The sequence below is a fragment of the Gopherus evgoodei genome, chromosome 20, assembly GCF_007399415.2.
Source record: "Gopherus evgoodei ecotype Sinaloan lineage chromosome 20, rGopEvg1_v1.p, whole genome shotgun sequence".
Taxonomy (NCBI): Eukaryota; Metazoa; Chordata; order Testudines; family Testudinidae; genus Gopherus; species Gopherus evgoodei.
The window spans coordinates 10,246,322-10,360,022 of record NC_044341.1 but is presented as its reverse complement, the minus strand read 5'-3'; the positions used below and the strand labels follow the sequence as shown (position 1 = coordinate 10,360,022).

General features: G+C 50.0%; 6 protein-coding genes across 19 annotated transcripts; 3 read left to right on the top strand and 3 right to left on the bottom strand.

Moving 5' to 3' along the window:
* Positions 1-2,502: 2,502 nt before the first annotated feature.
* On the top strand, positions 2,503-7,961 carry NR0B2 (nuclear receptor subfamily 0 group B member 2). The gene is made up of 2 exons (XM_030538839.1): positions 2,503-4,929; positions 6,240-7,961. Exons 1-2 carry the CDS (start codon positions 4,386-4,388, stop codon positions 6,518-6,520), a joined length of 825 nt encoding a protein of 274 aa, XP_030394699.1. The 5' UTR covers positions 2,503-4,385; the 3' UTR covers positions 6,521-7,961.
* A 2,992-nt stretch (positions 7,962-10,953) lies between these two features.
* Positions 10,954-21,048, top strand: GPATCH3 (G-patch domain containing 3). The gene is made up of 7 exons (XM_030539135.1): positions 10,954-11,307; positions 12,310-12,740; positions 13,489-13,663; positions 15,799-15,858; positions 17,617-17,738; positions 18,126-18,253; positions 19,150-21,048. The coding sequence occupies exons 1-7, from the start codon at positions 10,971-10,973 to the stop codon at positions 19,361-19,363; spliced, it is 1,467 nt and encodes a 488-aa protein (XP_030394995.1). The 5' UTR covers positions 10,954-10,970; the 3' UTR covers positions 19,364-21,048.
* Positions 21,049-21,916: 868 nt separating this feature from the next.
* On the top strand, positions 21,917-31,625 carry GPN2 (GPN-loop GTPase 2). Of its 2 annotated transcripts, none has more exons than XM_030539022.1 (6): positions 21,917-21,994; positions 24,314-24,749; positions 26,438-26,594; positions 27,723-27,883; positions 30,151-30,281; positions 30,827-31,625. In XM_030539022.1, exons 2-6 carry the CDS (start codon positions 24,336-24,338, stop codon positions 30,897-30,899), a joined length of 936 nt encoding a protein of 311 aa, XP_030394882.1. In that variant the 5' UTR covers positions 21,917-21,994; positions 24,314-24,335; the 3' UTR covers positions 30,900-31,625. The 2 variants fall into 2 exon arrangements, with proteins under 2 accessions (XP_030394882.1, XP_030394883.1); XM_030539023.1 differs by lacking the exon at positions 21,917-21,994 and adding an exon at positions 23,909-24,220 and having other exon boundaries at positions 24,310-24,749.
* A 1,630-nt stretch (positions 31,626-33,255) lies between these two features.
* Positions 33,256-43,886, bottom strand: LOC115637599 (T-box transcription factor T-A-like). The gene is made up of 8 exons (XM_030539024.1): positions 43,661-43,886; positions 41,993-42,257; positions 41,400-41,534; positions 39,955-40,016; positions 39,487-39,548; positions 38,567-38,746; positions 37,593-37,707; positions 33,256-36,570 (listed from the first exon to the last, which is right to left on the bottom strand). Exons 1-8 carry the CDS (start codon positions 43,843-43,845, stop codon positions 36,333-36,335), a joined length of 1,242 nt encoding a protein of 413 aa, XP_030394884.1. The 5' UTR covers positions 43,846-43,886; the 3' UTR covers positions 33,256-36,332.
* A 7,203-nt stretch (positions 43,887-51,089) lies between these two features.
* ZDHHC18 (zinc finger DHHC-type containing 18) lies at positions 51,090-107,589 on the bottom strand. Of its 13 annotated transcripts, none has more exons than XM_030538744.1 (11): positions 107,435-107,589; positions 100,912-101,072; positions 96,514-96,663; positions 94,470-94,607; positions 93,862-93,910; positions 86,624-86,726; positions 84,643-84,752; positions 84,200-84,244; positions 83,541-83,658; positions 81,190-81,289; positions 51,944-52,027 (listed from the first exon to the last, which is right to left on the bottom strand). In XM_030538744.1, the coding sequence occupies exons 1-10, from the start codon at positions 107,512-107,514 to the stop codon at positions 81,257-81,259; spliced, it is 987 nt and encodes a 328-aa protein (XP_030394604.1). In that variant the 5' UTR covers positions 107,515-107,589; the 3' UTR covers positions 51,944-52,027; positions 81,190-81,256. The 13 variants fall into 13 exon arrangements, with proteins under 13 accessions (XP_030394597.1, XP_030394604.1, XP_030394598.1 ...); XM_030538740.1 differs by lacking the exon at positions 51,944-52,027 and adding an exon at positions 67,593-67,681; XM_030538743.1 differs by lacking the exon at positions 51,944-52,027 and adding an exon at positions 76,131-76,217.
* On the bottom strand, positions 68,868-70,417 carry SFN (stratifin). The gene has a single exon (XM_030538751.1). It carries the CDS (start codon positions 70,243-70,245, stop codon positions 69,505-69,507), a length of 741 nt encoding a protein of 246 aa, XP_030394611.1. The 5' UTR covers positions 70,246-70,417; the 3' UTR covers positions 68,868-69,504.
* Positions 107,590-113,701: the final 6,112 nt, after the last annotated feature.

Genomic DNA, 113,701 nt, shown 5'->3' with positions numbered 1-113,701 from the left:
AATACATCTGATCAAAACAAAGCGCCTCGGTTTCTCTCTGCTCTGCTTCAAGGAGATCAGCATGCTTTCTGACAGTGGTACAAAGAGGCGATCTTGAGGAGATGTTTGTTTAATGGTGTAAGCATCAGATTTGAAATACTGGGATTCCTTGGAACAGCAGGTACTAAAAATTAGGCTCCACTCAGCCCTTTCTTCAGATGAAGTTAAATTTATTTCCATGCAGTTTGCTGCCTGTGAGTTTTTCAGACAAGATCTTCAAAATCCAGTGGGCTGATTTTCAGAGGTGCTCAGCATCTAAAACTCCCCTTGACTTCAATGAGTGCTCAAACCCTCTGAAAATCTGGTCATAAGGCCCTTTCAAGTTGCACTTTCGGTAAGAACTCAACTGTGGATTTGTCTCACAGTTCTTGGCCAAAATCTCCATTCCACTTACTGTTGAATACAATATGTGCTGACTATCCACTGTTGTGGGAGCCTTCAGCATGAAAGCTGCAGTAAAAATGACATCCAATAATATGCTGTAAGTGCAGTTCAAATAGAGATTAGGAGATGTTTGGAAATGTGGAGGTACTCCTCTGGGTGAAGTTTGTGTTTGTGTTTCCTCATCTTGTTGGTTGCTCAGATTTTGGAGGGGAGAGAAAAGCAGAAATAGTAGTTGGTTAAGCAGGTTCTTATATTTTCACTCCCAAATCCATTGCTATTCTACCTGCTAAATCCAGGGCTGAAAAAATTAAGTAGCATGTATGTACCATATTGAAGAGAAAATATCTACGTTAGGGTTACTTGGAGATGATGAGGAGTAATGTGGAATTCAGGATTCTTAGTGGTGGTTGTGATTCAGAAGATGGAGCTCTTCCTTCTGAAGCAGTTCTGAACTAACGCTCCAATATGGTATTAGGAGGTCTTGTGCTGCTGGAAGTATCGTCTTTAGGACAAAATGTAAAACTGAGGTCCTGACCATTTGTGATCACTAACAGTTCCATGGCACATTTTGCAAAGGTGGCCCAGTGTCCTGTATTTATTTATTTATTTTTATTATATAAAATGCTGCAATTCTAACTCAGACAAAGACCTACTGACTTCAATGGGAATTCTGCATAATTCAAAACAGTGACTGTAACTAACCTCTCTCTGTCCAGGTACTTATAACGTGATTACCGTCATGCAGGAGAAGGTGAGAGATTCTGCTATTAAGTTATTTCCTCCTGTGACGCTGGTAGATCGGGTGCCCGCTTTTGCCAAGGCTGAAGATGTCAGCTGAGCACTGACAGATAGCTGGAAGGAAACCAAACTAGCTCACCTGTATGGTAGTATTATTCAAGATAGGTGTTAGACTTGTAAAGACGTGTTTAGTTTTTATAAAATGCTTGTAAATTGCTGTATGCATTAATCTTACTTGAAATGTCTGTATCCCATTCTATAAGGTAATATGTCAGTTTTGCTTTATAGCTGTAAACTGTTGCTCTGAATTTGTGGACCCAGCACAAGAAGTGGTTCCCCCACCCATCAAGAAGGGCTATCAAAAAACTAAGTGAACCGTTGTGAAACATCACGATACAAAGACTGGATTAATGGTCCTCGCACACTTATGAAGGTGCTATGTGCAAGGAAGCTCATCTTCTCATCTTGGATTGTGGAAGGAAATTGATAGCTGGCATCAGGGCTGGCTCCAGCTTTTTTGCTGCCCCAAGCGGCAGAAAAAAAAAAAAGCCAATTGAGCTACCGCCAAAGAAGAAAAGACGGAGTGAAGGACCCACTGCCAAGGACTAAGGGAGAGCACTTGATCAGCTGCCGAAGTGCTGCTGAAGACCCGGATGTGCTGCCCCAATACCAGACGGACTGCCTCCCCTTTCTATTGGCCGCCCCAGGCACCAGCTTCCTTCACTGGTGCCTGGAGCCGGCCCTGGTTGGCATGAAAATTTGTCATCTCTTTGCTGTTTGGACTCTCAAAGGGCTGGAGCTAGGAAATTAGCAGAGATCCTCAGGGTCAACTTGGGTTAGTCCTAAACGACATTTGGTGCTGACAGGATTACTACATCTCTGTCACCTTTTGAAACCATAGATTGTAACTCATGTATGTTGCCTGCTTTAACCTGCAAATAACTCTTTTTCCTAGTTAATGAATCGTTAGGATTGGCTACAAGTGTTATCTTTGGTGTAAGATCTGAAGTACAAATTTACCTGGGGTAAGTGACTGGTCTCTTGAGACTGGAAACAACCTGAATCTTTTGTGATCTTTGGTGTATGGCAACCAACTATCACTCAGTCCAGCTTGTCTGGGTGGCAAGATAGACTGGAATGCCGAAGGGGAATGTCTGGGACTCCATGGTAAGACTTGTATCAGAGGGGTAACTGTGTTAGTCTGGATCTGTAAAAGCAGCAGAGAGTCCTGTGGCACCTTATAGACTAATAGATGTATTGGAGCGTGAGCTTTCGTGGGTGAATCCCCACTTCGTTGGATGCATGGTAAGACTGTTATAGTGCTTCAGGAGTTCACATTTGTTACTGATTTGGTGATATTTAATTATAGAACATACAGCCGGTTTAGGGTGTTTGTCTGCCTTTTGACAGTCTGCCCTGGGGTTGGCACACACGGTCGTGAAGCACTCCAGACAGCCTGACACTTTCCCTCTGATCCTGCTGCTAGAGGTAGAGCGTTACAGAGCTTGCCTGGGATGCAGGACTGAAAGAGCAGTAAATTTTCCTTTCTTTTGCTAAATGCTCATTTTGGTCACAGAGCATCTTATTAAGCAGGTTTGCAGCCCCTTTTGCAAGGATATGCCATCTTAAATGGCTTTCTCTTCAGTTCTGCCTAATCTGATCATAATGGCTCATATGTAACCCAGACCTTCCTCTAGCTCTCTTATCCTGGTTTTATTTCCACAGTGAGATATGCGGGTTCTGGCACTGATCATGTAGCAAGACATATGGGGACAGAAGTGCTGATCTTATTTTATTCTAATTTCATGCAGAGAGTAAATCAGTGAGAGCTCAAATTAACCCTTTACTACTTACAATGCTGGTCTGGTGGACATATGCCCGTGACTCAACCTGTCTAAATGAACCTATTAACATTATGAAAATTACACCGTTTACCACTGGGAGACGAGTGCCAGCGGTCATTATTTTCCTAAGACTTTTCATAGTTTGGTGATCTTCACTGGGCACCTCTAGTGAGAAAAAGTTCCACTCTGCCCTGCAATGGGTAAACGGGTGTCTCCTCCCTTGTAAACATGTCGCCTGCCTCTTTCTTCACTCCATTAGGTCCCCCTCTGTATTCCCACCTAGCTTTCTCAGCTTCGTCCCTCCCACTCACTAAGGCAAGGAACTAGATAGCATGGCTCTTCCTTCCTTCATGTTCTTTAGGATTGTGCTCCAGGATCCTGAATGGGGTAGGGGTTTCAACTAAGTGACTTCTTCCTGCTCTAGAAATTCCTCTGAGTCATGGCACTCCTTGAAATTTGAAAACATTTCTAATTGGGTTAGCCACAGGTTAGCTACATGGATATAACACATCCATGAATCTAATCTGTGTCTAACGCAATTTCTGTCTATAAACTGATGAAATCTCCTGGAAAATCAAGACAGAAAGTAAAAAGACCCTCATACTCCTCCCAGTATTCCCCACCTCCTTGAAACACACAAGATACCTGAGGCCTCAGCCTTCCTCTAAGTACTAGAGATGCCCTTTGTAGTTTGCTGGGTTTCTTTTCTTTATCTGCAACAACAGCAGCCTGTTGTCAACAAGGTTAAACAAACAACCTGCTGATAAAATGACTTCCAGGTTGCTCTTTCCAAGGCCAGAGTTTACAGGCTGTTTTGCTACTGGTCTCTTGCTCCAGACAAAGGGGGTGTGTGTGTGTGTGTGTGTGTGTGAACTCTTTGGCAATGACACCTGTCATATAGCATTGCCTGATTACACACCTGGGTCCTTGGTGCCATGGTACGGGCTAGGTTAATGACTTTATTTATACTGTTTGGGTAATCCAGATAAGAAGGCCACTCAATCTGCCATCCCGATCCTGTCCCATCCTCCTGGCACTTTCATTGAGAAAACGCTTATCGGCACCACGTGGAGGCCCCACTTCCCTAGCCAATCAGTCCAGGGTCGAGTTGTTTTTCAATGAAGCTGCTCAGTCAAAGAGAGGTCAAGGCTGCTAAGGGGGTGTTTCACTCATCACATAGCCTTATAAATAGAGCCAGGAATAACAGCCAAGGAGGTGAGAGGGGCTACTGAGCTGGGAGAAGCAGGCCGCAGTCAGAGAGCTTTGACTGATACAGCAGCATTTGCAAGGGACCAGGCGTGCTCACAGATCCATCCGGCCAGGTGCACTAGGGTTTCATCCTCCTTGGGACCTGACGGGATCTGCTTGCCAGGCTTAGCAATGACCACATGCAGCATGGACCTGGACTATGAAAGGTGCCAGTGCCACAGTGAGGAGAATCGGAACGCCATACTCTATACCCTCCTGAGCCAGAACCTGAACCACAAATGGGGCAGCCATAGTCCATCCCAGCAGCGCTGCCTGTGCCAGAGGCGTCGCACCGTCTGCCTCCAAACACCTCAGGTCACCTGCCAGGCAGCCTCTGATGTCCTTGTGAAAACGGTCAGCTTCATGAAGAACCTGCCCTCCTTCCAGCTGCTGCCCTGGGGAGACCAGCTTCTGCTTCTGAACAGCTGCTGGGCTCCCCTCTTCATTCTGGGGCTGGTTCAGGAGATGGTGACATTCGAGGTGATGGAAACCCCAGCCCCTAGCATGCTCAAGAGGATTCTCCTTGATGGCCAGAGTAAGAGACGGGAACCTGAGAGGACACAGCCCACCCTAGCCGGGGTGCAGCGGCTCCAGTGCTGCCTGAACACATTCTGGAGCCTGGACCTGAGCCCTAAGGAGTATGCTTATCTGAAAGGAGCCGTTCTCTTTAACCCTGGTGAGTGCCTTATCCTCACACACCTTTCCGTCGGCAGGGAGAGAAGGCATGGCACGCAATAGCATCTAGCAATGAATATCTATTTGTCTGTCCATCCATCCAGGGAGCTCAAATCACTTTATAAGGTGGAAGGAATATCTCCATTTTACAGAAAGGTAAACTGAGACCCAGCATTTTAGGGGCTAATTTTCAGAGGTGCTGAGCCTCTCCAGCTCCCATTGACTTCTGGAATTCAGGTTGTAAGTGACTTTCTCCACTCAGTCACCTGCTTTAACTTATAACCCTTGGAGCCAACTATGCTGATCGGGATGGCTCATTAGATGTGCAGTCTCTCAAATCTTAACAGGTTTGATTCAATTCTTCATCTTTCTGAGGCAGATAAACTGAGTCCTATGTATTTTACTGTGGGTGAAGAGGGAAGGGAATTTTTAAAATAAGACTTTAAAATGGAATTCTTGCATATCCTTCAGGGACAATATGCTAGAGCTGAGGTTTGCCCTGGCTTCACTGATCAATATTTTGCCTCCCTTGTTGTGTTACACACTATTAACGAACTGGTGCTCTCCACCCCACAAATGTCTGTATTTCAGTGCTGCTGCATGTATGAGTTAGTGACCTCAAAGTTGCAATATTCCAACAAAAAAAATTCAAAAACAGACTCCAACGAGAAATTGCAGAATTGGAATTAATTTGCAAACTGGACACCATTGAATTAGGCTTGAATAAAGACTGGGAGTGGATGGGTCATTACACAAAGTAAAAACTATTTCCCCATGCTGTTTTTCCCCCTACTGTTACTCACACTTCTTGTCAACTGTTGGAAATGGGCCATCCTGATTATCACTACGAAAAGCTTTTTTCCTCCTGCTGATAATAGCCCACCTTAATTGATTAGTATCCTTATAGCTGGTATAGCAACACCCATTTTTTCATGTTCTCTGTGTATATATATCTTCCTACTGTATTTTCCACTGCATGCATTCGATGAAGTGGGTTTTAGCCCACGAAAGCGTATGGTCAAATAAATTTGTTAGTCTCGAAGGTGCCACAAGTACTCGTCATTCTTTCTGAAGTACTTTAGGATCCCTTGGTGCTATGGAAGGCATGTATACATGCTAAGGAGGCATTTGTATTCCTCTGCCTGTGCCTGTGTACGGGCAGTAGAAAGAAATCAGATTTGATTGTGAATCACTAGCAATAGTGCCTAACAAGCCTTCAGCAGAGGCACATGCATGGTAAGAAACTGGGATTTAGCTTGGGAAGCAGAGCCTAACTTTCATTTGTATTTCCTGTTGTTTCTGTTTTCATAGATGTTCCAGGTCTGAGGGCCTCTTTGTACATCGAGAGCCTCCAACGGGAAGCACAGAGAGCGCTCCGAGAAGTCCTAGTGCCCCTCCACCCAGAGGACCAGGGCCGCTTTGCCCGCATCTTGCTGATTGCCTCCACCTTAAGGTCCATTCCTCCTGCACTTATCACAGACCTCTTCTTTCGACCAATCATTGGCAATGCAGACATTATTGAGGTGATCACTGAAATGCTGTATGAAATAACCTGCAGGCAACTTACTCTTTCATCACACACAGCTTCCTGAGAGCTCAGATTCAGCGGCCACTCTCACATGCACCTTCTGAGCATTGAGCTGAGTTTCAAGGGACAGTAACGTTAATCTGGGAATGGGGATTTAGTGGGAAAGATACTGTGGACTTGCAGACACCTGGATTTGTGTTTGTATTTCACTTGGGCTCAGGCAACAGCTTCAGCATTGAAAATCTCAGCTAAGGCACAAAACATTTAAGGATGTAACTCTTATTTAGCATTTGTTTACAGCAGACATCAGCCCCTGTACATACTGAACTCATAAAGCCAAGTCGTTTCTGAAGTATGTGTGATGTTACTATTTCACTGCACAGCAACATGAAAAAAGCACGGCCAATGTCCTTAAAACATTCCATACAAAATAATCCTCTGGGGTGACATTTTCCCTGGGAAATATTCAGGTCAGAGAGGCACTTATCTGAGAGAGAAGGGGATTGAATCCAGGGCTTTGAACCAAATGAAGTCTTACCGTTTTTAAGAATAAAATTGCCATAGAAAGCCTTTGTTACATGCACACAACCTGATTTTTAGATGTGCTCAGCACTCACTCTGCCTGCCATTTTCAATGGACTGAGTGAGGACTCAGCACCTCTGAAAACAGGGCTGCAATACACAATGCAGTGGATTAGAGCATGGTCCAAATTTTGTGATTCAGGGTCAAATCTCAGCCCCACTGAAGTCTATGGGAGTTCTGCCACTGATTTCATTGAGGCCAGGATTTCACCTTCTCGGTCGATCCATACATAAGGGCCTAATTCCGGAAACTCTAATCAAGCTGAACAGTACTGAGAGTGAATGGAATCGCTCACATGAGTGCTACCAAGTATTGTGGAATCAGGCCCTTTATATAGTACCTGTGCATGTGTATTGTGTGTCTGGTGCCTTGGAATCTTAAGAGAAGTAGCCATAAAACATCTATCCCTGTTTCAAACACGGACAGGGCAAAGGCCAGACAGTCTTAACGCTAAAAGAGTTCAGAGAGCCAGATTTTGCCACCGTTACTGAAATTGAGTAGTCATGTGGAAGAAAATGGGACTACTCTGATTAATGTTCCACTGAATGTTTGTACCACTAGTGTTAGGGTGGCAGAAGCTAATACCCCTTATTAATGTATGAGCTCAAGTGACTAAGAGCTTCATTTTAGCTAAATGTTATGAAAGTGTTTGCAGTGATATTAAAAACAGGTAGGGCTGGTGATCTTAAGTCCATTTGTGTAACAGTGAGCGATATTACCTAGATAGTACATGCTAAGCGAAGGAGCTGTAGTGGTTACACAGACCTGCAGATTCTGCAGCTGAGCGTCTGCTTCCTAGACTACTGACTGGTTGCTCCCTCTCCCCCACGCTAGGTTCTGATCTACACAAAGAAAACAGCTTTTGCACAGAGTTCAGAGGTCAGTATTTTGTGAGTGAATGCTAGTCTGTGATTTGTTTATAAAATGCAGTAAATTATTTTTTTTAAATAAAATGTATTACATTTTGGAAAATGGTGGTTCTGTTTTGGAAAGGGTCTACATTGGTACATGTTGCATTTTACAGAAACTTAGAAAAGCCAGCCTGCCACAGGTTTGAGAACCCAAAGATGATTTGAATGAGATGAGGCACAGTCTCCAGAAAATCCCCTCAAAAATGCATCCTATCTTGACAGCATTTGTCATCTTAAACTGCAAAACAAAATTAATGTTGTATATAAACATTGCTGAGGAAATGTGTCTGCTTAATAGCCATGGAGACTGAACAGGAAAATCACAGACAGCAGAATTGCAACATTCCCCTACGGCGCTTCCCTTCGCCAATCCTACCTCAATCCCACCCTGAAGGCATTGGGCCAGATTCAGAAGTGATGTGTAAACGAGACTCCCTGACTCTCACTGAGAGTGTCTACATTAGAAATGCTATAGTGATGCAGCTGCAATACTGGACTCCCTTAGGCCTGGTCTACACTTAAAACTTAGGTCGACCTAGTTACGTTGCACAGGATTTGAAAAACTTTGTGCCCTAAATAGCATAGTTAGCTGCGCCTACATCAGGGTAAGGTCTACCTATGTTGATAGAAGGATTCTTCTCGACCTAGCTACTGCCTCTTGGAAAGATGGATTACCTACATTGACTGAAAAACCCTTCCCCTCTATGTAGGAAGCATCTATGCTGCGGTGCTACAGACACACTGCTCCAGTGCCCTAGCTGTGCTAATGTAGTATAGACATGGCCTGTATACCCTATATACTTTGGGCCAGATTCAGAAGTGATGTGGAAGAGTTGGGTGTAAGTGGGTATTAGTCTCAGGGAGCCTTAGTTGGTGTAACATAATGTGGGTAGGTCTAGAAAAAGGTGTTTGTTGCAACAGACACACCTCAAAATTTAGCCCCTAGGCACTAGCGGTGAAATTAAAGTTCAGGCTCCATGTCCATTCTGTCTTTGGCCTCTCTGCTGAGCTTGCCAATTAACTGGGCCAATTTGTGCCAGTTGTGCTGGTGGCTTAGTGTGGCCACGTTCCACGGGGAACTGAGCTGAGACCCATTAAGTGATTTCACACAGTCCACGCCAGTGGTCAGATGGTTGTTTTATTATTTTATTGAGCATGTAAGGAAGTGATGAATGCTTGAGTTATAGCATAGGTCAGTGTTTTTCAAGCTTTTTTTCATTTGCAGACCCCTAAAAATTTTCAAAAGAGGTGCAGACCACTTTGGAAACTGTAGACATAGTCTGCAGACGCCCAGGGGTCTGTACCACAGGTGGAAAGCCACCTTTTGATGGACCCCTTAGACATTGTCTGCAGACCCCTGAGAGTCCGCAGACCACAGGTTGAAAACCACTGGCCTAGGACATAATAAACAATGTCATTACCACTGTCAAGGTTCCTCCCCCACTATGAACTTTAGGGTACAGATGTGGGGACCTGCATAAACACTTCTAAGCTTAACTACCAGCTTAGATCTGGTTTTGCTGCCACCATCCAGATTCCTCAGTGTCTGGAACACCCCGTTTCCCCCCAAAACCTTCCCCTCCCTGGGTAGCCTTGACAGACTTTTTCACCAAGTTCCTGGTGAACACCAATCCAACCCCTTGGATCTTAACACAAGGAGAATTTAACCATCCCCCCTCCTTTCCCCCACCAATTCCTAGTGAGTGCAGATCCAATCCCCTTGGATCTTAAAACAAGGAAAAATCAATCAGGTTCTTAAAAAGAAAGCTTTTAATTAAAGAAAGAAAGGTAAAAATTATCTCTGTAAAATCAGGATGGAAAATACTTTACAGAGTAATCAGATTCATATAGCCCAGAGGAACCCCCTCTAACCTTAGGTTCAAAGTTACAGCAAACAGAGGTAAAATCCTCTCAAACAAAAATAAAACTAACATGCCTTGCCTGGCTGTTACTTACAAGTTTGAAACATGAGAGACTGGTTCAGAAAGATTTGGAGAGCCTGGATTGACGTCTGGTCCCTCTTAGTCCCAAGAGCAAACAACCCGCAAAACGAAGAGCACAAACAAAAGACTTTCCCCCACCAAGATTTGAAAGTATCTTGTCCCCTTATTGGTCCTCTGGTCAGGTGTCAGCTAGGCTAGGTGAACTTCTTAACCCTTTACAGGTAAAAGAGGCATTAACCCTTAACTATCTGTTTATGACAACCACAGAGACACCTGCTAATATAAGCCCATTTTGTCAAAGGTTTAAAAAAGCATCAGCACCCTCTGCTGTGTGTTCACAACAGGGGTTGCCACAAGGCTCTGCTTGTAGCTTCTGGGTTACTCCTTGTTTTGTCTGGTCATTTTTTCTTTACTAGCAGCTCCCTGTACTGCCAACCTCAAACTTTCAAAAAAAAAATTAGTCATGACCCCAAAATCATGAGATCAGCTTAAATACAAGATTTTAAAATAATCCATTTGGGTTCTTTTTATCTGTTGTGTTTTTAAGCTTTAGGTTGCACCAAGGTCACGTTGTCAAGCTTTTTTCTGCAACCACAAGGGCTAGTTCCTTTGTTTTTTGTTTCAAGAAAGCTGATAGCCTCACGTGAGTCCAGGAGCTGGGGCTTTAAGAACACCAATTACCATGAGTCTTGCGATAAAAATCATGCGTGTTGGAAACACGGTGACTGAGACACACGCACGGATCCTAAAATCACGATGTTCTAGGCCCCGGGGCGCCCGTGACCATATGCTGTTCATGTGCTGGGCCATGCCCTGTCACTGTGTGCCTGGGCAAGGCTGGGGCACATTCCTAAAGGGAGGCTGAGGTCATACCCCATGGCCATTGGGTCACCCAGCTGTGCCACTGTTGTGACATCATCAATGTGCGCCAGGGGAATGAATCCCTATCCCAGCCCCCTTGCCATACGATGACGTCGTCCCTTCTAAAGACGTCGCCACTCAATCTCGCGAGATGCGTGTCTGCGTCGACCCCCCCCCCCGGCGCTGTTCACGTGACCGCGGCCCAGGGGGTTGAAGATGGCGGCGCCCGGGAGCTCTGAGCCTGGCTGGGGTCCTGCCCGCTACTGCCTGGTGAGCCGCATCCCGGCCGAGCTCCGCTCCGCCCAGCTCCGCTCCTACTTCAGCCAGTTCGCCGAGGCCGGCGGCTTCCTCTGCTTCCACTACCGGCACCGGCCCGAGCGCAGCGGGCCCCCGGGGCCGGGCCCGGCCACTTGCTGCTGCCTGGTAGCGGTGCGGCCCGGCCAGGCCCGGCGGCTGGTCCGCATGTACTCGGGCAAGCGCTGGCTGGATGCCCAGGGCGACGGGCTGCCCGGCCGCTGCGTGATCCGCAGGGTCCGAGTCTGCCCGGGCACAGGTATGCGGGGGGGATAAGGGCGTGGGGAGGAGCTGGCTTGAAAGGGCAGTAGGGACGGGGGGCGTTTGGGCGCGGTGTGGGCAGGGAGGGGTTGCTAATGATGGCAGGGGAGAGTCTGTGAAACCGTGGCTCCTACTGATGGGAGAGGAAGCAGGTACAAGGCCCTTCTCTACCTTCTTCCATGTCCTCCTCTCCCCACAAAAAGTAGTTTACTTCCTAGGCTTGTGGGAGCCTGGGTGGCTGGAGGTGGTGGGCTCAACCCCTGAGGGAAATTGTTTATGTAGCCTACTGTTTCTCCCCTCTGGCCAGTAATCTGACTTGTGAAGCTCAAGGGGTTCTAGCCAGTGCTTTGTTGGTTGGAAGGATGGAGTTCACAACAGAGATATCAGTGGGAGGTAAAATGGGTTGAACTAGGACAGATATTTTGCTGAACCACAGCTGCAAAATTCTCCCACCTGCCAGGGGCAAAAAGTAGTCTCTCTGTAACTTTGTTGGGTTAAGTGTTTTTCTGGGGGGAAGCACTTCAGGGTTGTTATATGAAAATACAGCTGGCATGTGTTCTGTATGCGAAGTATGAAAGCTCCTCTAGCAGACGAGCTCTGAACTGTAGATACCTGGTATAATTGGACTTGGCCGTTCCAGTAGTAGAACACATCAGAAAAGCAATTGCACACTTCAAATCATGATTATGCCTTGAGTAGCTGAAGTCCAGTAACAACTCTGTTTTACGCAGCAGGCAAGACAATGCTACTTGCTTTTGGTATGGACCTATAAAGGCCTGAAACGAATGGCTGGTGAAATTCTCAGTCAACATATTTCAAAATTTGATTTTTTTTTTCCAAACTAGAACAGCCCTCTGAGATCATCTCATGCAACTCTTTGGTAAAATCTGTATCACAGGCTCCTTTTCTCAGTCTGCCTTCTATCTCAGAGTGGCTTGGTGAAACTGTGCTCTTTATCAAATCTGTGATTCCATCTCAATCTACTATTTATTTCTCTTAGGCTTGGGCATGTTCCAGTATAAAACTAAAAAAGAGCTTCATAATAAGACCCAGAGTGAAACGTTTACCCAGGCAGACTTGAAGTGGCTGCCTGAACTGAACCCCCCTGTGTTTATGCCCCATGGGAATGTGGGAACCCCTCTGAGAGTCTTTCTGGAGCTGATCAAGGCCTGCAGGCTGCCTCCCCGAGTTATTAAGAAACTGCAGCTACGATTCCCCAAGACAGGATCCTCTCGCAGGTATGGGAATGTGCCCTTTAAATATCAGGACACTGAGACTGTTGAACAAGAAGGCCTGGTTTATACAGACACGGGGGAGGAGATCACAATGGAAAAGGGACACCTGGCAAGAACTGGGATGACTCAAACTAGTGATGAGGAAGACTGGGAAGGACCAGGAAAGGAGGAAGCAGAAGAGTCTCACTCAGATGATGTAAGTGGCTTTCTCCTGTCAAATTGCAAGACTAACCATATACTTATAAACAGAAGGGAGGGAATGCTGCTGCTTCCTGGGGTGCTGATATCTATCTGTGTAACAATATCATACAGATAGTATCTTGTATCTGAGAATTGTATTATAAGCATGAATATGCACTTATTTGTATATGCTAAGCCCTGGCTATGAGGCTTTTGGTGGTATTGCATGTTCGCTTAGATAGCAAAACTTGTTTTATCATAACCAAAACAGCATCTGATGGGCTTAGCATAGAGGTGGGGTGGCAAAGCACTCATTCCGATGGGCTTGGCATAGAATTCTGAGCACAGGATCAGGAGGCTGGAACTTTTAAACAGCCACCTCTGCTTTGATGCACTTGCCATGTGGCAAGTCATCTTGCTGCTTTGCTCCCATTTCCTTACTCATAAAATGGTGTATGAATGGGGATAGGGCGGAAAGAGGGAATTAAACTCTTTCACCAGCTCTCCGGGTAATTGACTCTGAAAAGCCTTGCTCAGTGGGGGAGTGAGGGGACTAGCACTGATAATGCCAGTGACTGGAAATTACAAGTGACATGCCCACAATAGAGTGTATTGACCAATATGCCTCTGTTCTATGGAGAACATATTCAGCGGAGCAACTGGAGTGTGGGTGATAGAATGGAATGATAGGAGCTAGGGGAGGCTGGGTCTGGGCAAGTGTCCTTGCATTATTGATGTCAACCCTTTTCCTTGTTCCTTTGCAGGATGATGATAGGTGCGAGGAGTGGGAACGACATGAGGCTCTGCATGAGGATATAACCAGTCAGGAACGCACAGAGGAGCGGCTGTATGAAGAGGAGATTGAGCTGAAGTGGGAGAAGGGAGGCTCTGGGCTAGTCTTCTACACAGATGCTCAATACTGGCAGGAAGAGCAAGGAGGTAATATTGCTCATGCTCTCCTGGGTGGGGAGGAGGGGCATTTTGTGCACAATAGTTATCTAAGTAGTGTGAACCTCTGCAAGTTGTGTGATAATCTAGTGTTTTGTGATCAAATCCTTTCACAGATTATAGCAATAAATCTGGAGAAGCCATGGGTATGTTTTATTGGAATCAAGTTAGACCAGCTTCTAAACAGATTGGAGAGAGGTTGTAATTGGTAGGCAGGACTTCTTCCTTTTATCTGGTTGGTCAGCAACTGGTCCACAGTACCTCATGTAGAAGAGCTTATATTTTAAAGAGTTTATAGGAGCCAGGCACTCAGAATCCTTCAAAAGTCCTGAGTCTTTCAAGTATTCAGTGAACTTAGTGTTGGTGTGTTGAGGCCATGTTGGCAGCGCTGGAGATAGTCTCCAGTATGAAGACTAACAATACAGGTTTCCTCTCATCCAAATGTTCTGCTAATGGTCATCCTCCCTGAGCTGGAGGGTGACTGCTAGGGATGAGAGGGTGACTTGTCTTCAGCATCCATTCAGAATTCTTGGTCTGAGATAACTAGCACTCTTGCTGGCAGTGGTTGTGGTTTTTTGGATTTGAACGTGTCCCCTGGGACCGCGACTGAGTGTTAACTCTGATTACATAAGCAACAGACTAAGCACTAAGATGTAACAAGACTTGGGGCTGAATTTTCAGAAGTGAGCCTGACAGGTATAACCACAAATAGTGATCGGTGAGCACTGTGCCATCCTTGAGCAAACTCCTCTGTGGATATAAGCACTGCACCCTGTCATAAACAGATAGCTAAGGGTTAATGTCTCTTTCACCTGAAACACCTGACCAGAGAACCAATCAGGAAACCGGATGTTTTCAACTTTGGGTGGAGGGAATTGTGTGTCTGAGGTCTTTGTTTTCTGGCTGCCTGCTTCCTCTGAGCTTTGGAGAAGTAGTTCTGTTTTCTAATCTTCTGTTTCTAAGTGTAAGGACAAAGAGATCAGATAGTAAGTTATATGGTTTCTTTTCTTTGGTATTTGCATGAATATAAGTGCTGGAGTGCTTTGATTTGTATTCTTTTTGAATAAGGCTGTTTATTCAATATTCTTTTAAGCAATTAGCCCTGTATTGTATCACCTTAATACAGAGAGACCATTTGTATTTTTTCTTTCTTTTTTATATAAAGCTTTCTTTTAAGACCTGTTGGAGTTTTTCTTTACTTCAGGGAAATTGAGTCTGTACTCACCAGGGAATTGGTGGGAGGAAGAAATCAGGGGAGATCTGTGTGTGTTGAAGTGGCTAGCCTGATTTTGCATTCCCTCTGGGGGAATAGGAAAGTCCTTTTGTTCCAGGACCGGGAAAGGAGAGGGGGAGTCACTCTGTTTGGATTCACAGAGCTTGTGTCTGTGTATCTCTCCAGGAGCACCTGGAGGGGGGGGGAGGGAAAAAGGATTATTTCCCTCTGTTGTGAGACTCAAGGGATTTGGGTCTTGGGGTCCCCAGGGAAGGTTTTTCAGTGGGACCAGAGTGCCCCAAAACACTCTAATTTTTTGGGTGGTGGCAGCAAGTACCAGGTCCAAGCTGGTAGCTAAGCTTGGAGGTTTTCATGCTAACCCCCATATTTTGGACGCTAAGGTCCAGATCTGGGAATAAGGTTATAACACACCCCCATTTGGAAAACTTATTCCGCAGACACCACAAATCTGGGCTGGATTTGATCCAGTAACTAGAGACGATGCTCATTATACTGTTACCGATTCTCTTCCCCTCCCCCCCAATGTTGTATATTAACACAGACAAGGTGGGGGAGGTAATATTGGACCCACCTCTGGTGAGAGACAAGCTTTGGAGCTCTTCCTCAAGTCAAGTATGAAGAAGCTCTTGTGACCTGACCAAGGGCTCTGTGTAAGCTCCAAAGCTTGTCTCTCACCAACAGAGGTGGGTCCAATAAAAGAAATTACCTCACCCACCTTGTCTCTAATCCTCAGATCAACAGGGCTACAACAACACTGCATACGCATATTAACACTTATTCTACTGTGCTGGGAAAAACACTTGCAGGATGGAGGGCTATGCCCCTGACAGAAAAGCTGCTCCTGTGATGCAGCTCTTTTATCTAATTCCACAAACTGCTTTTCTCTTGACAGACTTTGACGAACAGACGGCAGATGATTGGGATGTGGACATGAGTATCTACTACGACAAAGGTATCTGAGGTGAAATGTGCTGTCTCCCATATGAACAGGTGGTGGTGGCAGCAAAGCAGCAGCAAGACTCATTGCACTCCCATTGGGGCTGCAGTTAAACTGAGACATGCTCAGATGTCTAGCATCTCCAGAACCTGGAATTCAAAGACGCATGGCTGCCTCCCCACCAGGATCCTGTAGGGGCCAAGGGATCTGAACGTAAAATGGGGTTGGGAGCCATAGTGAGTTCAAACAGGCAGGGACCTTTTGAATAGAAGTCTGTGTAGCAAGGGTCTAGTTTGGTAAGAGGGGGATATTTAATGCTTTGTATAAAGCCTCCTGTTTTACCCTCTCCGCTACAGAGATGCAGATGTTAAATCTCATAATGACTTTTCCTGCTAAACCCAGGCTTGTGAGTTCAGCCCTTGAGGGGGCCATGTAGGGATTTGGGGCAAAACTCTGTCTGGGGATTGGTCCTGCTTTGAGCAGGGGGTTGGACTAGATACCTCCTGAGGTCCCTTCCAACCCTGAGATTCTGTGATTCTATAACATTCCAAGGGCTTGACTCTGAAGATTAGGGTTATAAAGGGACATAGTTAGTTACGGTTTAGAGCTGAAAAGTCTAATACTGTGTCTTATTGAGTGCCCTTAAAAGACAGGATGCTAAACCTTCCCAGGATTAGCACCTGAGAATATTGAAATAGGGAACTTTAAAACTCTGAGCTTAACTGGCCACTTAGCAAGGAAGTCTGCTTGGGTCAGCCAAACTAGTGAACGGGCTTCACTCCTGTTCTCATCAGTTTTGGTTTCTGTACTATAGACCAGTGGCTCTCAACCTTTCTAGACAACTGTACCCCTTCCAGAAGTCTGATTTGTCTTGCGTACGCCCAAGTTTCCCCTCACTTAAAAATGACTTGCTTACAAAATCAGACAGACATAAAAATACAAAGTGTCACAGCTGTACTATTACCAGAAAATTGTTTTTCATTTTTACCATATAATTATAAATCAATTGTAATGTAAATGTCGTACTTCCATTTTGGTGTACAGCAGTGGTTCTCAAACTTTTGTACCGATGACCCCTTTCACATAGAAGCCTCTAAGTGCAACCCTCCCTTATACATTAAAAACACTTTTTAAAAAAAAATATATTTAATACCATTATAAATGCTGGAGGCAAAGCGGGGTTTAGGATGGAGGCTGACAGTTCGCGGCCCCGCATGTAATAACCTCATGACCCCCTGAGGGGTCCCGACCCCCAGTTTGAGAACCCCTGGTGTATAGTATATAGAGCAATTTTAGCTTGTACTGACTTTGCTAGTGCTCTTTATGTAGCCTGTTGTAAAACTAGGCAAATACCTAGATGAGTTGATGTACTGCTTGAAGAACCTCTGTGTATCCTCAGGGGTACACATACCCCTGGTTGAGAGCCACTGCTATAGAATGAAGCGGTTGGGTTTCCAGCATTGCTGGTGAATGCTCCAACTTCAAACCAATAAGATTGTCTCTGAAACCCTTTAATGAAATTATCTTGTTCAAATCCAATTTTTTAAAACCTGCATTTGGAGCCAGGTGCCTTCCTCTCAAGGTGCTGCTGTGTAGCTTGTCTTTTAAAGCTAGTTTAAGTGAGAAACAAGAGGCCAACATAGTTGGACCATTCCTGACTTGGCAAAGGAAGCTGCCAGACGCTCCCTTGCTCACTGTGTTCTCTGGGGAAATGGCTGCAATATCATATATTTTTTTCCCTTTATAAGATCTGTGTGTCATGTTTGTCCTCAGATGGAGGTGATAAGGATGCCCGCGATGCAATACAGATGCGCTTGGAACAGAGACTCCGGGATGGTTTGGAGGATGGATCTCTTTCAGGACAACAGATTGGGACCTTTGAGAAATATACCAAGGTAACACTAGAATATGTGGAGGCAAGTGATAGTTGGCCATTGGTGGCTTGAAATAATACAGGACTCAGACTAACTAGCAAACGTTTTTTTCCTCTTAGAGTTGCTTTTCAAAGTTATTTATAAATCCCTGTAAAAGTGCAGGTGTCATTGAGCTGGGTTTTAGTTAGTGTCATAGTTGGGGGGGGGGGGGGGGAGGGTTTAGAAATGCATGTAACAGCTGCAGAAGACACTTGGCCAGGATTGACTAGTCCTCTTATTAAGGCTCTGCAACAGAGGCTATTTATGAAGCTTGATCCCTTGGTGTGTCACTGACCTCAGTGTAATAACTTGGCCCACTCACTCCCAGAATTGATGCTGGTTTACATGGAGTGGTTTCTTCTCTTCCAGGGTATTGGCAGGAAGGTGTTGGAGAGGCAGGGCTGGATGGAGGGACGGGGTCTGGGGAGCAGCAACTCTGGAATGGCTGAAGCATTAGACAGTGAAGGTCAGCATCCCAAGTGCAAGAGAGGATTGGGGTAAGTGCTACAAATGCCTGGCATTCTTTGCTTGTGCACAGTGCCACTCAGAGGCTCCATACCAAGAGGTAAAATGTAGTAGGTAATTGACAAAGGACTGTTGCTAAGCAGTCAAAACCGGAGGGAATGTCCCAGGGGTTCTGCGGCAGTCTCTATAGCCAGAATTGGAGTGAGTATTGATGATACGACTCTCACCATCTAGAGGTGAATGGAATATGCTTCTGTCCTCATGGCTGTGCAGCTCAAGTGAGATCAGGGTCCTGAATCTTGGTCTCTTATTTTTGCTACTTAGCAGTCCTCCATCAATACATGGGTTGTCCGTAATGGTTCTGGCTCTTGCTTTGTGAACTGTTTCTTTGCTCCCTTATAGGGGAGCATGAAACAAACCTGGCTGGTGACATCAATGATGCTGGTGATGGGGTGTGCACAGTTTTGGAAACTAAAGTGCTGCAGCAGAGCCAACAGCGGGTGGTACCTATAGTACGCTTTTGGCAGATCCAGCGAGAATGGAAGCAATTGATCCATGTGCAGACCTAGTAAACACTATTTATTAATTGTTCTGTCTGAGTTTATACCTAAACTGCTTCAGGTTCTCTGCACCTTCAGAGCTCCTTGCATTTATAGACCCTCTCAGATACTTTTACAAACATGCTTTTTAACGGCCTGCAAAACGGATATTTGCTCACTTTGGAGCCATGGTAGTGAAACTATACCTAGAGGTTGGTCCTGTCAGGAACAGGGCCTAGGAACCATGATTCCTAGTCCCCATGCTCCAGCCAGGAGCCTGGCCCTTCCTTTTAGTAGTACTTCGTAAATATGGGCTAATGTAGAGGGATTTCTCATGTCCTAAACAATGATGTACTGAAACGCTCTGCTCTCTGCCCACACCTCTCTAGGTACCATGGAGAGAAACTGCAGACTTTCAACAAGCTGAAAAAACCTCGCCGGGATGGCCCCATCCTCATCTCCACAGTCTATGATGAGCCCCAGCCTGTAGACAGTGGGGACCAGCTACTCCGGCGCCAGCTGCCCACTGCCATAAAGTACAGACAAGACATGGCGTTTGTCCGAGCGACTCAGAGTGCTCACCAGAGCCCCAGTGGCTCATGAGAGTTGCTGCTGAACAGAGACTTTGGGACTCATTAATTAGAGCAATAGCAGAACCTTTATATTGGAACAGCCTCTTCTGTGCTCCGTTGTTACCTGGAGGCTGACTTCTGCTGTCTGATCCTAAGCAGAATGTTAATATATTTTCTGAAAGAAATACCAGACTCTTTTTGTAGCATGGAAGTCTTTCTGTTTTAACAGTTGCTGTATTAGCAGGGAGTCCCAGTATCCCTGCCACTAGCTGAGGTCTTTGATTCTGTTTGTTTGGCAGGGGGAAGGTTAAGCTTCTAATGAGTGTTAACACTAATACTGAATGCTGGCTGCTTCTCACTGCAGGAGCCTAAACAATAAGTAAGGCTGGTGTGTGATGTTTTCAGATGAACTTTCTGTAAGCAGGCTTGAGCTCATCTCTTAATCTCAGGAAGAAATGTAACTCGCTTCTAGAAAACTCACTACTGGTCCAGAGCATCATTCACTCACTGGTATTTACACAGCACTCAAATGAGAAATTCCTGGGGCAAAATGACCCTTTTTGGTGGCTTTCACTGTACTAAGTGCTGAAGATAAAATGAAGACTCTCCTATAGAAGGCTTGAGACTAGCTGTGCTTCCTCTGTGTCAGCTGCTGCACAAAGTGTGTAAAACCACAGGCTAGAATGTGCACCTCCAAGCTCTGCTCCCTTCTCCAGTGACTAGCACCTGTGTTCTTTACCCACATGTACTTAGCAACACACTTCTCCATTGAGAGATGCCCTACCTTCTCCCTCATGGCTTTGCACTGCAGCATGAAGAACTAATTAGCAACAGAATCTGCCCAGGACGGCTGTAGCCTGTGCCTGTTGACATGGTCAGTTTATGCCATAGCTGTAGACTGTGACTCTGGTGAGAGGAATGCAGAGTTCAGGTTTCTATTCTCCCTTTACAGTTTTAGTTAACATGAGCTCTGTGTTTGGAAATCTCATTGCTGGCCTCTCCTGCATTGAAATCACCTAGCCATCACCTCCTAAGTAGTTTAGCGCAGGCTTTAACTATAGTTTCTCTTCCGTCACTCAAACATGCTTGTTAAAATAACATATGCTAAACCTTGTACTTTCTTCTTTGTCTTGACAACTACTTTCCCCCTGGAATACCATGGCAGAAAAGTACCAGCTGTGGGCTGAGCCGTTTGGAAACAGCCTGTGGTAAATAGTATGATCTAATTCTGTATGACCACTGTGGCACTAAAATTAATTTAAGGATGTAGAGTAACTTCCATTTGTCACAAACCTCCGAGAGCCTCCTCTTCTAGGAGACCTAGCCTGCATCCTCTGCAGCCTGGCTCTGGGGATCATCCACTGAGACTAAATGCTGGTTTCTCACACAGAATGAACACACTGAAACTGATGCCTATTAATTTTTAACAAAGCTGGGCCAATTCCTTTTGGAGTATACTAATCTAAGGCCTGCTCAAGAAGTTTATCTCTATTTTCCAGCTTTTTAAAATCTATCTGTACCACACTTAGCCTAACAGCGTCTGGGTGATGAGTGCTAATCCTAGACCCTCTCATACAGAAACTTTAAACGTGTAACACTCAACTATTAAGGTGGGGGCAGAGTTCCTTTCCCAGGTAAGTCTATTATTAAAGAAGCTTCTTGCCCTCCTGTAGAAATAAAGGGGTTGTATCTGTAAATAAAAGTTTTGTCTCTGCATTACGTGCCCCTGGCCAGCAGTGCCTGGGTCTGTAAGAATGCTCCCCTCTTCAGCTGGACCAACCTGGGAGGAGGGCCACCCAGGTGCCTCTTACTCACCTGTCGTGGCAATGGCACAGCTTCCCTGTGTGAGGGGGCTGAGGTCTGGCATTGGGTAGATTATTGTTGATGGTGTTTCACACCAGTGTGGTAGCTCTGCCTCAATGTTAAATTAATTAGCTTAGGGCGGTGGGGTTGGAGTGGAGCCCCACAGCATTTGGGGTCCTGGATAAATAATTTGGGGGAGGGGTTCTCTGTCCTGTAGTTGAGCCATGGAAGCTAATAAACAGCAAAACCAATGTAGTGCTTAAGCAGCATCTGAGCAGGCTGCCTGTCCCCTGCAAGGCTCTATGGGGCAGGGGGGAGATGAGGGTGGATGGGGGCTCTCCCTAGGGCAAGGGTTGAAGCTGTGCTGTGCTAGCTCCTATGGCAGCGGAGCCCCTGGGATTTCCCTATCCCAGGGTTCTCAAACATGGGGAGTTGGGGCCCCTCAAGGGGTCATGAGGCTATTACATGGGGGGCCATGAGCTGTCAGCCTCCACCCCAAGCCCCACTTTGCCTCCACATGTCTAATGGGGTTAAAGGTGTTTCATTTCTCAGGGAAGTCGCACTCAGAGGCTTGCTGTGCGAAAGGGGTCACCAGTACCAAACAGAACCGCTGCCCTATCTGCTTCCTTTGCCTGCCGTGGCCGCCAGGGGGCGCTGATCTCCTAGCTCAGCCCTGTCGGGCGGGGGGAGGGCAGCGCCTTATGAATATTCATTACGTTATAACGAGGACGTGGCTCTAAAACTGCGGGTCCCGGAACCTTCCCGCCCGCTTCCGCGCAGCCAGCCGGGCCCGAGTAGCTGGGCACGGGCCGGAAGTGGGGGGAGGGGAACGAGGGAGGGTCCGGGCGGAGCCGCGGAGGTGAGGCTGCTCGGGGCGGGGGGTCGCGGGCTCCGCTCGTCTGTTGCTCGCACGGGGCCGGGCGGGGCGGGGGCAGCGCTGCCCCCCCCTTGCCTCAGGGACAGGGCGGGAGCCGGGGGCGGGCAGGCAACTCCCCCGGGACGGGCCCCTCAGCGACCCCCAACCCCACTGCACCCCCAACCGCAGAGAGACCCCCCAACCCCACTGAACCCCCAGAAACCCCCCAACCCCACTGCACCCCCAACCGCAGAGACCCCCCAACCCCACTGAACCCCCAGAAACCCCCCAACCCCACTGCACCCCCCAACCGCAGAGACCCCCAACCCCACTGAACCCCCAGAAACCCCCCAACCCCACTGCACCCCCCAACCGCAGAGAGACCCCCCAACCCCACTGAACCCCCAGAAACCCCCCAACCCCACTGCACCCCCCAACCGCAGAGACCCCCAACCCCACTGAACCCCCAGAAACCCCCCAACCCCACTGCACCCCCCAACCGCAGAGACCCCCCAACCCCACTGGTGGCCACTGCACCCCCCAACCTCCAGAGACCCCCCCAACCCTGCTGAACCGCCAGAGACCCCAAACCCCACTGGCGGCCACTGCACCCCCTAACCTCCAGAGACCCCCCCAACCCCACTGAACCGCCAGAGACCCCCAACCCCACTGCACCACCCAACCGCAGAGACCCCCCAACCCCACTGAACCTCCAGAGACCCCCAACCCCACTGCACCCCCCCCGATCCCAGAGACCCCCCCAGTCCCACAGAGACCCCCACCCCACTGGTGGCCACTGCACCCCCCAACCCCACTGAACCCCCAGAGACCCCCCCAGCCCCACTGAACCCCCCTAATCCCAGAGAAACCCCCACCCCACTGGTGGCCACTGCACCCCCGCAACCCCACTGAACCCCCAGAGATCCCTCAACCCCACTGTACCCCCAGACCCCACGTTCACAGGGTATATTTAATTTGAATAATGTGTAGGAGGCTTAGTTGTTTCATTCATAAACAGTCAGAATAAATAGGGATAAATAGCTTAATGTGGTGAACATTGCATGTGATCATGTCAAAGATGGAGAATTGTCTGTTTCAAATGAATGAAGATTTGCTTGGCCAGGGGTTATGAGAGACACCCTCCCCCCCCCCCCCCACACACTTTTTTCAGACTACTTTATGCACTGGTTTTAACCCTATTGGACCACTGGGCATCTGCTCCTTTCGGCCATCCAACCCCCTGTCCAGCCTTCCCCAGACCCTCTTCTCTCTAAGCCTCTCCAGATCTCCCATAATGTCCCTCACTCTCTCCCGCCAACGGTCTAACCTCCTTCAGGTTCCCTCCCCAGGGGCCAAACCTCCCTAACCCACCTGCTTCCTCCTGGCCTCACCACCCCTGTCTCTCCTCCCTCTCCGTTGTCCCCTAGACCTCCTTCCCAGCCATGCTCTCATCAGTGACCCCAGAAAGCTGAACCTGGCTGTAATGTTACAGGCTCCAGGGCCTTAAATAAATGTGCTTCCTGTTGTTTCTAAGCTTTCTGCCCAGGGATTTTTCTCTTGGGTTTTATATTAATACACCTCTACCTTGATATAACGCTGTTCTTGGGAGCCAAAAAATCTTACCGCATTATAGGTGAAACCGTGTTATATTGAACTTGCTTTGATCTACCCGAGTGCATAGCCCCGCCCCTCCGGAGCGCTGCTTTACTGCCTTATATCCAAATTTGTGTTATATTGGATGGCATTATATCGAGGTAGCAGTGTATTTTTACTAGCTTGAGAACCCTCTACACTGACTTGACTGTGTGTCCCAAAATGAGATTGACCAGTGAATTTTAACGTCAACCAGAAGCCATCTTCATCCAGTGGAAAAATAATTTCCTCTGAATATCCAGGTGCAGGAATCCCTGTCGTATTGCAAGGGTGACCGTAATGGGTGTGTCTGAAAGTAACAGCCCTAGCCAGGCTGAAAGAACTTCAAAGGCACTCAACATCTTGTCAGCAAGAATCTGAATCTCCCCTTAGTGGCGTAGCCCTGTGTGTTGTGGTTATTTTCTGCAGCTGGTTTGGACCTGTGGACAGGCTGAGATATTGTCTACTCCACTGCCTGGAAGGGACTGGAGACGGTCCAGACAGGAAGGATAAAATTAGGTTTACTCCCCTGTCTTGGCATGGTCCCTCCATCTCGCTCAGGAAGTGGAAGCGGGGTTTCACATGATAGGCCCCCCCAGGTCTGAGAATTACTTGGCAACTTCAGTTTTCAACGCATGATATAAAAATGAATAAAAGGCACCGTCTTAACCTTTTCCTTTCTCTTTCTAGGATGAGAAAGAAATGAGCTGAAATGTCAGAAAACCATATGTCCTCCCTGGCCTTTGGCCAGGCAGTGATTGGGCCACCTGGCTCGGGGAAGACCACTTACTGCTTTGGCATGCAGGAATTCATGTCCAGGATTGGGCGGAAGGTGGCTGTGGTGAATTTGGACCCAGCCAATGAAGGGACTCCCTATCAGTGTGCTGTGGACATCTCAGAGCTGATCACCCTGGCTGATGTGATGGATAATCTGAAGCTGGGGCCCAATGGCGGTTTGATCTATTGCATGGAGTACCTGGAAACCAATTTTGACTGGCTGCAGGAAAAGCTGGCTAAACTCAAGGGTCATTACTTTTTGTTTGACTGCCCAGGGCAGGTAGAACTCTGCACCCACCATGGCGCATTGAAAAATGTCTTTGCACAGTTAGCTAAGTGGAACTTCAGGGTATGTTTTTGGTTTTATGAATAATAATAAGATGGTGCAGAACCTGTAGCTCTCGCGTGTTTGCTGAATCATGTTTAAAAGTGTTATGTCTTGCAGACAGGCCTTATGAATCTGTGGACTGTAATAATTAATTATATGCTTTCGCTGTGTATTGGTCCATTCAGCAAGTATATCAAGGCATTTTACAAAGGTAGGGAAGTATTCTATGGGGAACAAGGCACAAAGAGGACTTGCCCAAGGCCACCCAGTAAGTCAAAAGAATAGAATCCAGGGTTCTTCCCTCCCAGTCCTTTGTAGAAAGACAACGAGAGTAGAGCAAAGTTTACACATTTTAACCCAGTGAACATTGTAGCTTGGGATAGGGAGGAATGTATGCCAAATTATTAGGGACCTGTAGGATTCTAGCCCAAGAAATTCAAATGGTCTTTCAAGATGTGTAACTCAGATCTCATTCAGTTAACAAAAATTGTGCAAATTGTATTTTAATGTGTTTGCAAACATTTACATTAATGCAGCATTCTTGTACATTGAAACACATAAGCCAGCAAATGCACAAGTGAAGGTTTCCATAATACAACTAGCTTGCTCACATTATATATATATCATATTTGGATTACTGGCTAGATCATTAATGTATACAGGATAATCAAGGAAGATAAGGAATTTTACTTGAGAACCTTATTTAGAATCTTAACTTTTGCATTTGTGTGTGTGCTCGAATAAATAAATGTGAATGCAACATCACATAGTTCTTTGTATTTAATTTTTATTCTTTTTGAAAAAAGAAAAATCACTATAGAGTTGCGTAGTTGCGTTCTTGTTCAGTTCTGCAACTTCAGTACTCTATAAATACAGGAAAAAATATAGCTGTTGACACAGTTGAACTCTGTAATACGGAGCTGTACATTTGTGCAGTTTCATAGTATGACAGGTAGTAACATAACTAAAATCCTAAACCAATCTCTTTCATATGTATGATTAATGATTAATCAAATTGTTTATAAATTTATTAACAATTTTACGAACCACACTGATGTTCTAATAGCACTTTGTTATTGAGTTATTTGGGGGTGAATATTTCTATGGGAAAGGCGGAAAAATTGTATATAGTCCAGTAACTCAAAACTGGATTTAACACGGACTTCCATCACCTTTGGGCTGAGACCAAGCATGGAAAGTTTCATCCCCAAAGGAAAGCAATTCTAAGCAAGTGAGTGAATAGAGGAGGCTGAAGTGGAAGAAGAGTTGCAACTTTAATAGTCTCTCTTGTTGGTGAAAGTTTGGCTCGTCTATAACATTTTTTCATCCATAGATACCAAAGTGTTTTATAAAAGTGGGTCAATATCATTATCCCCATTGTACAGATGAGGAAACTGAGTCATAGCAAAATGATTTTCACAAGGGCATTCAGCAAATCAGTGACAAAGGTGGGAAAACAATCCAGGTCTCCTGACTCTTTGTTTGGTCAATATACTATATAGTGATCATGCTTAGTGATCAGAAGTATACAAATAAGTATGTGAAACATCTAGGGAGAAGTTGACTGATGTGTTTTTCTGATTAGAACCGCTGGAGGCTGGATGCCTTTATCTTTCTCCTGTGTCACGGATTTGCCTTAGTGACTTCTGCATATTTGCATTGCCCTGCCTCTGATTTTTCACTATTTCTCTCTCGTTTCTATTCTGCAGTTGGCTGCAGTTCATTTGGTGGATTCTCACTACTGCACAGACCCTGGAAAGTTCATTTCAGTTCTTTGCACCTCCCTCTCAACCATGCTGCATGTGGAATTGCCCCATGTCAACGTCCTCTCTAAGATGGACCTGATAGAACAGTATGGCAAGCTGGGTAAGAGCCTTTGGGAAGGGGGTCTGGGTGGAAGGAAAAGGAGTGGACCCTGCAAAGGAGCAGAAGGTAGAAGGGAAATGTTGTGAAGCTGACTCTTACCAGAGAGAAACTAACGTGATAATCAGCAACTTGGGGATGATGAAGAGGAAAAGTGTCTAACATCTCCCTGAGTTCTTGGTGAAATATTCTGGCCTGTGCAGTTAGCTGTGTGCATGAGTACTCTCATAAGTGCTTTCAAAGCCATTTGTTAAGAAAAAGGAGATCCTGAAGTGGCCATAGGCTCCATTCACTGGCAGCACCCTAGACCTGTCTGTGCTTTCATCTGCCTTTTCTGTTCCATCCAATCGTCAGCTTCCTCTCTCTGCCATTTCACACAGCCTCGCCACTCTCGGGGCCAAATTCAGTGAGCTGAAGTGAGTCTAAGCTGGTGTAGCTTGCACCTTTAACATATATTTTAAACCAACTTAAACTCAGTGGGCCAAATTCAGCAGTGATGTGTAAGGTGGGGGTGTTCATTGTACATTGGCGGATGGGTGCGAATCTGAAGGAGTCCCTGTTGCAGTAACTTATTTGCTGAGGAGTGTGGAGGTAGTGGCACCTGCCATCATTCTAGATGTGATTAGATTCATCTGCTCTCCCCTTTCCAGCCCCTGCCATCTGGAACAGCCTCGCTCCATCTCGCTTTAAATCTCTGAAGCTGCATCTTCTCATCTCATTCCTTCCCTGCTCCATGTCACTTTGTATTTGACTCTAAAAGCAAACTGGGATATAGTTTGTGTGAGACGCTACACAAAATTGTCCTATTGTAGCTGTTGGGGAAACTCTCAGTGCTGGAGCCTCTTGAGCCAGTGGGATTGCTGGGGAGCTGAGTGACTCAACCCTCTATGGGGGCAGAGACATGCTGTTTACCAGGCTTTGTTGCGTATTCTCCTTTGATGGTAGGGTGGCATTGGAGCCTTTGAAGAGGGAGCTTGTCCTACTAACCACACAGAAGAGTTAATGTTGTCACAGAGCATGTTCAGATGGCAAAGAAAGGGGTGGGCCAGGACCCCCCACCTCCAAACCCATAGGAAAAATGCAGACTGTGGAAGCTGGTCCTGAAGTTGCTTCTCTTGTCTTTCCTTGCAGCCTTCAACCTGGATTATTACACTGAGGTTCTGGATCTCTCTTACCTAGTAGACCATTTAGCCATTGATCCATTCTTCAAGAACTACCGTCGCCTTAATGAGAAGTTGGTGGAGGTGATTGAGGACTACAGCCTGGTCTCCTTTGTTCCACTCAATGTCCAGGTAACCCAGCTTGAGGTGTGGGTGGATTGGAAATGACAAGAAGCGTTTTGCAGGTAGCTTTCGGATTCATTAACTGCCTAGATTAAGTTTGTGGGCTTCTAAAGGGAGCCCCATTCTCCCAGTGAGCACTGTGACAATAAAATCTGATGTCACTGCCTGTGTTGTTTTTTTCCAGGCTTTGGCTGTGTCAAGTAGAACAGTAATTTCACTGCTTGAGTTCTGTAGCCTTGAATAAGCATATTTATATGGCTCTCGTATTAAAAAAAACCAACCCTGTATTACCCATGCAGGTATAGCTATTAAGTCCACGTTTATTTAGTGCCTTTGATAATGGTCTAGAAGAGGGTTTTGGGAGACTAATGAAGCTCAAATGGTACTAAACGTAAAGGAATTGCAAACCCTGGTCAGGACAGAGAAATACAGAAGGGAGGTACAGAGAGTGAAAACTTGAGTAGAAAATTAAAAAAATAGTCTCCTCCTAGAAAAATATAGCTAATATATCAGGGTGGGGAGGGAATCCAAAATATCAGATATTCAGTAGTATGGAGAAAGCCAGGAGGCCGTAATACTGAGAGACACACAGGGGTGAGAATGGAGAGCAAATCAGGCCTCAATTTATAAATGCAATGTGGCAGCAAAAATAAACCTAATGCAGTTTAGCTTTTCATTGCATCATGGAGCAGGGAATTAAGGATCCCCGCTCTACACAGTTGTCTTGTAACTATATCTGGAGTTATGCATTCTTTGCTGGGCACTGCGTCACCTGACATATGCAGATAAATTTGCAGCAAGCGAAGAGCAACAAAAATAATTAGACAGGAGGAATAATTTTAGAAAGAAGGATTAAAAGGAGTTAATCTTTTGTACTAGAGTTGTTTAAGTGACAATAGGGGAAGATACAAATATTTGAAGGGAGCAGGAGAGAGAGGAATTATTTATATAGCATTTCACCTGTTGAAAGCACTTTGCAGGCATTGATATCAGCCAGCACCACTTATAGGTTAAATTTGTAGGTATCGTTATCCCTATCTTATGGACAGACTGAGAAACTGAAGCACTGAGGACCTAATCCAACTCTCATTGAAGTCCATGGAAAAACTCCCATTGACTTATTTGGGCGCATAGGGTTGGACCTGGAGAGGGGAAGTACCTTGCCCAGTGCCACACAGCAAGTCAGTGGCAAAGCCCAGTCTGCATCTCGGGACCTCTTGACCCTCAATCCTGTACTCATTCCTCCAGATCGCACTGCTTTGCAGCAAAACCCTCCTGACTGGGGTGTGGAAGGCTGTGTAGGATGCTTCCTGTAACAGTGGTGGAAGCCTCATTACTTGGACTTTTAAAACTGGCCTGAACAAATCCCTAATTATAGAGAATAGTTTTGTACTGGAAGGGAGACAGTTCTTCAGGTCCCAAGATTGGCATGTCTTTTTTCTCCTCTGATGTCTATGATACAGCACGTTACTTTCTTTAAAGTGTTTTCCGCCCATTAATCCTCACACATTAATCCTCAGGCTCTGTGATGTAGGTCAGGGTAAGGGTCATTCAGTGCATTTTAGAGGTTGGGATGCTGAGGCAAGGTTAGGTTACTTGCGCAGGAGGGAGTCATCATTCTGACTGGAATTCAGGAGTTGCTGACATATAGTGCTCTGCTCTAGCCACTAAATCGCTTCCCATAGATCACTGGTTTCTTCAGGGGAAATGGAGATTTTATTTCAACGTAGGTCCAGAGCAACTGCCTTATTTAGGCCAGGTTCTCGTAAAAGATGGCCAAGTCCATCCGTGATATTGTAAGCCCTTTGCTGCAGGGATCTGTCTGTTATGTTTTTTCTGTGAAACATCTGTTATGCATTTGGAGGCTATTAAAATAACAGTTCATTAGTTCATATTGGCATTTTGGCTGTTATGTGAGTTGAGCCAGTACCCAAGGGCTGGAATTCTGAGCCCTCGTATGCTGTTCCTCAAGTGAAAGAATAGACAACACAGCTGCTGCAATCTCCCCCATCTCTCTCTCTCTCGCCCTCAGAAGCCCTGAATCTCTCATTCGCTGATGTTGGGAGCTGCACACAGATCTCATTTCTTCATAAGAAAGAAATCACTTTCCAGGGAGAATTCTGAGGCTTTCCCTCTTCTCTCCCTAGGCTGAGCGTCCGGCTATGGCATTGCACCAACCCCTGCTAGCTCAGGCTGCTTGGCAGTTTTTTCTTCTTAATGCTCTGTTAAATCTGCTGCTTCTCATTTTCACCCCCACTATGTGTCACTCTTCCCAGGACAAGGAGAGTATGCGACGGGTGATGCAGGCAGTGGACAAAGCCAATGGCTACTCCTTCGGAGACTTGGAGCAGAGAAGCCTTGAAGCCCTGATGTCTGCAGCAGTGGGAGCTGATTTCCACTTCACATCGTATCCTTTCAACTGCTCTTCTCTCTTGTATGGAGTCTTGAACTCAGATTTGTTGCTCTGGGGATTTCGTATAGGCCTGTCATCTCAAGGTCTGAATTCAGGCCAAGTTAGTAGTACCATTATCTGGTGCTGTTTAATGGCACATGTTACAAGAAGTTGTTAGGTCTCAACTCCAATCCTATTGGACAAGTGTCCACATCAAACCCAGCACAACCACATTTGGCACTAATTGGGATCTTAATTGATGGGCTGTCATTGACTACATCTCTGTAATTCATGCTCACTGGGCTTGTTCCTTTCACAGAGTGTACATTAATTAATTTGAATTAATGCCACTTTGTTTGGAGCCTGTTTGGATCAGCAGGAACTACAAATGCATTTGAATGTTGCATCTTCTTACCAATGCTACTAGTTCCCATGTTAGCTTTCAGGCTAATGTTGGAGTCTATTCTCAGATGAGAAGGTTAGAGCTCCTCTGTCTCATAGGGTGCTTTGAACACCAGCCTTTCTTGCTGCCTTGTTTTCCTTGATTCCTGGGTGATCAGCACACTTGCAGTCCAGGAGAAGTATGTGCAGCCTCAGGAGAAAACCGTGGAACAAGAAGCAATGGAAATATAGTGCTCCTGTATCTTTCAGGAGGCTCGTAGTAGAAGGAGCTCCCTTCCTGTTTTAAATGCGTCTCATCTCTTCCCATCAGGAGGGATCTTCTGTGTAGTGTGACTCGGACCTGGTACTTCCTGGGCAGAAGTCCAGCTGTTAGGTTCCCTCTTTGTATGAATGCAGTCCAGCATCTGGATCCTGCTGCGTATGAGCTATATTTTTCTGGGTGACAATGAGATCAGGACCTCCATAGTTGAGTGCAGGCCAAATTCAAGATCTCTTTAAAGGAACCAGAGAAAATCTTCACCTGATCCAGGATATCAGCAGCAGAAGAAAATAACCTCTTTGTAGAGCAGACAAGATGTGGGCGCCCACTATTGCCAAGTCTCATCCCTCACCACCATGACCAAGGCCATGTCTCAAGTGAAAGACAAATCAGCATTTATTGCAGTGAATGAATGGAGCTCCTTCTTGTGGTATGAGTTCTCCATGCATTGAATGGGACCTTAGTGCATTCTCACAGTGAGGATTATGCACTCCTTGGAGAGCCAACCACCTGTCCATTCATCCCTGGGAGGGGGGAGAGGTGTGAGGGTTTTTTGTTTGTTTGTTTGTTTTTAATTATCAGCTCTTTCTTTACAAAAACACTTCTCCGCTCCTTAGTTTCACCCTGTACTTCTGAGTTTGCTACGAACTCCGCTGAAGTGGAGTAAATAAAATAAAATGCAACAGTGCTGCAAAGGATGAGGGACAAGAAGAGCCGTGAATAGGTTCCTTATTGCAGATGCTGTCACATGTTTCTGTTAAAATCACTCTGGTCTCTGTTTCCTTCTGTGACCTACCTGGAAGCAGAACAAGTATCTACTCGGGATGGAATGGAGGAAAGGAGGTCACTTCTTGCACACTCTCTTCTAGTGAACAAATTCTGTCTCTCTGCCCTGCATGATGAAACACTGCCAACGTCCTGTTGTGAGCTCCTGAAAGCTTTGCCCAAACTGTATTAACAGGAGTGTTCGTAGGCTTAGGACTGGGGAAAAGCCTGTGTGGTCCAGCAGAAGAATGTAGCTCCACAAAGGTTGTAGCAAACCACAGAAGTTAGGTCTTTCCTTGTCTCTACTAGGTCCTTTACTATATCCTTCCTTTGCTATATTCCTCCGTCTTTGTGGGATTGCTCTCTACAATTGATTGTCCAGTGCTTTACCCACTCAAGTTTTAAACATCCCAAGCAAAAGTGTGTCCATTACTTCCCTGGGTGAACCCTGAGTAATTCTGCTTCTAGTTGCTGTTTGCATCGTTAGATAGTGAGAGACAATTATGAGGCTAGTTAACTGCTGGTGTAAACACACCTATCTCTGCTAGAATGGCATCTAATGATCTGAGTCTGCCCTGAGGGAGGCTGCTTGAGACAGGTACATGTTGGGTTTTTAAACTGATCATACCTGGCAATTAGCTTGTAATATTCAAAGCAATTTACAAATATATTAATCCAAACAGCACCCTGGTGAGGCTCATAAATAATTTTTTTACGGTTTCATAATGATTTACAGAGGGCAAAACAGAGACATCAAAAAGTTAAGAGACTTAATCAAAACCACAGAGGGCTTAAGCGGCAGAGACAAAATTTTAATGTTCAGCAGTTCCTGGCTCCCAGTCCTGTGCTCAGACCAAGTTTTCCATCCCTTTTCGGCTGAAAGATTGTAAAGAATAATATAATTGCTTCTTGCTCTAGAATTTAGCAAGAGAGTTTTCCTCTCTTCCCCTATACCCTCCTCAGTTGTGGACTAACGGTTAGTAGGGAATATAAACATGAGTGGTACTAAAGACTCACAGTAGAAGAGTGAGATCTGCATTTTCCTACATCTTACGGTATTGTGGCCGTGACTCAGAGAAGGAAACTTTCTACTGTGTTGCTTGTTGGTGACGGAATGGGGATGCACATCACACACACACACACACACACACACACACACACACACACACACACACACACACACACACACACACACACACACACACACACACACACACACACACACACACACACACACACACACACACAGAGTTGGGTTGCCTTATATCAATCAAGTCATGAAGACCACTAGTTTAGAAATGAAAAACCAAAGATCTGTCTGCTCTGTATGTTCTAAGTTTTCATGGCACTTTTTATAAGAGTAGGGTCTTGCCTGCATTAAGCAGTGGGTGCTGTGCCTGCTGATGGTATTCTCTACCACCATGGTAGCTACATTTCAGTGATTATGTATATAGATTAGGAGTACTTGTGCCACCTTAGAGACTAACATTTATTTGAGCCTAAACTTTCGTGGGCTACAGCCCAGCTTATGCTCAAATAAATTTGTCAGTCTCTAAGGTGCCACAAGGACTCCTGTTCTTTTTGCGGATACAGACTAACACGTCTGCTACTCTGAAACCTGTGCATAGATTGAAGTGCTGTCTAATCATGTATTTAGATTGAAACTCCCTCCTTGACTCCCCCTGTTGCATGTGGTTATTGTAATCCATGTGTGGTATAAACTTACCTGCTCTTCTGTTAGCTGTACAGTCGCTTGACAGGGTGTTTGGAATGTGTTCAATCTTAAATGTGAATTTTACAGCTTGGAGGAATGTGGTACTTTAAGAGGGCATTGTTAGGTCACCTGTCGTGTTTGCCATTGCAGCACTATACTAGAGCAGGAGAATGCAGTGTGTGAAACTGAGTAGTCCCTTTTCTTTTTCCAGGCAGAGAGAAATGCAAAAAACCATATCAGTAGTGAAAAGTAAATGATTCTTAGTGATAGGTCAAGAAATCCATTTCTAAGCCCCTCTAAATTTTAACCTTTTCAGTTTCTCTAATCGGAAGACACTTTGATAGCTGGAAGTACCTTTCTTTACTATTTTACTTCCCACTTTCTCTCCATTTCATTCTGGCTAATGGTAGAAGTTGCTCTCTGTGCTATCTTGTCACTTCAGAGCCTTAAAACCAAGTGTAGTGTGGAAATTCTGTCCCTGTGCTAGGAGGGTTTAGGACCCAGGGGGGCGGGGGAGATGGAAGGAGCATAGCCAGATGAAAGCAGTGTCTCACTTGGGTATCAGAATTTCCTCATTATGCGACCTCACAGAGATCATAGAGGAGAGAAGATAGCAATTGCCTGATCAGCAAACACAAGGCAGCAGACCACCGTGGATGGTAACAGACCCCTACAAAAGTAGTAATGAGGCCTCTCCTGTTCATGAACTAGGTGAGTCAGACAGAGTAATCAAATTGTACCTCTTTGAATTATTGCTTCTTAGTTAAACAGTAGCTGTAAGTGTTGATATTACGATGTAAGGGGACAATTGTGCCACTGAAGAACCCACAGGGAAATGTTGCTGTCTGCATCTGAGTGCAAGTATGGCCTGTTGGATGCCCCAATGTACCTGCTGATACCCACATATTAGGTGACAGACTCAACATAGGTGAAGAAGAAAAATGAAATGCAAGGTGTAGAAATGCAGTGGGACCAATTCCGTTCCTGTTGATAACTGTTCCTCTCTGCTCAGTGGCGTTGAAATGGAGCTGGAAATGGAGAGCCTTACACTGAGGTGGTAGAAAAGTTGGTGATATAAGTGGGTTTACACCCACAGTATTTGTACATCCTGCATGGTTGTGTATCTGGGAGTTCCCAGAAGCAGGGAAGGGTTATGTTTTGGATCATGGCTCTTGTTAACAAAGAGATCATGTGGGGTAAAGGACAGTAGTTATTTCTGGAATGTGAGTTAAACGAATGGCAAGCTTCTGTGGCTCTGAAAGTCTCATCTTATGGAGCAGAGCTGATCTATCTGCAGGACTCCCCAACTCCCAATTGTTAGTCACTTCTTGAATCAGAAGCAGCAAATTCCTCCTGGTCCTCCACCTCTTTCCCGCAACCTCCCTTTGCCACATACCTTCAGGTTAGATATTTGTCGACAAATGACTCGGGCTAACCTTCTGCTAACACCAATGTGTGAAATAGCTGCACTCTTGGAACACCCAGGAGCCAAAGCCTCATTCCTTCTTCCCTGATTCATTTTCAGTTAGGAGAGATCTCTAAAGCAGAGGTGGTCTGGGTGTGTTTAGCAGTTAGCTAGTGTAGAGAGCTTTCAGTCTTGAAATGCTCCATTGACCTGAAGTGAGAGCCTGGAATCCAGCTGGGATTTTTAATCCGTTCTCTAGGAAGTGATTAAATATAGTGATGGTTTTCTTTATTTTTTTAAATTATAGTTGTTGGATGACATCTCACTGAGGCACAGTGTGTTCTCTCTCCCTTCCCCTTTCCAAAGGGGCATAGTAAAGTTTGACCCACCCTAAAATGGTGACTAGTATTTCTTACTATTAATGAATATATCTTTTTATTCCAGTCACTTTATTACCTGTAGCTCTGGGTCTGTGACCATGGGGGAAGAGGCAGGGAGTGGAGGGTGAAGTGAGTACATTCTAAGCGCTGCATTTTATGGCATTATGTTATTTTGTTGCGGGCCCAACCCTCTCTCCCACTTGGTTTTCCAGTAGGATCTGGGAAGGATTTAAATAACAGACTCATATGAATATTTTGAGGAGTTCTGAGAGCAGAGGTAGAGGAATCTGTAGAGGGAGGGGCTGTTATGATCAGTCACAATACGCCCATGGCTGCATATGGTGAGGATGAGGGTCTCTGTTAAAGTTTGAGGTTTGCCCTGTAATTAGTAGAGGGTTTGGGGAACAGCATGCGGTCGGTTGCTTGATTTGGAAGAAGCATAGTCTTGGTATCCAAGATTAGCTTCCCTAAGGGAGGAGCAAGAAGGCAGGAAGTTAAGCCGTATGTCCTATTCCAAAGTTTCTTATACCTGCTCCAAACCCCCTTATCAGCACTTACATCGGTAAGAACTCGGAGGGTTTCAGTCTTCAGCAAAAGGCAAACAACACTTAGTTGTCAGAAAGGTTTATTTACAACAAAACTCTATAAATAATACACCACTTTTCAAGATCATGGCACACACGTTTGCAGATCTTACTGCCCTTGTTTGGGTCTCCTGTGTGCAAGTGATAACAAGGTCCAGCCAGCCAGCATGCTATGCTGGGACATGCGCTCGACAAGACAGTGCTCGTTTGCTCCACCATCCTGAGAGTCAGACAGGTTGCATCTTTCTTCTTCGCTTTCCAAACTAGGGGGGTAAAGCTAATTCTCTCCTTGGAGATATGCCCTGGTGCTGCGGAGCACAGATTACCACCTGTATCATCCTCTGCTTGCTCAGGAAGAGTCCGCCTTCCATATTCTGTCATAGCCTTTAAACAATGATGGAGGTTCTGAGAAAAGTTCTTATCTTGTAGGACTATGCAATCAGCTACACGCTGTGAGAGCAGAGAGGTTCACACCATTGTTCAGCTGCCCCTTTCCTTGCCCTCTGCCGGCTTCTTTCCAGTAATTTTTGAAGATGGACGAGGGCAACTTCTCAGCATCAGTAAGTCTGAGTGACTGTTGCCCAAGTGGATGCCAGACAGGAAATAGCAGAGTCGTACTGACAGTCACTCGAGGGCACCTCTGCCAAGGCATTGTCATAGACTGAGGATGTGGAGGGGGCTGGGATAGCAGAGGCCAAGCTGCTGTAAGAGCCTCTCAGGAACTGGGGGTTGGAGCTGGACTGAGTAGCGGGACTGATCGAGTTGCTGGTGGGGGACCACAGGCTGGAATATTGACTGTAAAGTGAAAAGAGAGTTACCATCCTGGCGTATCTCACTCACCCCCAGGAGTGCAGCTGGCCTTTCCTCTCCTTGACGGCCTTATTCTGATGCACTTCTCCGTGCACAAAGTCACTCAGCTTTGAGGAAATGGAATGGGACTAGAAGGCTTGTGAGTGTACTTACAGCCCATCTGTAACTGCATCACAGTCTTGACAGGAGACTGGTTAAAATTTGCAACGTGGGCAGAACATAGCTGTGTTGTAACTAGGTCGTCTAACCCCTCTGGAGACATGCCTAGGGCTGATGGCACAGATATAACCTGGGTCGGGTCCATCCACACTACACATTTTAACTAGGCCCTTCAGGGTGGAGGGTGCCCCTCCTGCAAAACTCTCTCCTCACGTCTTTGGCAGTGGAGAGCAGGGAGCTCACCTCCTGCCTTTGTCCTTCCCTGCAAGGCAAATTCTAGGTGGGGAGAAAAAAATTTTAGCTCCCTAGGAACAGGCTGAGAGCTTAGCTTGCAACCTACCTGCTTTCTTGAGTCTCTGTTCACCTGATGCTCACTCCCCTAAATGCTGCACAAACCTACCCCTGCAGACACAGCCCTGCTTGATTCAGCACCCCCAATTTCTGCATTGCTACCCCCTCTACCTGCACCACTTCATGCTGCTCAAGTCATGAGCCCTCTTCCACCTATCAGTAAACCTCAGCCGATATCTGCTGAGTACCTGCCTCCCTCAGTCACTGCCATCCCCCAGACACTGCCAAAGATCCTCAGCTCTGAGCTATCAGGCTCATTCTAACCCTAAACATCTAGAGAGGACAATGTGCTGAGTGTCCCGATACATGTAACCCTCAGTTAAGGACTAAACTAAGACACCATGTTCCTCCCTCCATGTGGTTAAAATCTGGCTGTGAAACCAGCTCCTAGACCAGTTACCACTGGACATTAACCCCACTTAGCTCCCTTCATTCTTTAGTCTAGGAATAAAAGCACTCTCCCTCCATTGAAGAAAGTATCTGCATCTGTGCCATACCTTGTGGGAGAGGCAGTGCTGGGTAGAACCCCCGTAGAACTGGAGAGAGACAGGCCAGGCCAGCTGTCAGGGGCAGACACCAGGGAGAGGCCAATGGAGTTATCTACATAATTAACTAAAGCAAAAATAGATTGTTTGGATGTAGAGCAAACGGTGAGACACAATAATAGTTACAACTTACATTAATAAAGAGAGGCAGGATAGGCTAGCGGTTAGAGCACTAGCCTGGAACTCAGGAGACTTGGGTTAAATTCCTTGCTCTGCCACAGACTTCCTGTGTGACCTTTGGCATGTCACTTAGCCCATGTGTCCCTCACTTCGCCATCTATAAACTGGGGCTAATTGCACTTCCTTATCTCACAGGGAGTTGGGAAAATAAAGACACTAAATATTGTGGGGTGCTCATCTGCTACAGTAATAGATGCTAGATAAGTACCATAGACAGAGATTAAAAGAGAGATTTTTGTCTAAGCCCTTTACAAATTCTATACAGAAAGACTTCCCCCAGTACTGAACTCCATCCGTCTCTGGGTGGAGCATAGCAGTCTGATTCTGTTTGGCATTGTTTGACACCCGCACTGGACAGGACTCCATGCAGCAGGCCCTGCCTTACCCAGAGAGGAGCAGGCCTGGGTGCTTACTCTCACCAATGGAGATGGGCCTTTCTCCCCCGAGGGGATCCAAGAGGGAAGGCAGCTGTGGTGATGCCTCTGTTGGGCAATGACTGTCTGATCTCCAGTGGGTGCTCAGCACCCACAACTGCAGCTGAAGTCAGTTAGAGCTGTTGTGGCTCAGCATCTCTGAAAACCTGACCCTAAAGGAACAACTTAATAATATGTTCCATCCATTTAAAGGACACTTCTCTTCCCCCTCCCCCGTTCTCTGCATTGAGTCTCTGCAGCGAACTTTACAGGCAGCCCAAGCCCTGGGCCAGTCCAGAGTCGGGAAAATGAATGTGGCTGGGGTGTCCTTACTTGGTGAGGCGTTGATCTGGCTGTATGGGCTCGGATAAGGTGAGGCCCTTGGGTTCCGCAGGCTGGAGTGTGTCTTGCAGTATGAGCTGTGGCCAGACGAGAGGCCAGGACTGCCTGAGAACGAAGACTGGGCAGGAGAGGAACAGCAAGAGCTGGTGCCTGGCAGAAACCAACCCCCAACTATGAAAGAAAAATAGTTAAAGGTAACTCAAGGCTCCTTAGGCAGCTACCCTGTCAGATCTGTCCAAAGGCATGGCACAGAGCTGGGCTGGAAATGAGCAGTGTCAAACATACAGAACCATGGAACCGAGGGGAGCATTTTCAGAAGTTCCTAAGTCATGCAGTAGCCTGCGTCTAATTGGTTTTCAATTGGACTTGGGAGCCAAGGTCATTTCGCTCTTTTGAATATGCTACCCACAGTCTCCAAAATGTCCAGGAAAGGAATGACGCTGGCATTATTTTAAATGATAGGTCTCTGACTTTTGGGCTTGTTGCGAGAGACAGACCCCAAATCAGATACCTGTTATAGGCCAACATTGGGTATTTGAGCCTGAGAGAATTTCACATCTATTGGTTTCATTTGCAGATCATACAAACCATGGACTCTGCAGCCCCGCCTAAACCTGTTTCCAGTACAGCAGTGAGGGGCTAAGGAACCCGAGAGAGTCCAGTTTGAAAGTGTTGTAAACGCTGGTACGGTCTGGTCCTGAGAGTGTCCTGAGCACCCACTGACTCCAGGGGTAGTTGGGGCACTCAGGCCCTGCTCCTCAAAGGTTTTTAGACTCTTAACATCTATTGAAATGAGTTAGGAATCTAAATACACTTGGGGGGATCTAGGCCTCAATGCTCTTCGGGATTGGGCCTTTCGTGTGTTCATGTCCTAGTGTCCCAGAGACCAGTCAGAAAAGAGGAAGTCTCACGCTGTGAATAGCCAGCCTGATGAGCTTCATTGCTGGGGTCGAGAACGTCTTTGGAGTCGCACCTACATGGAGAATGCAGGGAGGGAATAAAGTCTCCAGTTAATAACCGATGTCAGGCATTCATTAAATCGAGTTCATTTACAGGGTCCCTTTATAGTAGTGCCCCAACCTCCAGTTGCCATCCTGACTCCCAGCTGCTTTAGGGGGAGAGGGCAGGGTGGTTAGAGCGGAGAAGTGAGGTGGGACCTCTGGGCTCTGCCACTGAGGTACTGGTGTGGCCTTGATTGAGTTTTTTTCCTGTGCTTCAGTTTTCCCATCTGTAAAATGGGGACAGTTGCTCATAAGGGTGTTGTGAAGCTTAAGTCATTCCCATTTATGAACACACTTAGATGAAAGGAGCCCAAGAAGGGCAAAGCACTGCTAATGATTCAGGCAAGGTGGCCTCAGTCTCACTCAGCCAGCACTCACCTCTCCTTGGCATCCAGGAAGGCTTTTGCAAAGGGATTGTGTTTAATTTTCAAGGCAGTGATCTGAAATGACAGACGACGGCTGCAGTTCAGCTTTCTTAAATATAAACCTTCAGCCACTCCTGACCCCTCTTCATCTCTCCAACACCCCTCCCCATCCTGCCAAATCCTACACTGGTATCAAATTGCAATTAACTCCACTGACGTTAAGCAAATTACAATGACTCTACATTTGTGTAACAGGATAGAATTTGACCCTTTTGTTGTTGTTTCAAGGTGCTTCTCATCAATTCCTAAAATCCACTTGTCTTCACTCCTTGGAAGCATGAAATGGGAATCTTTCTAACTTTCCTCCCTCTTCTTTACATGTTCGTTTATATGGCTGCTCATGAATGGTGCATGCCTGCTAGTGGTTTTTATTTGTTAATAAGCATTTCTCTAAGGGCTTCTCATATTGAAGCTGCTAACAAAATAGCCCTCTTCCCCTCGAGATTCAGAGCTGTTCTGGTTTTACAAGTGGGGATGCTGAAACACACAGAGGAGTCGACTTGCCAAGTGAACCAGTGTCAGAGCTGGGATTAGAATGCTCAGATTTCTTGCTCCAGGCTCTACCCATTAGACAACCCTGCCTCACTGGCCATTTTACACTAAAAACAGAAGAGAAGCAGCATTTTTTTTTCCCAGGGAAGGCAAAGCAGGGCATCACATTAAGAACCAAATTCCACCCAGCCATTACATCCCAGGGAATACCACTGAAATAAGGGGTGGTAAATCAGGGCTGGATTTGGCTCTAATTCTTATGTGGACTTCAGCTGTGACTGCACAAGGTGTGAGCTTTCCAGCCTCTCCCAAGATGCGGATGATGTTTCCAGAGCTGGCTTTCAGGAGCAGAGACCTAAAATGCCTTCGTTTCCAGCAGTGTCCAGGCCTAAGTTTAACATTTCACTTGCTCCGAGCTCCCAGGTGTAAGGGATTGTTCTCTATGTCGTGGGATTGTCCCTGTTGCCATGGACATCAGGGAGAATGCTCCCATTGGCTTGGGGAAGCAGCGTGTGAGCGTAAGAGACAAACAGATGCTCTGTGAACCAGGTCTTTGCGTGGCTGGGGGAGAGGAATGAAGGGCTGGGGGAGTCACTTTATGATATATGTCCTATAAAGGAAAGTGGATTCCAAGGGACGTGCAGTGTTTTGGATCTGCCCAAGGGAGGAGGCATGCCCTTGGAGATGGATGATGGTGGGAACAGAACGGGGCACTGAAACAAAACAGTGCATTGTGCTGAAAAGTATTGGAAGGGTTCCAGTTGGTTATGTTCTTCATATCTCAGAGGTGACCACAGTACGGTTGCCGGGGAAGTGGTCCACGTGCCTCTGATCTCTAGGACTGTGCCTTTCATGATAAAAACCCCGAGCGCACTCTTATCTGCAGGACATAGTCATCCAACATACCTCCTCGTTCTGATAGGCAGTGACGGCAATAAACTGGGTCTCCGGGAAAGCAAAGCTGCTGATCGCTTTTTGAGGCCCCCCAACCTTCACGATGTGGACGCGGGGCTCGTACTTGTGGAGGGAGTTCAGCATGATCTGTGGGACAGAACAAACACGCTACACAGTGGCCTTCAGGCTCAGCTTCATCATCGGAGGACCTGATCTTTCAGTGTGCCAGAAAAGCAGTCAGTATGCAGGCCAGAGACATGCACCGCATGCCTGCAGTGTCTCTTCCACTCTGTCCTGCAGGTGCATGCATAATGTGATATGATGGGGCCATGATCACCTCGGTGTAACCACATGGCTACTCTCTAATCTAGGCCCCTGCACTGCGCTCAGGGGGCTATTTGAGCATGTATTTGCTCAGGGCAAACTAGTGGCATCTTTGGGCCACTCACTGAAAGTCCAGCATTACCAATACTTTCCATGGCATAAGGGAAATAGAAACTTCACTTCTTGTCTTGGGCAGGTATCTTAGGGCTCTCCAGATGGCTGTAAGATCAGCTATCCCCCTTGCCCCCCCCCACCCTCCTGTGACCCCCTTCCAGCGTTACCTGCCCCCCTCCATTCATCTTGTTGGAGAGCTTGACTTTGCTGAAGGTGACGGTGGCTTTCATCCAGTGAGCCCCAAAATTGGGGGATTTGGGATGGATGTAGACACAGCTCAGGCTCTGAGGCTCAGGCTTGCCACCAGGAATCCACTCCCCGTTGACATACTTCCAGCGGTTCCCATCTGCAGCCACAAAGTCCAGGAGGATAGAGTACATGGAATTGGGGTCCAAGCCCGAGATGCCGACCTTCAGCACTGGGAACATTCTCCTAGGCGGGAGATAGGAGGAGGAGACGATTAGGTTGCAAACTCACTTCTGCCGCAGGTTTAATTACAGCGCTGGTCTCTCTCCCACCATCTTAACAAGTGTAGTTCTTAACCCTTCCCCTGTATCACAGAGCTTCTCCCCACAGTGGCATTTCAGTGGTTCCTAATCACTGGCATGCCGTAGGCATCCCTACTGTCTTGCTCCCTGGAGTGTGGCTGCATGGAGCACAGCCTGCTCCTTGTGACCCCGAGCAGTGGCCAAGCTTCTCCGGGTGTCAGGATGTGAATGAGAGGCAGGGTAGCTGGAGCCTTTGAACCTGTCTCCCCAGTAACTCGCGTGCCATGTCAGTGTTCCAGCAGGCCTGCCTGCCTGTGCTAGAACGTGATTGGGTCTTGCCTATGCAGACAGGGCTACAGCACAATACGAGTACTTGTGGGTGACAAAGGTTAGGCCCATCTCCGCAGGAAAGAGTAAACCCCGTCTCGGCCCCTGGCAGAGTGAACCTTGCTGTGTTGCTAGGGCCAATGTCTGGGTGAATTGGTACAAATGGCCTGGAAAGGCCGGGGATGCTAAAAGTAACAGCAGTTACCAGGAAGGTTTAAGTAGGGGCTGCACCTTCTTTTTCATTTTAATATAAACTGATCTGTTTGCTGTCCGTTTTCTTTCTTTTCGACAAGAACAGACCAGTCGCTCCCATTCCCGTAACAGGGAGGGGAAACTAATGACACTTTTTAAATTCACCTCCCATCAGATCAGTGATCAGACTGTTATTGTTTGCCTCGATCATTCTTGGGGGTGGGGGGGAACACCCCAGTTTGTAAATTCGTAGTCCTTGTCGCCCAACTACATAACTGCCCCAGCAATGGAAACCATCAGAGTCACCTCTGCGGCAGCTCTCTGTATACCCCAGGGGAAGTTCAGCCTTGTGCAGAGGGCCAGCGCAAAGACTGTGCTATTTACAGCCCAGGTAAAGCTTAAGCCCCTGATGGGGAATTTGCACATATCAGACAAATGTAGCTGTGCAGCTCCACTAAAACCCTAAGGATTTAAAATAAGATGTTTCCTAGACCTTGGCCCCTACCTCCTAATGTGGGGGAAGAGAGGCCTTCCCTCCCAGCCCCCCATGTCTAGTGATCATGCCACAAGGAGCTCAGAGCCACAAAACAGCCAGTGGCGCCTTCCTGGAGACAAAGCGTGAGCACCCTGCTGCAAAGAGCAGCATCAATGGGGCAAGAAGGAGAATGGGGTCCTGGCGGATCAGTTGGGTAAATATATGTCTCTGGGGCCTGGAGGCACTGGTGCTGGGCATCTTAAGGATACTTATGGGAGGTAGCTAGAGGGGCGGAAGGTGAGGGTACCTCCGGGCAGCGCAGAGGAGAGAAAGAGAGAATTCTTTGCACTCACCGGCCAGTTTTGGTGACTATCATCTCATTGGTGAGCTCCTTAAAGTTCATCCACAGCGCTTTCTCCTCCAGCACCACCCTGATCTCCCTCTCCGAGGCATCCTCTGTCTCGGGGCCCATTTCCAGCTCACTCTCCACCGCGCTGAAGACGTGGTCCAGCCACTGGTGGCTGGGGACTGTGCTCATGGTGTCTGGCTTCCCCTCTGCCTCACCCTGGGAATCCCCTAGCAAAGCCCTGGAGCCCAGCACCTAGCATCAGGCCCAGACCTGCTTGTCATTGGGACTCACTGGGGAGGGGGTGGAGACCTTTCTGGGATTTTAAACCCCCCACCCTCCTCAGCAGCACACGTGGAGGCTGGGGGGAAGGATTCCTTTCTCATTGGCTAAAAAGAGCTAGCAGGTGCCACCTCCCAGAGAGGTGAGGTGGCTATTGGCCAGCCTAGGGATGGGAGGAGGTATGGCTGGTCAGTGTGCTCTCCTCCCAGCTGGAGGGAGAAAAGCTTTGATGTCTATGTGAATCTCAGTGGGAAACCCAATCCATGGCCCTGCTCTGGAGATGGGTTCCTGTCCCTGCACCCACTGCTTCCCCAGGGTCAGGTGACGGGGGAAGAGATTGCCCTGCCATTGACAGCTGGGCACCTTTCCTCCAGGAAAAGGCAGCCCCTCTAACAAACCATCCGCGAGGAAATGATTAGCTTTGAGGGGTGGGGAGTACCATAGTCCCTTCCACCTCACCCTCATCTGCGCCCTTCTGCCCCAGGATCTCCCTTTCCCCTATGAAATCCCTGGAGGACAAAACTGTGCAAAAGTCTCAATAGCACGTTGGCAAATATATCTAGCAAATTGCCACAGGAAGATCTAGCAAGGGGCGAAATGCTGCTTGCCCCAGCTGGGCAGTGACTGAGTGCTCAGAGCAAGTTAAAGGAGGGGAATCTCTGCCTGCTCCTGCTCTGATGGCAGTAACAATCCTGTCTAAGGCCCTGATTCAGCAAAGCATGTGCTTCAATCCCAGTGCCACACCCACACAAAGGCAAGGATCATTTCTAGTCACTTGACTAAACGCACAAGGGGCCCAGCATTAGTGCTGAGCAAAAATGTTAAAATCCCACTTTGCAGGTGTGGCTAGAGTCTGGACAAAGCATTGCCTGGGAGTATAAGGTTGTTGCTGGACACCAGTGACCAGCTAGGGCTCCAGTACATGTAACCCCAACACCCCGGTGAACCCCACCTCCTTATTGCAGTGGGTCTGAGGCCCTGGTGCCTGGCACGCTCTGCAGAGAAAAGGATAGTACTACTTCTGTAGCCCGTTGTGGTTTCAAGGTAATGATGCTTACAACTTAGATGGTCAGCTCTTGGGGCAGGTTGTTTGGTGTCTGTGCAGCACTCAGCACAATGGAGCCTTGGTCCATGACTGGGGCTCCTAGACACTACCACAATATGGATAATAAATAATACTTGTAGAAATATGAACCTAATGAATCTTCACAACCCCCCTGGGAGATAGCTAAACACCTTTGCCTAGACACTTGGGTGGCCCACATCTCTGGAGTACCTGAGCATCTCACAAACAATTTATTTATCCTCACAGTATCCCCCTGGGGGATAGTATATGATAAATATAGTATCATCCAGAAACTGAGGCATAGAACAGCGATGTGATTTTCCCAAGGTCACACAGCACGTTAGGAACAGAATTCAGGTTTCTTGGCTCCTATCCTCCTGCTCTAACCACTAGACACCTGCTAGGATGTAAAATGTTCTCCCTGTCGAGTGTGTCTGGAGCACCCGCTTGCGCAGACATGGGGAACTCAGCTGCTTGCTGGTGCTGTACCTTGAACACAGTTGGTTTTATGGGGCCTGCTGTTGAGTGATGTGCCCTGAGCCCTCGCTGCCCCCAAGGGGACTGCAAAGTGAATTGCAGAGATGGGCCAGACCAGCCCAGTTTGGATCCAAAGCAGAGTTGGAGAGTGTTTGAATTTGGGGTTCCCTTTATAGAAACACTCACGTTATGAAGTGTGGATGTGGCTCTGGTCTTGCCCAAAGCTCCAGAATGTGGGCTCAGGCCCATGTCTGCCTGAGACACGGTTAGTGAGTAGGAATGAGGTGGGATTGTGCTCTCTGGAATGGCTCTACTCTAATCTTTCTGAGGGCTTGTCTACATCAGAAAGTTGCAGCGCTGGTGAGGGAGTTACAGCGCTGCAACTTTGAAGGTGTACACATCTGCAGGGCACCACCAGCGCTGCAACTCCCTGTTTGCAGCGCTGGCCGTACTCCCGTTTTGTCTCGGGTGTAGAGGATCCAGCGCTGGTGATCCAGCGCTGGTAATCCAATGTAGACAGTTACCAGCGCTTTTCTTGACCTCCGTGGAAGGAGGAAGCCTCTGGTAATCAAGCTGGTTTCCTTTCCCGGTTTGCTCTCTCGGTCCCGGAGCCAGCCAGCAAACAGCAGGGAAGGAGACCTGCTTGCTCGGGGTTCCGGACCGAGAGAGCAAACCGGGAACGCCGCGGTTTGCTCTCTCGGTCCCGGAGCCAGCCAGCAAACCGCAGGGAAGGAGACCTGCTTGCTCGGGGTTCCGGGACCGAGAGAGCAAACCGGGAACGCCGCGGTTTGCTCTCTCGGTCCCGGAGCCAGCCAGCAAACCGCAGGGAAGGAGACCTGCTTGCTCGGGGTTCCGGGACCGAGAGAGCAAACCGGGAACGCCGCGGTTTGCTCTCTCGTTCCCGGAACCCCGAGCAAGCAGGTCTCCTTCCCTGCGGTTTGCTGGGTGGCTCCGGGACCGAGAGAGCAAACCGCGGCGAAGCTGGTTTCCTTTCCCGGTTTGCTCTCTCGTCCCGGAACCCCCCTTGAAGCCGCCCAACAGCGCTGCAGTGTGGCCACATCTAACACCACTTGCAGCGCTGGTTGCTGTAAGTGTGGCCACTCTGCAGCGCTGGCCCTATACAGCTGTACTAAAACAGCTGTAACAACCAGCGCTGCAAAATTTTAGATGTAGACATGGCCTGAGGGATTTTTCCTCTGTCCGCTCTGTTTGCAGGCACAGAGCTGGCGTGCTGGCTTTTCTGCAGGCCAGTGAAATGTGTGTGTTTGCCCTTGGGCTGGGGAGCTGGGATGTTTAACACTGAAGTAGCTTGAGCCCCTGGAGAAGTGAGCTGATGATGCAGGATCCACACTGTGGAGAGTTAGATGGATGGATTCTGTTTCAGGTATTGGCAGCCATTTAGCTTTGCTTTATGCCTGGCGTTTCTTCCGTCAGAGTGTGAAGTTTTTTGTAATACGTGGTAGGTCCTGTCAGGAGAACAAGGCTGTGAGGAAATGCCAGGTTCCTTCCAAACTTTTCTTTGCAGCCTGCAGGACCAGGATTAAGAGGTCGCAAGTAGGGTAATTGCCTGGGGCCCCAGGCCACAGGGGGCTCCACAAATGATTATTGCCCCATTTTTACAAATGGGCAACTGAAGTCCAAAGAGATTAAGGCTGAAATTTTAAAACCTGCCTAGAGGATTTGGATGCCTAAGTCCCATTAAGGTGTCCAAATCCATTATAGCATCGTTGAAAATCTGAGCATAAGTGACTTGTTCAGCATCACACAAGCAAGAATTGAACTCAGGTCTCCTGGCTCCCAGCCTAGTGCCTTTACAATTGTAGTTTCCTCTGTCAAGTTTTGTTTGGCCTCACCTTGTGCCCTCACTGGTTGTGACATCTGAGGAGTTAAAGAGGTTCCTGCACAGCGGCAATGATCCATCATCACCCCTGATGAAATATTGCAGGGTGCTGGACCCTGGGGGCTGGGACATTGGCTCATGTGTCATGGAGTCTTAGCAAATATTCGCCTTGGGATGGTGGCTGGAGAGGGAGGGCAGCGCGTATGAAAACAGTGAATCAGGAGCCCAGGTCTTGGTCATGCTGAATTGATTAAGTCCGTCTCAAAGTTCCTAATGAAAATGCACGTAGCACACAGCTAAACAGAACCCTGTCGGAAGTAGATTCTAATTCCTTTCCTCTCAATTCCTTTTCCATCTGATTTCTGTTCTCTGCACTCCAGATGACTTTATTCATTCATTTGTGCCTCCCACCTTTTAAGCTCTTCTGCATTTCCCTTTAGCAGCCTCAAGCCTCACCTCCCCACCTCCTGTACTGTGGAGCATGGGGGAAGGAGGTTGCAAATCCAGATTTAAAGAATGTGGCTTGAGTCCGTCTCTAGTATATTCAAACATGGGACCCGCAAGACAGGATCTGGCCAGCGACCCATCGAGTTGGATGTCTTGCCTCCAACAGTGGCCACTACTTGGTGCTTTGGAAGTAGGTGGGAAAAAGCAAGATGCATCTGATCAACTGCATGATGCCATGTGGGAGAGATTCTTCCCTTGGCTGCAGGTCTGGATGACATCCAGTGCCATCCAGAGAAACGATCAGTGAGAGGCAGGAGCATGTGGTGGTGCAGAACTTCCCATCCATTGCTTCTGCTCATGTGCCTGCAGCACCTGCCTGATTTCTCACTGGCGGATACAGAAACTGCTTGAAAGGCATCTCAGCCTTCCCACCCACAGATTTGAATGGGGAGTGGGGGATGTTTCCTGCCTCTCTTCTTCTCCTCACCATTTCCATGTGGGACCCAGGAAACCTGGATCTCTCTGCCTAATCACCCCCCACCTTTTAGAGGATGAAGAGAATTAGCAACAGATCAGATTCTCACAGGGCAAACAACCTCTGCTGGGGCTCATCTGGAAACAACAGAAGATGCTCTGGCATGCAGATTAACGACACTGGGAGCTGGTACAGGGCAAGGAATGAAATGTTCTGCCTGGAGTGACTCAAACTACCTGAAGCCCGGGTGAGAATAGCCTAATCTCCAGCACACTGGTGCTGGGAATTTCACTAGAGAGCTGAGAAATCTCTCACACCATTCACAGTGCGAGGTGATCAAAGCCACCAGCTCGGCTGAGCTCAGGCTTCCATACAGGGTGGGTGAAGAGCAGGGCAAGGATCAGTGGGGTTCTGGGTGAGCTTCTGTGGAGACCTCTCATTGTGAGTGGCCACTCAACCATGTCCACCCACCAGGGGTATTTGGGAGAGGTGTGGACCCAATGAGATATCATCCGCCATTGTGGGAGAGGGAGATGGAAGGTTTCCCTTGAGTTATCAAGTCTATGCATGACAGTGGGGCCCCAGATGGTCATTTCTGTTGCAGCTGCACCCTGGCAAGTCGGTTGGGATAAAATGAGATGTGGGCCAAACCTTTACCCCGGCCCTGAACCTTCAGCCTGTCTGAGGATTGATCGAATTTGGAGATCTCTCCCCATCCCCCCACTCCTTTTCCTTTACTCTTCATGGACCCAAATCTTACAAGAAAGTGACTGAGAATATGTGAGTCCACAGGACAGGGATGTGTGTGACACACACACAAGTATCCAGAGCCAATTCCCAGTGTCCATGACATTCACTTTGATTTTTAAATAAATTTTCTGTTTGACTCTAAACATACCCCTGCGAGCTTGGCAACCCAAACACAACAGCACTGGCCTAGTGTAAGGGGGCAGGTAGTGAAAGTGCCTGGAAATAATGGTGACCCTGAGCCTGGTAGATCACAGCTTCTTAACGTGAAGGCTGCAGGGATATCCCACAACTCCCTCTGTGTTCAGCTCTCCAAGAGCCTCTAAGCGTGGCAGCCAGCTCTGTGCTGGGAAGGAGCTATGCTGACTGCCAGCTGCAGCTGCTCGGCATTAGAAGGACATGAGGGTTGCGGGTGGAACTGGATCTGGATCCTAGGACCACATCTTCCCCTTGTCCTAACGAGGAGCAGGTGCAGCGGGATGCCCTGCACAGACCCAGCAGAGGTGTGTAGATGTTTCTGGGGTTGGGCTGAGCTTAGCAGTGATGTCTGTACCCTCTCAGGGCAGGTTTACACATAAAATGCGCTCTCCTGCAGACATGCAGCTCCTTAGTGGTCAGGTGCGCATACAGCAGGCAGCATCGCTGGCCCAAGCATTCAAATATCATGAGGATTTTTTTTTAATTGGTTCTTTTTCTTTGCCTTCTGGTCGCTGAGCCTTTAGGCCAGTGGTTTTCAAACTGCGGGTCATGACCCAGTACTGGGTTGTGGAATGTAAGGCACTGGGTCGCGGGGGCTCTGGGCAGTACCACTGACTGGGCCGTTAAAAGTCCCGTCGGCGGTGCTGCCTGGCTCAGGCAGGCTAGTCCCTACCTGTTCTGACACCGCGCTGCGCCCCGGACGTGGCCAGCAGCAGGTCCAGCTCCTAGGTAGGGGGGCCATGGAGCTCCGCGCACTTCCCCCACCTCCATAGGTGCCGACTTCTCCTCTTTCTTGTGGGCGCTTGAACTCCCCTCTGCCCCTGGCGCCACCCCTACTCCACCCCTTCCATGAGGCTCTACCCCAATTCCAACCTCTTCCCCAAAGTCCCTGCCTCAACTCCACCCTCTCCCTGCCCCTATTCCAACTCCTTCCCCAAATCCCTGCCCCAGCCCCGCCTCCTCCCCTGAGCACACCACGTTCCTGCCCCCCCCCCCCGAGCGTGCTAATGGCCAGGCAGGAAGCCCTGGGAGATAGGCAGAGAAGCGGAGACATGGCGAGTTCAGGGGAGGAGGAAGTGGGGCAGGGCGAGGTGGGAAGCTTGGCTGCCGGGGGTGCAGCGCACCCACTAATTTTTCCCTGTGGGTGCTCCAGCTCCGGAGCACCCGTGAAGTCAATGCCTGTGCCCACCCCGAGCACTGGCTTCGCACTTCCATTGGGAGCTGGAGGGGGATGCCTGCACCTAGGAGCCAGACCTGCTGCTGGCCGCTTCCGAGGCAAACATGGTCCACGATGCCTGGACAGGCAGGAAGCCTGCCTTAGCATCCCCACTGCACCACGGACCGGGAGCTGCCCAAGATAAGCCTGTGCCCCAACCCTGCACCTGAATCCCCTGCCCCAACCCTGAGCCCCCCCAAACCCAGAGCCCCCTCCTGCACCCCAAACCCTTCATCCACAGCCCCACCCCAGAGCCTGCACCCCCAGCCCAGAGCCCTGACCCCCTCCCACACCCCAACCGCCAGCCCTACCAAACCCAAAGCCCCCTCCTGCACCCCAAATCCCTCATCTCGTAGCCATCACCCCCACATCCAAACCCTCTGCCCCACCCTGAGCCCCCCCACACCCCAAACCCCTCATCCCCAGCCCTGTTGGGTTGTGAGGATCAACAATTTTCTTCAGCTGGGTCGCCAGAAAAAAAGTTTGAAAACCACTGCTTTAGGCTGCACCCAGGCCATGGTCTCAGCCTTCCTCCACAGCCATGAGGGCAAGAGACTTTTATTGTTAATGAAAGCTGAGAGTCTCGCAGAATCACCTGGCTCCAGGAGCTGGGGCTTTCTGCAAAACACCAAGTATCACATATCAGAGTGTTAGTCTGTATCCACAAAAACAACGAGGAGTCCAGTGGCACCTTATAGATTAACAGATTTATTGATTAAAATCACGAGAACTGGGCAAACTTTACAGCAAAAGAAAAAGCGAGGACCCGTTGCCTTGCTCATCTACAGGCCGCTGCTTGTATTCAGCCCAACTGGCTCCCGTATAATAGGAGAGTGAGGGCAGGGCGTATATGTTAATAGCACCAGGACACAGAGCACAAGGAGATGTTGTCTTTAGGGTACCGAAGTGGACTGGTTGATTAGTAAAACAATGGTCATGAGGCGGCAAAGCACGTGGTGTGTAGGAGATGGCTTGTGTTTAAAATCCAGCAGGAGGCTTCCCTGGTGCAACCTCCCATGGGAAAGAAGCGGCAGCCTCCCTCCCTCTGGATAGGTTTGCTTCTGGGAGGGGAGGAGGAGAGGCTTGGAGGGCTTTGTGACAGCAGCCAGGCCAGCTGAGCTCCAAACCCTGTCCCCTGGCCTCCCACCCTCCTGTTCCCCAGTCACCCACTCAGAAGAGCCCATGGTTAATATCCTTCCTCCTCAGGCACAATGACAGCTGAGCATCCTGAACCTATGAGAATGAGTCATGGCCTTTTTTGTGGCTGAGCCTGGGGTGGAGGAGGGATGGGAAACATTCCCAGCTATGAAAGGGGGAAAGGCAGAAAGAGATAACATCCTTCCTTTCCTGTAGTGTTAACAACCAGAGGAGGTGGAGACAATAGGCCTCCTGCAGTTGGGCCTGGGGCTGCTTCCTGCCAGGACCATCCAGAGCTGCCTTTTACTGACCCACGATCAGCCACCTTGACATCAGCCACACAAAGGCCACCTTCAAAGACAGGCTCTGTCCTGCATGCAGCCTGGCCGTCCAGAAGCTCCAGATCCTATTCACCCTCCAGCTATTTATGGGTTCCCTCTTCCCGAGCTGGCGATTTCTGCTGTTGTGGAGAAGGCAAGGAAACAAGACCTGATTTGGAACAAAGATAATGTCATTAATTTAGCAAGACAAGAGAGCAAATAAAAGATATTCCCTCACCCACCTTGTCTCTCTCATATCCTGGGACCGACAGGGTTACAACACTGTGAACAATCATTAATTCAGAAGTTTGCTTACAGGGAGCAGAGCTGACTAAATTACATGGTTTTTTTCAGTGTGTTGTAGACATGTTGGTCCCAGGATACTAGGGAGACGAGGTGGGTGAGGGAATATCTTCGACTGGACCAGCTTCTGTTGATCAAAGAGACAAGCTTTTGAGCCACACAGAACTTTTGTTCAGCTCAGAAACCAGCAGAAGAGTTCTGTGTAGTTCAAAAGCTTGTCTCGTTCATCAACCGAAGTTGGTGCAATCAGAGATTCCCTCATCCACCTTGTCTCTGAAAATTATTTGCTGTCTTTCACTCTTTGCGAGAGAGCTTTACTATATGGAGGAAAGAGTCCTATGGCACCTTATAGACTAAGGGCTTGTCTACATCAGAAAGTTGCAGCGCTGGTGAGGGAGTTACAGCGCTGCAACTTTGAAGGTGTACACATCTGCAGGGCACCACCAGCGCTGCAACTCCCTGTTTGCAGCGCTGGCCATACTCCTGTTTTGTCTCGGGTGTAGAGGATCCAGCGCTGGTGATCCAGCGCTGGTAATCCAATGTAGACAGTTACCAGCGCTTTTCTTGACCTCCGTGGAAGGAGGAAGCCTCTGGTAATCAAGCTGGTTTCCTTTCCCGGTTTGCTCTCTCGGTCCCGGAGCCAGCCAGCAAACCGCAGGGAAGGAGACCTGCTTGCTCGGGGTTCCGGGACCGAGAGAGCAAACCGGGAACGCCGCGGTTTGCTCTCTCGGTCCCGGAGCCAGCCAGCAAACCGCAGGGAAGGAGACCTGCTTGCTCGGGGTTCCGGGACCGAGAGAGCAAACCGGGAACGCCGCGGTTTGCTCTCTCGGTCCCGGAGCCACCCAGCAAACCGCAGGGAAGGAGACCTGCTTGCTCGGGGTTCCGGGACCGAGAGAGCAAACCGGGAACGCCGCGGTTTGCTCTCTCGGTCCCGGAACCCCGAGCAAGCAGGTCTCCTTCCCTGCGGTTTGCTGGGTGGCTCCGGGACCGAGAGAGCAAACCGCGGCGTTCCCGGTTTGCTCTCTCGGTCCCGGAACCCCGAGCAAGCAGTTCTCCTTCCCTGCGGTTTGCTGGGTGGCTCCGGGACCGAGAGAGCAAACCGCGGCGTTCCCGGTTTGCTCTCTCGGTCCCGGAACCCCGAGCAAGCAGGTCTCCTTCCCTGCGGTTTGCTGGGTGGCTCCGGGACCGAGAGAGCAAACCGCGGCGAAGCTGGTTTCCTTTCCCGGTTTGCTCTCTCGGTCCCGGAACCCCCCTTGAAGCCGCCCAACAGCGCTGCAGCGTGGCCACATCTAACACCACTTGCAGCGCTGGTTGCTGTAAGTGTGGCCACTCTGCAGCGCTGGCCCTATACAGCTGTACTAATACAGCTGTAACAACCAGCGCTGCAAAATTTTAGATGTAGACATGGCCTAAGGGTATGTCTACATCTACAATTTTGCAGCGCTGGTTGTTACAGCTGTATTAGTACAGCTGTATAGGGCCAGCGCTGCAGAGTGGCCACACTTACAGCAACCAGCGCTGCAAGTGGTGTTAGATGTGGCCACGCTGCAGCGCTGTTGCACACCGCGGGGAAGGAGACCTTCTTGGGGGGGGGGTCGGGGAACGCCAGAGCACACCGTGGGGAAGGAGACCTGCTTGGAGGGGGGGGGTCGGGGAACGCCAGAGCACACCACGGGGCTGGATACCTGCTTGGAGGGGGGGTCGGGGAACGCCAGAGCACACCGCGGGGCTGGATACCTGCTGGGGGGGGGGGTCGGGGAATGCCAGAGCACACCGCGGGGCTGGATACCTGCTTGGAGGGTGGGGGTCGGGGAACGCCAGAGCAAACCGCGGGGAAGGAGACCTGCTTGGAGGGGGGGGTCGGGGAACGCCAGAGCACACCGCGGGGCTGGATACCTGCTTGGGGGGGGGGGTGTCGGGGAACGCCAGAGCACACCGCGGGGCTGGAGACCTGCTTGGAGGGGGGGTTGGAGAACGCCAGAGCACACCGCGGGGAAGGAGACCTGCTTGGAGGGGGGGGGTCGGGGAACGCCAGAGCACACCGCGGGGCTGGATACCTGCTGGGCGGGGGGGTCGGGGAACGCCAGAGCACACCGCGGGGCTGGATACCTGCTTGGAGGGGGGGGGGTCGGGGAACGCCAGAGCACACCGCGGGGCTGGATACCTGCTTGGAGGGGGGGGTTGGAGAACGCCAGAGCACACCGCGGGGCTGGAGACCTGCTTGGAGGGGGGGGTCGGGGAACGCCAGAGCAAACCGCGGGGAAGGAGACCTGCTTGGAGGGGGGGTCGGGGAACGCCAGAGCACACCGCGGGGCTGGATACCTGCTTGGGGGGGGGGTCGGGGAACGCCAGAGCACACCGCGGGGCTGGAGACCTGCTTGGGGGGGGGGGTTGGAGAACGCCAGAGCACACCGCGGGGAAGGAGACCTGCTTGGAGGGGGGGTCGGGGAACGCCAGAGCACACCGCGGGGCTGGATACCTGCTTGGAGGGGGGGGTCGGGGAATGCCAGAGCACACCGCGGGGCTGGAGACCTGCTTGGAGGGGGGGGGGTCGGGGAACGCCAGAGCACACCGCGGGGCTGGATACCTGCTTGGAGGGGGGGGGGTCGGAGAACGCCAGAGCACACCGCGGGGCTGGATACCTGCTTGGAGGGGGGGGGGGGGTCGGAGAACGCCAGAGCACACCGCGGGGCTGGATACCTGCTTGGAGGGGGGGTCGGGCAACGCCAGAGCACACCGCGGGGCTGGATACCTGCTTGGAGGGGGGGGGGGGGTCGGGGAACGCTAGAGCACACCGCGGGGAAGGAGACCTGCTTGGAGGGCAGTGGAGTTTGCTTAATTACCAGAGAGGCTTCCTCAGGTATGCTGGGATACCTGCTTATTCCACGGAGGTCAACAAAAACGCTGGTGAGTGTCTACACCTGATGACCAGCGCTGGTGATCCAGCGCTGGATCCTGTACACCCGAGGCACGACCGGGTGTACGGCCAGCGCTGCAAACAGGGAGTTGCAGCGCTGGTAATGCCCTGCAGGTGTGTACACATCCTAAGTTGCAGCGCTGTAACCCCCTCACCAGCGCTGCAACTTTGTAGTGTAGACAAGGCCTAACAGATGTATTGGAGCATGAGCTTTGGTGGGTGAATACGTGACAGGCGTCTGACGAAGTGGGGATTCACCCACAAAAGCTCATGCTCCAATACGTCTGTTAGTCTATAAGGTGCCCCAGGACTCTTTGCTGCTTTTACAGATCCAGACTAACATGGCCACCCCTCTGATCTATGTAGGAGTTGCTTCTATCTGCCAATGACAGGCAGCTGCCTCTGGGGCAGAACATAGCAGCTGCGTAAGAGCGTGCAGCAACACTACGTATCAGTTTAGAACAGGACGTGGAGAAGCCGATCCCAGCCAGTAGCGAGGTAGTCTGAGCAATTGGTGGCTGAATGGAGTGAAGATGGAAGGTGAGCAGAAGAAAGGGGCTGGGACTTATTCTATTGTCTATTTTGGAGGGGTCTTTTTAGTCAAAATGGGGACAGTGGCCCAGTGATTAGTGTGCTAGTCAGGCACTCGGGAGACCCTGTTCCGCCACAGACTCCTTGGGCAAGTCACTTAGGCCGGGTCTATACTTAAAAGTTAGAGCGACGAAACTCCAGTGCTGAGGGGTGTGAAAATTCACCTCCCCAAGCGCTGCAGCTATGCTGACCCGACTCCAGTGGAGAGGTGGCTACGTCGACGGAAGAATTCTTCTGGCAGTGTAGTTACTGCCCCTCAGGGAGGAGGATTTCCTACCGCAGAAGAAAACCCCCCTTCCATTGCTGTTGGCAGTGTCTCCACTCCAGCAGTGCAGCTGGAGCCCTGGCCCTGGGCTGCTGGCGTGCCCGTAGTGTGGACAGTCGCTTGGTGCCTCATCCCCATGTTCCAGATGGGGAACTAATAGCAGTGCCCTGCCTCCCAGGGATGCTGTGAGGATGAATACATCAGACAGTGGGGTGCTCAGTCAGATACAATGGAAATGAGGGCCAGGTACATCCCAAAGATAAAGAGAAAGAGGGTAGTCTTATGAATAAGGCACGAGCCAGGGGACACTGGAGATCTGGGATCAGTCCCAATTCTGCCACAGACCTTGGGGCAAGTCACTTGACCCTGTCTTTGCTTCAGTTTCCCCATCTGTAAAACAGGGGCTAATTGTCTTTCCCTGTCTCCCTGGGGGCTTGTGAGGCTAGATTCACTGCTGTGTCTGAGGCCCATGCAAACTGGTGATGGGGGTCAGAGAAGGCTCTTGACATCGAGTATCAAAGCTGTTCCTTTGGGCTTGTGACTCAGAGCCAGGCATTCGCAGTGACTCCCACCAAGGCAGGTTTTCCCTCCCACAAAGGCTGTCTCCGTGTTTCACCTCGCTCCCTAGCTTCTCTGGAAAGGGCTCCCTGTAAGCACAAGGCTGTCAGAGTTTGACACCCTCGTGGGTCAGGACTGTTTGTTGTAGTAACCAGAGCCTCAGGAAAATGCCTGAACAGCTCAGTTGTTTGCAGTGTTGTCGCCGTGTTGCGCCCAGGATATGAGAGACATGAGATGGGTGAGGTAATATCTTTTATTGGCCCGAGCGAGACCAGCGCCATGTCTCCTTGAAGAGCTCAGCTCAGAGCTGAGGGTGAAAGGGTAGTCCCTGGGGTAACGTCTGACTAACCCCGCCCGGCCCAGCTGAGATCAGCAGCTTTGTATGTCATTCGTGGACTTGTCAGCTCCTGTACACCCCTCCTGCCCAGCATGCTGTTAGCACTGAGCAAGCAGGAAGGAAACCTGCAGTGTGGCATTGCATGGTGAGGTTAGTGCCCGCCAAGTGCGTCCCAGCTCTGGACTGCTAGGCGCTGGCAGCTCAGGGACTGAAAGCGAATGCAGCAAGCGCTTTGATGCCTCCGGTTCCTGTGGCACCTCTCCTCGCAAGCTGCATGCACATAGCACCGCTGCCACGCCCTCTGCTCGGCTGGATGGGAGTGCACACCGCTGCTTCTTCCCACAATCCAGCCCAACTCTCCTAGCCTCTCAGGCCTCCTGGATTGCACCCTTTTACCCCATCAGCCTACCCACTGCAAATGCACCAGCCACTGTCCTCTGCCAATTCCCTTCCGTCCACACCCTCCACCCCCCCCACAGCTTTTCCAGTCCTGGGCGCCCTGCACCACTCTGCCAGTGCACCACAATCCTGACCTCTTGCACACTCTGCTCTTCTAGACCTGGGCAAATAATATGTTCAGCTGTCCATCTCTAGAAAGATATTCAGATCATCTTCACACTGGACTATCCCTGTGGCACCACAGGGACGCCTTACATTCCCCGTGAACACAGACACTAGACCGCATTAGGTTCCCCTAAAGTGGGGACAGCTGCCAGAAAGATCACCCCGGGCTGAAATTAGGGGCGGCCTGGGTGAAACGCAAAAGATACGTTTGATAGAGGCGATGGGGAGTCAGTCCTCATTCACCTACCTAATGCCCACTGATGGGCCTCACCCACCAATTCAACCATGCGACGACTCATTAAAAACCAGCTCCTGGAAAGTGAGGCATAAAACAGGCAGGTGCAATCAGTCTTCTGTGGGTGGCTGAAGGACTTTCTGATCTGCAGCATCCATCACTCTACCCTAAAAAAGCTGCAACGCTGCAATAATTGGTGACATGACCAGGGTCTGCTATAGACTGAGTTAAAATCACCATGTTCCCTCGCTGTGGGTGCCGTGGGGCAGCAGGGGGGTGGAGATGGGGAGTGAAAGATGCTGGCATCTGCCTCTCTTAGTCTGAGCAGTTTGGTTTGAGCCTGGTGAGTGTCACCCCCCAGCTCCTTGGGAAGGTGGCTCTTTGGCTAGGGGACAAAGGAGTCTAGTAGCCAGAGGCCAGGCCTGGGAACCAGGAACTCCCAAGTTCTAGCTCCTGGTTGTGACCTTGGGTACGTCACCTTTTTCCCTGCCTGACAAATAGCACTTGAGCCTCTCCCCCCCACAAGGGAGCGGGAGGACGTAGGGCCTGGGACGTGCTCTGAGGATGACTCCGCTCAGGATGGGGGCAGAGGGCTAGTCCCTAAGAGGAAGCCAAGCCAAAACTGCCTTCTCATGCAGGCGCATTGGCTCAGCAGATTGGTGTTCTTCCAGATTGGGGGAATTCTTGCTGTCGCTCCTGAGACGCAGAGGGGGGTTGAGATTAATATACTGAGTTTCAAGGCCTCACTCTGCTCGGGGCCCCAGCTTCACGCAGTGATGTCCTGTAGCCTCCTCCCACGTTTCTGTGCCGGGGAAGCAGACAACTCCGGCACCTTTGCCTCTCTGCAGCTGTTGCAGCCAGACAGCAGGGGGCACTCCTGGCTCGCTGCTCTCTGGGTGCTGCTAATGCAACCTCCACGTGTCCTGGTGCGCCGGGATCCACTAAAACCAGGGGCGGGGGTCATGGGGGAGCAGCTGCTTGACTGTGGGAAGCGCTTTCCCCTGCAGACCTAGGCTACTGCACCATTTCTGGAGATGGCTGTGTGCAGTCTGAGGGCCCACCCCCAGTTCTCATGCCATAGGCACATAAAGCCAGTGTACGGAAGAAACACACACACACCCTGCCCCATGAACAGGAGAGAGGTGACAGGGTGCTATGGCAAATGCCTCAAATAACAACGGAAAAGACCTGTGGGTCCCGTACAGTCCACCGCCCTTGCAGACTCGTGGTGGGCTCAGCCCCTACACTGGTCCCTCAGTGTCCCCAGAGATGGGGCTGCTACCTTCTCACAAGGGGCCACGCCTCCACAGCTCCTTCGGCTTCACAGTCAGGAACGGTTTCCTGCCTGCAGGTCCCTGTTCTGGGGGCTGGAGCTCACCTGTGAGCAATGCACAGCATTCCTGGAGCATTGCTGAGTGGGGTGAGGAATGCTGCTGGCTTTGATGCCGGGAAGATCTTGGGATGATTCCAAGCAGGGAATCGGTTCATTTCTTCCAGGCTCCTGCAGGCATCAACACGTCCCTTGGCGCCCACTTGGCAGTGGAGATGCAGCTGATCTTATACAAATATGTATCTTAGCAGCCTGGCTGGAATTTCTGCATAGTCCACTCCTTTTGCAGGCTGGGGAGGAGGCTCTGGCTTTCGTGCCGTCTTATTACTCCGCAGGTGCCACAAGATGGGGTGTGTGTGAGAGCCACAAGAGGGCGCTGTGTGTGTGTGTGTGTGTGTGTGCACATGCACACACGCCACAAGGGGAGTGCTCTGTGTGTGTGTGTGCGTTGCACAGCAAGGGCAGTGTTTTATAGGGAGTAATTGTACCATGCAGTAAATTTTTTGCTAGGATAAAATTGCTCAGTGCAGGGTCTTCTTCAGGGCCCCACTAGCCTTGTGACAATACAGGAGGCTTGGTCATGAAAAGGGGGGGGAGAGGGGGGTCTCCATGGATTGCATCTCGCCTCACAGCTGTTGTACCCTAAGCAAGTATTTGGAAGGTGCTGGGTTACCAGTGCTGCAGTCTAGGGCTCTCAGATGCTGTAGCTGAGCTGGGCCCAGGTCAGGCTGCGACTGAGAGCTGGCGATGCCAGCACTGGTATCAAACTGCACTTCAGCCTTCCTCACAGCCACGCCCAGCTGTTCCCTGGTGCCGGCTTGGTCACAGTGGGGCTGATACTGACTAATGGCAGCGGTTGCTCTCTGGATCGGAGCAATACCAAGCCCTGTGCTGCTGTGGAGCGTTAGAGGGTCAGCAATGATCTCGGGGCCAAACGGCCGTTCAATGACAATTAGCTGAAAAAGCTCCGAGTGCATTTTTGGGTCTTGCACCCTGGTACACGTGTTGCTGTGGCTAGGAGGGGCCTGCTCAGGTCTCAGCCTCAGCCAGTGCCCAATGGCTGGGCAGCACTTTTGGGGCGAGGGTGTTGGGCAGAATCCCAACAGGGTCCCTAAACAGGCTGCAGCCCACGTGTGACATCTGTCCTCATACCCGAGAGCATCCTCTACTCTGACCTGGCCAGCCAAGTGCTGGGGGCGGGGAGGGTCTGGGGCATAGAGACCCTCTCCTCTCTGGGCTGGCGTTTCCAGAAACCCAGGAATCTCTGCAGTCCCGTTGAGAATAACCAGCTGCACGTTATTGCTAGTTGGGCTTATGTCCAGTATGGCATGGCCTGAACTGCAGCCTGCCTCCTCTTCCTATCGCCCCCCCCGTGGGACAAATTTGGCAGGTTTGATCTGGATCCAGAGCTGATCTCTGGGGCTAATTCAGATTAAGACTGAAATCCATCTAATTTAGAACACCTCAAGAATGGCTCGGAGCAGGATTGGGCCCCGGCTCTGAGGCTCGGCAGTTCCGCGTCACAGTGGCTTGGCCAAACCTCTTGCTCAGGGCTACTTGGTGTGGGGTTGTTGTGGGAGCCTGTCCAAGGCACAGTACGTCAGCCGGTGTTGTGGGAATTGGACCGGGAAAAGCAGCCCAGACACAAGAGAGAGAGAGAGAGTGTGTGTGTGTGTGTGTGTGTGTGTGTCCCCAATCCTGGGGGCTCCTGGAGGAGGCCAGTGCTCTCCTTCCTCCACAGGAGCCTAGGGAGCTGGCAGGTGGCCATGCCCCTGAGGCCCCAGCCATGGTTGCCCGCGTCTCCCCAGGTGCAGCCAGTACCAAAAGCGGGTGAGTTTCACTCAGTTTCAGCTTCTGTGCCCTAGCTGCCTCCTCCTCTGCCCCCCACCTGCTTGCTGCAAAGAGCTGTGTTAGCGGGGCCGGGGTGTGTGGAACGTCCCATGTGCTGAGCCCACACAAAATGCTTCCTAGCGGCTTTGCCGCTGAGCTCCGGCCCTGCGGCACATCCTGGGAAAAGCTGCAAGACCGGCTCTGAGTACGGCGAGCAGCGACGCCCACCCTGCCCAGCAACACTGTAATTTCGGCTCTGTCGAAACCCAGCACTGTGGCTCACACCTCAGCACCTTATTAACCCTTCAAAGTCAGGCTAGTCCTTAGCTGGCTAGCACCTGGGCACCGGGGGGGCACTGAGCTGGAGCTAATCCCACCTTGCCCTCCCTGATCACCAGCCTGTGAGCTCTGCAGCCAGTCCTGGCTTCATCCCCAGGCCCAGAGGAGCAGGGAGCTCACAGAAACAGTAGCAAGGCTGGACTGGTGGGTCCCCATTCCCCACAGTGGGCGGGGGCCCATGTCCTGTGTGGTCTGCTCGATCTACACTACCCAAGAGTGACAATCCCAATTTTCCTTCCCTTACCTCCCACCCTGGCTTGTCCTGCCAGGGCTGCATCCCTTATGTTATATGTGTGCCTTGCTATCAGTCTGTTTTGTTCCCTCCCCCAGACTGTGCCCCACGCGCACCTATTGACTTGGAGTAACTGCCATGTAAGAGCGGGGGCGAGTGGGAGGCTTTGGCTGCTGAGCTGAGAGGCATTCGTGTTTGTTTGGCCCCCCCACCAGGAGACAGGTGAGGCTTTTGGTATGGGGCAAGGAATGCCGGGTGGGGGTGAAATGACTTTCAGGGAGGGGTTGAATTCTTTGTTCATGCTCCCTCTGCTTCCCCCCGCCATCAAGCAAACTGAAAACAATGAGCTGCCCAAATGTGCTTTGCTCCAACTTCTGCTTCTACATCTAGCAGTGCAGTGATATAGTTAAACTAGACATTGATGTTATCAGTAGGTTTCAGAGTCAACACACTTTGAAAAGGAACGGAGCACGGTCACACTACCTCACCAGAATTTGGAGGGGTGTTCAGGCTGTTGGGAGACCTGGCTTAATCAGTTCCATTGGGTTCCCAGCTGGGAGGTTTTGTTTATAACCATAAGGGCTAGAGACTCTCTGTTACACATCTCCCAATTTTAAACTAATCTCCAGTTAGGTGGCCGTGTTCACTCCCTATATGCAGGGTACTGCTAACAGGACATACTGTACTCTGAGACTGTCTCAAAATGTCTTCCACTCGCTGCTAAACACATTTCCCTGTGAGGAAGCTTCTCCTGGTGAGAGTATTCTCATTCTTAGCTCCAGCCCTTTGGGGTGGTAGCCTAGCTAATCACCTTCCTTTCAGATAGCTGATGACCCCCCAGTGGCTTGGTCCTACCAGCGCTTAGCCATGGCTAAGCCAAATCAGCCGTCTATCTTCCTCCATCAACCGACTCCCACCCAGTCATTTCTGTTGCTCTTCTCTGATTCTCCCCCAGCTGTTCAGTAGCTTTCTGGGGATGAGCTGAAATCTGGTCCAGGTGCAGGTGCAGCACAGCTGGGTGCAGAGCAGGACTAGCCCTTTCTTGCGCTGGTGCATTTTGCTTCAGCATGTGTCCCCCGCGCGCGCGCACACACACACACACACACACACACACACACACACACACACACACACACACACACACACACACACACACACAGAGGCCAGGCTGCACGGCCGCCCCATGGTTCCCGTGTTCTGCACCTCCAAGTCCAGGCCTGGCTGGGCATTGCTTTCTGCAGCCCGCCTGCCCCATTGTGAGCAAGTTCAGAACACGGTCCCTTTGAGGGTGCAGCTGACGCCTGCTGTGTCTCTTGCTCACAGTTTTGGTCATTAGGGCCTTGGCTTCATCCAGTCTCCCTTTATAACATGTGCCAGTAACATGCTTCCTGCCCTCATGCCCCTCTTCCAGCCGCTGACAGGCCGTGGCGCTGTGAGTTATTGGACCCCTGGATGAAGGGCTATGGCCCGTGATACACAGGAGCTCAGACAAAATGGTCTAATGGCACCTTCTGGCCACTGAGCCGGTCCCATCGCTCCACTCCAGCACAATGCTCTGACTCATACCACGAAATTCTCCAGCCACTGCCCGGTCTCATCCCGCTGAGCGTTCAGTCCCAAACTGACCAGAGTCATGCCAGAGTAACACACTGGGAGGTGCTAGCAAACGCCAAGGTGGATACAGGGGAGGTGGGATTGGGCTGGGGAGGGAGGGGCAAAGCCATGAGAGATGGTTTAGCAGCTTGGAGGACATCACGGGCCCTGGAAGGAGGGGCAGTAGGAGGCGGTAGTGGGGCCGCTCCAGTCCCAGCACTGACTGCAGGCAGCAGGCTGAGCTCAGCACTGCCCAGGGTGATGCAGCCAGGCAAACAGGTTCTGAGTTACGCAGCCTGGCCTCCCACGACATTACATCAGTGCACCTCCCAGGAAAGCACCAAGGAATCTCACATTCCCTTGTCAGGACCTGGAACTCAGGGAGTCCCAGGGGGAAGGGCTGGGGGCTCCTGGAGTCTCTTCCCAGCACTGCCACTGACTCTGTGAACTGGGTACACTAATGCAACCTCCCTCATAGCGGGCTGTGAAGTCTGATCAATCTTGTGTCTCGCGTGTCCACAGTCCAGCTGACGCGGCCCGTTTCAGTTTCAGAATAATGCATGTCATTACTGTGCAGAGATGGCGCATGCAGCACTAGGCAGCGAGATCAGTGACCCAGTGACAGATGCTGCTGAAACTTTACTGGTGAGCCAGCCCTGGAGATGCTTCATTACACAGGGACAACATGGGCATCCACTCGGCCTGGCCACATCCCTGCAGGGACCTCGTCCAGCAGTGGGAGGGAGCTCACGCTCCATGGCTCATTGGGGCCAGAGGCTTGGTGATGTGGCGACTGGTCTGATAGCAACAAGACTCAGGGTATGGCTACATTTGGAATTTCAAAGCGCTGCCCCAGCAGCGCTGCGGGAGTGCTGCCGCGGCAGCGTTGAGTGTGAGTGTAGTCGGAGCAGCAGCGCTGGGAGCCGCTGATTACACTGAGGCTTTACAGCGCTGTATCTTGCAGCGCTCAGGGGGGTGTTTTTTCACACCCGAACGCGAAAGTTGCAGCGCTGTAAAGTGTGAGTGTAGCCATGGCCTGAGTCAACCAACCTGCGGCGCAAAGGCCAGAAAACAGCCTATGGATGCGACTGACTAAATGGCTACCAACCAGGGGTGGGTTTGACCCAGCAGCCTTAACCCTGATCTCCTGGCTGAGGCAGGCAGCAAGGAAGAGCTGCTGGCCACAGAGATGTCAGCTGTCTAGGAGAGCCGGGGGGACCTGTGACTCAGCTGGGCCAAGGAGAGGAGCCTCTCGTTTAGTGAGGGGCCAGCACCAAGCCCCAGCGTGTCTGTTGAACCCGTCGCTAGCCAGGAGTCCTGGGTCCTTTCCCCACCTCTGCCACTGAGCTGTGCACAGCGCTGGCAGTCACGCCCGTGCCGTACCAATCTCCCCATGCGTTACCGGGGCTAAGGCTCCTCCTCATGGGGGACTTGAGGCTCCATGCAGGCAGGCCCATCAAAGGCATTGGGCTTGTGGCCTGACTGGCTGTGAAGGGCTCATGCCACCCAGCTGGGGGCCTGGGGCCGAGCTTCCCCAGTGCTGGGGCATTGGGCCATAGCTCCCACCCAGCTCGGCTTTGATAAATAATGGGCAATGTCCCTAGAGAAAACATGGCGCAGAGCTGTGCCTTGTCCCGGAATGAACTGCACGAGCCGCTGGGCCTGCTGCTGACCGCACGGCGCTCCCTCCCCAGCCCAGCGAGCGCACAGCGGGGCCAGCATAGGCCAGTGCATGTGCTGCACATTCCTGGGAAGCAGCTGCAAATCTCAACCTGCACACACTGTTCCTGAGGGCTGCACGGCTGCGCTCGCAGCCCTCTGCGCTTAATGGGCCCTCAACAGCCGCTGCACCCAAGGGCCTGCCAAGACCGTCCCATCCGCCAAGAGCTGCAGGGTGGAGCCTCAGCCACATACTTGGGCTGGAAGGAGCCCGGCAGGGGTGTGGCTGGAGATGAAATTGGCACAAGGTGCTGAGCTCAGCTACAGCATCACAAGCCGGCAGCTCTGCAGGGAATGTTCTGTGCTGATGTTAGTGCTGAGCTCGGCACAAATCGCCTGGCTCCCCGGTGGATGCCCAGACTGGTTTGGTCACACAACGCTCTCCCGCCCCTGGGCTGGTAAAGCAAAGGCCAGCGCATAGTGGCTCAGCATGTGGGCCTGGGGGCACCTTCTGCTCACTTTACAGGGCCAGAGCCTGTTTTCTGGCCTCATGGCTAGTAGCCCCTTTAATGTCCCTGGGCTGACTCTCCCTAGTAGGAGGAGCAGGGCGTAGCCCGGAATACTGGCCCACTCATTGCCTGCTGCGGCACATGGGGAGGGGCTTTGTGCAGCAGCTGCAGAAGCCTGAGCGATTGGTTTGACTGTCAGCCCCCTCCCTAAGAGAATGTGGCGTTCCTGGGGGCAAGGCAGGATAGGTGGTTTTGGTTTGGGGTTCAGCTCTGGGCCAGGAGTCAGGAGATCCACCTGCTCTTGGCTCCTCTGCTGACTCTGGGGACGCCTTGAGCAAGTCTCTGCCCTGCTGTGCCTGAGTTTTCATTTTGTGGCCATTAGGTATTGCCTTGTCCCAATGCTTACCCATGAGACACTCAGCTGGCCGTCTGCCAGAGACACCAGCTGTTCAGAGCGGCTTTTCGGGAGCTGGGGGGCCACCACTAGGTTCCCAGACTGCAAGGAATGATCAGCTCTTGGTGGTCTGTAAAGGGTACCGGTGGCAGGCCTTTGGCATTACTGGTGCAGAATGCCTTGACTCCCACTGCTGCTACCCCAGTGCAGCTGAGGCAGGAATTTACTTCTCGCCACTTGCCACTGAGCCGCAGCAATGCTGAATGGCGCCAAAGGCTGGAAGCTCACTGCATGCAGCCAGGGTCGGCGCTTCCATTTAGGCAATCTAGGCGGTCGCCTAGGGCGCCAGGATTTGGGAAGGCAGCAATTCGGCAGCGGGGGGGTCCTTCCGCACTCTGGGTCGTCGTCAGCAATTCTGTGAGGGTCCTTCACTCGCTCCGGGACCCGCCACCGAAGTGCCCCGGAGACTGGGAGCGCAGAAGGACCCCCCACACACAGAATTGCCGCCAACAACCGGGAGCGCAGAAGGACCCCCGCCTAGGGCGCCAAAAACCCTGGCGCTGCTCCTGCATGCAGCTGTAACGGCACCGAGCGTCTCCTCCCAGCTGCAAAGTGCAGCCTCGGTGGGGAGTTAGACCCCAAATTCTTTTATGGGTGCTGGGCAGCCGGATCTCATCTCACAGGCAACTCCACAACCCTCAATGACCACAAACGCCAGGAGCTTGGTATGTGTCTCCCCAAAAGATGCATCCTCCATCAGACGGCAGGTTCTGCACTGACTCAGCGGCTCACTGGACTCCCTCTATCATCAATGCAGCTCACACGTAGACAGGCCCGTGGTGCCTAACCCTGCTCAACCAGCCCTACGTGACAAGGTGATAAAATGCCAGTCGCCGCCTGTGCTCTGTCTACACTGGCACTCTCAGCAGCACTAGTGATGGTGGGAGAGCTACAGAAAGGCTAGTGTGGGCTGGGCCTATTGACTCACCACTGCCACTATCTTCCCATCCAAATGCCGGCCCAGCCCAGCTCTGCTCTGCTTGAGCCGATGAGCTCACAGCCCAAGGTGGCATGACTCTCTTTTATAGTAATGATTTGTCAAGTTGAAACTAGTGGAGGGCAAAAGCTGAACTCGATACAGTCTGTCAGCTACACCCATTCTCCAAAGGAATGAGCTGGAAAAGTGCCAGATTAATAACCGCTGAGCTTTCCTGGGCTCCTATGCATCCTCCCCAGAAGCCCCTCGGCTCTGCCGTGTCTTAGGTAGGTTTGCAGCCCAAGGAATCCAAGCTCCAAATGTTCCTTTCCTCTCTAGCTGAGGACTCAGGAAGCTGGCACTGCAAGGAGAGTGGTGGGTGGAAATCCTACTCTGTCAGCACCCCCTTCCCGTCGGGCATTAGCGCAGCCACTGATGTCGCCCATAAAACGTCTTGGTGACGCTAGGCTTGACTCTGATTTCCCTTTCTCTGCATTGACCCCTCATTGAGCTTGTGAGTCTAGGGCTCTACTGGTGCTTTTTAATGAAAAGCAGAACAGTTTAGAAGTGGGCTCAATAGTTATTAATGCTGGGCGTTCAGCCTAGACTAAAGCTACAGCCGCCTGCTTGGAGTAAACCAGAGGGCCTGATCACTCATGGGCATTAAAGCTGCCCTGGCATGTTCTCCTCATGGCACTGCTTACTGCATTCAGCCTCCCTCCGTTTCCCCTGCATTTCCAACTGGATGCAGTATTTGTCTTCCACCCTAGGCTGTTGTGTTATATCGCTGTGCGCTGCTAAACGCATCCTGCCTTCCGTTCCAGAGGTGTGAAGGTGTCCACGTGTAAGGCCCTTTGGGATCCTGAGTGCTAGTGATCCTGACAGCTATGGGAGATCATTGTCATTGACAGCAGCTTATTCTGTGAGCAGACAAGCCCCTGCTTGTGGTCTGTGAAATCCAAACATCCCCAGCTGCCGTCCACCCCACTGCCATCTGCGAACACAAATGAACACACTTCAACAGTTCTTTCTTTAATGCTGTTACTGAAGGATGCCTAAGACTGGACCCTTGTGACCTTCCTTGTGACTTGCTCATGAGCCCACGGCACGTTCATACGGCTGAGAAATGGGTACATTTTGTGCTGGCAGTTTAGCAGCTGCTCCCATGTGAAATCCTGAAATCGCCCACATCTGGAGGAGGAAAACAGCACGGTAAACTGTTGCCCAACACGCCCTTACACAGAACTTAGCACCTGGTGTAGACAAAGTAAGTTGTGTTTACTTACATGTAGGCTGGTCAGGATCAGCCCTGGGGAGGACCCTAAAGGCTCCCAGCTAGTTGCAAAATCTTCTTAAGAACTTTTCTATGTACACGTTGCACCAGTCTGGGTTTTCTGAGTTAGTTACACCGGACAGACCCATGTGGTCACTCTCCTTTCGGTCTGAGCCGCTGATTTCAGCTTAATTTAAACATCATCTTAATTAATTTACACTTAAACCCAAATAAGCCTGTTTTTTACCCAATTTAAGTGTCCCCACTACAGGGGTTTGCTACCGTTAAACTCCATCCATTTAAAATAACCACTTTAGTTGGGCTAGTGCCAGTATCTCATGTAGACAAGCCCTGCATCTCTGGAATCTGGCATAAGGCTTCTAATTAGGTTCAGGGTTTCTGACCCCTAGTTCCAGGGACAAAGCTACAGGAGTAGAAGTGAATTGGAATCATAGCCATGGGGGCTTGCTATGCAGAGAAGGACCATACCAAGGTGTGGGGGCTGCGAGCAGAGCTGGGTGTGATGCTTAGTGCTATGGGGGTTTTAGTTGCAGGAATACACAGAATAGTGGCTGTTTTTTAAAACCAGTATTATTGGCAACAGCTGGGTGTGGGGGAGGGGGGGTCATGCCACCTGGCACTGGAGATGGCCTGAAGAAGGGTCACTGATGCTGTTCCTTTCAGGTGGGTGAGGGGATCCTGCTTACCCATTCATGAGTCATTCAGAGTCCCTCCTCGCAGGGAAAGCTTCTGCTCCTCCACCCTACCTATTCCTATCACTTATCAAATGTAACCAGGTCTCACATCATGTTGGTCTCTCTGTGGGCACAACCTGCTCACAAGGCTTACTGGAGCCTCGCTCCTCTGCTCGGGTCCAGCACTCATGCACAGAGTGACTACAGGCAGCTTGGCGTGCACGAACCTGCCTGGAAAAGTACCGCGCTCACTCCCTGCTTAAACTTGAGCATGCCAGGAACTCCCTCTCCTCTTCCAGTGCATTGAAAACACATGCTCTGCGGTGTGCCAGGCAGTGCTGGCCATGCCCTGGCAAGGCCATGCCACACACCGAGATGCAGTAAAGAAGTGACTACGAGGACTACAAAGGCAGGAGTGTAAGTACAGTTTTATTGGAGAGGGACAGGCAGGCAGTGGCTTTGGCAATACACAAATACAGGAGGCACCTCAAGTTTGTCATTCTTAACCCACGACAAAGAACCCCCATGGCCCGACACCTCCAGCTTCCTACTGACTGCAAGGAATACCCAGTAGGCTGGAGAGGAACCCTGCAGAATACGTCACTACAGAAAGCAAAGGAAAGCGCACTCTCTAGCTGCGATCGACTAGGTGTTGGTATCTTTACCCTGAAAACCAAACTCAGCTTCCCCCTTTTTAAATGGTAAGTGCCAGGAGGCACCCCAGGCCCCAATGCTGGGGGGATGAGGAACCCCTGGTGTTACTGACAATGTGTGGGACACCCAGGTTTGTGTGAAGCTATTAGTGCTCTTCCCCAGCAGGAAGATCACAAGAAATGTGGAAGGGGGGCGGGGGAAGGGTCAGAGAAGGGGGAATTGTCCCAAAGCTGCCATGAGAAAAGGCAAGATAAAACGTGTGAATACCATACGCACAGACCAGTCAGTCCCCTTTGCTGTTGGAATCCAGGCAGAGCTTCTGGGAGCCGAGACGTGTCTTACAAAAAAGGAGGAGGGACAGGGAGAGTGACCATAGCTTGATGGGCTGCAGTTCAGTTCTTAGGCTCTTCCCCGGCTTCTCCACCGTCTTCTCCCGCACACTCTGCCGTCCATAATGTAAGGTTGTCCCTGAGCAGCTGCATGATGAGGGTGCTATCCTTGTACGAGTCTTCACTGAGTGTGTGGAGGTCTCCCATAGCTTCATCGAACGTGGTTTTGGCCAGCGTGATGGCCTGCTCTGGGGCGTTGGCGATCTCGTAATGGAAGACGGAGAAATTGAGGGCAAGCCCCAGGCGGATGGGGTTCGTGGGCTGCATCTCCTTCTTGCTGATGTCCATTGCTTCCTGGTAAGCTTTCTGAGCATTTTCTATGGTGTCTTTGCGCTCATCCCCAGTGGCTACCTCGGCCAGGTATCGGAAGTAGTCTCCCTTCATCTTCAGGTAGAAGACTTTGCTCTCTGCATCGCTGGCTTTCTTAATGAGATACTTGTCCAGCAGCCCCAGGACAATGTTGCAGACATCTTTCAGCTCCCCCTCCACCTTCTCCCGGTATTCATTCACCAGCTGCGCTTTGTCATCACCCTCTTCAGTCTTGTGCTCGATGCTGGAGATGACCCTCCAGGCAGATCTCTGGCATCCCACCACGTTCTTATAGGCGACGGAGAGGAGGTTGCGCTCCTCATTGGAGAGCTCGTCCCCATGCTCCACCACTGCCTTCATGAAATCAGCCATGTCCTCGTAACGCTCGGCCTGCTCGGCCAGCTTGGCTTTCTGCACCTGGTGGTTCCTCGCCATGGCTGGGAGCGCTGGTGGAAAGGAGACCGCTTTGCGAGGAGGCTGGTTTGAAAAGGAGCAGCAGTCACCCTGGGAGCCTTCCGAGTCTCTGTTCAGCTCTGCTGATGGGATCGGCTTTTGGCTTGGCGTCTCAGCCTGGAGCAACGACTAGGCGTGGCAGAGAAGCTCTCAATGAACCCCTCCCCCCACTTCCTCCCAGACGGTGCTCTCCTTAAAAGGAAAACTGCAGTGATTCACCTTGGAGCTAAATGGATTATGCACCAGCCAATGTCAGAGAAATCCACCTTAATGCAAGGCCCCCTCCCTGAGACCTGCTGGGCAGGAGGCTGGTACCCGGCACAGAGGTCTTGCTGTTTGGTTCCAGTTTGCATGGCTGACTCTTCCTGCTGTCATAATTGACCCCCTTTTTGGCAACCAACGACTTCCTAGGCCATGGAGCGTGAGCTAGAGGAGGCCCCTCCTGATCAGAGTTAGGCTCTCTGCCAGGGTGTCGGGGAGAATCTTGCCCCACTGCTGTCCCTGTTCTCTAGCTGGATAGAGGCCATCAAGCCCTGGGATGGCTGATCCTGCAGCTTCCAACAGCCCTAAACTCACCTTCCAGAATCTCTCAAACATTTTATCATTTTAAGCTTGACATAAATGCTGGGAGATTTCGGATGCAGCTCTTCGTCCCACTAATGTCCTCAGTGGTGCCTCGCAGGGGAACCTGGTGGCAGATCAGTGGCAGAAGTGGCAAGAGGCAGTGAACAAGCTACTAAACCAAAGGTGGCCAAGCAGCTGCAGCGTTATGGGGCAGAGTTCCAAAAATGCGGCTTCTGTTCCAAAATGCTGGCAGGTCTACAGGGCTCTTCAATTCCACAAGGCCCCAGTATTTATCCCCATTGTACAGCTCGGGAACCAAAGTAGAGAGGGTAAGTGACTTGTCCAAATCCACAGAAGTTTAGGAGGATTTTTGTTTTTCTTTCTTTCGTAAAGGAGTGAGATTAGAATGAAGGAATTTCTGGCTCCTAATCTTATGCTCAAATAGTATTTCAAATTGAAGTCCTCTTACTTCTGTTAAAACTGAACCGTATGTATCAGAGCTGACCTGTGTTTCCCTAGGCATACGTTTACGGGCAACTAGGAAGGCGTAGAAAGAAGCCACCTTCTACTTGTGTCTGTCCAGCCCAAAGCTGTCTACTGAGCAAAGGAGCAGGCTAGCACTGCATGGTTAAACAAACCTGCACTGCCTGTCTGAGGTGTTGGGGGGAGAAAACTTCCACGACTGCTAAGTTCATTTTTAAATCACCTCTGCCACTTTCCCTTGAGGGAGACTAGTGTCAGAGAGAACATGATGATATTGTCCAAGTTGGCTGCACACCACTCTCTGGAAGCATGTTCAAGAGTCGGACTGACCGTGGGAGGGTGGGGGACAGTAATGTTTAAAGTAGCCCCCCCATTTCAGGATGGTGTACTTGTGTGACTCGATGTTAAATACCTCAGATGAGAGGCAGCACCATTCCCCACTACAAACATCAGTGAAACAGAAATTTTGCTTTAAAATAAGAGCTTCTAAAGCCACTTCCTAACAGCATGGCTCATCATGCGAGAGGCAGGGAACACAGCTCGGATCTAAATGCAGGAGGGGATTGTGGCTGTTGAAAGGGTGTACTTGAGACACAGACATCTCTTTGTCAAATAAAAGCTACCTTGTATCGTATCCTCCAGCCGATTGTTAAACCAGGCCTTTCTCCATTTACTGCTCATTCTTCTTTTTGATTACATTGAAGATGTTTGAAAAACAATTTCTGCGATTGCTTGGCTGCTTTGTAATTAGTTACTCCGATTAGAATCTGTGTCTCACGATACACTGAAGTTTCACTCTCAAACTGATTAAGCCTGTTCCCACTTGCTAGGAGCTGACTGCTTTTCTGTCTGATGCTGCCTGAAGGCTTCATGACAAATTCACGGCACTGAAACCTGCCTTAATCACTTGCCTTATCTGCTCCATGGATACAGCTGGTGTAGCATGGGGAGCAGAGGGAAGGGTGGGGTCGGTAACTCAGCTGTCCCAGTTTGAAGGTACATTGTTATAGCTGCATGACTCACTGATTTACTCATCTGTGCAAACAGCTGCGGAGTGTCTCCTCCAGCTGATGCCGTGAGCCCTTCGCTGCAGAAGGTCCCTGTCCCTGCTGGGTAAAGCCAGATGGGAATAGCATGGCCCAGCGTGGCTCTTGCTCTCATGCTGGTTTTTAAGGGTTAAGGAAAACCCACTACTGAGGCTTGAAACTAACTTTCCTGGGCCTAGACATGGGATTAACACTGCATGGTGGACTCTCTAGCTAACTAAGGTACGTATCTGGCGTCTTTTACCATCCTATCAGATCACCTCACACACAATCTTCCCCATCTTCACACCGCTCATGTGCCATGAGAAAGTGCCATTATTGCCATTTTATAGAGGGGGAGCTGAGGCACAGAAACTAGTGCCATTTTCAAAAGTGCTTTTGAAAATCCAACTGCAAGTGACTTGCCCGAGGTCACAGAGCAAGGACTCAAACCCAGTCTCCCAAGTTCCAGCCCAGAGCTCTAGCCCCCGGCCTCACACCAGGCTCCTTGGAGACTGTTCCCACAGACACGAATTCCTAGCTGAGGACAAGTGTTTATATTCGACATTAAAACTAAGCTAGGACTCTGGCAGCCTAATTCTTGTCAGATCTTGGTATTTCAGTACGGCTGGGCTGGGTCACTTCTGGGAGGGGAGTCCCAGATGCTGCAGGGAACGGTGGTGCTTCTGCTTTGTCAGCGCTCAACCCAGTGCCCCAGCAGGGCAAAGGGAAGCTGTGCTGCTGGCAGAGTCCTGCTCTACCTGAAATCTAAGTTCTGGGCCCCTGTGAGCTTTATGAAAGCAGCCAGAAGTCTTTGCAAGCTGTGGGTATTAATGCTAGCAGCGGGATCAGGCCCTAGTTTGGAGAGCTACATGCTGGTGCCTGAATCTGTACTGTGGGCTGAGTCCCTGAGGCTGGGGGACACCCTGTGCAAGCCCCACAAGATTGCCAGCTTCCAGGGGCGGCTGGCCATCCTTTTCGTGTGCCTGCTGTCACCTCCTAGGAGTGCTAACATGCTCCAGCTGAGTGCTCCATTCTCCCCTACCTTTGAACACACATGTTCCTTGCCCAGTGAACGTTCCAAGGAACAAACAATTCATCCCCTCTGGGCAATGGAATTTGAGAAGGAATTTTTGATCCGTCCAGCCACTGAACTCCACTGTACAGAGCTTGGGCTGCTACCTTCACATAGGAGGCAAGCGCCATCCTTGGTGTTAGGGCCAGGCTAGCCTCACTACCCCAGCAATCCCTCTGCACAGGGGGCTTAATGCAGTTCCCACTCACACTGAAGAGGCCCCTGTTCTCGAGAGGAAACTAGCCCCACCAGTGTGTCAAACTTGTGAAAACTCTCTCCCTTCCCAGCACTACATCTCAATTTGTCCCTGCATTATCCCACCATTTCTGTTCCTGGCAGGGTGAAGGCTCTGCCAGTCTGTTACCAGGAAAGTGACAGCCGGTCAGAATCTTTGCTTGGTTTTTAATACTGGTCACCCAATGGAAGCAATCACCCAACGATCTCCCTTGGTTTGCCGGTGCGCACACCGAGTCACCGTGCGTAACCCACCAGTGCTGACTGCGCCCAGATGGGCTGAGTGGCTTCCATTTTAAGCTATCTGCACAGACCAGACTGCTGGAATGCCCTTGGTGAGGACAGCACTACACAAACCTTAACTGAAGGCAGCTGCATCAAGGACCAAAGGCCAAACTAACCTACCTCGACAATGCAATAGGCTGGGGTACATGCATTTCCCAGTATTACACATTGTGACCTACAGGAGGTGGCACTTGCAGCAAACTCGCACTCTGAGCACTAAATCCATTTACGTTTGCAAAGCTGTTAGAGCGCTGATGAAGCTGTGTGAGGTTTTTTAAAATAATTCTTCCCATTCACTCATTCTGATCCACGGTGGGAAGGCCAACGGCACAGATGGACGTTGGGAGTCATGCTGTATGAAGTACAAAGCCAGGACCAGTCTTAGCAGTCTAGTTTTCCATCCCTGGTCATGTCTATCAAATGTTTTAAGCACAACTTCAAACGCTGCTCTCAACCACGTTTTGTTTCTTGGTAGCCAGCTCACCCCGACTGCAGCTGTGCGTGAAGACAGTTCATTGCATCCTCATGCGGTTGTGGGTGACTCTGCCCTGCCTGGGAGGCAGCTGTGAAAAATAAGGCCCCTGGAGTTGCCTCTAGCCAGTACTGTCTGATTTAAATGCATGTGCATCTGAAGTAATAGCATATAAAACTAGCTCTTACCAAGGGAGGCCTGTTAAATAGCTTCAGCAGAGGCTAGCTGCCAGTCTCCATGTCTTGTTGCAGGGCCATGGATCACCACCTGCCGCCGCCTCCTCCCGTCTTGTGCACTCACTTGTGAGGCTTGAGGCAGAGTTCTTCTAGCTCTGCTCTAGAAAGCCACTTAAAATAGCCCCCTGGAGCAGTCAGATGCTTGCTGATAGCCTGCAGAGTGCATGCAGGACCATGAGCCCCCCCCCACCCCCCCAAAGCTTGTTTGAACCGACCCTTCCTGCCCCTCAAGAGCCATAGCCCACCCTATCTCAGTTTTGCAGAGACGGGCAACAGGGCCCTGACTTCACTTCGATCTCTGGCTGGTATTTCAGCACTGACAGGGTCTGAAGTTGGGTTAGTGCGGATCAGGAAAAATGGTGACAATTCAGCACTAGACATTTGATGCTCTTCAAATAATACCTCCCATTCCTGGGAATAAGCCATGTTTCATTCCCACTTTACGGGGGGGAATGGTGGCTCGAACGTACCCTAAGGCCAGTCAATGCCAAAGCTGGCTTTCCAAGGAGGGAGTTCCTGGCTTTCAGCCCCGTGGTTAACACAAGAGGTCATACAGACCTACGCAAACCCTTTTGTGCTCCATCTTCATTCACTCCACCCCCTAAAGGAAAAGCACACACAGGTAAGAGCAGCCTGGAGGCGTTCCCCTTAGGTGCTGGGAAAACAGCAGCCAGATGCCCATGTACGGTAAATAGGAGAAACTTTATTTTGTTACAAAAAGTAGAAGGCATCAATGGATTTCAAACCCTACCAGATTGGAGCCCAGCTGACAAGGGGTGGGGTCTCACAGGTTTACACTAGCTCCCTTTTACAAACCTTACTTGGTTTGCCAGTGGCTGCTAGAGCGTTAGAGCATCCAGCTTCCTCCCCCACTTTTCTGCTCTGTCCTTTCAGTAACGCTGATGGCAGTAGCAGAGGAATCTACACAAGGACTGCAAAAGTCACTACTTAAACTACTACCGCACGAAACCCCTTCTTCTAAACTAGTGACACAGAAAACACCGAACTTACTAGTACGTGTTTGAAAGGTGAACGCACACTAACTACCTCAGAGACAGGAGAGTCCTTTGCCTGCATACATACGGCACAAGCAGCTCACGGCTGGGGAGGCGACCTGCTGGCCGGCTCTGGCAGAATTCTGCTTCACAAGCCCTGTTCCAGCTGCGAACACACCGCACTAAACCTGGTAACGTCTCACGTACCTGCTCATCTCAATAACTATAATTACATCTTCAGTCTATGGAGGGGGAGACTAGCTCCAGGGAGCCAGCGATGGCCTTGGTTCAGTTGCACGAGTCTCTTTCCAGCAGCAGGAGATGGTAAAAACTCCAGTTATTGCACTCAGAACAGATGCATTTATGGCTTTATGCTTCAAACCCTGGGACAGCAGAGTGCATCAGCTCCACACGTGGGTCTGGAAAGGCTTTCCCACGTGCACAGCAGCTTTCCCCCCTCTCTTGTCACGGGAGGGACGGAGGTGCAGTAGCGTAGCCCTGGCGTGGGGAGGCACAGGCGGTGGTAACGGCTGCTGTTTCAGGTATTATCCATGTCCTCAAGAGCGCTTTAGTCCCCTGACCAGACTGGATTTCCCCCCGTCAGTGCAGGGAGAGGAAAGTGGAGGAGAGAAAGAGAGGGTTAGTACAAGAAATAATAGAGCGAGAGGTAACAGGAGCGAGAGCAGGAGTGGATCCTCCAAGCCAGCTACAGGAAATAACAGAACAGGATGGGGTCAGATCAGTGCCAGTCCTGTGTTAGCAGCACAAGCGGGGCTCCGGCAACACTCCCCTCAGGAGCTGACGCAGCTGACCTCTGGTAACACCCATGCCAGGCAAGTATCAGCTGTTCAGACCCCTCAAAACAAGACAGGTGAGTGAGTCATTACTGACCAATGCTCTCAAGCACCATGCAGTAGGAGAGGGGGTGATTAGGAGACTACCACATGAGCAAGACAGCACCCATCAGGGAGAGGAAGATGAGGAGGAAGGGGTATCGCTTCCCACAACAATAACGGAGCAAGACACATACAGCCACCACTAGACACACTGCAGGTGTGTAACTATCTGTTCATTCCACAGCTGCTAGGCCATGACTTCCTTTGCACCCACACCTGTTGTGGATAGCACATGGTGGAGAACAGCAGCAGCAGCCCAGCTGTGGAACAGGCTTCAGGGGTAGCTGACTTAAATACAAACTGTTCTATGGACTGTGCTGGGAAGACAGGGAATAGACACTGGCAGGGTCCGTCACGCTTCCTGGCAGCTGGGCATTATCAGAGCTCCCCTTCTGGCAGACGCTAGCTCATCAGTGGTGTGTGGAAAGAACGAGAAGCGCAGTTATGCAAGTGTTAGCAGGGCTGTCCCTGCAGAATCCCCAGCCGTCGTCACTGAGTAATAAGCACTGATGTAACACTACGTTCTCTTCAAAGCACTTTTACAAATTACTCACCCGTGTCACAGGCATGTTGAAGGATAAGTTTCATGTTACAGAGAGGAAAACTGAGGCACAGAAAGGGGAAGTGATTTAATCACAAAGTGCATCAGTGACAGAGCCAGGATTACAAATCTGTTCCTGGCTCCTGGTCCTGTGATCACACCACACCTTGCTGTAAATGTCACATCCCTGCATCAGCAAGGCTTCTCTTCCACCCACAGCAGCATCTCATTTGCCATGGCTAAAAGCCACTACTGCAATCCAGCCTCTTTGCAGCCACCATTCAGGGCTTAAAGCCCTACTGCCCTAACCCTTCTGGCTGTGCATCCCATCTTGCTCCAAACTAAGTCCAATCCTCACTACTCACTAAACCCTGCATGCTCTAGTAACAACCAGCCTAAACCCAAAGTAATGCACGACAACTCTCAGCCAAGCACATCTGCTCTGCCTCCACTCAGTCTGCAGTGCAATGCAATGCAATTTACCCTAATCCTCTGCAAGGCTGGGGATAATCCACCTACATACCACACAGCGTAGCACGGCTCACTGCCCAGCAGGGCTCTTCACACACACTACACACCAATGCCTACACAAACCAGAGGGTAGCTGGGGCTTCCTGTACAGAGCAAATCATGCAGTGAGGATGAGATGAGTCACTGGACTGGGGATAGAAGAAGAAAGTGCTCTCTTACCAACTACCCCTCAGAAAGCAGGGCTAACATCCAGAAAGAGGGGGGGTTAGATCCCATCAGGCAGTGCAGGAAATGGCAAAGTCCTGGCAGGCATCCTCCTGGGGAAGACACCAGAGATTATGCACTTCAGCATCCACTGGCAAGGACAGAGCAGACTGTGTCAGAGAGAGGGCACTCTGTCTCAGGCTGCTCTCAGATCCTGGGACAGCACTGGACTGGGTTAAAGGGACAGTGGGATGGGAGAAGGGTGCTTAACTGAAGGCCTCTGAAGGAAGATGCAGTTTGAGCTGTGTCAAATTTCAGCAGCTGAATGATGAAACCCCGAGAAACCATTGGGCCACACCAAGTTGCTGGGGTTTGCAGCTATGCATACCTTCCAGCCTGATCCTGCAGGAAGTGATTACAGTGGGCAGGCAAGACTCACAGCTGGAAGAAGCCATCTAACCTTCATTGGACGGACAGAGAATCATTACTCACCCACTGCAGAAGCTGAGGAACATGCCTCGGAACCCATAAAAGGAAAGAAACAAATCCCCAAACAGTTAACTTTAAAAATATAACTTTATTACAGCAAGTAACAAGAGAACCAGTTCAAACGGAAGTGAGAGAGTTTGCCTCCCTCTCCCTCCTTCAGAACTCCTGTAAGAGGCGGGGTCAGTTTTCCCATCCTTTCCCATTAAAGCTGCAGCCTCTCAGAGCGTAGCTTTACTGACCCTCTACACACATCTGCTAGTCCTACCATTACACAAGCAATGAACACAGCATCAGGGCCATGGGAGAGTTAGTGCCATTGTATTAAGAACACCGGCTATTTTGTGGACAAGTGGAAGACAGACGGTAACTGCCGTGCAGTATGGTTTCTGGAAAGGATTTCTGGAGTGTTATTTTCCAGACACGGCAGCAGCTTTTTACACTGTTGCACTGAGCCGTCTGAGCTGAAGATCAGGCTAGTAGTGGCAAGGCACGTGAGCTCTAGCCTTGTGTGTCAATCTGCAGAGCGAGCTGCCCTGCCAGCCTGCCTCACCCCTGAGCTGCAGGGGTCATTTAGGATAAGTTATGCTACATGCTGGTACCAACCCTTCTTCACTCAGCTGCCAGCTGTGGGGAACACTAACATCGGTGTGCGAGGATGCTTCTCCGAGGAACAGCTGGTAAATGTTGTGGTCACTAAGAACGGGGGCTGGCTTTGGACTAGTCACCCTGCTGGAAAGGGGACTGATTGAGAACAACATATGAAGACCAAATCATACAGTCCCCAGCCATAACAAGGCAGCAGCACCACCACCCCCGGCTATCCTATCACATCAGTCCACTGACAACAGCACCCCTGCCATGCCTCTTCTCACTTGAATAGTGAGCTCTCTGTGCCCTGAGCCAGAAACATGAAGCAAGAGGAACATTTATAGGGTGGAAGGAGCAGATGTTTAATCAAATCTCCAAAAAGGAATGGTTTGAAATTGTCCAATATTCTTCTCAGCTAAAGCTTCTCTTAATGCCCCACCTTAAACCACTGCCTTCTGCAAAAAGCCTGCAGCATGTAAATGCAGATCCCAAGTTCCCAACCCCAGGACGTGGGTGGTGGAGGGGCGGGGCACATCTCATGCCCTGCTCTTTGAACAGTCAGGATGTGTGACATTTTCTGGCCAGCAACAAAACTGGGCTACAAAAGAGTGTCAAAAACTAGAGGGGAGGGGAATGCATGGAATGTGAGAACACCATGCTGGGGGGTGCATTTAAACATTGTCCCATTGAAGCTCACCACTGCTCAGCAGACTGACTCACAGGATAGGGCGAATGAGGGATGCCTTAAGCAATACCAGCCCCTTCCACACACCCTATGTTCCCCTTATGTTTGCAGCGGCTGGCAATTCTCTGCTAGCGTGCTGTCATTCATGATGTGCAAAGCAGAGTACTGGGGAATACCTCTGTGACAATCTGCCCCACAAACACACTGGCTAGTGATAAAAGCACAGGTGAGAAAGATGAAAGGGCTTGGGTCCGATACATACTGCAACGCCTGGGGCGTCTAACCAAGTGGCTTAACACAGAACAAACACTGCAAATCTCTACCCTGGTGCCAGGAATATGTACAGCAGCTATCTACAGCGACACATAAAAAAATACTACTTAGAAAAAAATCTACAAAATTGTGCAAAAATACCCAGCAGCTTTTAACAAACACATTTCAAGTATTGCTAATGTGTCTGTAACTCTCCTAAACACACTTGCCAGTGTCAGTAATCCACAAGGCAGACTGGTGAAGACCTGGTATGGAACAGCAACAGATATGGTGCCACCCTGGGGCAGACAAACTCAGAGGAATCATTCCCAGAGGGCCAGCAGGTGGCCCCACTCTCTATTCTACTGGCCAGGAATCCAAACCAAGTGCAGGCTAACTGACACCAGCACTCAGGGTAACCCAATTTGGGCAAGCTGTGCCTCTTCAATGCTGGAGCCCACTCACGCGTTAGCCACCTAGTGCTGGGCAGAGGTCTGACAGGTGACCATCTAAGGGCAGCATCTCCCCATTACACCCACAAAATACTTTGCTTATTTTGTTTTTAACCATTAAAACTAGGAGCTCCTCTGGACTGTATCCTTGCATGGCTTCTTACTGGCTGAAATGGCTACAACACTAGGAAGGGTTGGTCAGCACCTTCCTCTGTGACCAGGTGAGAGCCAGCACTGAACAGCAACTGGGATGGCACATCTATTTCCCTGCCTATGCTCACTGCCTTATATGGGTCTGGACCCTCAGAGCTCTCCCCAGCGCCTGGGAACGAGAATGTCATCCCAGCCAGCCAGCTTCAATTCTGAAAAGTACCAGTGCTGCTGGGAAAGGGACGCTACATATTCCGCAGACCCAGATAGGAACGTAGCTTATACTGACACATGAAGCTGCCCCTCGCACTCTTGGGGCAGAGATGCAGGGGGCATCTGTAGAGACACAGCAGGGAGACCTAGCTTTCAGCCTTCAGCCTCCCAAAACCCAACCCCCAATCTAGAATGCAGCACCCATCTTCAGCCCCCCAAGGCATGGCAGCCCATTCAGCTAATCCCCGCAGCAAAGATGGCAGCTCTCTGGAGCGGACACTCCAAGCTTGGATGGTTCTGAGAGGCTGGGGTTTCCCAAGCAGCCCTTCTTGCTTCCCAGCTGTGGTTCAAACCCCTCTCCCTGGGTGAGGCCAAGGTCTTGCTTGGCATCAGGCTGTAGCAGTTGAAAATCCAGGTAAGTCATATCACAGTGAAACAACAAAATAAATAAATACAAAGGTAACGCCTGGTTTGACTGAGTCTTTGGCAGCTCTGTACCACAGGGCTGTCTTGCCTGAGGTCAGGGAGATGATAACGGGAAGGTACTGACTGGAGCTAGGCACAGGCACGACAGGCACTGGACTACATCACAGCACCACTAGGGAATGCCTCCTACCATGCTGGTGTCGGTCTTGGCGCCAAAGGAAGGGATTTCACCCTTGGGACTGGACAGGGTCCCAGCATCAGGCTGGATAAATCCTCTTCTGTCTATTAAACTAGAAAACAAGATGGGAAAAAAGGGGAGAGGTTAAAACACCAATGTTCATCAAGAAACAAACCCCCGCAGCGTTGTGCTAAGCCAACCAGTGGTGCTATAAAAATGAGTTACTAGCCCCTATTGCGTCAACAATATAATAATGGTGCAAAAAAGGTGAACACAATTCTGGGATGTATTAGCAGGAGTGTCGTAAGCAAGATACATGTAGCTGTTCTTCCATCCCACTCAGCACCAATAGGTCCTCCACTGGAGTAGTGTCTCCAGTTCTGGGCACCACACTTTGGGAAAGATGGGGACAAATTGGAGAAAGTACAGAGGAAAGCAACAAAAGTAATTAAAGATCTAGAAACATGACCTACAAGGAAAGACTGAAAAAAATTGGGTTTGTTGAGTCTATAGAAGAGAAGACTGAGGGGGACATGATAACAGTCCTCAAACATGTAAAAGATTGTTTTAAAGAAGAGGGTGATAAATTGTTCTCTTTATCCACTGAGGACAGGACAAGTAGTAATGGGCGTAAGCTGCAGCAAAGGAGATTTAGGTTAGACAGGAAACACTTCCTAACTGTCAGGGTGGTTAAGCACTGGGACTAATTACCTAGGGAGGCTGTGGAATCTCCATTACTGGAGGCCTTTAAGAGCAGGTTAGACAAACACCTGTCAGGGATGGTGTAGATAATACTTAGTCCTGCCTCGGTGCAGGGGCCAAGCCTAGATGAACTATCAAGATACCTTCCAGTCCTACATTTCTGTGATTCTAAGGGATTTCAAAGGCATGAAGCAAACCCTGACAGCATTTGATCATTAGCACAAGACAGCTGTGCCTGCCAGTACTGTCCAGAGTTTAGGGAATTTGAATGCACTCAGGAAAATCCCCTCGGCCAAATCTCATGAGGGTGACTGGGCAGAGGGAACAGACTCCACACACAGGACAGCACTTAACTATGGCTCAGACTTTTCTTGTGAATGTTTTTAAACACTTGTCGCTTAAACCCCAAGGTGACCAGCAAGGCTACGTGCCCACCTGAGCCCAAAACATTTAGCACTCTGGGCAGGAAGGCGTTTCTTCGCATCTCTTGGCGTGAGCTGAGTGCACCTGGAAGCTGTTGGCTTCCCCAAGCCCTGCTTGTCTCTTTGTGGGGACTGCTAGACAAAGCGTCAGTGGGGGGATGGATGATACGGGTTCCTGAGCACTCAGAACTAGAGACAAAGTTGTGTCACTACTGTGCTAGGCTGGAGTTGGAGAGGCCCTCTACAGCAGGAGTGAAATACTATTATCCTATTAGCAGTCATCTGCCTCCCAGTGCTCTCAACATATTTGAATAGATTAGCTCACTTACTATCATGGACTCCATAGTAACGGTGACACTGAAAAGGGCAAGAACCTTGGGAAGTATTTTAGAGGGAAAAAACAAACCCCGCCTCAACTCGGTGTAACAGCCCTCCTGAGCACAGGCTAAACAGCTGATCTTCCCTGAATTATTTCATTACACTTACACTGGGCTAGTATTTCTGGAGTGCTCCCAGTAAGTTCAAATTGGTTCCTCCCAGCAAAAGAAACACTGTCTTAAAAGTGCCTGAAGCATTCAACAGGCTGAGAGCTACAAAAGATGGGTTGGGATCAAACTCCCAACCACCCAACACAAGAGATTATTTTAAATTTGCCTGACGGCGCCCTCATGTGACTAAACCATGGCAGTTTTATTTTTTGATGGGATTAGATTCACAGCTGTTAAAGCCAGAAGGGACCATTCTGATCGTCTAGTCTGAGCGCCTCAGATGGAGGATGTTAGGTAGGTTAGACCCCACAGAGGGTTTTTTGTTTGTTTTTTGAAAGGTACAAACCAGGTTTCATTACATGATTTTTTTACACTGCAATACAGTTTAAGCAGTTAACAACATTGCCCCATGAACTTTGCAACCCAGGGATCCTGCACCCTGCCCCGGGAAGAGCAGAGGGTAGAACTCACTGGTCTTGTTTCATTGTCCAAACCCCGTGAAAAATAAGAAGCAAATCAGCACAGATGAGGAAAAGTCAGAGAGATGTTTGGCATTATTCCTTCCTGCTTTAATGACAGTTGCAGGTAATTCACAGGTAAGGGAATTTGTCAGGATCAAATTAAATAGGAAATCATTGTGTCCTTTTAAGGCAAGAGTCTCCAAATTGTCTGACTAAGGACAGCATTGGCTACTTGTCAGAAGTCTAAGGTTTCCGGTATACTGCATAAAAGGGAGAGGATTGCAGCCAACCCCATCTCTGTTACAGGTGAAGACCTCCACAGAGCACATATCCCAGCATCCAATGCTCCATCTTGATCTGAAAAGCAGCTGCAAGATGCATGTAGAATTCCAGCCACTTAGAGATGACCTGCAAAGGAAAAAACTGGGCTGGTGCCCCTTAATTCTCCCTCTTTATAGTGGATGATGGTGGGATGGAAGGGGTTTTGATGCTTGTTTTTCACCTTAGAAATACCAAGAATGTCAAGTCTGCTCTCACCTGGAGATCCTGGAGCTGTATCAAGAGCACATTTAGCAAGAGCCCTCCTGCCTTCTTTGACAAGTGAGGAGTGAGACAAAGCTCTCTCCCCCAGGCGGTCAGTTAGTCATGGAAATTAAAGAATGGTTCAAAAATAACAATAATATTAATAGCTTTATTTAACCACAGTCTAAAATCTGTACTCTCCCAACCACTCAGGTTTCACTGCATTGAGTCTGGTGAGTGTGTCATTCCACTAGCTCTCCAGTCACCAGAGACTGCCAGGGCAGACAAGACCTGTATTTGTAGTGAAAAAACAAGCACTGAAGAACTTCTCCATCATCCAGAAGCCAGATGTACTGGGAAATCCTTTGCAGGGCACCTTTAAGCCCAGGGTTATTCTTTATGTAGTGCTAAAGCTCACAGGATGCACCTTTTAGCCCTCCTGAGGTCCTTAGGGCACTGGATTTTTAAATATCTAAAAAGGAAACACACATCTAGTAAATAATTCCATAGCAAACGATTACCATTCGCTGCTGGGCCCTCCTGTAACAGGCACATCCCACCCTTACTACACTGCAGGGGGAAATTCCAGTTGCACTCAGTTTACACCCTACAATGAAGTCTGAAGTGCCCTGAATTAAGCAGATTTCAATAGATGAAAAGTAACAGTCAGCACTCGCCTATACATTTACCTATCCCTCTGGGCCTGAGCCTCAGAATTACTCATTCCACCCTACACGAGAGCCCCGCGCCATTGCTTTGGCCTGGCTCCTGGGATCCAGTGTTAACTTCTCCTGTCTCCACCTCCTCATGTGGCTGCAGTGTCAGGGCAGGGTGCAAGTCCCAAGTCCAGTGAGGATCGGAGGCTCTTACCTGGGATGGAATGGCCCACACAATACTGCACAGCAGTTGGTGAGGATACTCTTATGGCTGTAGGGATTGGCAAACTCTGAGCCTCTCTTATTTGACCACGACCCTTTGATCTGCAATTGAAAGGACACAGGCTGGTTAGAAAGTGACAGCCTGGTGAGGGGATGGAGACGGTCAGTGCACTGCCCAGGTCACACGGGAGGTTGCCTTGGACAGTATCATCCACACTCTGCTTGAAAAGCCCAGGACTGAAGTGACAGAAGTGACCCAAATCAAGGCAGAGGGGTGTGGAGCTTTGCACTGTGCCCCACAATACGGCTCTTGCTTCCGAGCTCTAAATCCTCTCCATGGCAGTGCAGCTAGCTGAAAGAACGTCACTGTGCGAGACAAAGCTTCCCCCTCCCATTGCACCAAGCAACCTTTAGCTGGCCTTCTGCAGCACGTGTCCTCTCTAGAGCAGTTTGTCCTTCTGCCTTTGCCCAAGCTTAGTCTCAACATCACAATGCCCACTAGTTACGTGTTTCCTACACCATGTACTATGCATCACACTTTGTCTAGTGGTTGTAAACCCCCCGCCCTCCCATCCCTTTGTTTCACTTTAGTCATTTCTTGTTTGCCAAATTTAGACTGAAAGCTCTTCAAGGCAGGGGCTTATTTCTGTAAAGCACATAGTACATTTACAGAGCTAAGCGAAACAGCAAGAGGGGTCATAGGCAGCTCTGTTAATGTAAAGAAACCCTTCAGTTTCTTCATGCTGAGCAGCCACAGGAGCCTGTTTAAGGAAACACTGTCGCCTTGAAATACTAGTCGTGTAAGCTGTAGGAATGAGATGGTGTTCCAGATCCTACTTCTGCCCTGAGCCTCGGCCAGTTTGTGAGAGTTTACAATCACACTTCCCCTTTTGACTTCGTTTCCCCAGCTGCTGTGACAAACAGGCCACTCAAGCAACACAGGAAACTGACAGACAATGCGCCAGTCACGCGGTGTAACTCCCATTGACTTTAGTGGGAATCTCAGTTGTATAACCAAGAGCAGAAATTGCCCCAAAGTGCTGTTAAATGCACTAAGTAAAAGCGTAGAGGAACCATTCTCTCTGAGACAGCCATTGTGTCACTTGTAACAACAAGGTGGTACAAATATTACAGACAGAAGTGTGATTTTCAAATCCCTTATACAAACAACTATGCTATCTAGGTACTTTTCAAACTCGCATTACGGTAGTATCTGAGCATGTCACAATCTTTAATACATTTATCTTTATAACACCCCTATGTATCAACTCCTCTTCACAGAGAAGGAATCAAGGCAGAGAGAGAGAGACAATGGGACTTGCCCAAGTCACACAGGAAGTCTGTGGCAAGGCAAGGAACTGAACCAAGTAATGCCAACCCACTGAGCCTCCTTTGTCTGTATTGCTCTCCCCATGGTCCAAATATTAACAAAGGCCACATCTAGACTGGGAAACAGGTCATGCTTCAAAACATGTTAAGCTCACATGTTTTCACTAACATGATTTTAAACAGGACTTTGCATCTAGCGTATACAAGGCAAGTCCTATTTATAAACGTTAGCTAGTCGTGATCCATCTTAGGGCCAGGCCAAAGGTTAAAGTGTACTAGCTAGTATTTTAAAATATGACCTCTTTGCCTAGTCTCCACACAGCTAAGCAACAGACATCGCTCTCCCTTTTGAAACCCATGCACTCTGCCTGGGTGTGCATGCGGGGTCATGCTCTGCTGGGCTACTCGAATTAGAGTGTAAACTCTGGGGGCAGCCCAAAGGTGCTCTTTTATCTGCTCTGTAATAAAGTGCCACAAGCACCTAGGGCCCGTCAAGATAACTTCCTCTAACACTTCTGCAGAGACAGCAACAGATTTTTGGCTGATCTCTTCATTGCTTAGATAGGAATGGGCTTCATGCCCAGAGGTGGTGCTTACCCCCTTCTGGTCCCAGTCTATGGAAGGAGAGACACACGGATACTTACATCTTCATTCGTCGTCAGGTTGGAGGCGACTAGGTAAGTGTGAAAACCTGAGAGGCCCAAAATAGACCATACTGAGAAAAAACATATCACCAACTCCAGCACGGTGGAAAGAGAGTCAAGGAAGCCTCTGCGACCACACACACCCGCAAGGGGAGGCCTCATGTCCAAGTAATGGATGCACTCTAAGTAACTAGTAATGGTCTCAAGTTGCAGTAGGGGAGGTTTAGGTTGGATATTAGGAAAAACTTTTTCACTAGGAGGGTGGTGAAGCACTGGAACAGGTTCCCTAGGGAGGTGGTGGAATCTCCTTCCTTAGAAGTTTTTAAGGTCAGGCTTGACAAAGCCCTGACTGGGATGATTTAGTTGGGGTTGGTCCTGCTTTGAGCAGGGGGTTGGTCTAGATACCTCCTGAGGTCCTTTCCAGACCTGAGATTCTATGAACCATGGGGACTCTTGGTGGGGGGCACAAGCACAGGGACTTAGGGAGGGTCATGAAGGGCTCAGCAAGGTGCCCTTGCTTTTGAGGGACTGGCTGAGACTCCTAGCAAGGAACTGGATTCTCACCCCTACCTCTTACATTAGGGAAAGGGGTCTGCCCTCGCTAGCAAAGGAGAGTGCATTCCAGCCCACAAAGCAGGCATGCAGCTTCCTTCCCAAGGTCTGTGCTATTCTGCGAGTGCCCACCAAGGGAGAAAAGACGGTTACTCACCTTTGTAACTGTTGTTCTTCGAGACATGTTGCTCATATCCATTCCAGTTAGGTGTGCGCGCGCCGCGTGCACGTTCGTCGGAGATTTTTACCCTAGCAACACTCGGTGGGCCGGCAGAGCGCCCCCTGGAGTGGCACCGCTATGGTGCCGGACATATACCCCTGCCGGCCCCTCCGCTCCTCAGTTCCTTCTTGCAAGCTACTCAGACAGTGGGGAAGGAGGGCAGGTTTGGAATGGATATGAGCAACACATCTCGAAGAACAACAGTTACAAAGGTGAGTAACCGTCTTTTTTTCTTCGAGTGCTTGCTCATATCCATTCCAGTGAGGTGATTCCCAAGCCTTACCTAGGCATGGGGTCGGAGCGAGATGTTGCGGAATGTAAGACCGCTGAGCCGAAGGCGGCATCGTCTCTGGACTGCTGGACCAATGCATAGTGTGATGCAAAGGTGTGGATGGAAGACCAGGTAGATGCGCGACATATTTCCTGGATGGGAACATGGGCCAGGAAAGCGGCAGATGAGGCTTGAGCCCGAGTAGAATGGGCGGTGAGATGGCCAGACGGAATGTGGGCCAAGTTGCAGCATGTCCGGATTCAGGATGTCACCCAAGATGAGATCCATTGGGGGGAGATTGGCATGCCCTTCATGCGCTCTGCGACCGCTACAAATAGCTGAGACGAACGTCTGAAAGGTTTGGTCCTCTGGATGTAAAAGGCGAGAGCCCGACGAACATCCAGGGTATACAGCTGTTGTTCCCGGCGCGATGAGTGCGGCTTCAGGAAAAAGACTGGTAGAAAGATGTCTTGATTAATGTGGAAGGCAGAGACCACCTTAGGGAGGAATGCCGGGTGCGGTCGCAGCTGTACCTTGTCCTTGTGGAATACTGTATATGGAGGATCCACCATCAAAGCGCGAAGTTCCGATAGTCGTCCAGCCAAGGTGATAGCAACGAGGAAGGCTGTCTTCCAGGACAGGTACAGCAGCAAGCATGTGGCTAAAGGCTCAAAGGGGAGGCCCATGAGCCTAGCTAATACGAGGTTGAGATCCCAGGTAGGGGATGGGCACTTGACCTGAGGTTAGAGCCGCTCCAAGCCCTTGAGAAATCTGGAAGCCATGGGGTGAGAGAAGATCGAACTGCCAGTTTCCCCAGGATGGAAGGTGGAAATAGCTGCAAGATGCACCCTTATAGAAGAGATCGCCAGGCCCTGCTCCTTGAGGGACCATAAGTAGTCCAAGATAATGGGGACCGATACACCTTCGGGAATAAAGTCATGCTGGACGCACCACTGGGAGAAGCGCTTCCACTTGGCGAGACACGCTGCCCGCGTGGAAGGCTTTCTGCTTCCCAGTAGCACCTGTTGCACAGAGGTGGAACAATGCAATTCAGATTGGTTCAACCAGACAGCAGCCATGCTGTCAGATGGAGGGACTGCAGGTGCAGGTGATGAAGCCTGCCGAAGTCCTGCGTTATGAGGTCCGGGCAGAGTGGCAGAGGTATCGGGTCTGCCAGAGAAAGGTCGAGCAGCAGGGTGTACCAGTGCTGTCTCAGCCATGCTGGAGCAATCACTATTAGCTGGGCTCTGTCCCTGCGGAGTTTGAGCAGGACTCTGTGGACGAGGGGAAAAGGTGGGAAGGCATAAAACAGGTGACCTTTCCAGGGAATTAGGAACGCGTCCGAGAGGGAGCCTGGGGAGCGACCCTGCAGGGAGCAGAACACCTGGCATTTCCTGTTCTCTCGGGAGGCAAAGAGGTCTATCTGGGGAAAGCCCCATTTCCGGAATACAGAATGGAGAATGTCCGGACAGATGGACCACTTGTGAGACAGGAAGGACCTGCTCAGGTGATCCGCAAGAGAGTTCCGGACTCCCGGGAGAAAGGAGGCTACCAGGTCTATTGAGTGGGCTATACAGAAGTCCCACAGTTGCATCGCCTCTTGACAAAGGGGGGAAGATCGCGTCCCTCCCTGCTTGTTTATGTAATACATGGCCGTTGCGTTGTCTGTGAACGCTGCAACACAAAGGCCCTGTAGATAACGCTGGAAGGTTTGGCACGCCAGTCGGACTGCTCTCAGTTCGCGGACATTGATGTGAAGCGCCAATTCCCAAGAGGACCAAAGGCCTTGAGTGCGAAGGCGCCCTAGGTGAGCACCCCAGCCGAGAGATGAGGCGTCCGTTGTTAGGGATGTGGAGGGCTGTGATGGATGGAACGGTCGACCCGTACACACCAGGGATGGCGTCAGCCACCAGTCGAGGGAACCCAGAATGCTCGATGGAACTGTGGGTATCATGTCTATGGCATCCCTGCGCGGACAATAGATTGAGGCGAGCCAAGTTTGAAGAGGATGCATGCGCAGTCTGGCGTGCTTTGTGACAAAAGTGCACGCAGCCATGTGACCGAGGAGGCCAAGGCAAGTGCGGGCAGAAGTTGTTGGGAAGCTTTGTAGTCTTTGTACAAGGGAGACTATAGCCTGAAACCAAGGTGGAGGCAAGCTGGCCGTTGCAAGATTGGAGTCCAGCGTGGCCCCTATGAATTCTATTCTCTGCGCAGGCACCAAAGTGGATTTTTCCAAATTGATTATCAGGCCTAGACGGGTGAATAGGTCCTTGATGACGCTCACATGAGCGGTGATCTGTGCCTCGGAGGTCCCTCGAATAAGCCAGTCGTCGAGGTATGGAAAGACATGTATTCGACGACGGCGGAGGGAGGCGGCGACTACCGCCATACACTTCGTGAATACCCGAGGGGCCGAGGAGAGGCCAAAGGGAAGGACCATAAACTGGTAATGTTGACGATTCACCACAAAGTGTAGATACCGTCTGTGCAGGGGGTAAATAGTGATGTGGAAATATGCGTCCTTCATGTTGAGAGCGGCGTACCAATCTCCGGGATCCAGGGAAGGGATGATGGTTCCCAGGGATACCATGCGGAACTTGCACTTTTTCATGAATTTGTTCAGTCCTCGCAGGTCCAGGATAGGCCGTAGGCCCCCTTTTGCCGTAGGGATTAGGAAATATCTGGAATAGAACCCCTTGCCTCTTAACTCCTCCGGTACCTCCTCTATAGCTCCCATTGCAAGGAGCCTCCAAACCTCCTGCAAAAGGAGTTGCTCATGAGAGGGGTCCCTGAAGAGGGACGAGGAGGGGGGTGGGGGTGGGGGGTTGAAATAAACTGAAGACGGTATCCAAACTCCACTGTGCGTAGGACCCAACGGTCCGAGGTTAGTTGGGACCACACAGGGAGAAATGGGGCAAGGTGGTTGTAGAACTGAAAAGGATCCTGGGAGGCCATTGGTACACTGCTCTTGGGCGCACCCTCAAAAGTTTGGTTTCGGTCCTGCTGGTGGCTTGGTGGGACCGGAACTGTTACCCCCTTGAGGCCCAGACTGACGTCTGCGATTGGTACGACCTCACCTTCTGGTGAAGTCTTGGCTTGGCCGAGGCGGGGGGTAGGGGCACTGAGGTTGGGGCCGGAAAGACGGTCCTTGAGTCTGTGGCGTATGCATTCCCAGCAAACGCATAATTACACGATTGTCTTTTAGACTCTGTAGCCTAGGGTCCGTCTTCTGCAAGAACAGGCCCTGGCCATCAAAAGGCAAGTCTTGTATAGTCTGCTGAAGTTCAGGTGACAGGCCTGACACTTGCAGCCATGATATACGTCGCATGGCGATTCCAGAGGCGACCGTTCTAGCTGCCGAATCGGCGGCATCCAGCAAGGCCTGGAGGGAGGTCCACGCAACTTTCTTCCCTTCCTCCAGAAGTGCTGTGAATTCCTGGCGGGAGTCCTGCGGGACTAGCTCTGTAAACTTCCCTACCGCCTCCCAGGTGTTATAGCTGTACCTACTCAGGAGGGCTTGTTGGTTCGCCACCCTGAGTTGGAGGCCTCCCACGGAATAGATTTTTCTTCCTAATAGATCCATTCGCCTGGCCTCCCTTGATTTAGGGGCAGGGGCTTGCTGGCCATGGCGCTCCTGTTCATTGACAGACTGTACAAGCAATGAACAGGGAGGGGGTGCACATAAAGGTACTCATACCCTTTGGAGGGCACCATGTATTTCCGTTCGACCCCTCTGGCTGTGGGCGGTATGGATGCCAGGGATTACCAGATGGTATCCGCTCTAGCCTGGATCGAACGAATGAAGGGGAGGACCACCCTAGTTGGCCCCTCCGCCGACAGTATACTGATTACCGAGGCCTTCACCTCAGGAACTTCCTCTACGGGTAAGTTGATATTAAGGGTGACACGCTGCAGAAGGTCCTGGTGTGACCTGAGGTCGATTGGAGGTGGTCCCGATGTTGATGTCCCCGCCACTGCTTCATCCGGGGAGGAGGATGAAACCCCGGGGACAAGCGGGTCCTGGACTGACTCCTGATCCTGAGGAATGTCTGGAGCCGGTAGATCTTGTGGGTCCGGTACGTGGGCAGGAGATTCCTCCGTACCAGCTGGGGGAGGTCTGCTAATGGTGGCCTTTGGCACTCGGTGTTCGGAAGGGCTGGAGCGCGATGGTATAGGGGGTTCACCCTGGCCTTGGTGATAAGCCCAAGGTGTCCAAAAGGACCACTGATGAGGTCCCTGGTCCGGGCCAAGGCTTCCTTGGCCGAATCTGTTGTGAGTATCCGAATCCCCATAGGATGCACTGTCTGCATGGGAGGAGGTAGACGGATGACGAGAAGGTCACGGAGGGGCGGAGACTGTTTGATGCGGGTCCCTGCGTCCACTAGATCTGTCCCCATGTGGTGCCGGAGAACGGTACCGGGAGTCGTATCGGTGCCGGGAATGAGACCGGGACTTGCGACCGGCGCAGTGCCAGGAGGTCGACCGGCGCCTTGAATCGCTGTGCCAAGATCGGCTGCGAGAGGTACGGTGCCGCGAGTGGTGTCAGGACCTAGAGCGGTGCCGAGAGTATCTGGTCGGCGACCGGGACTTCGAACGGTGCCGTGAGTACGACCGGTACCTCGATGGGGAGCAGTACCAGGACTGCGAGCGGCGCCGGGACCGGGATCAATGACAGGACCGAGAGTGTCTGCAGGACCTGGATTGGGACCGACGACGTTCAGTGGTACCGGGCGAAGATGGTTTCATGAGGGCCGGCTTGCCTATTGACTGAACAACCTGCACCGGCAGTGCCAGGAGTTGAGGCAGCTCAGGCTCCGTCAAGGCAATCAAGTCCCATGCCATGGAGAACGTCTCCAGAGTGGAGGGCACGATAAGCTCAACCATGGCATGTGCCGGGGAGCTGGCAGGCACCGGACTCGAAGGCTCTTGTGAGGCCGGAATCAACGGTGCGGAAGATGTCGGTGCCGCGGCAGTTGTCAGTACCGGGCGGTCCGACTTAGCTAAGCACTCAGACTGCGGCGTAGATACAGTAGCCGCAGGAGGCTTGTGCTTCTTGCTCCTTGGTGAGAGAGAGCGGTGCCGGGCAGGAGCTTGGGCCGGTGATGGCTGATGTCGAGGAGCCTTCACTGTCGGCGCGCCCTCCAGTGCAGAAGAGCCACTTGTTCCCAGTGCCGCAGGCGGTGCCGAAGACGGAGGAGTCAGCGCTGCCTCCATCAAGAGTTGCTTCAGGCAAACGTCCCGCTCTTTTTTAGTCTGGGGCTTGAAAGCCTTGCAGATGCGGCACTTGTCCGTGAGATGGGATTCACCCAAGCACTTGAGACAGGAGTCGTGAGGGTCTCCTGTGGGATTCAGCCTATGACAGGCTGAGCACGGTTTGAAGCCTGGTGAACTGCATGGGCCCTGGTACCGGGTGAGGGGAAGGGGTTAACCCCCGATCCCTCTTAACTATATACAATAACTACTACAGAACTAATAACTAAACACTAATTATACTTATAGGAAATTGAATTATATACACAATACAATAGAAACAAGCGAATCGCTAGGGAGGTGGAGGTCAGCTAAGCTGCGCTCCACTGTTCCAACGACCGACACGGGCGGTAAGAACGAACTGAGGAGCGGAGGGGCCGGCAGGGGTAAATATCCGGCACCATAGCGGTGCCACTCCAGGGGGCGCCCTGCCGGCCCACCGAGTGTTGCTAGGGTAAAAACCTCCAACAAACATGCACGCAGTGCGCGCACACCTAACTGGAATGGATATGAGCAAGCACTCGAAGAAGAACTCACTACGTCCATTTTAGTGACATCCCCCGTTTTCCACGTGTCTGAAAGGGAGCTTGTTTCCAACCCTCGTCTGCTAATCACTGAGCACAAGGTACTAGTCTGGCAATAGAGAAAGAGACTGTCTTGAACAAAGGGTCTCACCAGCTTGGCTACAGGATCACGACCTCCTCTTGTAAATGCAGAGAAGTCTGACCTTCCCTGCCCTGTGGTGTAAGGAGGCTACATGCATTAGGGTGCGTAAAGTATAGTGAAATGCCCTGACAGAAGGAGCTTATTGTATGTCGTAAATCAGAGAACACTTTTCAGAGAGCTATAGCTTTAGTATCTCTGCTCCAATACCCTGCAGGGATCCAGCTGTGTCAGCGTACAAAAAGGGGAACAGATGGGAAGGTGCAGGCTTTAAAAGGATATCTCGCTGGTGTTGCCTTCAGAGTGGTGAGGAATCCACTTCCCTGAGAGCCTACAAAGCAAGCAGGGAAAGATACTGAAATCAAGAAGGCACATTTATATCTCCCGGCCTATTTGTCCTGCTTCAAAGTACACACCCCTCCCAAAAAGCTACCTGGATCTGCCCAACTGACTGAGAAACCGCTGCAATCTAGATGCTGGTGTGCAGCATGCGCTCCAAGAGGTTGAGATGCTGAAAGGCAAGCTGCCTTCTATCAGAGGCCATGACTAGACATAGATGCAATGTATACATATGCCTCCGACCCACTACAGCCCTGACATAGTCTGTATCCTACTTGCTAGGGAGAGCAATAACCCACTCACCAAAACTATCAAACTATTTTCTAACACAAGGTTCACTACTGCAGCCCTCGACCAGTTCATCCAGATGACCTAGCAGTGAAAGGCCCTGAATCTCATGATCGTCACCTGAGCCATCCATCACCTAGTCTGATACAAACTTAGAGGCTGCTTCCCTATATGTGCTAAGCCAGGTGCCCATGGTGATAGTCTGAGTTCTCCTTGGCCAGGAGGGTGATGCATGTGTTACTCACAGTGGCCACAGTACTTACGCAGAGTGAGGTGGGTGATGACACAAGCAAAGATGAAGGCCGTCAGGAAGGAGAGGGAGAGGATGAAGGCGTAGAAGTAGCGATAGTTGCGCTTCCCCACGCAGTTGCCTACCCAAGGGCAGTGGTGATCAAACCGCTCTGAAACCAGGCAGCAAAGAAAGGACATTAGAACATCTTACTCCCCACACCCCACAAATGGGTAAACACCGCAGAGCCTCTGGGGACTTCGGGGCTACAAGCCAGCCCTTTGCCCTGCCCATCTAAGATTTTAGCCCAGTATCTCTGAATGACAGGACACCATCACTAGATTTATATAGTACTCTGTAATCTGTATATGTGCCCTTCTTTAACTTTACAGGGACACCAACCTTAAAGATCACTTTCCCAGAATACTGTTCTAACTAACTGTGGTTACTTGTAACATCTGCAATTACTAAAACTGAAAGACGTTAGAGAAAATGCATTTCTATTTCTTCAGTCTGTATACTTTGTGCATTTGACAGAACTATGGGGACTCAGTTTCACTGTTCCCTTGCATTAGTCAGTTTCCCCTGTTCATGTGAAGAGAAAAAGCATTTTAAAGGTTAGAAAAATTTGATTGTAAAGCCACAAAGATTGGCAACGGAACCCAGAGCTGATGCAATATACCTGAAAATACTTCTGACTCTTAAAAGAGTGGACTAGATTTCACGTTAGCAGAGCCCTTTTAACAATAGTAGCACTGCTGGCAAAACACACGCACCATTTTACCCACCATTGAAATGCAGCCACCTCTAAGGTGAAACTTATCAACTCCTTCACAGCTCACGGTAACATTACCTAAGAGTTTAATACAGTATGTGAAGAATATCTTATCCAGTTGAAACCGCCAGGGGAATTTAGGATGGCAGAATGAAATTACCCGCACAGAAATTTTGCCAAAACACATGGGTTAACACTCCTCTGCTAGCAAAAAAAAAAAAGTACCAAGCCATATTTTATAACCACGAGCGGCCAGGACCTCCAACTTAGGTCTCACCCACAAAACTGCAACACTAGCAGCACAGCACTGCTTTGGTTCAAAAGGAAGAATGCCAGTTACTAAAACCTGACGCATCCTGGTGGTCTCCCATTCAAGCAATGCTCAGGCCTGACAAAGCTGGGGAGGGGAGCTGCATCCTGTGCCACCAAGTGACTCTCGCTGTCATGCCTCATCCTTGAAAGCCATTCAGTAGCTCCTCAGACTCCTTGTTTTTGAGCCATCTTCTTTAGACAGGTGACCTTGAATTTTGTGGCAATTCTCAAATCAGTAATTTCATCTGTCCCCAAGCTGCCCCAGTATCCACAACCGTTAGTGCAACATGCTGACTGGAACAGAAGGTTGTGCTTGGATAGGTTGACAATTAATGAGGTAAGCGTGCTCAGTCGACCTGCATTCACCTATATTCCACCATCCTGCCCATACGTCGCACCAGACTGACAGCTTTTTAAACTGCTCCTCCAGAGACTCTAGACTATGCAGGAACCTCACTGCCACACCAACATCTCCTGCTGCATCACAGCCCCCCTTACATCTGCCAGTGTGGGTGTATCCAGTCCTTTTCTTCACTCCTTCATTCAGCCTCCAGCTCTCCCTCCCATCTAGCACCAGGCACCATGGGGCAGAAGGGCTAAAATAGAACATATGCTGGCCCCTCTGCTTCACATTAGCCTTGACTGCAACACAGAGTGGCCAAGGGAACAGAGATCCTGCAGCTTTATTTCATACCCAGATGCTTGGAGGCTGGAGATATGCTGCATTTCACCAGTGCAATCCTACCTGGTACTATTGAAGAGAGGGCATTAGAGCACAGCACATGCTGTACCCAGCCCACAGGCCCCGATTGGCACTGTACACATCTATCATCAGTTAGAAGTGGGGAGAAGGGAGAGAGATTATTGTATCCCAAGTTTGTTATTTAGTTTTCAAGGCCTTTATGATGAAGCAGAAAGGTTTTTGCTCAAGAGCTTAAACCAGACCCCCATTTATCTAGATTTCACCTGCTCCTGGTCCCCTCGGACTTACCTACACAGTTATCACAGACGCTGCAGTGAGAGGTCCTGGGGGGTCGGAACATTTTGCAGGTATAGCAGTACTTTAATTTCACCATGTATTTGTTTATAACCACTTCCATTGTCCGGGCAGGCGGGCGGTAGGTGGAGGTGCCCATGTTATCTATGGAGTGAGAGAGAAGTGGGAAGAGTCAGGCTCACACAGGCCCATTCCACAGGGCACCCCAGCCATTGTGGGCTTGCTCCTCTCTTGCATGGCATAGCACGGCTGGTATGCGCTGTGCTGTGCTCATTCATATCTACTCTGAAAGCTGGAGAGGCAGCCTGATCTAGGGGACTGAGCACAAGATGGGGAGCCAGGACCTCCAGAGCTCTAATCTTAGCTCTGTGCATTACTCAGAGTGTTATTTAATCTTTGTGCCACAATTCCCGTTCTGTTCAACAGGGATGACATTGATCTCCCTTGCAGGGCTGCTGAAAGGAATTCATGTCAGTCCAGGCTTTGAAAATCAGAGGCACAATATACATAGTACGCATTAAAGCAGCACTCTCACAAGCCTGCTAACATTAACTCTCTAGAAAACAGAGGAAGGAAGCAAAGCTCTTCTCTAACAGTTCTCAATCAAAGGAAGAAACAAGCTGTTAACACAGATGTGATTCTTCTACAACTGTTCTGTGCACCAGTGACACAGCTACAGGTTTCAGAGTAGCAGCCGTGTTAGTCTGTATGCGCAGAAAGAACAGGAGGACTTGTGGCACCTTAGAGGCTTACAAATTTATTTGAGCTTAAGCTTTTGTGGGCTATAGCCCACTCCATGGGATGCACAGAATGGAACACATAGTAAGGAGATATATATACACATACAGAGAACATGAAAAGGTGGGAGTTGCCCAACCAACTCTAACAGGCTAATTAATAAGATGATCTATTATCAGCAGGAGAGAAACAAACTTTGTAGTGATAATTACACATATTGAATCTATTTCCCCATGTTAAATATCCTCACACCTTCTTGTCAAACTGTCTGAAATGGGCTATCTTGATTATCATGTTATTATTATGTTCCATTCTATGCATCCGATGAAGTGGGCTGTAGCCCACGTAAGCTTATGCTCAAATAAACACAGCTACAGATAAGGAGCAGTAGCCTTTGGGGGCACGATCATAGGAAGCCCTGTCCTCACTTTCCTTGTCCCCTGAAGCCAGCAGGGGCTGAGCTCCAGCCAGTGGCCTGGAGCTCAGGCTTGCAGTCAGGGGCTGGGGCGGTTTGGGTTGGCAGGGGGTGAGGAGGGGGAAAGAACAGGGGCAGCTCTTGGCTTCGGCTGCTGGGGGGTTGCTCAGGGCTCCAGCAGGCAGGGCCTTAGACAGAAAGGGAGCGGCCAGGGAGCTAGCCTTCCTGAAGGGGAGGCTCACCCACTGCCCATGGGCAGGATAGCTTAGGGGCAAAGCTGTCTTAGTAGCAGAACTGGGGACAAGGTGGAGGGGTGATCTCTTGACTGTTTCAGACAGATTCCATTGAAGTTTGACACATACTAGTAGCACAAGTGGAATTTACTTTCTCTAAGGCCACAGTTGGAGATTTTTCAGTACACTGCAAGATTCACTTCTGCATGTAGCCTGAGGGTGTTGTCCTGGATGGGTGCAGTGCTGGGGAGGGTGGCTTTGGACATTCATGCACATCACTTTTTAAAAAAAATAAGCCCTTTGATATCACAACAGGGAGGGCACCACTCGCTTTTATGAGGGCTTCAAAAATCTGATTTGACACAATCAAGCATGTTAAGAAGAAAATTAATGGACTGTATTAAGAGCAACAGCTGACGTGACAGGTAGCCCCTGCAGTGGGCTAATGGATTAACTACTTCAGGGGATTTTGAAACAGAAAGTGAAGCAGACAGGTAGCTAGTTTTAAAAATCACCCACAAAATGGTTATCTGGGTAGATACAGAGAAATTATTTTTCTATGATCATTTTCAGCAATGACAGACTCCAGAAATCTCACAGTAGCTTTGCATTCATTACTATGGGCAACACACCACAAAAAGCAGGCCATATATTCTGAACATACATACTTACCGTCACATAGCCATCATAAAAACACAGACATACATTACATCAATGCTTGTGCTCTTCTAAGAGCTGTGAATACAGGAGTCCTACCAGGCCAGTGATAAATCCTAGTCCCTAAAACCATTAATTCTCAAATTCATTGCCCTAAATTCACAATCTGCAGAATAAATGCCCAGTGTAAATACAAACTCTAACTAGAGATTTTAAGTCAGTTTCAATCAAGAGGAAGATTCTGCTGGATGTGGCTATAAGGACTGTTTCAAATTCATTAATAAATCGTAACAGGACTTTATACTGGGCACTCTGACTCAACTATTTTGGCTATTCGTTTGGCAACACGGTAAGAAGATATTATGCTACATAGCCAGAGGGCTCAGTATCTAGTCTATAAGTCAGTTACTGGGATCAGCTACCTATTTCTGAACTTATAAAAGAGGGACAGTCAAACAGGGAATTAGAGAGTGCGTAATTAGCAGCAGCAGCTGTTGAGGGAGTGCTGAGTACAGTCTTCTGTTGGCACTGGACTCAGTTGTATGATATGCTTCATTAGTATTAAGGCTGGGATTTTCAAAGGAGCCTAAAGGAGTTAAGTACCCAATTCGCTCTGAAATTCAATCAGAATTGGGCATCTAACTCTCTTAGGTTACTTTAAAACCCCAGCCTACACTTTTCTGTATCGGTGAACTGTTATTATCTATCAGCACAATGTAAGCACAGCCCAGTCTGTATAGAACAGTACGCCTATTCCCCTTTACCCAGGCCTCGGCACAATTACACCTGGGCCTACCTAGCATTATTACAATTGCATTCAAACTAACTGAGACATGCAGCCTTTGAGAACTAGCAGAGAAGAGGGGTCTAAAATGCCTTTTTAGGCAAAATAATCTTGGATCAGTCCCCACTGACTGCATTTTTACATGAGTAGAGATTTGTTTTGGTTTGTGAGAAGCTGCTCTGAAATCCACAAAACTGTCAGGCGTCTCTAGCAGGGCAGCAAGACACTTTTCACTTGGGTAACACATGGGGATGTTCTCTGTGGTGTCTAACACACCCACCCCATTTTCTTCACAAGATGGGCTCTCTGACAACCCCACAAGAGCGTTTGCCATAAAAGATGTCAGACAAAGCTTCACTGTCACAAAATCGAGGGGAACTGGTCTCAGATGCTCTGGATGCGGCCTGCAATGAGCAGCGTTACGCAGACCTCCTTCCCAGTGCCAGTTCTAATCACCAAAACCAACTGAGACAATAACAGTCAAAAACAAAACAAGAGCTTTGTTTCTCTCTGCTCCTATCAAGACTTTTTATCTGATCTACCAGAACATACACAGGGCTTCAAGAGCTTACTCAACACATGATCTTAGCCAAAAGGCCGAGAATGATTAGCCTACCAACCAAGGTGAAAAAAACACCTGTGCTACCACATTTCCTGCCATTGAAAGGAGTAAGCATAAATTCTTAGCACTTACATAGAACACTTCATGTTCAAACAGCTTCACAAACATTATCTAATTAATCCTCCTAGAATCCCTGAGAAGAAGGGAGGTTGGTATTATATCCATTTTACAGACAGGGAAACTGAAGCAGTGGTGAACTGACTTTCCCCAAAGGTACAGAGAGTAAGTTTCATAACCAAGTCTAGAACTCAGGGCTGCCCCAATCTCAGTCCTGTGCTTCAACTGCTGTCTGAACCAGCACACCTCTCTCTACTCCACACTCTGGGACGAGAGTAATAGCACAGTATTTAAGAGCATGGTACACAGTCACTCTGAACTGATCATTTCCCATAATGGTACTTCAGGTACTTCAGGCTCTCCCTCAATGAACCTCTGTGCTGGGCCACTGCCTAGCAGCTGTGCACGCTGTATTCTACTACATACTCCACTCCTGGGAAGCAAGAAGACAGCTGAGCTCCACAGCAGAAAGCGCACGTAGAGTTGACTATAGTGTTTGGTACAGTACTTAGTCCGGGAAATTGGTACTGTTGACCAAAAGAGTTTGGGAATCACAGTTCTAAACAGAAGAATAAATTACTTCTAATTCTACATCTCTGAAGATACTCAATCTTGGGACTCACCTTGCTAGCACTAAACAAGTCAGATAGTCCCCTCCCATCATCACCTGCTCTTTAGACTTTTGGCCCTCTGAGACACCATCAATTGGACACAAGTGTCTGTCCTTAGACTCTACTCCAAATGCCACCTCCCATCAAAACCTCCCCCATCTACTGCTAGGGTGCCAAGGCTCCAGAGAGGGACCCCCAAATGCCTTGAAAGAATTAGCATTTTCTAACACATGCGCACGCACAGTACACAGTAAATGCATGAGAGAAAGGCTCACCAATCCGTTTCTCCAGGTCTGCAGCCTCACTGGGGGTGGCTCTGGGCAGGATACCTGGGTCTCTGAGGCTCGTCTGCAGCAGACAGCTGATGACAAAGAAGAACAGGACACCCCCGATGATGGGAATGGCCAGGGTCAGGTGACTGGCAAGGAAGGGGCAGCTGTAAATAATTAGACAAACAAGTTTTTTACATTCCCTGCATTCGCCCACAAGCTCCTTGATCAGCTGCTCTAATGACTACTGTTTATTATTTGAATGGGAGTAATGCCTAGGAGCCCCAACTAACACAGCTGATTTTGTCATGAAGATGGGATCTAAGTTTCAGAGCCAAGGAGGCCATGTGAAGAACAAATCATACTTTGTTTCCCAACACTGAAGTGAATGACTGGTTATAATGGAACAGCCTCCATACAACCACGACACTGCCTGACTTCTGTACTTACCCTATTGATGCGTGCAGACTCAGAAGAGGAACGGCTCTAGAGTGCTTTTCTATGGAAAGAGCTCCCAGTACTTTACAAACTACATACCCACAGCACCACTGACATGCAGCCACCTCTGGAGTGGCAGGCAACTGCCAGTCATAACACAGCACAACTGTGGGTGGGAATGTGGAGAGGGGGCATTTGGGGTAAAACCCGGCTCTTAAGTGTCCCCATTATATTTCTTTGGAGATACAGAATCGTATCTCAAAAATCAGTGAGATGTTTGGGAAGTCAAGTTACCTTCTGAGAAAATGACATCAGTGAGTATCAAGGTTGAATTCAAACTGGAACAGGTACAGAGAAGGGCTACTAGGACGATCTGAGGAATGGAAAACCTGTCTTATGAAAGGAGACTCAAAGAGCTTGGCTTGTTTAGAAGGCTGAGGGGAGATATGATCGCTCTTTATAAATATATCAGTGGGATAAATATCAGAGAGGGAGAGGAATTATTTAAGCTTAGTACCAGTGTGGACACAAGAACAAATGGATATAAATTGGACACTAGGAAGTTTAGACTTGAAATTAGACAAAGGTTTCTAACCATTAAAGGAGTGAAGTTCTGGAACAGCCTACCAAGGGGAGTAGTGGGGGCAAAAGACATATCTGGCTTCAAGACTAAGCTTGATAAGTTTATGGAGAGGATGGTATGATGGGATAGCCTAATTTTGGCAATTAATTCATTTTTGATTATTAGCAGGTAAATATGCCCAATGGCCTGTGATGGGATGTTAGATGGGGTGGGATCCGAGTTACTACAGAGAATTCTTTCCTGGGTGCTGGCTGGTGAGTCTTGCCCACATGCTCAGGGTTTAGCTGATCGCCATATTTGGGATTGGGAAGGAATTTTTCTCCGGGGCACATTGGCAGAGGCTCTGGGGGGTTTTCGCCTTCCTCTGCAGCGTGGGGCACGGGTAACTTGCTGGGGGATTCTCTGCACTCTGAGGTCTTTAAACCATGATTTGAGGACTTCAATAACTCAGATATAGGTTAGGGCAGGGGTAGGCAACCTGTCGCAAGTGTGCCGAAGGCGGCACGCAAGCTGATTTTCAGTGGCACTCACACTACCCAGGTGCTGGCCACCGGTTCAGGGGGCCCTGCATTTTAATTTAATTTTAAATGAAGCTTCTTAAACATTTTAAAAACCTTATTAACTTTACATACAACAGTTTAGTTATATATTATAGACTTATCAAAAGAGACCTTCTAAAAACATTAAAATGTATTGCTGGCATGTGAAACCTTAAATTAGAGTGAATAAATGAAGACCTGGCACACCACTTCTGAAAGGTTGCCGACCCCTGGGTTAGGGGTTTGTTACAGGAGTGGGTGGGTGAGATTCTGTGGTCTGCGTTGTCCAGGAGGTCAGACTAGATGATCATAATGGTCCCTTCTGACCTTAAAGTCTATGAGTTATGTGGGAGCCTTTTATAGACCTTTCTGTACAGACAATAGGTCAAATTCAGCACTACTGCAATTCCATTTGGCCCAGAGTGTGAATCTGAAAGGGAAACTGGCCCTGGTTCTATTCAGATTTGCCATCTATAGATGACATTTGTGTCCTTCATGCTGCACCAGGTGTTTAAAAAGGGACACATTTCTGTACCAGACGCAGCTGTAACATGAGCCAATGCACGTCTAAGTCGAGGACTTGTTTCCAGGCATGTAGCTGGCTTGCTGCTGCTGAACAGGTACAGAGAGCCATCATTCATGACAACGCATCCTGCAGACAAGGGCCCACCTTTGCCCTCACATGAGGACAATGGGAGGGCAAGCTCAGTCACTCACAACAGTTAAAGACTTCTAAGGCACGCAGCTGTTCACATAATGCAGCGCTGGGGTTCTGCTCCCACTCCTCGCTCTGCAAAGGGATTTTACTACTATAAGCACTGATAATCACCCAGACTCCAACCCAGGCACGCAAGCTGTCCGCCTCCTGGTGTCCATGGACAAGAATCTTTCTCACTATACAACAAGGCAGCTCAAAGGGATTAACAGAAGTTTTGTTTCAACTCCCGAGCTCAGCTGTCCAGAACAAGACAGCCACCAAACAACAAAACCCCACCGGACTAGAACCAATTCCACCACCCAGCGCAGCACTGTGTTTTCTTCTTTACAGATGGACAGAACAGCCTCTGAAGCAGGGTGGATTGATTTAAGTCAAAGTGATTTAAATCCCTGATTTTAATCATGATTTAAACCAGCAAGCAGAAAACTTTGATTTAAACTATCAATTTTAATCATTTCCACCCCACTGTCAGCCTCAACCTGGACCAATCTACACGGGAGGTCCACTTCCTAGACACCACAGTGCAAATAAGTGACGGTCACATTACCACCACCCTATACCGAAAACCTACCGACCACTATGCCTACCATCATGCCTCCAGCTTCCATCCCGGGCACATCACACGATTCACTGTCTACAGCCAAGCACTGAGGTACAACCGCATCTGCTCTAACCCCTCAGACAGAGACCAATACCTACCAAATCTCCACCAAGCATTCTCAAAACTACAATACCCGGACGAGGAAATAAGAAAACGGATCAACAGAGTCAGACGTGTACCCATAAGCCTCCTACTGCAAGATAAACCCAAGAAAGAAACCAACAGGACTCCACCGACAGTCCACAGCTAAAACCCCCTCCAATGCCTCATCAGGGATCTACAACCCATCCTGGACAATGATCCCACACTTTCACAGGCCTTAGGTGGCAGGCCAGTCCTCGCCCACAGGCAACCTGCCAACCTGAAACATATTCTCACCAGTAACTGCACACCGCACCATAGGAACTCTAGTTCAGGAACCAATTCATGCAACAAACCTCGATGCCAACTCTGCCCACATATCTACACCAGCGACACCATCACAGGATCTAACTAGATCAGCCACACCATCACTGGTTCATTCATCTGCACGTCCACCAATGTAATATACGCCATCATATGCCAGCAATGCCCCTCTGCTATGTACATCGGCCAAACTGGACAATCTCTACAGAAAAAGGATAAATGGACACAAATCAGATATTAGGAATGGCAATATACAAAAACCTGTAGGAGAACACTTCAACCTCCCTGGCAACACTATAGCAGATCTTAAGGTGGCCATCCTGCAGCAAAAAATCTTCAGGACCAGACTTCAAAGAGAAACTCCTGAGCTTCAGTTCATCTGTAAATTTGACACCATCAGCTCAGGATTAAACAAAGACTGTGAATGGCTTGCCAACTACAAAACCAGTTTCTCCTCCCTTGGTTTTCACACCTCAACTGCTAGAACAGGGCCTCATCCTCCCTGATTGAACTAATTTCCGTTACCTCTAGCTTGCTTGCGTATATATACCTGCCCCTGGAAATTTCCACTACATGCATCCAAAGAAGTGAGTATTCACCCACGAAAGCTCATGCTCCAAAACGTCTGTTAGTCTATAAGGTGCCACAGGATTCTTTGCTAATTTTAATCAAGTTTATACTTTTAGATAGTTTCCTAAAGAAAGGTTGAGTCTCATTGATTGGAAACCTTTAAAACATGTTGATTTTCAAGTAAATATAACCTTTACGCTATATTTGGTGCTTCTTTTTACTAACCAGGAACACTCATATTTATTTAAGCAGTTACCGTACACAGTTTAACGTTTTTTATTCAGATTTTTAATTTTTACATTTTTATGTTAGAAAATTGTGAATGATGCATTTATTATTTGCCAGATGATGGTTTTGGTTTTTTTTACTTGTGATTTGTGCCCAGCTCCGTTTGGATGGAAATTCAATTTTAAATACACAAAAATAGTATTTAATTTTTGTATTAAAGAAAACTACCTTAAATGTGCAGGATATGCAAGAAAAAAGTTTATCAAAACATGTTTTGCATCTAAAATTAATTTATTAAACAAAGTAAGTATCTGTAGTTAGTGAACTGAACTGATTATTTCCAGTCATGTCCTTCAAGATGTTAGAATTCTCTCATAACTAGTTTTTTACAGATAGATCAGAAAAGGAAAACAAGCTTTTCCGCTTCTTCAACTATCGGTTTTGTAACGTGAATGAACTAGTCACTGAACTGAACTAGATGAATAAACTGAAATGATAAAAATATTCTCTCTGCACCTGCAGAAGAAGCTACTGCAGATTTAACACTTCAACAAACTCTGGTTCCAGGTGCTTACGCAGCGACTTACCCCACTGAACTGGTGGAACTTTCTTTAAAAGATGGTAGGAGACATGTACTACTTAATTTTTTTATTTAATGTTTAAATGATTTTAATAGATTATGATACATTTAGGCCTTAACACAGGCTAACGATTTTTAATTTGCTTTTAAAAGTGTATTATTTAAAACTAAACCCGTATTTAATTTAAAACAAAATTCCAATTGTAATAAAGCTCTCCCCCCACAGACAAGAAAGGACTTGGGGACAATGGTAAGGGGGCTAGGGACACCAGAGTTCCCCCTCCTCAGACAAAGGAAATAAGTGGCGTGAGGGGGTCCTAAAGCTGCCCCTCTCCAGAAAGGAGTGATCAGGAGGCAATGAGTGGATTAGTGACTCACAGAACCCCTTCCATAAACAACAGACGATGGGGGGGCGGGTTGTAGAAGGGTGTTGGGGACCCTTGAGCTCCCCATACCCAGGCAGAGAATTATTTGAGGGGGATAAGAGAGCTAGTGATGCAGAGCTTCCCCTGGGTGTGATTGGGGGCCAGGGACCCTTGGGCAGGGGATGGTTTGCAGGCTGGAGAGCCAGGGTCTCTGGGGAAGGGGTGATTTGGGGGCAAGTTCCCTGGCCAGTGGGGTGATAGGCCAGAGCAGAGGATGGGTTTAGCAGCCAGGGCTCCCTGGCAGAGGGTGGTTTGGGGGCCTGGGGATAACAGGATAGCTAGGGAGACAGGGTCCCTTGGCAATCCATTGGAAGGGCAAGGGGTAATGAGGTCATTTGGGGACTAGGGTTCTTGGCAGGTTGGGGAGGAAGTGGCCCCAAGCAGTGCATGGGGGGGACAGGGAGTAATGGGGTGGTTTGGGGGCTGGATTCTGGGCTGGTAGGGGATGCCGGGGGGGCGGTTAGGGCTGGGGGGGCGAGGGGCCCCAGGCAGGTGGTGAGGGGTCCCGGGCAAAGAATGGTTAGGGGGTGAGGGGCTGGGGGACTGGGGCAGAGAACGGGTATGGGGTGAGGGACCGGGGGAGTAGGCGGGGGGCCTGGGTAGGGAGTGAGGGGGCCAGGCAGAGAACGGGTATGGGTTCAGGGATCAGGGGGCCGGACAGAGAACGGGCAGGGGCCCCGGGTAACGGGTGAGGAGGCGGAGGCCCGGGGCAGAGAACGGGCGAGGGGCCCGGGTAGGGGGTGAGGGGGCGGGGGGGGCTGGGCAGAGAACGGGTGGGGGGCGAGGGACCAGGGCCCCGGGTACGGGGTGAGGGGGCCCGGGTAGGGGCCCGGGGCAGAGAACGGGCGAGGGGCCCGCGTAGGGGGCGAGGGGGCGGGGGGGGCTGGGCAGAGAACGGGTGGGGGGCGAGGGACCAGGGCCCCGGGTACGGGGTGAGGGGGCCCGGGTAGGGGCCCGGGGCAGAGAACGGGCGGGGGGCCCGGGTAGGGGGTGAGGGGGCGGGGGGGCCCGGGGCAGAGAACGGGCGGGGGGCGAGGGACCAGGGCCCCGGGTACGGGGTGAGGGGGCCCGGGTAGGGGCCCGGGGCAGAGAACGGGCGGGGGGCCCGGGTAGGGGGTGAGGGGGCGGGGGGGCCCGGGGCAGAGAACGGGCGGGGGGCCCGGGTAGGGGCCCGGGGCAGAGAACGGGCAGGGGCCCCGGGTAACGGGTGAGGAGGCGGGGCCCGGGGCAGAGAAAGGGTACGGGGTGAGGGGGCCCGGGTAGGGGCCCGGGGCAGAGAACGGGCGGGGGGCCCGGGTAGGGGGCCGGGGGGGGGGAATGGGGCAGAGAACGGCGAGGGGGCTGGGCAGAGAACGGGCGGGGGGGCCCGGGTAGGGGGTGAGGGGGCCCGGGGCAGAGAACGGGGGGGGGGGGGGCCGGGGGGCAGCGGGCCCCAGACTCACTCGAAGGCGAAGAAGAGGCCGCTGGTGGCCAGGATGAGCCCCAGCGTGAGGGCGAAGACGCCGCTGTGCCGCGCCAGCATGAGGCGCCCGCCGCAGTAGAAGCGGTTGCGGCCCGGGAACACCTCCCACTTGCGGCGCGGGGCCCGGGCCGGCGGCTCCGGGGCGGGCGGCGCGCGCGGGGGCGCGCGCGGGGGGATCTGCCGGTACTCGCACTCCTTCATGGCGCCGCCAGGCCCCGCCGAGCCGCGGCCGGCACCCGCCCCCGCTCGCTGCGGGGACGTGTCCGCTCCGCCCCCCCTGCCCCGGCCCGGCCCCGCCGCCAGGGGAGCGGGCACCGGCACCGGCAGCGACCTCCCGCCGCAGCGCCCCCAGCCGGCCGGGCGCCCGCCCTGCAGCCCACAGCCCCCAACCCCCACACCACCCCCCTTCAACCCTCCAACCCCCACTCCTTCACCCCCCTTCAACCCCCCTCACCCATCACCCCACAGCCCCCCAACCCCCACACCACCCCCCTTCAGCTCCCCAACCCCCCTCACCCATCACCCCCTCACCTCCTTCAACCCCATCACCCCCTTCAGCCCCCCACCCTCTCACCCCCCTTCAACTCCCCTCACCCATCACCCCCTTCAGCCCCCCACCCTCTCACCCCCCTTCAACCCCCCTCACCCATCACCCCACAGCCCCCCAACCCCCTCACCCCTTCAACCCTCCGACCCCCTCACCCATCACCCCACAGCCCCCTCACCCCTTCAGCCCCCCAACCCCCACTCCTTCACCCCACAGCCCCTAACCCCTCTCACCCACCACCACTCTCACCCATCACCCCACCGCCCCCCAACCCTCTCACCCATCACCCCCCTTCAGCCCCCCACCCTCTCACCCCCCTTCAACCCCCCTCACCCATCACCCCACAGCCCCCCAACCCCCACTCCTTTACCCCACAGCCCTTAACCCCACTCACCCATCACCACTCTAACCCCTCACCCATCACCCCCCTTCAACCCATCACCCCCTCACCTCCTTCAACCCCCTCACCCATCACCCCACAGCCCCCCAACCCCCACTCCTTCACCCCACAGCCCTTAACCCCCCTCACCCATCACCGCTCTCACTCTTCACCCCACAGCCCCCCAACCCCCTCACCCATCACCCCCCTTCAATTCCCCACCCCTCTCACCCCCCTTCAACCCCCCTCACCCATCACCCCACAGCCCCCCAACCCCCACTCCTTCACCCCACAGCCCTTATCCCCCCTCACCCATCACCACTCTCACTCTTCACCCCACAGCCCCCCAACCCCTTCACCCACCCCTTTAATCTCCCTCACCCATCACCCCCTCACCCCCCTTCAACCCCTCTCACCCATCACCCCACAGCCCCCTAACCCCCACACCGCCCCCCTTCAACCCTCCAACTCCCACTCCTTCACCCCACAGCCCTCAACCCCCCTCACCACTCTCACTCTTCACCCCACAGCCCCCCAACCCCCTCACCCATGACCCCCTTCAACCCCCCACCCCCTTCACCCCTTCAATCCCCCTCACCCATCACCCCACAGCCCTCCAACCCCACTCCTTCACCCCACAGCCCCCAACCCCCTCACTCACCCCTTTCATCTCCCTCACCCATCACCCCCTCACCTCTCTTCAACCCCTCTCACCCATCACCCCACAGCCCTTAACCCCCCCTCACCCATCACCACTCTCACCCATCACCCCACAGCCCCCTAACCCCCACACCCACCCTTCATTTCCTCACCCATCACCCCACAGCTCTGCAGCACCCTCCCACCCCCTCATCCATCATTGCAAACCCTCCACAGCCCCCAAACTCCCTCACACTCTAACCCATCACCCCACAGCCCAAACCCCACAACCCCTCACACTCTAACCTATCACCCCACAGCCCAAACCCCCACCACCCCCACCTCCATCACACCCTAAACCCATCACCCCACACCCTAACCCATCACCTCACAGCCTGCACCCCCCCAGTCTCCAAACCCATTCACACCCTAACCCCAAGCCATCTCCCCAACCTCCTCTGCCCCCTCTCCCTCATACTCGACAGCCCCTAACGCCAATTCATACCTAAACCATCACCCTCCTCAGCCCCCGAACCTCCTTTGCCCCCTGCCCTCACACCCCACAGCCCCCCAACCTCCAAGTCCCCTGCCCTCACACCCCACTGTCCCCAAACCCCACTCAGTCCCCTTCCCTAACATACCAGAGCCCCAGAATCCCACTCCAAAAGCACCCCCTGAAGCCCCTCACACCCTAAAGCATCATCCTCCACAGCCCCCAATCCCCAAACCCTCTCACCCTAAACCATCACTTCTTCCACAGCCTGACCCTCACCCCAATAGCACAGCGCCCCACTCTTCCTTAGCCCTGTAACACCCTTACCCCTTCAACCTCTACTACCTCACTCAAATGGTCCCTTACACCATTACCCATAGTACCTCCAGTCCCAAGCTTCCTCACCTCTAAACCTAACACTACACACCTCCATAGCCTCCTCAGCCCCCAAACCTAACACCTCCAGTCAAATCCCTATGCCTTCTAAACCTAACACCCCCACAGGCCCCCATCCCAATACCACAGACCCAAACTCCTGCTCTCTAAATCCATAACAAACTCATAGCTCCCCAATCCCCACCTTGAATACTACAGCACCTGAATCCCCTTGCCTCTATATTCATTAGCTCTCTACACACCTCAACTCCACTATCAAAGCCCCACAAATCCCACTCCCTCAAAAAATCAGTGACACCCCACAAACTCCCCAATAACCCTTCATCCTGACCACCACATTCTCCCAAATCTCTTAAACCTCATAACTTCACAACTGTCTCAGCCACACCACCTCCCACATGGCTAGAAGCCTGCCCTGCAGTCCCCAGAGACCCCCCCTTTTCTTTTAAACCCATAACATTCTTATAAACCAGATTTCCCCAAATTCCACTCACTCCTAATCCCCAACCCTCAAAACCCCATATCCCACAACTCTTCATAACTCCTGCCCCCCTAAACACTCATTTCTAATCCTGCAATGCTACACAGTACCCTTCACCCCACCATCCTTTATGTAACCCATCACAACACCCCATAGCCCCACTCACCCTCTACTCCCATAACCACCACCACAGTATAACATTCCTTGTGGCTAGCCACTGGACCATCAACTTGCAGCCCTATTCAAACCATAAACACCATTATAGTACAAACCCATTCACTCGGCTCAAACCCCATTATAACAACTCCCACAGTACAGCCCTAGTTCCCACCATCACCACCACTAGCGTGCGTGCCCTCTTCTAATTAGGCTGTAACAGCCACTTGGGTGATGGTCACAATTTCAAGCCAGTTATAGCTCACCTCCCACTAGACACCTTCCCCTTATAGACCCAGCATAACTGTAGCTCCCGCAAATAATCACAGACCTAAACAAGCAAACAGTAACAAGTCAAATTGTTTTATTATTTTCTAAATGTTTGCCGTGATTAGTGCTGGTGGAAGTTGGTGAGCTGACAAGCCTGGAAACTGAAGGCCTCTGTTTATCCACAGGATAGGTTAAATTTCCCTAACCTACACCATGTTTCATCTCTCTGATGGAGGGACCACCCAAAGGCAAACAAGGAGAGTTCAGTCTGCCTGGCTCACTCAATCCTTCTGCTCTCTGGGTGAGAGGCGGGATACTTCTACCGCTTGGCATCAGATTGAGATCACATTTATTTCATATATAAGTCTCAAAACACCCTCAAGACTGTAACCATTTTTGATCACTATTGACCTGGTCCAAACTTCAAACAGTGTCCTGGCTTTGATGAAAATTGATAAAAGAAATTAAGGATAGAACATGTCCTGCTACCTAGATAATCAAATGATGAAGAGCATGGATATAGGGAGTAATGCAGCAGCAGAAACACTCAGAAATGGACTGGAGGTGCATCGGGATAGAGCCTTCTCTACAGCCATAAGGTACATATGGCAGCAAGGGTAACATAGGCTGAATCAACTCCCTGCTGGGCAGTTTGAGTCGCATCCCTACTATATTTGTGGTTGCTATTTCTGTCAGTTTCTCTTTGATGTTTTTACCATCTATTGTGTGACGTTTTTACCATCTATTGTGGAAGTGGGTAGATAAAGGGCACAGCCCACTGTGACGTTAATGAACTGACGGTTAAATTATTTGGCCCCAAAGTTTCATCCAAAATCAGCAGAATTGGATAGTGTGGAAATAAGCACAGAATTTGGCCTCTTACATTTAAAATTTCACAGCTGTGTATGGTCAGGATTCAAGGTCCATTCAGTTCTCTAGAAGCTTTGGGAAATGAGTGATGAAGACATGGATCACACATTAGTCAGGGGAGAAACATGTTCAAGAGATCTCCCACACTCAGGAAACAAGTTCCATCGGCCTGAGTCTGGGTGATGCAGTAAGGAGCCTCTTCCCCCTTCACAGCAATAACCAGGGTCAGCAAAGCCTGAAGCAACAGCAGCTGGAGTCCAGGAAGTGTCAACCCGTGCAAGCAATTACTGAAATGGCATCAGCAACGTAAGACACTGCTGCTGTGTGTAGGCATGAAGCAGCCTCCTGGGTGTTGGCTGGCAGTCGGGGCCTCAGGCTCAGGCTCATGTAGTTTTATGAATGTCTGTAGCCCTCTGTCCCCACTAAAGAGTGCTGCTACTCTGTGTGTGTTGCACGACCTCTTGCGTCTCAGAGACTGAAATGGGTTCAGTTTACGAGTTTTGATAACCAGAGAGATACTAAAATTACAACAGGTTTTTTAATAATAATAATAATAATAATAATAATAATAATAAAACTCATTGTTTTATTTGGAGTTTTAAGTTTAATCTTTATTCTTATTTACCAGTGCAAAGTCTGACTAAAACGTCAGCAGAATTTTCATGCAGGGAAGGCAAAGCTTTTAAACACTGAAGACACACTTGCCTTCTACAGGCTCGAAAATATGGACTCAATCCCACAAGCAGATCTTTGCAGACAGATCTCTGCAGAATTCAATTGATTTCAGTGGCAGCATGCAGGATGCTGTGGCTGTTTTGGAAAAACTCACTACAGCCTCTTCCAGTTAGCTGGAGAGTTTCAGGGTATGTTTGTTTTTAAAGTCTCATTATCAGCTATGTTTGCCTCATTAGCCTACTGCTGTGTGGGATGTTAGGTATGTTCCAGAATGCAGGTAAGTCTGTCCCTTCTGGAATTGAAGGGGTGACAACTGCCACCACCTCAGAGAAATCTTCCAAATTAATTTGCCGTTATGACCTGCTGCAAGCAGGATTTAAACCAAGATGTCCAGCTACGAACAGCTACTGTCAAAGGAGGAGAGAGAGAGAGAGAGTGTGTACGTAGTATACTTACATACTGTAGAACCAGACATCTCAGGGGACACCAAGAGTACGTATACATGGCAAGCAGAAACCTGCAGCAGAGCCTGGGTCTACAGAATTGGGCTCAGAGAGCTCATGCTGCAGTGTTAAAGTAGCTGTATAGACATTCAGGCTCAGGTGGGAGCTTGGGCTCTGAAGTTATTTTGAGCACTGCAGCATGAGCCCTGAGTCTGTAGACCCAAGCTCTGACTGATGGTATGTCTTCACTACGAAATTAGGTCGGCTTTATAGACTTACTGCCACGCCATTCTGCTTGCTGTGTAGATGTATCTCCAAAACCTTCATCTAATCAGAAGCTTGGATAGCTGGAGACTACCACATTTACAATTAGCTTATTCTGTTTTAAGCTAAAAACAGTATATGCTTTACCCTTCTTTAGTGCCTTCTATAAAAGATCTTCACACAGTCATTAAACAAACTTCACAATCCTTTGGTGAGAGGGGGAAGTCGCACTGTCTCCATTTTAAGAGAGAGTAGAATCAGGGCATAAAGAGCAAGCGACTTTCTCCACAGTAAGTCAACAGCAGAACTGGAAACAGGATTCAGACCTGAGTCCCTCTGCCCTGCTGTAACCAGAGGGCAATTCTCCCCTATTTAATGAAGTAAACAGGAACGTTTATTTCCTTTCCTCGATGTCCAACTTCCCCACAGTACTCTCCAAACTGTAGGCCCTATCACACTGACTCTCCTACTCACCCTAGGCAGTTCTCGAATTTCCCAAAGCTAGAGATGCCTTTTAATTTGGGGGGTGGGGGAAGTGACTCTCGTAAAGTCCACAAACTTTACTGACAACATTCAAACACTCTGATACACCCTTGTGAATTTCCACATGCCCTAGCTTGAGAACCTCTAACAA

What these genes read in the sequence shown, in the direction of transcription:
- NR0B2 (XM_030538839.1), top strand. Translation starts at nt 4,386, where the DNA reads ATGACCACATGCAGCATGGACCTGGACTATGAAAGGTGCCAGTGCCAC. An exon ending in AGCCGTTCTCTTTAACCCTG is followed by an intron (nt 4,930 to 6,239) that starts GTGAGTGCCTTA and finishes CTGTTTTCATAG; the next exon opens with ATGTTCCAGGTCTGAGGGCC.
- GPATCH3 (XM_030539135.1), top strand. Translation starts at nt 10,971, where the DNA reads ATGGCGGCGCCCGGGAGCTCTGAGCCTGGCTGGGGTCCTGCCCGCTAC. An exon ending in GAGTATCTACTACGACAAAG is followed by an intron (nt 15,859 to 17,616) that starts GTATCTGAGGTG and finishes GTTTGTCCTCAG; the next exon opens with ATGGAGGTGATAAGGATGCC. An exon ending in AAGTGCAAGAGAGGATTGGG is followed by an intron (nt 18,254 to 19,149) that starts GTAAGTGCTACA and finishes ACACCTCTCTAG; the next exon opens with GTACCATGGAGAGAAACTGC.
- GPN2 (XM_030539022.1), top strand. Translation starts at nt 24,336, where the DNA reads ATGTCAGAAAACCATATGTCCTCCCTGGCCTTTGGCCAGGCAGTGATT. An exon ending in TTGTTCCACTCAATGTCCAG is followed by an intron (nt 27,884 to 30,150) that starts GTAACCCAGCTT and finishes CACTCTTCCCAG; the next exon opens with GACAAGGAGAGTATGCGACG. An exon ending in GCTGATTTCCACTTCACATC is followed by an intron (nt 30,282 to 30,826) that starts GTATCCTTTCAA and finishes CTGGGTGATCAG; the next exon opens with CACACTTGCAGTCCAGGAGA.
- LOC115637599 (XM_030539024.1), bottom strand. Translation starts at nt 43,845, where the DNA reads ATGAGCACAGTCCCCAGCCACCAGTGGCTGGACCACGTCTTCAGCGCG. An exon ending in CCAGATCAACGCCTCACCAA is followed by an intron (nt 37,708 to 38,566) that starts GTAAGGACACCC and finishes TTTTTGCTTTAG; the next exon opens with TTAATTATGTAGATAACTCC. An exon ending in AGCACTGCCTCTCCCACAAG is followed by an intron (nt 36,571 to 37,592) that starts GTATGGCACAGA and finishes TTCACTTTACAG; the next exon opens with TCAATATTCCAGCCTGTGGT.
- SFN (XM_030538751.1), bottom strand. Translation starts at nt 70,245, where the DNA reads ATGGCGAGGAACCACCAGGTGCAGAAAGCCAAGCTGGCCGAGCAGGCC.
- ZDHHC18 (XM_030538736.1), bottom strand. Translation starts at nt 107,514, where the DNA reads ATGCTGGCGCGGCACAGCGGCGTCTTCGCCCTCACGCTGGGGCTCATC. An exon ending in GGCCTCTTCTTCGCCTTCGA is followed by an intron (nt 101,073 to 107,434) that starts GTGAGTCTGGGG and finishes AATTATTTACAG; the next exon opens with CTGCCCCTTCCTTGCCAGTC. An exon ending in AGACCTGGAGAAACGGATTG is followed by an intron (nt 96,664 to 100,911) that starts GTGAGCCTTTCT and finishes CTCACTCCATAG; the next exon opens with ATAACATGGGCACCTCCACC.